The sequence below is a fragment of the Mobula birostris genome, chromosome 29, assembly GCF_030028105.1.
Source record: "Mobula birostris isolate sMobBir1 chromosome 29, sMobBir1.hap1, whole genome shotgun sequence".
Classification (NCBI taxonomy): Eukaryota; Metazoa; Chordata; class Chondrichthyes; order Myliobatiformes; family Myliobatidae; genus Mobula; species Mobula birostris.
Window position 1 is genome coordinate 34212585 of NC_092398.1, and position 144179 is coordinate 34356763.

The window sequence follows — 144179 nt, forward strand, 5'->3', positions numbered from 1 at the left end:
GGGGTGTTGGACAGGAGTGTCGGGGGGAGGGGGGTGATGGACAGGAGTGTCGGGGGAGGGGGGTGTTGGACAGGAGTGTCGGGGGAGGGGGGTGTTGGACAGGAGTGCCGGGGGGAGGGGGGTGTTGGACAGGAGTGTCGGGGGAGGGGTGTTGGACAGGAGTGCCGGGGGAGGGGGGTGATGGACAGGAGTGTCGGGGGAGGGGGGTGTTGGACAGGAGTGTCGGGGGAGGGGTGATGGACAGGAGTGTCGGGGGAGGGGGGTGTTGGACAGGTGTGCCGGGGGTGGGGGGTGTTGGCAGGTGTGCCGGGGGAGGGGGTTGTTGGACAGGTGTGCCATGGGTGGGGGTGTTGGATAGGTGTTCCAGGGGAGGGGTGTTGCACAGGAGTGCCGGGTGGGGGGGGGATGACGCAGGTGCAGACGCACCCAGGCCTGAGACACCAGGAAAGGTGAATTGATTCCAAACAATTGGTTTATCGATCGTTACAGATGTCTCTCTGGTGCTTCTCCCTGCCCCCTTCCCACTCTCACTCCATAACAGAGACCCGTATCAGAATCAGGTTTATCATCACTCACGCATGTGTTATGAAATTGGTTTCTTTTTTGTGGCAGCAGTACAGTGCGGTACGTAAAATGACTACCGTTCCGTGCAATAGTCTGGCTATATGTGCCCCAGACTTTGGTCTGTACATAATGCCAGTGACGCTAAACTTGTCTCTGATTCTCAGATGTACACGTACAATGGAAAACCAGCTTGCAGCGGCGTCGTAGACACACGGAATCAGGGACAAAATACTCACAATGAAAACCTGCATTCTACAGTCTTCACCAATCCTCATGTGTCGACTCTCCACCTCCCTCGTCAGTCATCCCTTCCTCTCCCTGTATCTGTCACCCACTTTCTCACATCTGTCAGCACCTGCTTCTCTCTCTCTCCCTCTCTCTCTCTCTTCCTGCGCCTTACCCCCTCTCTCCCCTCCCCTCTCTCCCTCTCACTCCCTGGTCTCTTTTTGTCTCTCTCCCACTCTTCACATCTCTTTCTCCCCTTCCCCCTTCTCTCTCTCTCACACACACCCTCGTCTCTCACACCCCCCCGTTCCTCTGTCCCTTTCCCCCTCTCAACCACCCCCCTTTCACTCTGTCTCACATCCTCATCTCTCTCTATTGGTCTCTCCCTCTCTATTTCACACACCCTTGTCTCTCTCTGTCCCTCTCTCACAGTCGATCGTCTCTCTCTCTGTCACTCTCTCCCTCTCTCAGCCCCTGCTCTGTGCTCTCTCTCTCTCTCTTTTCCATTCCAGTCTGTAATGGGCTGACGTCTGCTGCTCTCTCATCCCTCACTCACACAGACATCAGTCTGAGTGGCTCCCAGTGGACCAGACAGTTCAATAAGTAAATAAATCGCTCCATCTTTAAGGCGTACAGCCCCCCTGGGAGGGATGCATGCCTGCCTCTCTGTACAATCACTCCGCAGGGAGCACCCTCCCCCAGCCTCACCACACCACCCGCTCCCCAGGGCCCGGCTCCCCATGTCCACAGGGCCCACAGCGAGAGAGCAGGGTGGGGGGGTAATTACTCCTCAAAACTCTCCCGGTGTAACAGCAGCACTCCACCAGCCACCTGCGGTCAGAGAGGGAGGCAGTCACCGGTGAACCTCCCAGAGGCTGTGTCCTGTGGGTCCGCAGGTGTGTCACCCGGGTGCGGGTGCAATCGTGCGGAAGCTCGTCAAGTGTGCGAGCGTGTGTTTAAAGCGTGCGACCATGCACAAGTGTGGTGTGCGCATGTGCAGAGTGTGTGCATTTGTGTCAGAGTGCAAGTGTGCAGCGCACGTGTGTGTTACAGGTGAATATGTGTGAGTGTGTCTTTGGGTCATCAGCATGCTGGTGTACAGAGTGCGACTATGAAACGTGTGTACGAGCCTGTTGTGTGAAAGTGTGCCGGTGAGTAATGTCTGCAGATGAACCGCCAGACCCCAGTAACGTTCAACCACCCCCCCCCCCCGGGTCCTGTTCCCAACCCCGGGCAATTCCCCTGGCACTATAACGGGTAATGGGTAATATTCATTGTAAATCTGCCAGCTCTATTACGGCCACCATCAGCACCAAGGCAGCATCCATCATATCACGCAGGACACGCCCTCTTCTCATTGCTACCATTAAAGAGGAGGTACGGGAGCCACTCAACAATTCCTGAACAGCTCCTTCCCCTCTTCCATCACGAAGCAATTCCTTCTTTGTGCTACGCATTTCTGATTTGTGATTTATGGTACTATTTTATGTATTGTGCTGCCGTAAAACCACAAATGCCACGACGTTTCTGTGTCAGTAAACCTGGCTCTGTAACACCCCCATCCTCCAGAGTTGGCCCTCCCCTTCACCTTCCGTGCTCCCCCTCCCTCAGTCTCTCTCTCTCTTCCACATCTCCTCTCTGCCCTCCATCTCCTCTTTGAGTTTTTCCCTTTATCTCACACATCGTTACAGTCTCTCTTACACACGCACACACATCGTTACAATCTCACACAAGCACACACACACATCACAGTCTCACACAAACATGCACACAATCGTTACAGTCTCACCCACACGTACACACATCATTACAATCTCACACAAGCACACACACACATTGTTAGTCTCACACAGACATGCACACACATCATTACAGTCTCACATACACACGCTCACACATTACAGTCTCATACACACACGTATCATTTCAGTCTGACACACACATTACAGTCTCACACGCATCATTTCAGTCTCACACACACAAATCGTTACAGTCTCACACACTTCAGTCTCTATCTCTCACACACAGACACACACGCCGTTCCGTCTCACGCACACATATCACTTCCATCTCTCTCACATATTGTATCAGTCTCACACACATCTTTTCAGTCTCACACACGCACACAGTTACAGTCTATTTCACACCATTACAATCTCAAACACCATTAGTCTCACACGCACTGTTTCACCTCACACACACCATTAGTCTCACACACATTGTTTCAGTGTCTCTCACACAAATAATTTCCATCTCACACACACATTTCAGTCTCACATATAATTCAGTCATATGCACAGTCACCCTCACACATCGTATCAGTCTCACACACAATCTCTCTCACACACACACACAATATCAGTCTCACACATAGTTCAGTCACACTCACAGTCTCACACACACACACACACACACCCTCTCCGTCTCACTCACACATCATTTTAACAACATGTAAGAACTTTATACAGGGACACGATTGAGAGCATCCTGACTGGCTGCATCACTGCCTGGTATGGGAACTGTATCTCCCTCAATCGCAGGACTCTGCAGAGAGTGGTGCGGACAGCCCAGCACATCTGTAGTTGTGAACATCCCACGGTTCAGGACATTTACAAAGACAGGTGTGAAAAAAGGGCCTGAAGAATCATTGGGGACCCGAGTCACCCCAACCACAATCTATTCCAGCTGCTACTATCCGGGAAACGGTACCGCAGCATAAAAGCCAGGACCAACAGGCTCCAGAACAGCTTCTTCCACCAGGCCATCAGACTGATTAACTCACGCTGATTTGAGTGTATTTCTATGTTACATTGACTGTTCTATTTATTATAAATTATTATAAATTATGATTGCACATTGCACATTTAGACAGAGACATAATGTAAAGATTTTTACTCCTCATGTATGTGAAGGATGTAAGAAATAAAGTCAATTCAATTCACATATCGTTTCAGTCTCTCTCACACACAGACACCGTTTCAGTCTCATACACAGTCCTCTCTCTCACAAACACACCGTTTCAGTCTCATACACAGTCCTCTCTCACACACATGCACCGTTTCAGTCTCATACACAGTCCTCTCTCACACACATTGTTTCAGTCTCATACACAGTCCTGTCGCGCACACACACACTGTTTCAGTCTCATACACAGTCCTCTCACACACACACACCGTTTCAGTCCCATACACAGTTCTCTCGCACACACACACCGTTCCAGTCTCATACACAGTCCTGTCGCACACACACACACCGTTTCAGTCTCATACACAGTCCTCTCTCTCACACACTGTGTCAGTCTCATCCACCATCCTCTCTCACGCACACCATTTCAGTCTCATACACAGCCCTCTCTCACACACACCATTTCAGTCTCATACACAGTCCTCTGACACACACACCATTTCAGTCTCATACACAGTCCTCTCTCACACACACACACACACACCATTTCAGTCTCATACACAGTCCTCTCTCACACACACACCGTTTCAGTCTCATACACAGTCCTCTCGCACACACACACCATTTCAGTCTCATACACGGTCCTCTCACACACACACTGTTTCAGGCTCATACACAGTCCTCTCGCACACATGCACCATTTCAATCTCATCCACAGTCCTCTCTCTCACACACATACAGTTTCAGTCTCATACACAGTCCTCTCGCACACATGCACCGTTTCAGTCTCATACACAGTCCTCTCTCTCACACACACACCGTTTCAGTCTCATACACAGTCCTCTCGCACACACACACACCATTTCAGTCTCATACACAGTCCTCTCTCACACACACAGTTTCAGTCTCATACACAGTCCTCTCGCACACACACACCATTTCAGTCCCATACACAGTCCTCTCACACACACTGTTTCAGTCTCATACACAGTCCTCTCTCTCACACACACCATTTCAGTCTCATACACAGTCCTCTCTCTCGCGCACACACACACACACACTGTTTCAGTCTCATACACAGTCCTCTGACACACACTGTTTCAGTCTCATACACAGTCCTCTCTCACACACACCATTTCAATCTCATACACAGTCCTCTCTCTCACACACACACACAGTTTCAGTCTCATACACAGTCCTCTCGCACACATGCACCGTTTCAGTCTCATACACAGTCCTCTCGCAGACATGCACCGTTTCAGTCTCATACACAGTCCTCTCTCACACACACACTGTTTCAGTCTCATACACAGTCCTCTCTCTCACACACATTGTTTCAGTCCCATACACAGTCCTCTCTCTCACACACTGTGTCAGTCTCATCCACCATCCTCTCTCACACACACCATTTCAGTCTCATACACAGTCCTCTCATGCACGCGCGCACACACACACACACACCGTTTCAGTCTCATACACAGTCCTCTCGCACACACACACCATTTCAGTCTCATACACAGTCCTCTCGCACACACACACCATTTCAGTCCCATACACAGTCCTCTCTCACACACACCATTTCAGTCCCATACACAGTCCTCTCTCACACACACCGTTTCAGTCTCATACACGGTCCTCTCACACACACCGTTTCAGTCTCATACACAGTCCTCTCGCACACACACACCATTTCAGTCTCATACACAGTCCTCTCGCACACACACACCATTTCAGTCCCATACACAGCCCTCTCACACACACACTGTTTCAGTCTCATACACAGTCCTCTCGCACACACACACCATTTCAGTCTCATACACGGTCCTCTCACACACACACTGTTTCAGTCTCATACACAGTCCTCTCTCTCACACACACCATTTCAGTCTCATACACAGTCCTCTCTCACACACACAGTTTCAGTCTCATACACAGTCCTCTCGCACACACACACCGTTTCAGTCCCATACACAGTCCTCTCACACACACACTGTTTCAGTCTCATACACAGTCCTCTCTCTCACACACACCATTTCAGTCTCATACACAGTCCTCTCTCACACACACAGTTTCAGTCTCATACACAGTCCTCTCACACACACACCATTTCAGTCTCATATACAGTCCTCTGACACACACTTTCAGTCTCATACACAGTCCTCTCTCACACACACCATTTCAATCTCATACACAGTCCTCTCTCACACACACACACAGTTTCAGTCTCATACACAGTCCTCTCGCACACATGCACCGTTTCAGTCTCATACACAGTCCTCTCGCAGACATGCACCATTTCAGTCTCATACACAGTCCTCTCGCACACATGCACCGTTTCAGTCTCATACACAGCCCTCTCTCACACACACCATTTCAGTCTCATACACAGTCCTCTGACACACACACACCATTTCAGTCTCATACACAGTCCTCTCTCACACACACACACACACACCATTTCAGTCTCATACACAGTCCTCTCTCACACAGACACCGTTTCAGTCTCATACACAGCCCTCTCACACACACACACACACATTATTTCAGTCCCATACACAGTCCTCTCTCACACACACACCGTTTCAGTCTCATCCACAGTCCTCTCGCACACACACACACACTGTTTCAGTCTCATACACAGTCCTCTCGCACACACACACCATTTCAGTCTCATACACGGTCCTCTCACACACACACTGTTTCAGGCTCATACACAGTCCTCTCGCACACATGCACCATTTCAATCTCATCCACAGTCCTCTCTCTCACACACACACAGTTTCAGTCTCATACACAGTCCTCTCGCACACATGCACCGTTTCAGTCTCCTACACAGTCCTCTCTCTCACACACACACCGTTTCAGTCTCATACACAGTCCTCTCGCACACACACACACCGTTTCAGTCTCATACACAGTCCTCTCTCTCACACACACACCGTTTCAGTCTCATACACAGTCCTCTCGCACACACACACACCGTTTCAGTCTCATACACAGTCCTCTCGCGCGCGCGCGCACACACACAGTTTCAGTCTCATACACAGTCCTCTCTCTCACACACACACCGTTTCAGTCCCATACACAGTCCTCTCTCACACACACCATTTCAGTCTCATACACAGTCCTCTCACACACATGCACCGTTTCAGTCTCATACACAGTCCTCTCTCACACACACCATTTCAGTCCCATACACAGTCCTCTCTCACACACACCATTTCAGTCTCATACACAGTCCTCTCACACACACACCATTTCAGTCTCATACACAGTCCTCTCTCACACACATACCGGTCCAGTCTCATACACAGTCCTCTCACACACATATCATTTCAATCTCATACACAGTCCTCTCTCACACACTCACACACACACACCGTTTCAGTCTCATACACAGTCCTCTCGCACACACACACCGTTTCAGTCTCATACACAGTCCTCTCGCACACACACACCTTTTCAGTCCCATACACAGTCCTCTCACTTACATGCACCGTTTCAGTCCCATACACAGTCCTCTCACACACATGCACCGTTTCAGTCTCATACACAGTCCTCTCTCACACACACCGTTTCAGTCTCATACACAGTCCTCTCTCACACACACCATTTCAGTCTCATACACAGTCCTCTCTCACACACATACCGGTCCAGTCTCATACACAGTCCTCTCACACACATACCATTTCAATCTCATACACAATCCTCTCTCACACACACACCGTTTCAGTCTCATACGCAGTCCTCTCGCACACACACACACCGTTTCAGTCTCATACACAGTCCTCTCTCTCGCGCACACTGTTTCAGTCTCATACACAGTCCTCTCACACACACACACCGTTTCAGTCTCATACACAGTCCTCTCGCACACACACACACCGTTTCAATCTCATACGCAGTCCTCTCTGGCACACACACACACAGTTTCAGTCTCATACACAGTCCTCTCGCACACACACACACCGTTTCAATCTCATACGCAGTCCTCTCTGTCACACACACACAGTTTCAGTCTCATAGACATGGTTTCAAACTCACGCACATACAGTTTCACATTTTCTCACACAGTCTTTCTCAAGCAGACACATACTCAATGGCACATGCTCTCCTGCACACATTCACTCACAGCCTCTCTGTTGTGCATTGAATACGTTTTGAGTAATATTGGTTGATTAAGCATTCTCTGTTGTCTACATAATCCATTACAGATTTTAAAAATCTGTGAATTGCATACGTCACAACACTGGCACGTGATATGTACAAACCTCACATAAAGTAAACACGAAGTTAGACTCACATTTTGGACTCCCATGTCTTCCTTTGAATTAATTTGATATTTTGATGTTACAAAACATTACAATGGTGATGAGATATTTTTGAAACAAACCGATTTGTCCAAACTAAAAAAAACACAGCGAGGAACAGGGAGTAGAAAGCGGCAGATAAAAATAAATGGACTGCTCAGGGAAGAGAAAAAAAGCTAAAAAGTCAAGTTGCACTTTCAAAAAGAGCGTGCTGCTGATACTGATGAGAGTGATACAGGACTGAGTAGCCTTGAGATTTACAATGTGAAAACCAGCAATAGACAAGTAATACGGCTTACACCAGAACTGTGTGGCAAATTAATTGAAAGGAATTGGACAATAGTTCGGCTGCTTCCATCATTTCCACAAAATGAGTTTGAATGGCATTTCAAAGATACTAAACTGAAGCCTGCAGATACCCAACCAAAAATTTATACCAGAGAAAAGATATCTCCTGTGGGAATGAAATCCTTAACTGTGAGATACAACTAACAAGCCACATTCAGCTTGTCTGTGGTAAAGACAAGACTAGTATTGGCTGAGACAACTATATAGGCATCCGCTAGTCTCGTGAGACGATGGATTTGCGCTTTGGAAGCTTTCCAGGGCGCAGGCCTGGGCAAGGTTGTATGGAAGACCAGCAGTTGCCCATGCTGCAAGTCTCCCCTCTCCACGCCACTGATGTTGTCCAAGGGAAGGGCATTAGGACCCATACAGCTTGGCACCAGTGTCGTCGCAGAGCAATGTGTGGTTAAGTGCCTTGCTCAAGGACACAACACGCTGCCTCAGCTGGGGCTCGAACTCACATCCTTCAGATCACTAGACCAGTGCCTTAACCACTTGGCCATGCGCCAACACAACTACAACTTGAATGCCACGTCCCTTACAATAAAGTCAACTGAAAGTGAATGAAGAAGGGTACTAGATGATGCCACGACTGTCTCCATGCTGTCCACGATGAACCACTGCCCAACAGAGGACAAACAGGTGTTGGTGCCAATCTCTGTGTCTCTGACTGGAAATCATATCGGACCAAGGAGGGTTCATGCTGCTCATGAAAGTGTCAAAAGCAGTGGCCCAACTACAACAGGTTTTGTAGGCAACATATCTGAGAAATATGTTAATCAGGCAGGTACTTGGGACATGAGGCTTGGTTTTAAGAGAGTTCAGGGAGCTTCAGGAAAGTTGCAAGCACTCAGTTTTTGTGAATGTAAAGAACCAGAATCTACTCTGTGTGCGTGAACTTCAAGAGGGAGACAAAACGCTGCTTGTGAAAGTAGATGCAAAGACCAAATCCCAACTGGATGAATGGAAGGCCGAAAGGAAAGAGGTCTATGGAGATACAAAACCAGAGGATTCTTCAGACAACGTTGTGGATGAGGAGACCAAACGGAGGGATCAGATCCTAAAGGGAGCAACTGAAGCGTATAAAGAGAACACTCCAGTGAACTTAATGCACCTTCCCAAGATCAAGCTGAGCATCCTAGAAAGAAGAAAAAGGAAAAGGAAAAGAAAGACAAAACGTTGGAAGAAAGGTGCCCAGAAATGTCAGAACCACTTCCTGCAGTCTAAGAGTGAACTCCCGTCCGAGGCCCCGGAGCAAGTCAAACCTGCCGGCAGAGTGATCTCCCTCGTCAGCAAAGACATTATCCCACTAGAGTAAGAAATCCTCCACAGGGTTCAAATCTTTAGGCCTGAGTGGGGCAATTTGAACCTGACTGTGCTGTGGATGTTGTATGAGTTGTTTTATCCAATATACTGTGTAGCTAGTTGATGCATTCTCTATCCAGTTGGAGTTTATAGCTAAGCAGCGATGAGTGTGTATTTAGTATTTCAGTAATATCTGAGAATACATTGTTTGATTAAGCATTCTTTTTATGTAATTCATTACAGGTTTCGTATAAAAATGCGTGAATTTCACACGCCATCATGTGATACGTGCGAACCTCACAAACTAAACACGAAGTTAGACCCATATTTTCAGACCCCCGTGTCTTCCTTTTAATTAGTTTGATGTTTTGAAGTTCCAAAACATAACACCCCCACACACACAACCTGTCTCTCTCTCTCTCTCACTCACAGTCTGAGACGCACACACTCACTCTCTCATACACACATCTCCATCTGACACACACACTCTCATACACCAACATCTCTCACACTCGCTCTCTCTCACACACACACAATCTCTCTGACACACTCTCTCACTCACAGTCTGAGACGCACACACTCACTCTCTCATACACACATCTCCATCTGACACACACACTCTCATACACCAACATCTCTCACACTCGCTCTCTCTCACACACACACAATCTCTCTGACACACTCTCTCACTCACAGTCTGAGACGCACACACTCACTCTCTCATACACACATCTCCATCTGACACACACACTCTCATACACCAACATCTCTCACACTCGCTCTCTCTCACACACACACACAATCTCTCTGACACACTCTCTCACTCACAGTCTGAGACGCACACACTCACTCTCTCATACACACATCTCCATCTGACACACACACTCTCATACACCAACATCTCTCACACTCGCTCTCTCTCACACACACACACAATCTCTCTGACACACTCTCTCACTCACAGTCTGAGACGCACACACTCACTCTCTCATACACACATCTCCATCTGACACACACACTCTCACACACCAACATCTCACACTCGCTCTCTCTCTCACCTACACACAATCTCTCTGACACACTCTCACACACACTCTCATATACACACCCGTCTCCCTGATACACTCTCACACAACCCCATCTCTCACGCACACACAACCTCTCTGACACACACACACTCACACCGTCTCCCTGACACACACTCTGTCTCCCCTCTCCCCCCACACACCCTCTCTCAGCCACAGACACAGACTCTCTCAGACACACACACACCGATTCTATCTGACACAGTCCGACAGACTCTCTCTGAAACACACACACACAATCGCCTTTCTCTCTCTCACACACACTCGCAGCCCGATCGCCACTCCGTGTTTCTCTCTCACTCCCAGTCTCACACACACACACTCACACTCTCTCACTCGTCTACACACACACACACGGAGAGTCCCTCTTCACAAACACAGTTACATACACTCACACCCCGAGAACACAGAGAATAAACCCCATGCCCGCTGCGACCGCCGCCGCTTTCCCCCGGATCCGCCCGCACGGCCGATAAAAGCCGCTCCGACTCCGGCTCCGGCTCCATCTCCGGGGGGTTACAGATGAGGAACATCTGCGGGGCCAGATGTGATGTCAGGAAGCCGGGGGCCGCTGCAGGACCCGTCCGGCTCCCCCCCCGCCCCCTCTCTGCCGCCATGCCCGCCCCGGGAGCCGGCAGCCACGTACCTGTTGTCCGCTGCCCCGGCGCACGCCCTGGGATCGCCGCCCGCTCCGCGGGGTGCGCGTCCCTTTAAGGGTGGGCCGGCCCACCGCTCCGCCGGGGGGAATGACTTCCAACCTCCCACATTTCCCACCTTCTCCCATCTCCCCAAAGCCCCTCCCGTAGCTGCAAATGTTCATGTTACCGCTTCCATATGCGCGACTCCGCGGCTGTACCTGTTATTTTGTCTCCGCCAACGGCTGAATCCCCTCCTTTCCCAAACTACCCCCCAACCGACCTCCCGCGTGGAAAAGTCCAGCGATTAATCAAAGGGACCGCCGCTCCTCTTAAAGCGGAGACGACCTGCCACCTGAATAACAAGTGTGCAACCTGAAATCGCTGGGTGCTTCCCCCGCCCTCGCCCGGGAAGGGCCAGCGGCCCGGGGGCCAAGGACGGAGGAGTCCCCGCGAGAGGCTTGGATAACAACCTCGGGGCAAGTTTCAGGGAAAAGGAAAGGGGGATGCTAGCTGGAAGACCCCAGACCCCCGTCCACCTCCCGTCACCCTGCTCTGACCCACTTCCAACCCCCACCCAACATCTGCACATCCTCCCCTGCCCCAGTCTGAAACCCCCACCCTGACCACCAACTCCTCTGCCCTCCTCCTCCTCCCTGCCCACCCGCCCCCACCTATCCCCGTGTGAGGGGGGAGAGAGACTGAAAGTGTGAGAGAGATGAAGAGAGAGACAGAGTGTGAGAGAGAAAGAGAGTAAGTGAGAGACTGTCAGTGAGATGGGGAGGGAGAGAGAGAGTGGGCTTGTGTGTTCTCTGTGTTTTAGTGTTTGGGCACACGCCCGTTACCGTGCACGTGTGTGTGCGCGCATATAAACACGTGTGTACACTAAGTGTGTGTGTGGGAGTATGCGTGTGAGATTGTAAGCATGTGCTCGAGAGTGTTAGCTATTGTTCACGATTGCATGTAATCAAAAAAAAGAATAAGTGCACGTGTACAGGGGAGTGTGTGAGAGTGAGTGTGCACGAGTTGCTGTGTGTTGGTGACAGAGAGAGTGCATGTGTGTGCGAGGGAAAGAAAACCTGAGTGGGAGGTGGGAGTCTGAGTGCGTGTCTGTGGGACCGTGTGTGTGTGTGTGTGTGTGTGTGTGAGAGAGAGAGAGAGAGAGAGAGAGTGAGACTGTGTGTGAGTGTGACTCTGTGTGTGAGTGAGACTGTGTGTGTGTATTAATGGGAATGGTGTGTGAGAGGGTTAAACCTCTCCGACAGGGAACAGACTGTCCTCTCTCTGTGTGTGAGAGTGCGTGTGTGTTTCTATGTATGTATGTCTGTGTGTGTGTGTGTGTGTGTGTGTGTGTGTGTGTATTAATGGGAACAGTGTGTGATAGGGTTAAACCTCTCTGACAGGGTACAGACTGTCTTGTGTGTGTGAGAGTGCGTGTGTGTTTCTGTGTGTGTGTGTGAATGAACAAGTGGAAGAGATTGTTTTTATGTGTGTGAGAGATACAACCATCGTGTCTGTATGTCTGCATATCCCATCTGATTAGACACTCCCTAATCCTCCATCCCCTGAACACGACCCCACCCCTCCATGCCTACACCTGGCAGTTTGAGAAGGGAGCACTGTGGGAGGGGCGGTGAAGAGGGAGCAGTGAGGAGGGAGTGCTGCACTGAAGTAGGTGAGGTGAGGAGGGAGCAGTGGGCTGTGGGAGAGGTGGTGAGGAGGGAGACCTGCACTGTGGGATGAGCGGCAAGGAGGAGTGGGGAGTGTTCCCTTGCCTGCACTACCTATCTGACCCCTCTGGGTGCGGCACAGCTGTGGGATCGCTGGGCTCCTCCTATTCCAGCCTCCCTATCATCCCGGGATTCCCAGCTGGTAAGCCCCTCCCTGGCCACCAGCACACCGTCTCCGGGGCCCCACCCCAACCTGGGCCACTCGGTGCTGACGAAGGGTCTGTGATCCCTCATCTCACTCTGGGGCCGCGTCCAGAAGCTCCGGTCTGCAGGAGGTCATAGATCCAGCACTCGACCATCCAAGGGAGGTGGGGGGGGGGAGGGGGGAGATGTGGTTCTATAGCTGTCGGTCCCATTACTGAGGCACGGTCCCCCTAACAGAAACCGGCCGAAGCAGGAGGAAAGGGTACTGTTGAAACATTGACCGATAAGGTCAGGACTATGATCCCTGATGTACGTTGCGAAATTTGTCGTTTTGTGGCAGCAGCACAGTGCAAGATATAAAAATCACTGATTTACAGTAAGAAACTTAAGATAAATACAAAGTGCTAAAGGAGAGTATGTAGAGAGGTCGGGTTCATGGGGCGTGATCCGTTCAGAAATCAGATGGTAGAGGGGAAGAAGCTGTTCCTGAATCATTGAGTGTGTGCCTTGGGGCTCCTGTACCTCCTCCCTGGCGCTAGCAGTGAGAAGGGGGCATATCCCGGGTGGTGGGGGTTCTTAACGACGGGTGCCCCCTTCTTCAGTCTTCACATTTTGAGGGTGTTGGGGAGGCCGGTGCCCGTGACAGAACTGGCTGAGTTTACAACTTTCTGCAGCTTTTCCTGATCCTGTGCAGCGGCCCCTCCGTACCAGACGGTGATGCAGTCAGTTCGAGTGCACTCTGCGGTACATCTGCTAGAAATTTGATGGAGTCTTTGGTGATCTACCAAATCTCCTCAAACTCCCAATGAAATGTAGATTCATTCATTATTTGTGTAGGTTGACCGTGACAGTTCCTGGCAAATTGTTCAACATTTTGTCATTGCCTTCTACTAATGAAATATCAATTAATTAATATTGAATTAATGACATGAGGAATGACAGTTTTGCCTTCTTTGTAGTTGCATCAATATGTTGGGACCAGGAGAGATCCTCAGAGATGTTGACCCCCAGGAACTTGAAACAGCTCCCCCTTTTCACTGTTGATCTCCCGATGAGGACTGGTGTGTATTCCCTCGACTTCCCCTTCCTGAAGTTCACAGCCACCTTCAAATCCAAGACACATTTACTATCAAGGAATGTATAAGTTATGCACTTTGAGATTTGTCTTCTTACAGGCAGCCACAAAGCACGGAACCCAAACGCAATTTAAAAAAAAGACCAAAACCCACCGTGCACTGACAGAGAGAGACAGAAAGAAATCACACATCATGCAATTTGTTAGTCTTACTGTCATTGAGGGCAAGATTGCTGTTGCAACACGACTCAACCAGCTGACCTATCTCACTCCTGTACGCCTCCTCGTTGCTGGAATTTAATATCAGTCATTTTATTTTTAAATAGACGTCGATCGTTCATTCTCGGTGTCCAGACTGGTTCTAAGGGTTGCTTTGTGGGTATCGTGTACCAAAGTCCTATCCAAGTCGACGGGCTCCAAGTTGGCACCTGAGGTATGGCGACACTCATGGGCTGCCCCCCAGCACACCCCTTGAACGGTTTGGTCGTTGATGTAAACCACACAATTCGTTGTACAGGTCGTGATTAAGTGAACCTGAGTCCCTGTGGTATGTCTGGCCAGGAGAGGACTTCACCCCATCCAGGCCCCCACACAGTCCCTCCAGGTGAGGCAACACTTCACTGATAAATCTACTGCGGTCGTCTGTTGTGTCCGAGGCCCCCGTTGTGGCCTCCTCCACACTGGAGATACCATCCATTCATCTGCCAAAAGCAGAACTTCCCGGTAGCCCAACACTTTAATTCCCATTCCCGTTCCAACAAGTCAGTCCATGGTCTCCATGAGCCTACTCTCAGCGTTGTGGAGCAACAACAGGGTAGCCCCCAACCTGATGGCATGAATATTGACTTTTCCCTCCGGTTAAAAAAAAATTCCCTCCTCCTCCCCTCTTCTTCTATTCCCTACTCTGGCTCTTGCTCTTCCCACCTACCTATCACCTCCCCCTGGGTCCCCTCCTCCTCCTCTTTCTCCTAAGATCTACTCTCCTCTCCTATCAGATTCCTTCCTTACCCACCTGGCCTCACCTATCACCTCCTTCCCATCCCCCAATCTTTTAATTCTGGCCTCTTCCCCCTCGCTTTCCAGTCCTGAAGAAGGATCTCAGCCTGAAACGTCGACTGTTTATTCCCCTCCTCAGACGTTGCCTGACCTGCTGAGTTCCTCCAGTATTTTGCGATGGATTTCCAGCGTCTGCAGGATTTCTCGCGTTGAGGACTTCATCTGCTATAGCAGACTACAAAAACAGAGTCGTCCGCATTGTTTGCGCCAGCATATCCCTCCCTGATCAGATTAATGCCTTCTATGCATGCTTGGAACAGAAGGAGATTGGGTTATGTCACTGTCCACCCATTACACAGGAAGATATAGTCACTGTCATGGACTAAGGTCAATCCCCAGAGGGAGAACCTGTGCAAAGCTTTGGGCCAGGATGGTGTTCCTGTACATGTACTCACAGTACTGTGCAGAAGTCTTAAGTGTACACACACACACATCTATCTATATACGAGGGGTGATTGATAAGTCCGTGGCCCAAGATAAAAGTAGTCAATTTTAGAAAACCTAGTACAGTTATTTTTCAACATAGCCCCCTCCTACATGTACACACTCAGTCCAGCGGTCGTGGAGCACACGGATCCCTTCTTTGTAGAAGTGGTCCACAGCAGGGGTGATTGATAAGTTCATGGCCCAAGGCAGGAGATGAGTTATTAACTTCAAACTTTCTGCATTATCACTCAAAGAGTTGAACTGCACGTGCATGTAACGAAAGCATCTTGGACCTCCAGGTGGTCCACAGCGGGGGTGATTAATAAGTTTGTGGCCCAAGGTAGAAGGAGATGAGTTATACAGCTCTCGTTACATGCACGTGCTGTTCAACTCTTGGAGTGAAAATGCAGAAAGTTTGAAGTTAATAACTCATCTCCTTCTACCTTAGGCCACAAACTTATCAATCACCCCTGCTATGGACCACCTGGAGGTCCAAGATGCCGACTTCTACAAAGAAGGGATCCGTATGCTCCACGACTGCTGGACTAAGTGTGTAAATGTAGGAAAAATAAATATGCTAGGTTTTCTAAAATTGACTCCTTCTACCTTAGGCCATGTACTTATCAATCACCCCTCGAGTATAGCTAGGGAGATTAAGACTTTTGCACAGAACTGTAGTAATTTTATGAATTACACTGTACTGCTGCCACAAAATAAAAACAAATTTCATGACATACGTGAGGGATGATGAGCCTGATTCTGATACGGGTCTCCATTGTGGACTGAGAGTGGGAAGGGGCCAGGGAGGGAGAGGGGAATCATGGCTGGGAGAGGGGAGGGAGTGGGAAGCACTAGAGAGACATCTTCTAATGATCAATAAACCAATAGTTTGGAACTAAGTGACCTTGCCTGGTGTCTCAGGGCTGGGTGAGTCTGCACCCACATCACCCGCCCCTGACACTCCTTCCCCACCACCCGTCCCACACCCCTCCCGTGGCACTCCACCCTCACCACTCCCAACACCCTTTGCTCCCGCCAGATTTACAAATTCGCTCTCCGCTCCACGTAGACAAATACAGTCCCGTGTAAAGGTCATGGGGGCAGCAAGGTAGCGAGGTGGTTGGCAAGCGGAGAGCTTTACAGTGCGGGCGACCCTGGGTTTATTTCCCACCGCTGTCTGTAAGGAGCTTGTATGTTCTCCCCGTGACCGCGTGGGTTTCCTCCGGGTGCTCCGGTTTCCTCCCACAGACGGACCGGTTGGTAGGTTAATTGGTCTTTGTAAACTGTCCCGTGATTAGAATCGGATTAAACTGGGGGATTGTTGGGTAGTGCGGCTGGAAGTCCTGGAAGGGTCGACTGCACCTGTAAGTCAAAAAATCAATCAATGGCTCAGACTTTTGTACACTAACGCCGATCCGAGTCAGATCAGCTGGCAGGGGCCCCTTGCAGATATTTTTAACCTCTGCTTGCTTCTGGCTGTGGTTCCCACCTGCCTTAAAAAGGCAACTCTCATCTCGGAACCAAAGAGAGACAAGACAATGTAGCATAACGACTACCGCCCAGCGGCTCTGGCATCCAGCATCATCGCGAGGTTGGTCGCGGCATTCATACCTCTAGCCTCCCAGACCACCTTGGCCCTCTGCAGCTTGCCTACCACCAAATCAGGTCGACAATGGACACCATCTCCTGGTCCCTACACTCGTCTCTGGAGAACCGAGACAGTTCACCTACATCAGACCACTGTTGATTGATCACAGTTGTATCTTCGGTACTCTTATCCCAAACAAACCCACCCACCAAACTGAGGACCCTAGGAGTCTCAGTGCCATCCCCACCCAGCCACTGGTTCCTTAGTTTCCTGACCAACAAACCGCAGTCAGTACAAATAGGCAGCAGCAGCTCCAGCGGGATTATTCTGAACACTGGCGCTCCACAAGGCTGTGTCCTCAGCCCCCCCTTTCCACTCCCTGTGCACGCATGGCTGTGTAATCAGAGTCTAATCTGACACCATTTACAGCAGGGGTTATGCTACGGATCCTTACGATTGACCCAGGGGTCCAGATTGGGAACACCTCATCTGCAGATTTGGAGATGAGACCACTGTAGTGGGCCGCGTCTCAAATTAAGAAACACAGGAAGGAGATGGAGATCTCAGTGACGTGGTGTCCTGACAACAATCTGCCTCCATGTCAGCAAGACAAGAGGTGGTCATTGACTAAAGTTCGGGAAGTGGGGCGGGTACACGCACTCCTGTCTACATCAACGGCGTTGAGATCAACGAGTGAGAGAGCTTCAAGTTCCCAGGTGTGAACATCATCAATTGACCTGTCCTGGCCAGGAAAGCTCATCAACACCTCTGAAGGCTGAGGAATTCAGCCTCTCACTAATTTCCACCGACACACCACAGAAAGCATCTGATCCGGATGCATCACGGCTCGGTACAGCAACTGCTCCGCCCGGGACCGCGGGAAACCGCAGAGAGTTGTGGACACAGCTCAGCACATCACGGAAACCAGCCTCCCCTCCGTGGACTCTGTCTACACTTCCCACTACCTCAGTAAAGCAGCCAGTATAATCAAAGACCCCCACCCATCCCAGACATTCTCTCTTCCTCCCTCTCCCATTGGGCTGAAGATACAAAAGTCTGAAAGCTCGTCCCACCAGGCTCGAGGACGACTCCTGCCTGACAGTGATCAGACTGTTGAACGGTTCTCTGGTCCGATAAGATGGACTCTGGACCTCACACCTTATTGGCTGCCTGCAGAGCACCGTCTCTGTCGCCGTAGCACTTTATGCTGCTTTCTGTCCTCGATGCACTGTGTAACCATCTGATCTGCATGCACAGTATGCCAGACGGGCCTTTCACTGTATCTGCGACAGCAATAAGCCAGGAGATTCTGCGGATGCTGGAAATCCAGAGCAACACACAAAATGCAGGAGGAACTCAGCAGGTCAGGCAGCATCTGTGGAAATGAATCGTTTCCGTCGACGTTTCAGCTGAGACTCTTCCCCAGGACAGGAGGACAAGCTGGAGGGTGAAGGGTGAAGCCAGGCGGTAGGGGGGAGGGGTGACGTAAGAAACTGCGAGTTTATAGGTGGAAAAGGCTGGAGAAGAAGGAATCTGACAGGAGAGGAGAGTGGGCCCTGGGGGAAAGGGAAGGAGGAGGCGATAGGCAGTTAGGAGAAATCAGAGTGGGGAATTGAAAAGGAGGGAAAGAGATGAAATTTACCAGAAGCTGGAGAAATCAATGTTCCTGCCATCAGGTTGGCGGCTACCCAGACGGAATGTAGGGTGTTCTTCCTCCACCCTGAGGTGGCCTCACGAGGAGGTCACGGACCGACACGTCAGAACGGGAAGCTGGATTGGAATTTAAATGGTTAACCACCGGGAAATTCTGATTTTTACCGATGGAGCGGTGGGTGCTTGACGAAATTATATAAAACAGGTCCGATTCTTACCCCAAACACAGCCCCTCCCACAGCGCGGTGCTCTCTCAGCACCCCTGCCACAGCAGAGCGTGATAACTGATACCCAGCACTGAATGACAGGAGTGAGATGGGCAAAGGTGTAGGTAGGGAGGGAGGGGATCACAGAGATGGGGAGGGGTGTAGGGGATAGAGGGGGTTGGGGAAGGAGGGGTCTCTGAGATGGGGAGGGGTGTAGGGAGGGGAGGGAGGGTTGTGGGGGATGGAAGGGGTTGGGGTGTAGGGGAGAGAAGGGGTCTCTGAGATGGGGAGGGGTGTAGGGATGGGATGGAGGGGGTGGGGAGGGAGGGGGAGGGGTGTGGGGGAGGGTGGGGGTTGGGGAGGGAGGGTTCTCTGAGATGGGGAGGGGTGTAGGGGAGGGTTATGGGGAAGGGAGGGAGGGGTATAGGGGAGGGAGGGTGTCTCTGAGACAGCGAGTGGTGTGGGGAGGGGAGGGAGGGGTCTCTGAGGCGGGGAGGGGGTATGGGGAGGGGGTTGGGAAGGTGTGTAGGGGAGAGAGGAGACCATGGAGGTTGGATAGGGTTATTGGGAGGCTGGGTCGAGTATGTGAGGGCCGGACCTGCCTTCACCTGCTTTCTCTGCCGTTACCTGCGAGTGGAAGGCGACTGCCGGCCGGCGCGGTAAATCACTGCTGTGTGCGAGGTGTCAGCGGACGACTGGTGTCTGCACTGAAGAGCCTTATAACTGTCATCTTGAGGAACAGACGAGCTCGCCGAGGCAGACAGAATAATTTATGCCTCTGCTCAGAGAGAAATTTCATTATCAAACGCTGCGTTTCAGATTTATCTGCCTTTGATGTGTTGCAGGCGGCAAATCCCCACAGGATCGGAACAGCTCGCAGCTTCGGGTGCGCACCGGGGCATCACACACCATCCCCACGGTGTGCTCCCTCCTCCCTCCTCATCGTCCCTCCTCCCTCCACATCGTCCCTCCTCCCTCCTCATCGTCCCTCCTCCCTCCTCAACGTCCCTCCTCTCTCCTCATCGTCCCTCCTCCCTCCTCATCGTCCCTCCTCCCTCCTCATCGTCCCTCCTACAGCGCAGAGCTCCCTCCTCATCGTCCCTCCTCCCTCCTCAACGTCCCTCCTCCCTCCTCATCGTCCCTCCTCCCTCCACATCGTCCCTCCTCTCTCCTCATCGTCCCTCCTCTCTCCTCATCGTCCCTCCTACAGCGCAGAGCTCCCTCCTCATCGTCCCTCCTCCCTCCTCAACGTCCCTCCTCTCTCCTCATCGTCCCTCCTACAGCGCAGAGCTCCCTCCTCATCGTCCCTCCTCTCCCCTCATCGTCCCTCCTACAGCGCAGAGCTCCCTCCACATCGTCCCTCCTCCCTCCTCATTGTCCCTCCTCTCTCCTCATCGTCCCTCCTACAGCGCAGAGCTCCCTCCACATCGTCCCTCCTCCCTCCTCAACGTCCCTCCTCTCTCCTCATCGTCCCTCCTACAGCGCAGAGCTCCCTCCTCATCGTCCCTCCTCCCTCCTCAACGTCCCTCCTCTCTCCTCATCGTCCCTCCTACAGCGCAGAGCTCCCTCCTCATCGTCCCTCCTCTCCCCTCATCGTCCCTCCTACAGCGCAGAGCTCCCTCCTCATCGTCCCTCCTCCCTCCTCATTGTCCCTCCTCTCTCCTCATCGTCCCTCCTACAGCGCAGAGCTCCCTCCACATCGTCCCTCCTCCCTCCTCAACGTCCCTCCTCTCTCCTCATCGTCCCTCCTACAGCGCAGCACCTCATCCTCATCGTCCCTCCTACAGCGCAGAGCTCCCTCCTCATCGTCCCTCCTCCCTCCTCAACGTCCCTCCTCCCTCCTCATCGTCCCTCCTCTCCCCTCATCGTCCCTCCTACAGCGCAGAGCTCCCTCCTCATCGTCCCTCCTCCCTCCTCAACGTCCCTCCTCCCTCCTCATCGTCCCTCCTCTCTCCTCATCGTCCCTCCTACAGCGCAGCACCTCATCCTCATCGTCCCTCCTACAGTGCAGCACTCCCTCCTCCCTCCTCATCGTCCCTCCTCATCGTCCCTCCTCCCTCCTCATCGACCCTCCTACAGTGCAGAGATCCCTCCTCATCGTCCCTCCTCCCTCATCATCCCTCCTACAGCACAGCACTCCCTCCTCACTGCCCCTCCCACAGCATGGAGATCCCTCCTCATCATCCCTCCACAGCGTGTGCTCCCTCCTCACTGCCCCTCCCATAGTGTGGTGCTCCCTCACTACACCTCCCGTAGTGTGGTGCTCCCTCACTGCCCCTCCCACAGTGTGGTGCTCCCTCACTGCCCCTCCCTCAGTGTGGTGCTCCCTCACTGCCCCTCCCGCAGTGTGGTGCTCCCTCACTGCCCCTCCCGCAGTGTGGTGCTCCCTCACTGCCCCTCCCACAGTGTGGGGCTGTGACTTCTGCCTGCATTCTACACTGCCAGGTTGAGGAGAGAGATGCACAGGTCTACCCTCCCACTGTGTGAAGTAGCCACCCACATCAACTCTGCTTCCCACTCCCATTCAGATGTGTCCATACATGGCCTCCTCTACTGCCATGATGAGGCTAAACTCAGGTTGGAGGAGCAACACCTCATATACCGTCTAGGTAGTCTCCAGCCCCTTGGTATGAACATAGAATTCTCCAACTTCCAGTAATTCCCTCCCCCTCCCTTCCCCTATCCCTATGTCACTCTGCCCCCTCCCCCAGCTCCCTCATGGTTCCACCTCCTTCTACCCATTGTGTTTTCCCCTATTCCTTCTTCACCTTCCCTGCCTCCCCTCCCGCACCCCTTTATCTTTCCCCTTACTGGTTTTTCACCTGAAACCTACCAGCCTTCTCCTTCCCACCCTCCCCCCACCTTCTGTATAGGGCCTCTGCCCCTTCCCTCTACAGTCCTGACGAAGGGTTCCGGCCCGAAACGTTGACTGATCGTTTCCAAGGATGCTGCCCGACCTGCTGAGTTCCTCCAGCGTATTGTGAGTGTTGCCTTGACCCCAGCATCTGCAGAGTACACCCTGCGCCCAGAATCCAGGCCCTCACTCACTCCCCACGCGGGTGCAGAGGTCAGGGTTGTGGATGCCTGTGCTGCCAATTACAGCCGAATAGCCGGTAGATGTTAATCTAGGGATGTTCAATACACTAGCCTAGTGGCGAGGGCAACTCTTTACGGTGCAACGCGGGTTCTGTTCCCGTTGCTGCCTGTCAGGAACTGGCAGGTGGGTCTCTTCCGAGGGTTCCGGCTTCCTGCCACGTCTCAGCTAGGGTCGGGGGTAGTGAGCTGTGGCCGTGCCGGCATGCTGACTCTCGCGGGCTGCCCCCCCACAACCTCGGACTGTGTCGGCCGTTGACAAAAGCAACACGTTCCACTGTACCTGGCAATGTTCGAGCAACAGCTTCCTCTCCCCCGCTGTCAGATTTCTGAACACCCACTCAATGCCTTGCTCTTTCTGCACGGATTTATGTTTTTAATATGTTTCTTATCATGATCTTTGAACGCCTTGCACTGTCCTGTTGCTGCAAGATAGGTTTCACAACGGATGTGGGACGGATTCTGTTGGACACTGTGAGAAGGGAAGTTCGTCTATTTTGATGATAGTTGGGAAAACAAGCAGAAAGTTGCAAACTCTGTCAGCTCCTCGCGGGCATCGGCCTCCCCAGCATCCTCATGGGGCAATGCCTCAAAAGGCCGTTCCGAATGAATATCGATTATGTGTTAACTAGAGGCTGTGCACAATCCGAGTTTAATGGAGACAGCCGTGAGAAACGCAGAGGAACATCTGGAGTAACTTCTGAAATGCCTGCCTGGCTGCCACTGCTACCGTGCGATTGAGAATCTCCGGAGGGGAAGGCCCCAAATCCTCGGCTTTGCATATCGCCTGTTGCTGGGGCCGGGGTCGAAACGCTTGGCAGAGATGGTGCTTGGTGCTCGGTGTCGAATAGGTGGTCGGAGGCTCGGAGTTTTCGGACGAACTTGGAGTTGGACTGTGGTTGGATGCTTCCAGGATGCTGCATCGGCAAGTTGGCGGTGCTGGAGGTTCACCGTCTGCGTGAGATGATGGGACTTTCGAGAGACTTTGAGACTTTTTACCGTGCCCATGGTCTGTTCTTATCAAGTTACGGTATAGCTTTGTACTGTTGTAACTATATGTTATAATTACGTGGTTTTTGTTAGTTTTTAAGTCTGTATGTCATGTGTTTCTGTGATGTCATTCTGGAAAAATATTGTATCATTTCCTAATGCATGCATTACTAAATGACAATAAAAGAGGACTGAGTGTCCTCATAATCATCATTAAGGACCCCCGTGACCCGGGACATGTCCTCTTCTCATTGCTACCATCAGGGAGGAGGTACAGGAGCCTGAAGGCACACACTCAACGATTCAGGAACAGCTTCTTCCCCTCCGCCATCAGATTTCTGAATAGACATTACCTCACTACTTTTTGAACTTTTTTTTCCTCTTTTTGCACTACGTATTTAATTTAATTGGGTGGCGGGGTGGAGCTATGTCTCTACCAAAGGAGGAGTGAGGCGCTCCTTCCCTCCGCTAGCCTGCAGGTCACCCTGGGGCAAGGTGTAGCACCTGCTTAGCCCCCCGATCAGGGTCACGTGAAGCCATTGGGGCAGGTGGTGGATGGTCGTACCAGCAGCTGGTGCAGATCACATGTCCTCGTTATGTGACCACTGACGCTGGGCAGACAATCTCTGATGACTATTGATAATGGCTGGGGTCACCCGTCTTGTAAAGACACTGTCCAGAAGAAGGCAATGGCAAACCACTTGTGTAGAAAACTTTGCCTAGAACAATCATGGTCAAGACCATGATCGCCCACGTCATACGACCCGGTGCATAATGATGCTGATGATTTAATTTAACTTCACATATACATTATTGCAATGCAGTTTTTATTATGGATTGCAATGCACTGTTGCTGCATTATAACAGATTTCATGACATATACCAGTGATATTAAACTTGATTCTGATGCTGTTGTTGGTGAACTCGAAGATCTAAATGTCCTTAAATGACAGGCTCAGGCGCTGCGCAGATGAGGGCGGATCTGAGGTTAACTCTGATGTAGCCTGAGCAGAAGGGTTAGTAAGTGTTAGCGCTGAAGCGGGGGAGACTTAGGGATGCTCTTGGATACTTTACTGGGGTCGGTGGTTACAGGGCAGACGCCTGAAACAGAGAGTCCTGGTCCATGCAACCATAAGATATCAAATCTGCTCCACCATTTTATCATGGCTGATCCATTTCCCTCTCAACTCCACTCGCCTGCCTTCTCCCCATAAACTTTCACACCCTGACTACTCAAGAACCTATCAGCCTCCACCTTAAATGCACCCAGTGACTTGGCCTCCACAGCCTTCTGTGGCACCAGATTCCCCAGCCTCTGGCTAAAGAAATTCCTCCTCATCTCTGTTCTAAATGGACGTCCCTCTAGTTTGAGGCTGTGCCCTCTGGTCCCAGACTGTCCCACCATCCTCCCCACATCCAGTCTGTCCAGGTCTTTCAACATTTCAATGAGATTCCCCCTCATCCTCCTAAATTCCAGCCAATACAGACGCAAAGCCTTCAATTGCTCCTCATACACTAACCCTTTCATTGCCGGAATCATTCTCATGCGCCTCCTCTGAACACTCACCAACATCAGCACATCCTTCCTCAAGTCCTGTTGACTCATTATAGGAAGGACGTGGAAGCTTTAGAGATGGTGCGGAGGAGATTTACCAGGGTGCTGCCTGGATTAGAGAGTGGGACTTATGAGGAGAGGTTGAGTGAGTTAGGGCTTTTCTCTTTGGAACGAAGGAAGATGAGACGTAACTTGATGGAGGTGCACAAGATGATAAGAGGTGTAGATCGAGCAGACAGTCAGAGACATTTTCCCAGGGCAGCAATGGCTAACACAAGGGGGCATCATCTTAAGGAGACTGGAGGAAAGTATAGGGGGGGATGTCAGAAGTAGATTTTTTTTACACAGGGAGTAGTGGGTGCATGGAACAACCTGCCAGGGAGAGGCAGGAACATTAGGAACACGTAAGAACCTCTTAGACAGAGAAATGGAGAGCTCTGCAGCAGGGGAGGGTTAGATTGATCCTAGAAAAGGTTAAAAGGCCAGCACAGCATTGTGAGCCGAAGCTGTGCTGTAATGTTCTCTGTTCTGTGGAAGTTTTAAAGGGAAACGTCTTCACCCAGGGGGTGGTCTGTGTATAGAACGAGCTGCTAGAGAAGGTGGTTGAGGCAGGACCATGAACACTTGCACAAGGACACGGAGGGTGAAGGTTTAACCAGGGGTCCCCAACATCTGTTAAGTCTCGGGCCGATGGCATTAAGCAAGGGGTCCGTAGACCCGTGGTTTAGAGGGGAAGGGGTCAAACACCTGGAAAGGGGACTGGCTTGCGCAATGCACACAAAATGCTGGGTGAACGCAGCAGGTCAGGCAGCAGCTACAGAGGGGAATAAACAGTCGACGTTTCGGGCTGAGACCCTTCATCAGGCCTGGGAAGGAAGGGCACAGGAGCCAGAATGAGAACAAGCCGGGATGATAGAGGTGGAAGAGGGAATTAGATAGGAGAGGAGAGTGACCATGGGAGAAAGGGAAGGACGAGAGGCGCCTGAGGGAGGTGACGGGAGAAGAGAGAGAGAGGAGCATGAATGGAGAATGCAATAAGAGAGAGGGGGGAGGGGGCCATATTGGCAGCAAGCTCTGGTTGGCCAGAAGGGCCTGCTTCCGTCCCGTGTGACCTTTAATTCTGAGCAGAGAGGGTAGACAGATGTGTCGTGAAGCTGGGACTGGGGGAGGGCGGCCTCAGAGGTTACAGACACACAGGCAGGGTTGTGCCCCCAGGGTCAGCTGCCCCATTAATAGCCATCTGTCAGGAGAGAGCAGCCTCCCCTCCTGAGGATAGAACCACCATCAGAGGAGCAGTAACGTTTCAGTCTGGTCCTGTGTGTGTGTGTCCCCCAACCCTCACACCTTCCGATCTCCTGCACTGTCCAGCAGTGACCCCTCTCCCCCAGCGCCCTGTCACTGACGTTAATCCAGCAACCTCACACCGTCCCCCAGTGACCCCTCTCCCCCAGCGCCCTGTCACTGACTGTGTCCCCACTGACATTAATCCAGCTCCCTCACACCGTGCCCCAGTGACCCCTCTCCCACATCACCCTCTGTCACTGACTGTATCCCCACTGACATTAATCCAGCTCCCTCACACCGTCCCTCAGTGACCCCTCTCCCCCATCACCCTCTGTCACTGACTGTATCCCCACTGATGTTAATCCAGCTCCCTCACACCGTCCCTCAGTGACCCCTCTCTCCCAGCGCCCTGTCACTGACTGTATCCCCACTGACGTTAATTCAGCTCCCTCACACCGTCCCCCAGTGACCCCTCTCTCACATCACCCTCTGTCACTGACTGTATCCCCACTGACGTTAATCCAGCTCCCTCACACCGTCCCCCAGTGACCCCTCTCCCCCAGCGCCCTGTCACTGACTGTGTCCCCACTGACATTAATCCAGCTCCCTCACACCGTGCCCCAGTGACCCCTCTCCCACATCACCCTCTGTCACTGACTGTATCCCCACTGACATTAATCCAGCTCCCTCACACCGTCCCTCAGTGACCCCTCTCCCCCATCACCCTCTGTCACTGACTGTATCCCCACTGACGTTAATCCAGCTCCCTCACACCGTCCCCCAGTGACCCCTCTCTCACATCACCCTCTGTCACTGACTGTATCCCCACTGACGTTAATCCAGCTCCCTCACACCGTCCCTCAGTGACCCCTCTCTCCCAGCGCCCTGTCACTGACTGTATCCCCACTGACGTTAATTCAGCTCCCTCACACCGTCCCCCAGTGACCCCTCTCTCACATCACCCTCTGTCACTGACTGTATCCCCACTGACGTTGATCCAGCTCCCTCACACCATCCCTCAGTGACCCCTCTCCCCCATCACCCTCTGTCACTGACTGTATCCCCACTGACGTTAATCCAGCTCCCTCACACCGTCCCCCAGTGACCCCTCTCCCCCAGCGCCCTGTCACTGACTGTATCCCCACTGACATTAATCCAGCTCCCTCACACCATCCCTCAGTGACCCTCTCCCCCATCACCCTCTGTCACTGACTGTATCCCCACTGACGTTAATCCAGCTCCCTCACACCGTCTCTCAGTGACCCCTCACCCCCATCACCCCCTGTCACTGACTGTATCCCCACTGACGTTAATCCAGCTCCCTCACACCGCCCCTCAGTGACCCCTCTCCCCCAGCGCCGTGTCATTGACTGTATCCCCACTGACGTTAATCCAGCTCCCTCACACCGTCCCCCAGTGACCCCTCACCCCCATCACCCCCTGTCACTGACTGTATCCCCACCGATGTTAATCCAACTCCCTCACACCGTCCCTCAGTGACCCCTCTCCCCGTGTCCTGTGTCACTGACTGTATTCCCACTGACATTAATCCAGCTCCCTCACACCGTCCCTCAGTGACCCCTCTCCCCGTGTCCTGTGTCACTGACTGTATTCCCACTGACGTTAATCCAGCTCCCTCACACCGTCCCCCAGTGACCCCTCTCCCCCATCACCCTCTGTCACTGACTGTATCCCCACTGATGTTAATCCAACTCCCTCACACCGTCCCTCAGTGACCCCTCTCCCCATGTCCTGTGTCACTGACTGTATTCCCACTGACATTAATCCAGCTCCCTCACACCGTCCCTCAGTGACCCCTCTCCCCGTGTCCTGTGTCACTGACTGTATTCCCACTGACGTTAATCCAGCTCCCTCACACCATCCCTCAGTGACCCCTCTCCCCATCACCCTCTGTCACTGACTGTATCCCCACTGATGTTAATTCAGCTCCCTCACACCGTCCCTCAGTGACCCCTCTCCCCCAGCGCCCTGTCACTGACTGTATCCCCACTGACATTAATCCAGCTCCCTCACACCGTCCCCCAGTGACCCCTCTCCCCATCACCCTCTGTCACTGACTGTATCCCCACTGATGTTAATTCAGCTCCCTCACACCGTCCCTCAGTGACCCCTCTCTCCCAGCGCCCTGTCACTGACTGTATCCCCACTGACGTTAATTCAGCTCCCTCACACTGTCCCTCAGTGACCCCTCTCCCCGTGTCCTGTGTCACTGACTGTATTCCATAGAAATCATGGAAACTACAGCACAGATACAGGCCTTTTGGCCCTTCTTGGCTGTGCCGAACCATTTTCTGCCTAGTCCCACTGACCTGCACACGGACCATATCCCTCCATACACCTCCCATCCATGTATCTGTCCAATTTATTCTTAAATGTTAAAAAAGAACCCGCATTTACCACCTCATCTGGCAGCTCATTCCATATTCCCACCACTCTCTGTGTGAAGAAGCCCCCCCTAATGTTCCCTTTAAACTTTTCCCCCCTCACCCTTAACCCATGTCCTCTGGTTTTTTTCTCCCCTTGCCTCAGTGGAAAAAGCCTGCTTGCATTCACTCTATCTATACCCATCATAATTTTATATACCTCTATCAAATCTCCCCTCATTCTTCTACGCTCCAGGAATAAAGTCCTAACCTATTCAACCTTTCTCTGTAACTGAGTTTCTCAAGTCCCGGCAACATCCTTGTAAACCTTCTCTGCACTCTTTCAACCTTTGTTTATATCCTTCCTGTAATTTGGTGACGAAAAACTGAACTGATACTTTAAGCTTTATCTTCTGATGGTTGCTGTATAATATTATCAGCATTCAGTAATAGTCAATCACTTTATAACAAAAAAATACTGAACATCAGCTCACTGACGTTAATCCAGCTCCCTCACACCGTCCCTCAGTGACCCCTTTCCCCCAGCGCCCTGTCACTGACGTTAATCCAGCTCCCTCACACCATCCCTCAGTGACCCCTCTCCCCCATCACCCTCTGTCACTGACTGTATCCCCACTGACGTTAATCCAGCTCCCTCACACCGTCCCTCAGTGACCCCTTTCCCCCAGCGCCCTGTCACTGACATTAATCCAGCTTCCTCACACCATCCCTCAGTGACCCCTCTCCCCCAGCACCGTGTCACTGACTGTATCCCCACTGACGTTAATCCAGCTCCCTCACACCGTCCCTCAGTGACCCCTCTCCCCCAGTGCCGTGTCACTGACTGTATCCCCACTGACACTAATCAAGCTCCCTCACACCGTCCCTCAGTGACCCCCCTCCATCTAATTTTGAGCTGAACCATGCAAATGCCAAACTAAGTGAATCCCCTCTCCTCCACATTGTCTATATCCCTCCATACCCTATGAACTCCTCACAGACTCACTACACATTGCATCTGCTCATAAACCAACTGCCCTATCACTCTGCTTCCCATCCTTCTGCCAAATTAGACTAGAAGACATAGAAGCAGAATTAGGCCATTTGGCCCATCGAATCATGGCTGATCCTTTTTCCCCCTCCTCAACCCCACTCCCCAGCATTTTCCTGTAACTGATGCCATGCTCAATCAAGAAGTGATCAATCTCTGCCTTAAATACACGCAATGATCTGGCTTCCACAGCTGCCTGTGGTAATAAATTTCACAAATTCACCACCCCTTGGCTAAAGAAATTTCTCTGCATCTCTGTGTTAAATGGACGCCCCCAATCCTGAGGCTGTGCCCTCTTGTCCTAGACTCCCCCACCATGGGAAACATCCTTTCCACATCTACTCTGTCTAGGCCTTTCAACTTTTGAAAGGTTTCAATGAGATCTCCCCCCTCATCCTTCTAAATTCCAGCGAGTACAGACCCAGAGTCATCAAATGTTCCCTGTATGATAACACTTCGGTTCTGGGAATCATCCCTGTGAACCTCCTCTGGACCCTCTCCAATGCCAGCACATCTTTACTAAGATGAGGGGCCCAAAACTGTACACAATACTCAAGGTGAGGCCTCAGCAGAGCCTTATAAAGCCTCAGCATCTCATCCCTGCTCTTGTATTCTAGACCTCTTGAAATGAATGCTAACACGGCATTTGCCTTCCTCACCACCGACTCAACCTGCAAGTTAACCTTTAGGGTGTTCTGCACAAGGAATCCCAAGTCCCTTTGCATCTCAGACTTCTGGACCCCATTTAGAGAATAGTCTGCACATTTATTTCTACTACCAGAGTGAATGACCATGCATTTTCCAACATTGTATTTCATTTGCCACTCCCTTGCCCATTCTCCTAATCTGTCTAAGTCCTTCTGCAGCCTACCTGTTTCCTCAACACTACCTGCCCCTCATATCATCTGCAAACTTGGCAACAATTTTGGCAACTATTCCATCATCTAAATCATTTATATACAGCATAAAAAGAAAAGGTCCCAACACCGACCGCTGTGGAACACCACTGGTCACTGGCAGCCAACCAGACAAGGATCCTTTTATTCCCACTCACTGCCTCCTACCAATCAGCCAATGCTCTAACCATGCCAGCAACTTTCCTGTAATACCATGGGCTCTTAACTTGGTAAGCAGCCTCATGTGTGGCACCTAGTCAAAGGTCTTTTGAAAGGCCAAATATACATCATTTACTGAATCCCCCTTATCTAATCTACTTGTAATCTCCTCGAAGAATTCCAACAGGTTTGTCAGGCAGGATTGTTCCTTCAGAAAGCCATGCCAACTTTGTCTTATCTTGTCCTGTGTTGTCAAGTACTCCATCATCTCATCCTTAACAATTGACTCCAACATCTTCCCACCTTCTAAGGTCAGGCTAACCAGTCTATAATTTTCTTTCTGCTGCCTTCCTCCTTTCTTGAAGGGTGGAGTGACACTTGCAATCTTCCAGTCCTCTGACACCACGCCAGAGTCCGATAATTTGCATAAACATTGGTTTAAACATTTGTTTAATTTAGTTTAAACTTTCCCCAACAGCCCCAGCAAATCTGTCCGTGAGGATATTGGCCCCCCTCAAGTTCAGGTGCAGCCTGTCCTTTTGGTAGAGCTTGTACCCTCCCCAGAGGAGATCCCAGTGATTCAGAAATCTAAAACCTTGTCCCCTGCACCAGTTCCTCAGCCACACATTTATCTGCCAAATCACCCTATTCTTACCCTGACTGGCATGTAGAGATCACTACCCTGGAGGTCCTGCTTTTAAGTTTCTACCTATATTCTCCCTTCAGCATCTCCTTTCTTTTCCTGCCGACGTCATTGGTGCCAATATGTGCCACGACTTCTGACTGCTCACTCTCCCCCTCTACAACGCTGTAGACCTGATCCGAGATGTCCCTGACCCTGGCACCTGGTAGACAACCTACCATCCGGGTGTCTCTTTCATGTCCATAGAACCTCTCATCTGCTCCTCTAACTGTAGAATCCCCTATCAGTTCTCCTCTGTCCCACTTCCCTTCTGAGCCACAGCATCAGGCCCAGTGCTGGAGACCTGACACCCCCAGCTTCACCTGGTAGGGCTTCCCCACCAACAGTACCCAGAGCAGAGTGCTTCTTACTGAGGGGAACGGCTACAGAGGCACTCTGCACTGTCTGCCTATTCTCTTTCTCTCTCCTGACCATCGTCCAGCAACCCAGGGGTCATCTGTCGTGGCTATCCCTCGAGGTCGAGGATGATGGTCTTCGTTCTGAAGAAGTGGCCCACGGAGTGAAGATGCCTGTGCGTGTATTTGTTTAACGTGTACTTGATGTTGCACTCCAAGAAGCACACGATACTTCACAAATCAACCAACTGATTCCAATGGCATGGAAACCACGACGACTGGAGCTGATGGATTTGTTGCAGCCTTCATCCATCTTCACAGCCATTGAGTTCGAAGTAACTTCGTCCGCCTATTCCACCATTGAGGTCTTGGTTGGATTGTTCTTTGTCAGGGATCTCACCTTCGACCTTACCACTATGGGTGACCCTACCAAGAGCATAGCTCCAGACGGCATTGCTCTCGGGATCACAGGACCACACAAGCCTCTCCACCACGACAAGGTGACAGTCCACGGAGAGGAACCCAGGAACCCACCTCCTGAACTCCTGTCTATCAGTTCCTCATTCTCCGGATGAGCCGAGGGTCACCTAGCTATCAGGGAGACTGGAGGCCTTCCCGAGCTCCCACATCTGACATGACCTGGAATCTGTTCAAAATTGTGCTTTTGGAAAGGTAGTGGCCTACTTGGGGTTCTGACCAAGGCTGGCCATGCTGTCATATTGAGATTTTTGAGGAGGTAGAAGGCAGTGGACGTTACCGATGTGGACTTCAGTGAGGCAGTTGACACGGTCCCACATGGTAGATTGATTCAGAAGATAATCGTGGCTGAATTTGGATTTGGGGCTGGTTTACCCAAGGAAGATAGGAAAACTGTAAGACATACAAACAGAATTAGGCCAATCAGCCTACTAAGTCTCTTCCAGGAGGAGGACAAGCTTGTCATGATTTGGAGGCTCCTGTGCCTCAACGACTCAGAGAGCTATGTTGGCTGCAGTCAGGGCTCTTGGTAGGGTCACCCATGCCAAAGGGGTCAAAGGGTAGAAACCAGACTGAGCGTGGTCCACTAGTTGAGTTTGGAGCTAACAAAACAAAATTGTTATGGAAACAGCAATGAAGAATCCTTCTACATCTGAGTGTGACAGTATTTCTGAGTCTCCACCCGGGACTTGCCTGACTGACAGGAGTGAAAGCCGAGAGGAAGCCACTGGCACACTGTAGGAAGTCCTAAACACCACCAGAGATGGAGGATCTCTAGTGTTGCCCTAAACACCAGTGGCTAATGGCGCGGCAGAGAAAAGAAAACTGCCTATCACGTCCGCTCTGCCATTCCATCATGGCTGATTTATTTTCCTTCTTAACCCAATTCTCCTGCCTCCTCCCCATAACCTTTCACACCCTCACTAATGACGAGCCCTTCCACTTTCAATAGGAGACCATAAGACAGAGAGTAGGGGCTGGAGAGCCAGAACCTGTCCTGTTCCTTGGGGATCAGTGCTGGGACCTCTGCTGTACGGGACACGTATCAATGATTGGGATGAAAATGTGGGTGGGTGGATTCGTTGACCAGAGGATGGAACCAAGATTGGAGGAGGTGACAAAGAATACAGTGGAAGGTAGATCAGTTACAGACACGGGCAGAGAAGTGGCAGGTGCAGTCTAATCTGGGCAAGTGTGAGGTGCTGCACTTTGGGAGGGCAAATGTAAAAGCATTGAGGTACAGAGGGATATTGGGGTCCAGGTTCATCGCTCGTCTGTTATGCGCCATACCATATGACGTAGGGGACCATGTGTTTCCACAACCATGATTGCTCCCGGCAGGGTGTCGACAACTGACAGAAGTTTTTAAAGTTATCAGACACAGACGGGGTAGAAATGTCAAGCACTGGGAGCCATGCTGTTAACGTTAAGGGGGTGACGAGTGAGGAGCTGTGACAGAAAGGTAGGTGCCTAGAATGGGTTATCTTCGGGGTAGGGGATTCAGGCAGTTTAGTGAGGTTTAGGGGGCTCATAGATAGACACAGTCATATGAAGGGAATGGAAGGATACGGATGCAACACAGGTGAAGAACTTTTTGTAAAAATTGGCATGAAGTTAGACACATTGTGGGCTGAATGGCCTGTTCTGTGTAATACTGCTCTATGTGATCTCTGTGCTCACCAACTGACCAACTCAATAACACAAATGTGGCCTTACAGCCCTCCCCATCTCTGTAACCTCCTCCATCCCCTACACCCCAACTTGTCTCTGTGACACTCTCCTTCCCCTACAACCCACTCGGTCTGTCGTTTACAGCCACAGCTTCAGCTTTCTGTTTCCAGAGCTCCAGAATTCCCTCACTACACCTCTTGGCACCACCACCCACCCCCCAACATCCTAAACGAAGTTTGGGAATTCACTTGGATATGTTCATCTGATAGCACGCAGGAGCCTTCTTGGATAGTTGCAGACATTACGAGTTCCATGAATCCCCGGCTGTATTTCATTAGGAGTTTTAGGAGATTTGGTATGTCATCAAAGACACTCGCAGATTTCTGCAGCTGTACAGTGGAGAACATTCTGACCGGGTTGCATCACTGTCTGGTATGGAGACTCCAGTGCACAGGATCAGGAACAGGTGCAGACAGTTGTAGACTTAGCCAGCTCCCATCATGAGCACAACCCTCCCCACCACCTCTAAACGCGATGTCTCTGGAAAGTGACGTCCATCACTGAGGACCTTTACCATCCAGGACGTGCCCTCTGCTCATTACTAACATCAGACAGAGATGTCCAAGGGCCTGAAGACACACAATGATTCAGCAGCAGATTCTTCGAGTTTCTGAACAGTCCATGAACACCGGCTCATTATTCCTTTTTTGTGGTAATTTATAGTATGTTTGTGTTTGCACTGTACTGCTGCTGCAAAATGACAAATATAATGTCACGTGTCAGTGAGAATCAACTAGATTCTGAATGCCAGCATCTGTTTTAATCTTACCTCAACAATTGAGTGACTCGAGGTCACGTGGCTGAGAAGTGACAAGGGCAGGACCACCCTAAATTCTGACAACCAACCTTGTCTTGTGCTGAATAATTGACGTGGATTCCCCCTTCAACAGGCCGGACTGTAATTATGTACAAATGACACCCTTGTCAGTTTCAGCTAACCAGCCGTTCCTGTTTGTGACCGTTCTAATGTAAGGTCACTAACTCTCCCTCTCTCCATGGGTGCTGCCCGACCTGCATCATCTTTCATTTCATATTGTCTCCCAGATCCAATCTATCATAGGGCAATACTTCGATGCTTTATCAGAGTTCAGTTCTGTTCTGGAAGGAGTTTGTACGTTCTGCCCAGAACACACGGGTTTCCTCTGAGTGGTTCAGTTTCCTCCCACATTCCAAAGGTGTACAGGGTAGGGTTAATAACTTGTGTGCATGCTGCAACGCTTGTGGGGCTGCCCAGGCACATCCCCCAGCTGTTTATCATTGATGCAAATGACTAATTTCACTCAAACACGAGGAAATCTGCAGATGCTGGAAATTCAAGCAACACACAACAAATGCTGGTGGAACGCAGCAGGCCAGGCAGCATCTACAGGATGATGTACAGTCGATGTTTCGGGCCGAGATCCTTCGTCAGGACTAACTGAAAGAAGAGATAGTAAGAGATTTGAAAGTGGGAGGGGGAGATCCGAAATGATAGGAGAACACAGGAGGGGGAGGGATGGAGCCAAGAGCTGGACAGGTGATTGGCAAAAGGAATATGAGATGATCATGGGACAGGAGGCCCAGGGAGAAGGAAAAGGGGGAGGGGAGCACCAGAGGAAGACGGAGAACAGGCAAGGAGTTATTGTGAGAGGGAAAGAGGGAAATAAATAAATAAATAAATAAATAAATAAATAAGAGATGGGGTACGAGGGGGAGGTGGGGCATTAACGGAAGTTAGAGAAATCAATGTTCATGCCATCAGGTTGGAGGCTACACAGATGGAATATAGGGTGTTGTTTCTCCAACCTGAGTGTGGCTTCATCTTTACAGTAGAGGAGGCCGTGGATAGACATGTCAGAATGGGAATGGGACGTGGAATTAAAATGTGTGGCCACTGGGAGATCCTGCTTTCTCTGGCGGACAGAGCGTAGGTGTTCAGCAAAACAATCTCCCAGTCTGCGTCGGGTCTCATCAATATATAGAAGGCCGCACCGGGAGCACCGGATGCAGTATATCACACCAGCCGACTCACAGGTGAAGTGTCGCCTCACCTGGAAGGACTGTCTGGGGCCCTGAATGGTGGTGAGGGAGAAGTGTAAGGGCATGTGTAACACTTGTTCCACTTACAAGGATAAGTGCCAGGAGCGAGATTGGTGGGGAGGGATGGGGGGGACGAATGGACAAGGGAGTCACGTAGGGAGCGATCCCTGCAGAAAGCAGAAAGTGGGGGGGGAGGGAAAGATGTGCTTGGTGGTGAGCTCCCATTGGAGGTGGCGGAAGTTACGGAGAATTATATGTTGAACCCGGAGGCTGGTGGGGTGGTAGGTGAGGACAAGGGGAACCCTATTCCTAGTGGGGTGGCGGGAGGATGCGGTGAGAGCAGATGTGCGTGAAATGGGAGAGATGCGTTTGAGACCAGAGCTGATGGTGGAGAAAGGGAAGCCCCTTTCTTTAAAAAAGGAAGACATCTCCTTCGTCCTGGAATTAAAAGCCTCATTCTGATGTGGTGGAGATGGAGGAATTGAGAGAAGGGGATGGCATTTTCACAAGCATCAGGGTGGGAAGAGGAATAGTCCAGGTAGCTGTGAGAGTCCGTGGGCTTATAGTAGACATCAGTAGATAAGCTGTCTCCAGAGACAGAGACAGAGAGATCGAGGAAGGGGGGGCAAGGTGTTGGAAATGGACCAGGCAAATTTGAGGGCAGGGTGGAAGTTGGGAGGTGTCCCTCCCCCTTCTCCAGCCTTGTATTCCTTTTACCAATCAACTTCCCAGCTCTTGGCTTCATCCCTCCCCCTCCTGTCTTCTCCTATCATTTAGGGTCTCCCCCTCCCCCTCTCAAATCTCTTACTATCTCTTTTCTCTGTTAGTCCTGACGAAGGGTCTCAGCCTGAAACATCAACTGTACTTTTTACTAGAGATGCTGCCTGGCCTGCTGCGTTCCACCAGCATTTTGTGTGTTGACTAATTTCACTGTATGTTTTGATGTACATGTGACCTTTGCAGAATGGGGTCAGGCCCTTCAGCCCAACTCATCCATGCTGACCGAAGCCCTTACCTCATTGCTCTGTTCTCCCTCCTGGACTGCCTCCAACCAACTCCGAACTAAACGGTGATAACATTCATCGTCACCAGCGAGTCCTGGATCAATACCAAGTCGCAAATGTCTGTGAGTTTGTGGGGAAGTCGAAGGTTTGATGCCTGTGAGTCCTCTGGAGGCCAGGGACAGGCGGCCCTGGAGCTGGAGGTCTGTGTATGTGTGTTGGCTTGTTTACTGCTGTTGCATTCTGTGTGGTTCTAACTCCACCATGGACGGCCCCAAGCCCGGCTGCGAGAGGAGGAAGGGTTAGCATGTCGCTAGCAACCCCATCCCATAAAAACCCACAGCTACAGAAAGGCCAATGGAAGCAAAACGCACAAAATGCTGGAGCAACTCAGCGGGTCAGGAAATGAATAACAGTCGACGTTTCGGGGCAAGGCCCTTCTTCAGGACTGGAAAGGAAGGGTGAAGAGGCCAGAATAAAAAGGCAGGAAGACTAGCTGGGTGACAGGTGACGCCAGTTGGGTGGGAAAGGTAAAGGGCTGCAGAGGATGCAACCTGATAGGAGAGGAGGGTGACCTCATCTCTGGGAAAGGAGGGCTCTTCACCTTGAAGACGAGTGGTGAAATTGGAAGCCCCAAGGCCGATCAACCCTCGACCCAGGAGTGAGGACTCTGGCCAGCTGCTGTCAGTGGCCTAAGCCTAGTTGGGGTGATGGATTTAAGAAGTGTTGCTCTACTGAATATTGTGGGCAGGCTATGTTGGCACTGGGATATGGCGACACTTGCACGTCCTGAGGCCATGTTGGCTGTTAACACACTGATCAATTTCTCTAGATGTTAAAATGTGCACCACCGGTAGTTTCTCCCCATCACCTTCTGGGGAGAAGACCCTGTCTCTCCTTGTAACTGAGACGCCCCGTCCCAGGCGACCTCCTGGGCAATCTCCCCTACACTGGCTCATCCTTCCCAAAGTGTGGAGACTGAAAACTGTACACAGTACTCCAGCTGTGGTACCAACCGGTGCGGAAGGCTAGCTTGCTTTCACCACTGATATCTCTGCCTGTTGCAGACTGATGGTCCGGCTGTTCCGTGACTGCCAGGCGTGTGGTCTGCATTTGAGTCTCCGCACAGTGACACAGCCAAAGAGTGGAACACTTGAAGTCTTTGAACTCAGGGTCTCCCAGTACGCCGTATGTGCAACATCGAGACATACAGTGACACGCACAACACACTGGAGGAACTCAGCAGGTCGGGCAGCATCCGTGGAAATGTTGACTATTCGTTTCCACAGATGCTGCCCGACCTGCTGAGTTCTTCCAGCATGTTGCTTTGACCCCAGTATCTGCACAGTATTTTGTGTTTATGAGACACACAGTGAAGTGTGTTATTTGCATCAACCATAAGACACATGAGTAGAATAAGGCATTCAGCCCATCGAGTCTGCTCTATCATGGCCGATCCTGGATCCCACTCAACCCTATACACCTACCTTCTCATCACATCCTTTGATGCCCTGGCCGATCAAGAAACGATCAACTTAATATACGCACGGACTTGGACTCCACCAGTCTGAGACAGAGCATTCCACAGATTCACCACTCTCTGGCTAAAAAAATTCCTCTTTGCCTCCGTTCTAAAAGGTCGCCCCTCGATTTTGAGGCTGTCTTCTAGTTCTGGATACCCCCACCATAGGAAATATCCTCTCCACATCCACCCTATCTAGTCCTTTCAACATTGAGTAGGTTTTAATGAGATTCCACCCCACCCTCCGCATTTTCCTGTGGGAACGACCAACACAGTCCGAGGATGTGCCAGGGGCAGCCCACAAGTGTCTCCACGGTTCCGGTGCCAACACCGCATGCCCACAACTCACAAATGTGGGAGGAAACCAGAGCACCCGGAGGAAATCTATACAGTCACGAGGAGAACGCTCAAACTAATTACAGACAGGGAATTAAACCCTGACTGGCGATCGCCGGAAAGTGTTACGCTAACTTCTGTTCCCTCGCGCCCATTCCATACCAATGAGGAGTTACAAATCACTCACGAGGTCCATGTAACACCAGGGACCGGGGGGGGGGGGGGGTGCATTCATCTCCCGACTCTCTCAGCAGCCCTGAGTAACAGGTGGCTGAGTCGTCCCCGCCCCCTCGAGCCACTGCTGTCCATGTGGGGAGGGAGCGTTGTGCTGTACGTCAGAGTCTGGACTCAGGGACAGGCCGGATTATCTGGCCCCCACCCGGGGCTGGGAACAAAAGGTTGCAGCCCCCTGACACACCCCTTCCTCTGGCTGGGTGGGTGAGTGGTCCCGGGACACAAAAGGCCAGTGTTACTGTCTCTGGAGAGGGGGTCTGGCTCTGCCTAGTATACACACACACACACTCTCTCACACACACACACACACACACACACACACACACACACTCACACACACACACACAAACATACACACACACACACAGACACACACACACACACACTCACACACACAAAGACTTGACCCACTGAACAACAAATCTGGCATTTATTTTATTCACCAAAGCTACATACAGCAGCGAGCTCCCTGCCCCCACCCTCCAGCAGCCGAGACAAAGGCAGGCCTGTGGGGTGTTCCCTCCGGCAACCTGTTCTCACAGAGGAAGACCCACCCCCCGCCCCTCCACAGAGCGGCGCTCCCTCCTTCCTCACTGCCCCTCCCATAGCACGCAACTCCTTCCCCACACCTCTCACAATGCAGAGTTCCCTCCTCACAGCCCCTCCCACAGTGTGGAGCCCCCTCCCCACCCTCCCACAGCCTGGAGCTTCCTCACCGCCCCTCCCACAGTGTGGAGCTCCCTCACCGCCTCCCACAGCCTGGAGCTCCCTCACCGCCCCTCCCACAGTGTGGAGCTCCCTTACCGGCCCTCCCACAGCACGAAGGACCATTACTGACCCACAAAGCGGAGCTCCCTCACTGGCCTTCCCACAGCACTGAATTCCCTCACCGCCCTTCCCACAGCACTGAATTTCCTCACCGCCCCTCCCACAGTACTGTGCTCCCTCACTACCCCTCCCACAGTACTGTGTTCCCTCACCTCCCCTCCCACAGCCTGGAGCTCTCTTACAGGTCCTCCCACAGCACGAAGGACCATTACTGGCTCACAAAGCGGAACTCCGTCACTACCCCTCCCACAGCGCAGAGCTCCCTCATCGCCCCCTGACAGTGCAGCTTTCCCACAGTGTGCAGCTCTCCTGCCCCGGCACTGGGGAAGGGTTGTGCGCTGAGGGTGGGGCCCCTGCCAGAGCAGCACGCAGACACCCTCAGCAAGAGAGACGTGCGGGTTGGGGTGGGGTGGGGTGGACACTAAGGGACACTGCAGCCCGCCCAGTGATGGAGAGCGGCCCCACCCACACACTCACCCCCAGGTACACACACACACACACACACACACACACACACGTGACTACCCAGATGCACAGGCTGACTGTCACACACACACCAGGGGTGCAGACATGCCCCCATGTGCATACAAACACGCAAAGCGATGGCGTGGAGGAACGAAAGGGGTGGTGGAGTGAGGGTCAGAGAAAACGGATGGGGCTGAGTCTGAACCTCGAGGAGAGCTGGTATTCCTGGAACTGGGAATGTTAGATGTGGGAACGACGTCGCAGGACACACACTGGGGTTGAGGGAAAGGTGGTGAAGCCAGGTGAGGGGTTCAGACCCCTGAGCTGGTGCTGGCTCCCTGAGGTGCCATCTCTACCGAATCTGGAAAAAAGAAAAGGGGACCATGAACTGAGGAACTCGCCTCCTCCCTGACATTGCCTCTCCCCCTCCCCGAACGCTGCCATCCACGGCCCACACTCACCACCACACCATGCTGAGGGAGCAGGGGTAACCCAATCATTCCTCCTGCTCCCCTCCTCTCTCCATCACACCCCACTGGTGCTCTCTCCTCACCGCCCCTCCCACAGCACGGTGCTCCCTCCTCACGGCTCCTCCCACAGAGTGGCATTCCCTCTCCACCCCTCCCCGCCCCCGTCTCACTGTCTGTGTCCGTATACTCACCGTGTACTTGTCCCACTTTTTCTCAGGATCGTACGGCTCCCAGCGACTTGCGGGAAAGATGTGCTTGTTCTTCTCATACCAGCTGCGCAGCACCACCTTACCGGCGTGGGACTGGGGGGGGGGGAATCGTCCACATTAGGGCACGTGCTCACTGGGGTGGGGGGGGGGGAGAGACGAGTTCTTACCCACAGGGTGGTGGGTGCCTGGAACGTGTTGCCAGGCGTGGTGGGGGAGCCAGGGACGACAGAGGGAGTTTACCGGCTGTTAGACAGACACACGGGTGTGCGGTGAATGCAGGGATAAGGACATTGTTTAGGCAACCAGAGTGGCTGGGCTTTTAATCATGAGAGTGTAGTTAGCTCGTTCCAACATGGCAATATGCCAAAGGGCCAGTTCCTACTGGCCCCGGAACAACCCCACCCTCCCGTACGATCACACATAAACCCTGCAAAACAGACCATGGGGCAACGGGCCGAGCCACCGTTGTATGGTTCCAGAGACCTCGGTTCGAGCCCACTTTCACCTGAGTGAGTGAGTGAGTGAGTGTGTGTGTGTGTGTGAATGTGTATGTGAGAGTGTGTGAGTATGTGAGAGAGAGTGTGTGTGTATGTGTGTGTGAATGTGTGTGAGAGTGTGTGAGTATGTGAGAGAGAGTGTGTGTGTGTCTGTGTATGTGTGTGAGTGTGGATGTGAGACAGAGTGTCTGTGTGTGTGTGTGTGTGTATCTGTGTGTGTGAGAGTGTGTATGTGAGAGAGTGTGTGTGTGTGTGAGTGAGAGTGAGTATGTGAGCACGAGCGAGTGTGTGTGTGTGAGAGAACGTGAATGTGAGAGTGTGTGTTTGTGTCTGTGTATGTGTGTGAGAGTGTGTGTGTGTATGTATGTGTGTGTTTGTGTGTGTGTATGTGTGAGTGAATGTGTATGTCAGAGTGTGTATGAGAGAGTGTGTGTGTGTGTGTCTGTATATGTGTGTGAGAGTGTGTGTGTGTCTGTGTGTCTGTGTGTTTGAGTACGTGTGGAATTAGCACACTCTCCCTGTGATTATGGGCTGCTCTGGTTTCCTTGCAATCCTAGCAGAGTGCAGGGTCAGCGTTGCTGTGAGTCACCCCTCCCCAGGGTGCAGGCCTGTGAAACACCCCCTCCCCTGGGGGGGGGGGGGCAGGTCCATGCATTACCCCCTCCCCCAGGGTAGAGGACTGTGAATCACCCCTCCCCAGGGTGCAGGCCTGTGAATCAGCCCCTTCCCCGGGGGGCAGGTCCGTGAATCACCCCTCCCCAGGGTACAGCACGCAGGGTCAGTGGGTAAGCTGCTGTGAATCACTCGTTTCCCCCCCCCCACCTGCGGGTGTAGAACCTGGAGGGGTTGATGGGGACATGGGGAGGATGAAATGGGCTGACCAAGAACTCGCTGTGTGTGTACGGCTGCTCGTGGCGTGGTTGTTTTTGGAGAGTGGAGAGACTGAAGCAGCCTTCCCAAAGACGCCAATTCCCAGGGAAACCGGGCGAAGGTAGTGGGGAGCAGGGGATTGAACTAGAATGTCCCACGAGTGGGCTGGAGACAGTGAGGGAGGGAAGTGAGTGTTCCAGCAGTGGGAACGTGACACAACTACAGAACAGGAGCGGGTGGAGCGTTACTGGGATCAGACCCGGGTCTCTGGAACTGCAGGGAATCTCCTCTAATGCAGGACGCACTGACTGGGCGGGCTGTGGTCTTAGGGTGCAGGGGGTGGAAATTGGGAGACACAGGGAGGGGGAGGAGTGTTGGAAGAGGGGACGGGGAGCCGGCACTCAACCATGATGGGCTGGTACCAGTGGGTCAGGAATCAGAGTGGGGGGGGTGCTGCTTGTCCCAACCACAACTCAGGATAAAGATTAGATTTATTTATCACATAAATATCAAAACAGACAGTGAAGTATGTCAGTTGCGTCAACACCAACACTGTCCAAGGATAAACTCGAGCACCCACATGTGGGGAGAGCATAAAACTCCTTTCCGACAGTGGTGGGAATTGTACCCTGACTACTGGAACTGTAATTATAGGAAGGATGTGGAAGGGATCCAGAGATTTACCAGGATGCTGCCCAGACTGGAGAGCACCTCTTATGGCTGAGTGGTTCAGGGTGGGCTGAGTGGTCTTTCCTCTTTGGAATGAAGGACAAGAGGTGACTCGAAGGGCATACAAGATGATTGGGTGGATAGTCAGAGACTTTTCCCCAGGGTGGAAATGGCCAACACCAGAGAACATAATTTTGTGGTGATTGGAGGAAAGTGTAGGGGGATGAGTCAAAGGTAAGTCACAGGGTGGGCTGGGAGTGTGGAATGCCCCGCCGGGGGTGGTGGTAGAGGCAGGTACATGAGGGACATAGGGAGATAGACCTATGAAGGGCTACGTAGGAGGGAAGGGTTAGATACTTCATACTTTCACTGCCTTTGATGAGAGGGGATGGGGGTAGAGTGCCCTGGAGTGGCGGGGCGAGAGGGAACACAGTATTACAGAGAGACCTACCTCGTCCTTCTCCACTGTGGCATCGCTCAGCAGGCGGACATCTTCATGGACGTCGAAGCTGAAGAGTGGCCCTGCCAGGGAGAGAAGAGGGGTTTACCGCAAACACTCTCTGAGAGTGACCCTGCCAGGGAGGGAAGAAGGTTTACCACACACACTCTCCGAGAGTGACCCTGTGAGGGAGGGAAGAGGGTTTACCACACACACTCTCCGAGAGTGACCCTGTGAGGGAGGGAAGGGGGTTTACCACACACACTCTCCGAGAGTGACCCTGTGAGGGGGGAAAGGGGGTTTACCACACACACTCTCCCGAGAGTGACCCTGTGAGGGGGGAAAGGGGGTTCATCACACACACTCTCCGAGAGTGACCCTGTGAGGGAGGGAAGAGGGTTTACCACACACACTCTCCGAGAGTGACCCTGTGAGGGAGGGAAGGGGGTTTACCACACACACTCTCCGAGAGTGGCCCTGCCAGGGAGAGAAGAGGGGTTTACCACACACACTCTCCGAGAGTGACCCTGTGAGGGGGGAAAGGGGGTTCACCACACACACTCTCCGAGAGTGACCCTGTGAGGGAGGGAAGAGGGTTTACCACACACACTCTCTGAGAGTGACCCTGTGAGGGAGGGGGTTTACCACACACACTCTCCGAGAGTGACCCTGTGAGGGGGGAAAGGGGGTTTACCAGACACACTCTCCGAGAGTGACCCTGTGAGGGAGGGAAGAGGGTTTACCACACACACTCTCCGAGAGTGACCCTGTGAGGGAGGGAAGGGGGTTTACCACACACACTCTCCGAGAGTGACCCTGTGAGGGAGGGAAGGGGGTTTACCACACACACTCTCCGAGAGTGACCCTGTGAGGGAAGGGGGTTTACCACACACACTCTCCGAGAGTGACCCTGTGAGGGAGGGAAGGGGGTTTACCACACACACTCTCCGAGAGTGACCCTGTGAGGGAGGGAAGGGGGTTTACCACACACACTCTCCGAGAGTGACCCTGTGAGGGAGGGGGTTTACCACACACACTCTCCGAGAGTGACCCTGTGAGGGAGGGAAGGGGGTTTACCACACACACTCTCCGAGAGTGACCCTGTGAGGGGGGAAAAGGGGTTTACCACACACACTCTCCCGAGAGTGACCCTGTGAGGGAGGGAAGGGGGTTTACCACACACACTCTCCGAGAGTGACCCTGTGAGGGAGGGGGTTTACCACACACACTCTCCGAGAGTGACCCTGTGAGGGAGGGGGTTTACCACACACACTCTCTGAGAGTGACCCTGTGAGGGAGAGAAGAGGGTTTACCACACACACTCTCTGAGAGTGACCCTGTGAGGGAGGCAGGGGGTTTACCACACACACTCTCTGAGAGTGACCCTGTGAGGGAGGGAGGGGGTTTACCACACACACTCTCTGAGAGTGACCCTGTGAGGGAGGCAGGGGGTTTACCACACACACTCTCTGAGAGTGACCCTGTGAGGGAGGCAGGGGGTTTACCACACACACTCTCCGAGAGTGACCCTGTGAGGGAGGGAGGGGGTTTACCACACACACTCTCTAAGAGTGACCCTGTGAGGGGGGAAAGGGGGTTTACCACACACACTCTCCCGAGAGTGACCCTGTGAGGGGGGAAAGGGGGTTCACCACACACACTCTCCGAGAGTGACCCTGTGAGGGAGGGGGTTTACCACACACACTCTCTGAGAGTGACCCTGTGAGGGAGAGAAGAGGGTTTACCACACACACTCTCTGAGAGTGACCCTGTGAGGGAGGCAGGGGGTTTACCACACACACTCTCTGAGAGTGACCCTGTGAGGGAGGGAGGGGGTTTACCACACACACTCTCTGAGAGTGACCCTGTGAGGGAGGCAGGGGGTTTACCACACACACTCTCTGAGAGTGACCCTGTGAGGGAGGCAGGGGGTTTACCACACACACTCTCTGAGAGTGACCCTGTGAGGGAGGGGGTTTACCACACACACTCTCTGAGAGTGACCCTGTGAGGGAGGCAGGGGGTTTACCACACACACTCTCTGAGAGTGACCCTGTGAGGGAGGCAGGGGGTTTACCACACACACTCTCCGAGAGTGACCCTGTGAGGGAGGGAGGGGGTTTACCACACACACTCTCTGAGAGTGACCCTGTGAGGGGGGAAAGGGGGTTTACCACACACACTCTCCCGAGAGTGACCCTGTGAGGGGGGAAAGGGGGTTCACCACACACACTCTCCGAGAGTGACCCTGTGAGGGAGGGAGGGGGTTTACCACACACACTCTCTGAGAGTGACCCTGTGAGGGGGGAAAGGGGGTTCACCACACACACTCTCCGAGAGTGACCCTGTGAGGGAGGGGGTTTACCACACACAATCTCCGAGAGTGACCCTGTGAGTGAGGGAAGAGGGTTTACCACACACACTCTCCGAGAGTGACCCTGTGAGGGGGGAAAGGGGGTTTTACCACACACAATCTCCCAAGAGTGACCCTGTGAGGGAGGGGGTTTACCACACACAATCTCCGAGAGTGACCCTGTGAGTGAGGGAAGAGGGTTTACCACACACACTCTCCGAGAGTGACCCTGTGAATGAGGGAAGGAGTTTACCACACACACTCTCTGAGTGTGACCCTGTGAGGGGGGAAAGGGGGTTTACCATGGGCATGCTGCTCAGGGAAGCTGATGCAGGTGGGGAAGGAGGCACCTGGCACAAAGGCCTTCATCAGTCAGGAGTACAGAAGTTGGTGCATTGTGCTGGAGTTGTACTGACAATGGTGAGGAACAACTAGGAGTACAGTGTACAGTTTTGGTCGGCCTGCTGCAGAAAAGATGCCATTGAGCTGGATTGAGTGCAGACGAAATTTGCGAGATTCAAGGGTTGAGTCCTAGAGTGAGACTGGGCCTTTATTGTCTGGAGTGCAGGGGACTGAAGAGTGGTCTCAAGAGACCACGAGGGAGACAGTGTGAATGTGCACGTCTTTTTCTCCAGGGTGAGCAGAAGGTTCAGGTAAGAGGGGACCCGAGGTGCAAGTTTTTCTGCAGAGGACGGTGAGTACAGTGCTGTGCAAAAGTTTTCAGCACATCTATATAGCTAGGGTGCCTAAGACTTTTGCACAATACTGTATTTGTCAACGTGGAGCAGAGAACAAGTCTTCACATCTGGCGGGTACAAAGGACATTGGGATTGGCGAACATGAAGCACTGCAGGAGGGGTGTGGGACAGGTGGCAGAGGAGGAGAGTCAGGGGGTGAGGTATGGTGCAAGTGCAGACACCTCCAGCCCTGAGATACCAGGCAAAGTCATTTGATTCCAAACAAACTGTTTATTGATCATTACAGGACGTCTCTCTAGCGCTTCCCCTTCCTTCCCTTTTCCTAACCATGATTCCCCTCTTCCTGCCCCCTTCTCACCCTCAGTCTACAATAGAAACATGGAAACATAGAAAACCTACAGCACAATACAGGCCCTTCGGCCCACAAAGCTGTGCCGAACATGTCCTTACCTTAGAACTAACTAGGCTTACCCATAGCCCTCTATTTTTCTCAGCTTCATGTATCCATTCAGGAGTCTCTTAAAAGCCCCTGTCGTTTCCGCCTCCACCACTGCCGCCGGCAGCCCATTCTACGCACTCACCACTCTCTGCGCAAAAAACTTACCCCTGACATCTCCTCTGTACCTAGTTCCAAGGACCATAAAAATATGCCCTCTCGTGCTAGCCATTTCAGCCCTGGCAAAAAGCCTCTGACTATCCACACAATCAATGCCTCTCATTATCTTGTAGACCTCTTTCAGGTCACCTCTCATCCTCCATCGCTTCAAGGATAGAAGGCCGAGTTCACTTATAAGGCATGCTCCCCAATCCAGGCAACATCCTTGTAAATCTCCTCTGCACCCTTTCTATGGTTTCTACGTCTCTCCTGTAGTGAGGTGATCAGAATTGAGTACAATACTCCAAGTGGGGTCTGGCCAGGGTTCTATATAGCTGCAAAATTACCTCTCGGCTCTTAAACTCAATCCCACGATTGATGAAGGACAATGCACCGTATGCCTTCTTAACCACAGAGTCAACCTGCGCAGCAGCTTTGAGTGTCCTATGGACTCAGACCCCAAGATCCCTCTGATCCTCCACACTGCCAAGAGTCTTACCATTAACGCTATACAGTACTCTGCCATCATATTTGACCTACCAAAATGAACCACCTCACACTTATCTGGGTTGAACTCCATCTGCCACTTCTTAGCCCCAGTTTTGAATCCTATCAATGTCCCGCTGTAACCTCTGACAGCCCCCCACACTATCCACAACACCCCCAACCTTTGTGTCATCAGCAAACTTACTAACCCATCCCTCCACTTCCTCATCCAGGTCATTTATAAAAATCACAAACAGTAGGGGTCCCAGAACAGACCCCCGAGGCACACCACTCAGAGTCAGGTTTGTCATCACTCACGTCATAAAATTTTTCTTGTGGATGCTGATTATTTGATGTGCCTGTGACGCATACATCTTTCACTGGTTGCGTGCCGAAGACAATAAACTCAACTCTGGCTACCAGTATTGTGACAGGCCTGAAACACTGACACTGTCTCTCTCCAAAGATGCTACCTGACCTGCTGAGAGTTTCCTACATCTGCTTTTGATATCAGATGTGAGGCATCTGCAGACTTGTTCCTAATTGTACAATGGCACTTGATGAAGTACCAGCATAGATGTGTTATCTGGAATGCTCTCCCTCCGTAGAGTCATAGTGTATTTCAACACAGAAACAGGCCCTTCGGCTATCTAGTCCATGCCAACCCAGTCTTTTGCCTAGTCCCATCGACCTGCTCTCCACACCTCTCCCATCCATGTAACCTATCCAAATTTCTCTTAAGTGTTGCAATTTACCACTTTTGCTGGCAGCTCGTTCCACACTCCCACCAGAGAAGTTCCTTCTCATATTCCCCTTAGACATTTCACCTTTCACCCTTAACCTATGACCTCTAGTTGCAGTCTTACCCAACCCCAGTGGAAAAAGCCTGATTGCATTTACCCTATCTCTACCCCTCATAATGTTGTATATTAAATCTCCCCTTAGTCTTCTATGTTCTAAGGAATAACGTCCCAACCCATTCAACCTCCCTTATGACTCAGGTCCTCAAGTACCAGCAACATCCTTGAAATTTTCTCTGCACTCTTTCAACTTTATTGATATCTTTCCTGCAGGTAGGTGACCAAAACTGCACATAATACTCCAAATTAGGACTCACCAACATCTTATACAACTTCAACATAACATCCCATCTCCTGTACTCAATACTTTGATCTATGAAAATCAAGATGTCAAAAGCTTTCTTTACGACCCTATCTACCTGTTCCACTTTCAAGGAATTATGGATCTGTATTCCCAGATCTGGGTGGAGAAGTGGAGAGGTGGAGATATGTCTCTACCAAAGGAGGTGTAAGGCACTCCTTTCCTCCGCTGGCCTGCAGATCACCCTGGGGCAAGGTGTAGCACCTGCTTAGGTCCCCGATCAGGGTCACATGAAGCCATGGGGGCAGGTGGTGGATGGTCGTATGAGCAGATGGTGCAGATCACAAGTCCTGGTTATGCGACCACTGCCGCCAGGCAGACAATTTCTGGCAAGTATTGATAATGGCTAGGCTCACCCGTCTTGTAAAGACACTGCCCAGAAGAAGGCAATGGCAAACCACTTCTGTAGACAAATTCTTCTAAGAACAACCATGGAACACAGCACATGATGATGATGATGATGATGGTTCCCAGATCCTTTTGTTCTATCACACTCCTCAGTGCCCTGCCACTCACCGTATATGACCTACCCTGCTTGGCCCTCCCAAAGTAGAACACTTCACACTTGTCTGCATAAAATTCCACCTACTATTTTTCCAGTTGGTCCAGATCCTGCTGCAAGCTCCATTAAATTCTTCCTCACTGTCCTGTCCACTACACCCTCAGTCTTGGTGAGTCGTCTGCAAATTTGCTGATCCAGTTTACCACATTACCATCCAGGTCTTTAATACGAATGGTAAACAACAGAATTACCCCCGATCACTACAGCACACCAGTGGTTACAGGCCACAGGAGTGAATGTTTCCTACAGAGGGACATCCATTTAGAACAGAGATGAGGAGGAATTTCTTTAGCCAGAGGGTGGTGAATCTGTGGAATTCATTGCCACAAGGTGGCTGTGGAGGCCAAGTCATTGAGTGTATTTAAAGCAGAATTTGATAGGTTCTTGATTAATGAGGGCATCAAAGAGGGACAACGGGGCTGAGAGGGATAATAAATCAGCCATGATGGAACAGTAAAGCAGAATCAATGGGCCAAACGGCCTAATTCGGCTCCTATGTCGTATGGCCTCCAGATGGAGAAGCAACAGGGAGGGGAGGAGAAGATGGCAGCGTGACGCAGCGTGCAAGGCCGCTCCGAAATGATATCGATATTTGTAAGTAGGTACCGTGCACAATCCTGATTTGAAGGAGACAGACATGAGAAGCATGGAGGAACATCTGGAGAAATTTCTGAAATGTCTGCTTCGCTGCTACTGTGCGATCGAGAATCTCCGGAGGGGAAGGCCCCAAATCCTCGGCCTTGCCTATTGCTTGCTGCCGGGGCCGGGGTCGAAGTGCTCGGTGCTCGGTGTCGGAGGGCTGGTCGAAGGCTCGAAGTTTTCGGACGGACTCAAGAGTCGGCTGTGGTCGGGTGCTTCCAGGGTGCTGCATCGGCAAGTTTGCGGCGCTGGAGGTTCATGGCAGGAAGAGAGTTTCTCTCCCTTCTACTGTCTGCGCGAGATGATGGGACTTTCGAGAGACTTTGAGACTTTTTTTTAAACCGTGCCCATGGTCTGTTCTTTATCAAATTACGGTATTGATTTGCACTGTTGTAACTATATGTTATAATTATGTGGTTTTTGTCAGTTTTTTCAGTCTTGGTTTGTCTTGTGTTTCTGTGATAACATTCTGGAGGAACACTATCATTTCTTAATGCATGCATTACTAAATGACAATAAAAGAGGACTGAGTGTTCTCATAATCTAATCTAATCTAACATTTATGACCACTCTCTGGCTTCTGCAAAGTCAGTGTCCAATCCAGTTTACTACCTCATCCTGAATGCTGAGCAACTGAATCTTCTTGACCAAGCGTCCAAGCGGGACATTGTCAAAGGCCTTGCTAAAGTCCACCTTGATCGCATCCACTGCTTTGCCTTCATCCACCTTCCTGGTACCTCCTCAGAAAGCTCTGTAAGAGTGGTTAGACACGACCTACCATACACAAAGCCAGGGTAACTGTCCCTAATCGGTCCACCTGTCCAAATACCTGTATAGCTGGCCCCTTAGATTAATGCTGTGAAGCATTCAATGGTTTCCTTTCTCCAAAGGCTTTCCTCAAACACTGGACACCGGCAAGTAGTACGTAGACACTAACCCACCATAGTGGGGTCATAGGTCAGGGGCAGGGTCATCGGTACGAATTGGCGGGCACGGTGGACAAGTTTGAAGCTCATGGATCAAGGTTAACGGTCGGGGGGTCAAGGGTGAGTGGAAGCTATTCAGGTAGGGTCACTTACCGCTCTTGCCTCTCGCCTTCGTCACAATGAAGTCATAGAACGTGTGGTGCTGTAGGGCAAAGGAGGAGACATCAGCTGGGCTTTACACGGATGGAGGGAGGTGTGGGGAGGCTGCACGCCATTCCCCACCACCCTTTCTGCAGAGAGAGCTCCCTCCACCCCCAACACACACACACACACACGAGCACACAAAGCAAGCAGTGCTTCCTCTACCCCGAGGAACGGGATGTACACTCACACCATGTCGCAAGCAACAGATGGAAAGGGGTAACGCTGAATTTTAAAGCATGGTGTAAACACAACACATCATACCAGAGCAGATCACACCCCGGCGGGCGGAAGGTTACAAATTGGCACCTCTCCAAGCCCATTCAGCTTCGGGAGACAAGCTGAGCATCGCATCGGTGCCATGGAGACGGGAGTGCCGGTGATCTCCACCTGGAACTGTCTGCCACAGGCACGGTAAGTCACTGTGCCCCGGTGCACACGGGGATAGACTGGGTGGGTATTAAAGGGTGCAGGAAGTGAGGGATATCTCATATGAGTATGTACCGGGAGTTGGGGTGAGACATGGAGCAGGCCGTGGGGAGGTACATGAAAGTGGGGGTTAAATGGCTGTGACTGAGCCAGCGCAGGTGTGACGGTATGAGTGGCCACATGTTTCTGTTGGGCAAGGTTGGTGCAGTCAGCCCTGCCCTAGTCCGGAGACCAGCAACTCCCTGGCCTGAGGGACAGGAACCTTTGGCTGAGGAGGTGCTCGCCTCAGCGCGGTGGCGGGGGGGGGGGGGGGGGGGGGGGGGTTGGCTGTCACTGTCTGAACTGGACCCGTCTGCAGTAGTTAGTGACACTCACATGGGGGATGATCAAGTCCTCCTTGATGTACATGAGTTGTTCAACCCCAGCCGACCTGTGGGAAGACACATGGCAGCAGTTCAGTGCTTTAGCAGATTTAAGTGGGCTCTTGCCTGTTGGATCCCCACCCCACCCACATCACGCTCTCCCAGTCCTCTTCCCCTTAAGTCGATCCCTGCTAACACCCAAACCCCTCCCCTGCCCTCTGCATTTCCAGCTAGAGCATAGGCCTGTTCCCAGGAGACTGGGCACCCCCATTCCAACATTACCCTGCACAACCTCAGGGGGAAAGGGCTCGCCAGAGTGAACGGTTACCAACAACCAGCTCAGCCCAAAACCAGCCCCTACACCTTCACGATGCCTCAATATTTCACCTCAGAACATGGAGATTGTAATTGTGCACAGTGTCCGATCAAACTCATCGATACAGAAACAGGAACTGTGCACCCTCTTCTCACTGTGGGTCTGACCCAGGGGTACAGAGAAGGGAACTGTGCACGGTGCTCCTGGTGTGGGTCTGACCCAGAAGATACAGAGATGGGAACTGTGCACGGTGCTCCTGGTGTGGGTCTGACCCAGAAGATACAGAGATGGGAACTGTGCACGGTGCTCCCGGTGTGGGTCTGACCCAGAAGATACAGAGATGGGAACTGTGCACGGTGCTCCCGGTGAGGGTCTGACCCAGGATTACAGAGACAGGAACCATGCATGGTGCTCCAGGTGTGGGTCTGACATAGGGATAGGGAGACGGGAACCGTGCACGGTGCTCCTGGTGTGGGTCTGACCCAGGGTTACAGAGAAGGGAACCGTTCATGGCGCTCCCAGTGTGAGTCTGACCCAAGGTTTAGAGACAGGAACTGTGCACGGTGCTTCCGGTGTGGGTCTGATCCAGGAGTACAGAGAAGGGAACTGTGCACGGTGCTCCAGGTGTGGGTCTGACCCAGGGGTACAGAGAAGGGAACTGTGCACGGTGCTCCTGGTGTGGGTCTGACCCAGGGGTACAGAGAAGGGAACTGTGCACAGTGCTCCTGGTGTGGGTCTGACCCAGGGGTACAGAGAAGGGAACTGTGCACAGTGCTCCTGGTGTGGGTCTGACCCAGGGGTACAGAGATGGAAACTATGCACGGTGCTCCCGGTGTGGGTCTGACCCAGGAGTATAGAGATGGAAACTGCACGGTGCTCCCAGTGTGGGTCTGACCCAGAAGATACAGAGATGGGAACTGTGCACGGTGCTCCCGGTGTGGGTCTGCTGACCCAGGGTTACAGAGGCGGGAACTGTGCACGGTGCTGCCAGTGCGGGAATGGACAAAGTGCAATATAGTGAGTTTACAGCACCTCACTGGGAATGAACCTGGCGCTATATGTGTGCAGCTTTGACAGTGAGTTCCAGCAGACAAAATCCTTGGAGCCGTACCGGAGTTCACTGAAGTCTTTCCGCAAGATCTCCAGGCCCTTCTGTAGAAATTGTTGGATTGTGTTCCCTTTCTTCATCTGCAGGGAGAAAAAGAAAAGATCAGGAAAGGATGGGGAGGGATTAAACCTATCCCTCCACCCCACCGACATCAATCCAGGTCAGGAATGTGATGGGACCTCCCCAATTCCCTGGGTGGTTAGTCCATACACTCCACATCCACCACGTTACCTCTCCCCCCCGATCTACTGGTCAGGAGTGCAATGGGACTGTCCCCACTCCCTGGATGGAGTTAGAGTTAGTCCATACACTTCACATCCACCACATTACCCCCCCCCCAACGTACAGGTCAGAAGTGTGACAGGACCCTCCCCACTTCCTTGGTGGAGTTATTCCACACACTCCAAACCCGCCACATTACCTCTACCCCCTCCCCCCCAATCTACAGTGCGAGGGGACCCTCCCCACTTCCCTGGGTGAGTGCGGCTCCATCAACTCCTGAAGAACTCGGACCACCCAGGACACAGCAGCCCCCAGAGGGAGGGTGTCCTTACCTTCACTGTGCGCCGATGTCCTGAGCCATCCCAATAGCTGAAAGTGATTTCAATCTCCTCCCCTGAAAGAAAGCTGTACATTAGTTCACAGTAACTAACAGGCCTGCTCCAGTGACAGCTGCCCTGTGTGCCTGGTCACCACAGACCCATCCTGCACGTTGCCCCACACCTGCCTCACATATTGCCCCATGCCCGCCTCATGTGTCTCTGTGTCTGCCCCGCATGTCGCCATCGCCCGTCCCGCGTGTTGCTCCATTGCCCCGTGCCCACCTCATGTGTCTCTCTGTGTCTATTCCATGTGTACCTCCATGTCTGCCCAGTAAACGTGTACCCGCGTCGAGATTCATTATCAAGATTCAAGATTGTTTAATGTCATTTCCAGTACACAGGTGTAAAGGAGAATGAAATAACTGTTACTCCGGATCTGATGCAGCACAAAAAAAAATCACAATAGGATGAAGAACACAATAATAATTAAAAAGAAAACAATAAATACAGAGTTCATTGACTATAGCTCAGCATTTATCACCATCATTCCCACAATCCTGATTGAGAAGTTACAGAACCTGGGCCTCTGTGCCTCCCTCTGCAATTGGATCCTTGACTCCTAACTGGAAGACCACAATCTGTGTGGATTGGTATTCTACATCAATCAACACTGGTGCACCTCAGGAGTGTGTGCTTAGCCCACTGCTCTACTCTCTGTATAACTATGACTGTCTAGCTATGACTGTAACTTAAAGTTACAGTCTGTCCCGAGCCTTGTGGCCCATCAAGCCAGTGCTTATGCTGGTTTCTGTGGCGTGAAGCGACTGAGAGTACGAGACTCCTCCCCGGATAGGACACCAGTCCATTGTGAGGTTAACCCCCAGCATTTGCCGGTATCCATTTTCAGCTGGGTGGACTGGAGCAGTGTGCCTTGGCCGAGATTCGAACCCACAACCTTCAGATCGTGAGCCCAACGCCCTAACCACTTGGCCACGTGCCACACATAGCTCAAATACCATCTATAAATTTGCTGACTATACAACCATTGTTGGTAAAATCTTAGACAGAGACGAGAGGGTGTACAGGAGCGATATATACTGACTAGGGGAGTGGTGTCACAGTAACAACCTTGCACTCAAGGTCAGTAAGACGAAAGAGCTGATTGTGGAGTTCAGGAAGGGTAAGACAAAGGAACACATACCAATCTTTATAGAGGGATCAGAATTGGAGCGAGTGAGCAGTTTCAAGATCTCTAAGGATCTAACCTGGTCCCAACATATCAATGCAGTTATGAAGAAGGCAAGACAGCAACTATACTTCATTAGTAGTTTGAAGAGATTTGTCAACAAAAACACTCAGAAAGCTTCTATAGGTAAACTGTGGAGAGCATTCTGACAGGCTGCATCACTGTCTGGTATGGTGAGGGGGAGGTTCTACTGCACAGGACTGAAATAAGCTGCAGTGGGTCATAAATTTAGTTGGCTCCATCTTGGACACTAGCCTACAAAGTACCTAGGACATCTTCAAGGAGCAGTGTCTCAGAAAGGCAGCGTCCATTATTAAGGACCTCCAGCCCCCAGGGCATGCCCTTTTCTCACTGTTACCATCAGGTCGGAGGTACAGAAGCCTGAAGGCTCACACTCAGCGATTCAGGAACAGCTTCTTCCCCTCTGCCATCTAATTTCAAAATGGACATTGAACCCATGAACACCACCTCACTTTTTTTTAATATATATGTAGGGGGTTTCGACTTTTATATTACTGCGGAGGCTAATTAAAATGGCGTCTTTGTTATGTTAATCTGGGGAATGTGGCTTTGTTGTGTTAAACACTGAGAAAGTTTGCGTTAGCAGCTTGTTTTGCTTTACAGTCTGATAAGAGAGTGCTATTAACCAATTGGGATAGTTGTTATGGTTTTGGTGTATTTGAAGGTACTGTATGCGCGGGGTTTTGGGGCAGAAGGCGGGAGAGCGAGACAGAGGATGGATGAGGTGCTGTGAGCCCGCTAATGGGGTCGGACCCCGAGCGGGACGTTCGGTGAGGAGACGGAGATGGACTCGTGTGGAGCGTCTGGTCGACCACCGTTGTTGGTCCCAGGCGGCCGGTCGAGGTGGTCGCAGGGTGAAGAAGAAGGTTCTTGAGCTCCAACTGTTTGTGCACGAAGAGATTGAACTTTGATAAGTGTGGCGCCTTTTATTTTCCTTTTATATTTTATTCTCTCTTAATTATATAGTTCACGTAATATCTATAAACTGTAAATCATTTAATTGCATCTGGTGTATTGTCTGTTATTTGGGCGGGGTGGGGTACATCACACAGCATCCACACAAACTAATTATCCAGTTTGGCGGGGCTGAGGCTGTTTCCCTAGACGACAGCGAGCCAAGCGACCCTGAGGGTGGCCGGGGGGGGGGTTACATATATTATTTGTTTTTGCACAGTTTTTAATATATTCAATATACATAGCCTGTAATTTATTTACTTTTACCTTTTTTCTTCTATATTATGTATTGTATTGAACTGTCATTGCTAAGTTAACAAATTTCACAACACATGCCGGTGATAATAAACCTGATTCTGATTCTGACATAAGATAGCTGAAATAGATTGACTGTATGTCCATAAAGTGATGCTAGGCACAGGAGTGTCTGTACATAAGGTGACTGACAAGAAATGACAAAGTAGTGGTGGTTGGGAGCGTGGAGGGGTGGGTTACTGGGTGGAGGTGTTGATCGGCCGTACTGCTTAGGGAAAGGAACTGTTTTGAGTCTGGTGGTTCTGGCGTGGCTGTTACGCAGCCTCTTCCCTGATGGAAGCGGGACGAACAGTATACGTGTAGGCTGGTGCCGCTGATGCATTGGACAGTTTTGACTACCCGTTGTAGAGCCTTTCTGTCCATTGCAGTGCAGTTTCCAAACCATGCAGTGACGCAGCACGTTAGGATGCTCCCTACTGCACGTCAGTAGAATGACGTGAGCATGGATGTGCAAAGTCCAGCTCTCTTCAGCTTCCTCGGAAAGTAGAGGCAGGGTGAGCTTTCCTGATTGTGTAGAGTATGTTCTGGGACCATGAGAGGTTGTGTCAGGAGTTTGAAACTGCTCAGTTTCCAGTGCTGTAAAGAGGGGTGTGAGTGAAGACGATAACTATCTCCTTTGTCTTACTGATATGGAGGAAGAGGTTCTTCGCCTCGAGCTTTTCCACCTCCTCTCTGTCAGCTGTTTAAATCTCTGCTCTGCATTTGAACACCAGTGACAGTCAGCAGGTTCTGGAATCAGAATTCCGTGTGGGCAGGAGGAACGAGTTCCGGTGACGCCCTAGGTTCACAAGACCAGATCTCAAGGCCTAGTGTTCAGGCAATCGACGAGTCTGGAGTTCAAAGCCTGGTGTTAGGTTATCACCGGGTCCTGGGATCAACGCTGAGGATCAGATTGGAAGTCCGGAAGTCGAGGTCCTTTGACGGGAGCCGAGTCTGCGAATCTCTGCGAGTCCACTGGGGAGGTCAAAGCCCGAGTCCGTGTCCACTGGAGACCTGACCTGGGTTTGGAGGCCTGTGTGTGTGGGGGTGGGATGGAGGGAGGAATGGCGCTTGTTTTGCTGATGTTCATTTGTTGCTTGAGTGGCTCTGCTGAGCATTTTGGGCTTGCTGTGTTGGTGCCAGAAAGTGTGGCGACACACGTGGGTGTGTGCGATGTCAACACAAACAATACATTTCACTGCATGTTTCAATGTACATGTGATAAGTAAGCTTGAATCTTGGATCTTTTCTGGGAGAGTGTGATGGGATGGAGTGGAGGGAATTTCACTCTGTGTCTGACCCTGGGAGTGTGTGATGGGACGATGTGGAGGGAGCTTCACTCTGTGTCTGATCCCAGGAGTGTGTGATGGGACGGTGTGGAGGGAGTTTCATTCTGTGTCTGACTGCAGGAGTATGTGATGGGACGGTGTGGAGGAAGTTTCACTCTGCGTCTGACCCCGGGAGTGTGTGATGGGACGGTGAGGAGGGAGTTTCACTCTGTGTCTGACCCCGGGAGTATGTGATGGGATGGTGTGGAGGGAGATTCACTCTGTGTCTGACCCCGGGAGTGTGTGATGGGACAGTGTGGAGGGAGTTTCACTCTGTGTCTGACCCCAGGAGTGTGTGATGGGATGGTGTGGAGGGAACTTCACCCTGTGTCTGACCCCAGGAGAGTGTGATGGGACAGTGTGGGAGAAATTTCACTCCGTGTCTGACTCGTCCCATGGGAACCTTACTGGGTGAGTGCTGAGGGAGCTTTACTCTGGGCTGTTGATGCCCTGGGAGAGTTTGACCGGATGGCATTAAGGAAGGTCTATAACACATCTAATCTGGTGGTGTTGACTAGTTGCATTAAGGACCCAAAATAGATACTTCCTGTTGTCCTCTCTGAGTGTTCCCGATGGGAAATGGTCTGGTCAGACACACAACAATAAAACTGCAAGGCAAGTGGATCAAAGCTGGCTGTTAAGTGCTGAGTGATGAGAGATCTGGGAGAGAACGCTGACTCGTCCCGGGTGCTGAGGACAAATGAATCACTTTGAAGTGAGGAAGCTCTCCTTTGCCCTCACCCGAGGCTCGATGTTCGACATTCAAGTCTGTTTATCAGGTGTAAGCGAGACATAGAATGAAATGCATTGTTTGTGTTAACACACCTGAGGGTGAGCTGGTGGGCAGCCCACAAGTGTCTCTCCTCGTTCCAGTGCCTACGTAGCATGCCCACAATACGTGTAGAACAACAAAGCAGGGCCCGATAAGCAGCACAGCAACATCAAAACAAGCCCCCTTTCTCCTTCCCAACCACACACGTACAATCTCTAACCCCAGGAAAGGACGTACTCTTCAGTCACCAGCGCCCTGCGATTCGAACGCGGTCACGCAAAACTGGGCCTTCAACTACCACCCCCACCAGACTTGCAGAGATTCGCAGACTCTAACCTGACCCTGAACTCCGCACGCCGGTGGTGATGTAGGGGTGGTAGAGAGACGTTGACCTGCTTAGAGGGAGGACCACCTAACACTGGAGATTCAGAGCTGGCCAACAGAAGGCGCCAAGGATTTGAACCAGCGGTTGGGAGGTGCCCAAAATTGTTTGTAGGAACCAGCGGACAGGAGGTGGTGAAGGTTCAGAATGGTGTTTGGGAGGTGCCAGTGGACGGGGGATGTTGGGGATTCGGAACCGGGAGACAGGAGGCGGTGAGGATTCAGAACGGTGGATGGGAGGTGCCAGTGGTCAGGAGATATCGGGGACTCGGAGCCAGCAGAGGGGAGATACCAGCAGATGAGAGGGGAGGGGCAGCCGTACCTTTGATCTTCTCTTGTTTGTTGGCCCACTCCTGTCGCAATTCCTCCCGCAGTCGGTTCTCTTCCTCCTGCAGAAACGGGGCCACAAGTGAAGCTGTGGTAAGAGACCCTTTGGCCCATACAGGCCCTGCTGACCAGCAGCCACTAAACGGGATGTCGTTCTCCCCACACTCCCATCACCTTGCCCAACCACACGCTGTTTAACCCACCCATCACCTCGCCCCTGCTATGCTGAAGTTGCATAAGACGTTGGTGAGGCATAACTTGGGAGTATTGTATGCAGTAGTGGTCACCTACCCAGAGGACTGAAAAAGTACAGAGAAAATTTACAAGGATGTTGCCAGGACTTGAGCTATAGGGAAAGGTTGATTAAGACAGAACGTTATTCCCTAAAACATAGAAGACTGAGGGGAGACTTGATGGAGGTATACAAAACTGTGAGGGGTATAGACAGGATACATCAAGCAGGCTTTCTCTACTGAGTTTGGGATGGGACTACACTAGAAGTAAAAGGTGAAATGTTTAAAGGGAACACGAGGGGAAACTTCTTCACTCACAGGATGGTGAGAGTGTGGAATGAGCTGCCAGCAGAAGTGATGGATGTGGGCCCAATTTTAGCATTTAAGAGAAGTTAGAACAGGTACATGAATGGGAACAGTATGCAGGGCGACGATCCAGGTGCGGTTCGAAGGGACAAATAGAATAACGGTTCAGCACAGGTTAGATAGGCCAAAGGGCCTACTTCTGCACTGTGGTGATCTATGACTATCGTACAGACCACACTCGTCCAACACACCCACACACTCACCCGTCCCACCCACACTCACTCACCCGTCCCACACACCCACTCACCCGTCCCACACACTCACCCCTCCCACCCACACACACTCACCCGTCCCACCCACACTCACTCACCCGTCCCACCCACACACAGTCACCCGTCCCACACACTCACCCCTCCCACCCACACACACTCACCCGTCCCACCCACACTCACTCACCCGTCCCACCCACACACAGTCACCCGTCGCACCCACACTCACTCACCCGTCCCACCCCACACACACTCACCTGTCCCACCCACACTCATCGTCGCACCCACACACAGTCACCCGTCCCACACACTCACCCCTCCCACCCACACACACTCACCCGTCCCACCCACACACAGTCACCCGTCGCACCCACACTCACTCACCCGTCCCACCCCACACACACTCACCTGTCCCACCCACACTCACTCACCCGTCCCACCCCACACACACTCACCCGTCCCACACACGCACACACACTGACCCGTCGCACCCACACACTCACCTGCCCCACCCACACTCACTCACCCATCCCACCCACACTCACTCACCCGTCCCACCCACACACTCACCCGTCCCACCAACACTCACTCACCCGTCCCACCCACACTCACCCGTCCCACCCACACTCACTCACCCGTCCCACCCACACTCACCCGTCCCACCCACACTCACTCACCAGTCCCACTACACACACTCACCCGTCCCACCCACACTCACTCGTCCCACCCACTCACTCACCGTCGCACCCACACTCACCCGTCCCACCCACACTCACTCACCAGTCCCACTACACACACTCACCGTCGCACCCACACTCACCCGTCGCACCCCACACACACTCACCTGTCCCACCCACACTCACTCACCCGTCCCACTACACACACTCACCCGTCCCACCAACACTCACTCACCAGTCCCACACACCCACACACTCACCCGTCCCACACACCCACACACTCACCCGTCGCACCCACACTCACTCACCCGTCCCACCCCACACACACTCACCTGTCCCACCAACACTCACTCACCCGTCCCACCCACACACACTCACCCGTCCCACCAACACTCACTCACCCATCCCACTACACACACTCACCGTCGCACCCACACTCACTCCCCCGTCCCACACACCCACACACTCACCCGTCCCACACACCCACACACTCACCCGTCGCACCCACACATACTCACCCGTCCCACCAACACTCACTCACCCGTCCCACCCACACTCACTCACCAGTCCCACCCACACACACTCACCGTCGCACCCACACTCACTCACTCGTCCCACCCACTCACTCACCCGTCCCACCCACACACAGTCACCCGTCGCACCCACACTCACTCACCCGTCCCACCCCACACACACTCACCTGTCCCACCCACACTCACTCACCCGTCCCACCCCACACACACTCACCCGTCCCACACACGCACACACACTGACCCGTCGCACCCACACACACTCACCCGTCCCACCAACACTCACTCACCCATCCCACCCACACACACTCACCAGTCGCACCCACACACACTCACCCGTCGCACCCACACACACTCACACGTCGCACCCACACACACTCACCCGTCCCACCAACACACACTCACCCGTCCCACACACCCACACACTCACCCGTCGCACCCACACACACTCACCCGTCCCACCAACACTCACTCACCCGTCCCACTACACACACTCACCGTCGCACCCACACTCACTCACCCGTCCCACCCACACTCACTCACCCACCCCACCCACACTCACTCACCCGTCACACCCACACTCACTCACCCGTCCCACACACACTCACTCACCCGTCGCACCCACACTCACTCACTCGTCCCACCCACTCACTCACCCGTCGCACCCACACTCACTCACTCGTCCCACCCACACACACTCACCCGTCCCACCAACACTCACTCACCCATCCCACACACTCACCCCTCCCACCCACACACACTCACCTGTCCCACCCACCCACTCACTCACCAGTCCCACTACACACACTCACCGTCGCACCCACACTCACTCCCCCGTCCCACACACCCACACACTCACCCGTCCCACACACCCACACACTCACCCGTCGCACCCACACATACTCACCCGTCCCACACACGCACACTCACTCGTCCCACACATCCACACACTCACCCGTCCCACCCACACTCACTCACCCGTCCCACCCACACACACTCACCCGTCCCACTACACACACTCACCCGTCCCACCCACACACACTCACCGTCGCACCCACACTCACTCCCCCGTCCCACACACCCACACACTCACCCGTCCCACACACCCACACACTCACCCGTCGCACCCACACATACTCACCCGTCCCACACACGCACACTCACTCGTCCCACACATCCACACACTCACCCGTCCCACCCACACTCACTCACCTGTCCCACCCACACACACTCACCAGTCGCACCCACACACACTCACCCGTCGCACCCACACACACTCACACGTCGCACCCACACACACTCACACGTCGCACCCACACACACTCACCCGTCCCACCAACACTCACTCACCCGTCCCACCCACACTCACTCACCCGTCACACCCACACACAGTCACCCGTCGCACCCACACTCACTCACCCGTCCCACCCCACACACACTCACCCGTCCCACCCACACACACTCACCCGTCCCACCCACACACACTCACCCGTCCCACACACGCACACACACTGACCCGTCGCACCCACACACTCACCTGCCCCACCCACACTCACTCACCCATCCCACCCACACTCACTCACCCGTCCCACTACACACCCACCCATCGCACCCACACTCACTCACCCCTCGCACCCACACTCACTCACCCGTCCCACCCACACACTCACTCACCCGTCCCACGCACACTCACTCACCCGTCCCACACACCCACACACTCACCCGTCGCACTCACACTCACCTGTAACACCCACACTCATTCACCCGTCACACCCACACTCACTCACCCGTCCCACACACCCACACATTCACCCGTCCCACCAACACTCACTCACCCGTCCCACCCCACACACTCACTCACCCGTCCCACCCACACACCCACCCGTCCCACACACCCACACATTCACCCGTCCCACTCACACTCACTCACCTGTCCCACCCACACACACTCACCCGTCGCACCCACACTCACTCACCCGTCCCACCCACACACACTCACCCATCCCACTCACACACACTCACCCGTCCCACAGACACACACTCACTCACCCGTCCCACTCACACACACTCATCCGTCCCACACACGCACACACACTGACCCGTCGCACCCACACACTCACCTGCCCCACCCACACTCACTCACCCATCCCACCCACACTCACTCACCCGTCCCACTACACACACTCACCCGTCGCACCCACACTCACCCGTCGCACCCCACACACACTCACCCGTCCCACTCACACACTCACCCATCACACACACACACACTCACCCGTCCCACCCACACTCACTCACCCATCACACACACACTCACCTGTCGCACCCACACACACTCAGCCGTCCCACCCACACACACTCACCCGTCCCACCCACACTCACTCACCCGTCGCACCCACACTCACTCACCCGTCCCACCCACACTCACTCACCCATCCCAGTCACACTCACCCGTCACACCCACACTCACTCACCCGTCCCACACACACTCACTCACCCGTCCCACCCACACTCACTCACCCGTCCCACACACACTCACTCACCCGTCCAACTCACACTCACTCACCTGTCCCACACACCCACACACTCACCCGTCCTACACACCCACACACTCACCTGTCCCACCCACACTCACTCACCCGTCCCACCCACACACACTCACCCGTCACACCCACACTCACCCGTCCCACCCACACACATTCACCCGTCGCACCCACACTCACTCACCCGTCCCATCCACACTCACTCACCCGTCCCACTCACACTCACCCGTCCCACCCACACTCACTCACCCGTCCCACACACACACACTCACCCGTTCCACACACGCACACTCACTCACCCGTCCCACTCAAACTCACTCACCCGTCCCACACACCCACACACTCACACGTCGCACTCACACTCACCCGTCACACCCACACTCACTCACCCGTCACACCCACACTCACTCACCCGTCCCACACACCCACACATTCACCCGTCCCACCAACACTCACTCACCCGTCCCACCCCACACACTCACTCACCCGTCCCACCCACACACTCACCTGTCCCACACACCCACCCGTCCCACACACCCACACATTCACCCGTCCCACTAACACTCACTCACCTGTCCCACCCACACACACTCACCCGTCGCACCCACACTCACTCACCCGTCCCACCCACACACACTCACCCATCCCACTCACACACACTCACCCGTCCCACAGACGCACACTCACTCACCCGTCCCACTCAAACTCACTCACCCGTCCCACACACCCACACACTCACACGTCGCACTCACACTCACCCGTCACACCCACACTCACTCACCCGTCACACCCACACTCACTCACCCATCCCAGTCACACTCGCCCGTCCCACCCACACTCACTCACCCGTCCCAGTCACACTCACCCGTCACACCCACACTCACTCACCCGTCGCACCCACACTCACTCACCCATCCCACCCACACTCACTCACCCGTCCCACCCAGACACTCACTCACCTGTCCCACCCACACTCACTCACCTGTCCCAGTCACACTCACCCGTCCCACCCACACTCACTCACCCGTCACACGCACACACACTCACCCGTCGCACACACACACACACACTCACCCGTCCCACCCACACACATTCACCCGTCGCACCCACACTCACTCACCCGTCGCACCCACACACTCACCCGTCCCACCCACACTCACTCACCCGTCCAACCCACACACACTCACCCGTCCCACCCACACTCACTCACCCGTCGCACCCACACACACTCACCCGTCACACACACACTCACTCACCCGTCCCACCAACGCACACTCACCCGTCCCACTCACACACACTCACCCGTCGCACCACCACTCACTCACCCGTCCCACCCATACACACTCACCCGTCCCACCCACACTCACTCACCCGTCCCACCCACACACACTCACCCGTCCCACCCACACTCACTCACCCGTCCCACCCACACACACTCACCCGTCCCACTCACACTCAACCGTCCCACCCACACATACTCACCCGTCCCGCCCACACTCACTCACCCGTCCCACCCACACACACTCACCCGTCACACCCACACTCACCCGTCCCACCCACACACACTCACCCGTCGCACCCACACTCAGTCACCCGTCCCACCCACACTCACTCACCCGTCCCACTCACACTCACCCGTCCCACCCACACTCACTCACCCGTCCCACACACCCACTCACCCGTCGCACTCACACTCACCCGTCACACCCACACTCACTCACCCGTCTCAGTCACACTCACCCGTCACACCCACACTCCCTCACCCGTCGCACCCACACTCACTCACCCGTCCCACCCACACTCACTCACCCACCCCACCCACACTCACTCACCCGTCGCACCCAGACACTCACTCACCCGTCCCACCCACACTCACTCACTCACCCGTCCCACTCACACACACTCACCCGTCCCACACACGCACACACTCTGACCCGTCGCACCCACACACTCACCTGCCCCACCCACACTCACTCACCCGTCCCACCCACACTCACTCACCCGTCCCACCCAGACACTCACTCACCCGTCCCACCCACACTCACTCACCCGTCCCAGTCACACTCACCCGTCCCACCCACACTCACTCACACGTCCCAGTCACACTCACCCGTCACACCAACACTCATTCACCCGTCCCACCCACACTCACTCACCCCCCACACCCACACTCACACGTCGCACCCACACTCACTCACCCGTCCCACCCACACTCACTCACCCATCCCACCCACACACACTCACCCGTCCCACTCACGCACACACTGACCCGTCGCACCCACACACTCACCTGCCCCACCCAGACACTCACTCACCCGTCCCACCCACACTCACTCACCCGTCCCACCCAGACACTCACTCACCCGTCCCACCCACACTCACTCACCCGTCCCAGTCACACTCACCCGTCCCACCCACACTCACTCACACGTCCCAGTCACACTCACCCGTCACACCAACACTCACTCACCCGTCCCACCCACACTCACTCACCCCCCACACCCACACTCACACGTCGCACCCACACTCACTCACCCGTCCCACCCACACTCACTCACCCATCCCACCCACACACACTCACCCGTCCCACACACGCACACACTGACCCGTCGCACCCACACACTCACCTGCCCCACCCACATTCACTCACCCATCCCACCCACACTCACTCACCCGTCCCACTACACACTCACCCGTCGCACCCACACTCACTCACCCGTCCCACCCACACACTCACTCACCCGTCCCACCCACACTCACTCACCCGTCCCACACACCCACACACTCACCCGTCGCACTCACACTCACTCGTAACACCCACACTCACTCACCCGTCACACCCACACTCACTCACCCGTCACACACACACACACACTCACCCGTCCCACCCACACTCACTCACCCGTCCCAGTCACACTCACCCGTCACACCCACACACACTCACCCGTCGCACACACACACACTCACCCGTCCCACCCACACACATTCACCCGTCGCACCCACACTCACTCACCCGTCCCACCCACACACTCACCCGTCCCACCCACACTCACTCACCCGTCCCACTCACACACACTCACCCGTCCCACCCACACTCACTCACCCGTCCCACCCACGCACACTCACCCGTCCCACCCACGCACACTCACACGTCCCACTCACACACACTCACCCGTCGCACCACCACTCACTCACCCGTCCCACCCACACTCACTCACCCATTGCACCCACACTCACTCACCCGTCACACACACACTCACTCACCCGTCCCACCCACACACACTCACCCGTCCCACTCACACTCAACCGTCCCACCCACACACACTCACCCGTCCCGCCCACACTCACTCACCCGTCACACCCACACACACTCACCCGTCACACCCACACTCACCCGTCCCACCCACACACACTCACCCGTCGCACCCACACTCACTCACCCGTCCCACCCACACTCACTCACCCGTCCCACTCACACTCACCCGTCCCACCCACACACACTCACCCGTCCCACACACACACTCACCCGTCCCACTCACACACACTCACCCATCCCACACACGCACACTCACTCACCCGTCCCACTCACACTCACTCACCCGTCCCACACACCCACACACTCACCCATTGCACTCACACTCACCCGTCGCACTCACACTCACCCGTCACACCCACACTCACTCACCCGTCCCAGTCACACTCACCCGTCCCACTCACACACACTCACCCGTCCCACACACGCACACACTCTGACCCGTCGCACCCACACACTCACCTGCCCCACCCACACTCACTCACCCGTCCCACACACACACACTCACCCGTTCCACACACGCACACTCACTCACCCGTCCCACTCAAACTCACTCACCCGTCCCACACACCCACACACTCACACGTCGCACTCACACTCACCCGTCACACCCACACTCACTCACCCGTCACACCCACACTCACTCACCCGTCCCACACACCCACACATTCACCCGTCCCACCAACACTCACTCACCCGTCCCACCCCACACACTCACTCACCCGTCCCACCCACACACTCACCTGTCCCACACACCCACCCGTCCCACACACCCACACATTCACCCGTCCCACTAACACTCACTCACCTGTCCCACCCACACACACTCACCCGTCGCACCCACACTCACTCACCCGTCCCACCCACACACACTCACCCATCCCACTCACACACACTCACCCGTCCCACAGACGCACACTCACTCACCCGTCCCACTCAAACTCACTCACCCGTCCCACACACCCACACACTCACACGTCGCACTCACACTCACCCGTCACACCCACACTCACTCACCCGTCACACCCACACTCACTCACCCATCCCAGTCACACTCGCCCGTCCCACCCACACTCACTCACCCGTCCCAGTCACACTCACCCGTCACACCCACACTCACTCACCCGTCGCACCCACACTCACTCACCCATCCCACCCACACTCACTCACCCGTCCCACCCAGACACTCACTCACCTGTCCCACCCACACTCACTCACCTGTCCCAGTCACACTCACCCGTCCCACCCACACTCACTCACCCGTCACACGCACACACACTCACCCGTCGCACACACACACACACACTCACCCGTCCCACCCACACACATTCACCCGTCGCACCCACACTCACTCACCCGTCGCACCCACACACTCACCCGTCCCACCCACACTCACTCACCCGTCCAACCCACACACACTCACCCGTCCCACCCACACTCACTCACCCGTCGCACCCACACACACTCACCCGTCACACACACACTCACTCACCCGTCCCACCAACGCACACTCACCCGTCCCACTCACACACACTCACTCACCCGTCCCACTCACACTCACTCACCCGTCCCACACACCCACACACTCACCCATTGCACTCACACTCACCCGTCGCACTCACACTCACCCGTCACACCCACACTCACTCACCCGTCCCAGTCACACTCACCCGTCCCACTCACACACACTCACCCGTCCCACACACGCACACACTCTGACCCGTCGCACCCACACACTCACCTGCCCCACCCACACTCACTCACCCGTCCCACCCACACTCACTCACCCGTCACACTCACACTCACCCGTAACACCCACACTCACTCACCCGTCACACCCACACTCACTGTCCCGTCCCACACACACACACTCACCCGTCCCACCCACACACACTCACCCGTCGCACCCACCCACACTCACCCGTCCCACCCACACTCACTCACCCGTCCCACCCACACACTCACCCGTCCCACCCACACTCACTCACCCGTCCCATCCACACACTCACTCACCCGTCCCACCCACACTCACTCACCCGTCCTAGTCACACTCACCCGTCACACCCACACTCACTCACCCGTCCCACCCACACTCACTCACCCGTCCCACACACCCACACACTCACCCGTCACACTCACACTCACCCATCACACCCACACTCAGTCACCCGTCCCACACACACACTCACCCGTCCCACCCACACACACTCACCCGTCGCACCCACACTCACTCACCTGTCCCACCAACACTCACTCACCCGTCCCACCCACACTCACTCACCCGTCCCACCCACACACTCACCTCTCCCACCCACACACTCACTCGTCCCACCCACACACTCGTCCCACCCCACACACTCACTCACCCGTCCCACCCACACACTCACCTGCCCCACCCACACTCACTCACCCGTCCCACCCACACTCACTCACCCGTCCCACACACCCACACATTCACCCGTCCCACCAACACTCACTCACCCGTCCCACCCCACACACTCACTCACCCGTCCCACCCCACACACTCACTCACCCGTCCCACCCACACACTCACCTGTCCCACACACCCACCCGCCCCACACACCCACACATTCACCCGTCCCACTCACACTCACTCACCTGTCCCACCCACACACACTCACCCGTCGCACCCACACTCACTCACCCGTCCCACCCACACACACTCACCCATCCCACTCACACACACTCACCCGTCCCACAGACGCACACTCACTCACCCGTCCCACACACCCACACACTCACCCATCGCACTCACACTCACCCGTCACACCCACACTCACTCACCCGTCACACCCACACTCACTCACCCGTCCCAGTCACACTCACCCGTCGCACCCACACTCACTCACCCGTCCCACCCACACTCACTCACCCGTTGCACCCAGACACTCACTCACCCGTCCCACCCACACTCACTCACTCACCCGTCCCACTCACACACACTCACCCGTCCCACACACGCACACACTCTGACCCGTCGCACCCACACACTCACCTGCCCCACCCACACTCACTCACCCGTCCCACCCACACTCACTCACCCGTCCCACACACCCACACATTCACCCGTCCCACCAACACTCACTCACCCGTCCCACCCCACACACTCACTCACCCGTCCCACCCACACACTCACCTGTCCCACACACCCACCCGTCCCACACACCCACACATTCACCCGTCCCACTCACACTCACTCACCTGTCCCACCCACACACACTCACCCGTCGCACCCACACTCACTCACCCGTCCCACCCACACACACTCACCCATCCCACTCACACACACTCACCCGTCCCACAGACGCACACTCACTCACCCGTCCCACTCACACACACTCATCCGTCCCACACACGCACACACTGACCCGTCGCACCCACACACTCACCTGCCCCACCCACACTCACTCACCCATCCCACCCACACTCACTCACCCGTCCCACTACACACACTCACCCGTCGCACCCACACTCACCCGTCGCACCCCACACACACTCACCCGTCCCACTCACACACTCACCCATCACACACACACACACACTCACCCGTCGCACCCACACACACTCACCAGTTCCACCCACTCTCATTTACCCATCCCACCCACGCACACTCACCCGTCCCACCCACACTCACCCGTCGCACCCCACACACACTCACCCATCGCACCCACTCACCCGTCCCACCCACACACACTCACCCATCCCACTCACACACTCACCCGTCCCACCCACACACACTCACCCGTCCCACCCACACTCACTCACCCATCACACACACACTCACCTGTCGCACCCACACACACTCAGCCGTCCCACCCACACACACTCACCCGTCCCACCCACACTCACTCACCCGTCGCACCCACACTCACTCACCCGTCCCACACACACACACTCACCCGTCCCACCCACACACACTCACCCGTCCCACCCACACTCACTCACCCGTTGCACCCACACTCACTCACCCGTCCCACACACACTCAGTCACCCGTCGCACCCACACACACTCACCTGTCGCATCCTACACACTCACCCGTCCCACCCACACACACACTCACCCGTCACACCCACACACACTCACCCGTCCTACACACCCATACACACACTCACCCATCCCACCTACACTCACTCACCCGTCGCACCCACACACACCCACCTGTCCCACACACCCACACACTCACCCATCCCACCCACACTCACTCACCCGTCGCACCCACACACACTCACCTGTCGCATCCTACACACTCACCCATCACACCCACACACACTCACCCGTCCCACCACACACACTCACCCATCCTACACACCCAAACACACACTCACCCACCCCACACCCACATACACACACTCTTCCACCCCACACCCACACACACATACTCACAGTACGGCATTCCCACCTCACTGCCCCCCCATAGCACAGACCTCCCTCCTCACTGCCCCCCCATAGCACAGACCTCCCTCCTCACTGCCCTTCATGCAGTACAGCACTCTCTGCTCATCGCCCCCGCCACAGCATGGCACCCATCCTCACCCATAGCTCAATGGTCCATCTTTACCACCCCTCCCTCCTCCACCCCCCCAACAGTGAGGCACTCCCTCCTCACTGCCCCTTGCACGATGCAGGCTGCGTCGAGGGAGACCACCCTGGAGATGTGGTGGGAACTGATAGGACAGTCGGGGCCGCTGCTGGGGAACAGGCAGTCAATGTTGAACAATACCAGCCCTAGATCCTGCGGTCTCCCACACATTCCTGCTGCACTCAGCACACACTCCTGATTATACAGCACTCTATCGTGTCACTGCAGACACAGGCAGCGGTCCACAATAGCCCAAAAACCACGCTCACATCTGGCAGACAGCTGGCAGCAGCAGTCCATTCCAGATCGGTGAAGGTGTCTGGTGTGGACTTTCTCTGAACGTGGAGAGTTTGTAACTGAGATATGGTCACACCCAAAGAGAGAGTTAGTGAGTGTGAGAGTGTGTGTGTGTGTGTGTGTGTGTGTGTGTGTGTGTGTGTGTGTGTGTGTGTGTGTGTGTCTTCGTTGGCAAAGACAAAGCCAGACAGTGAGGGGGCAGGTGAGGGTCGGATTCACAATGCAGGGTGTGGAGTATGTAGATAGTGGTGTACCCAGCAGAGTGGGGTCGCTGTGGTGAGCAGGACGGCTGTCCATTAGTATCCACCAATCAAGGGGGCAGATGCACACGCACGCACACACACAGACAGATATCAGCTCACACACACAGACACTCGTTCTTGCACATACCTAACTCATCCACTCACCCACCCAGACACACAAACACACGCACACGCGGCGGAGTGTGGAGTGGGACCCAAGTGGTGGCAGAAGACTGAGGAAGAGGGGGTTAACCACGGCACTAGCTGAACCTGGCGAGAAGGCGACGGGAATCCTGCCGAGGCAGCTACTGAATGCAGCCTTTGTAAGACTGCCTTTGTAACCCTTGCAGTGAGGCCTCTCGGACCGTGTCAGTGCCAGACAGGCCCTCAGCCAAGTACCTCATGTAGTAAGCGTTTGGGCTCAAACAGCGATCCCGACAGAGGCGAGGGCTACACCTTGGCGAACTGGCCACAGGGAGAGGCCACCAACGCCCAGAGGGCAGACAAGAGCAGGCAGAAACCCCACACTACCCCTCCTTGACACAGGTGAGGGGAGGACCTCAGCAGGCTTGGCCACAGGGAGAAGGCAGTGATGCTCTGAACATGGAGGGAAGGAGTTTCCGTACAGCAGCCGGTGACTGCAGGGAGATACCGCACACCTCTCCCCCTGACACAGTCGAGGGGAACACCTCAGCACGTCTGTCCATGGGTAGATGGTACCGATGCTCTGGGTGGAGAGGGGGAGGTTCCCAGCGGAGACCTCATGCTCACATCTCCCTCAACACTCCAGCCTGTTCCAGGAGTCTGCACCGCCTGCAGTATGGCTGGATTACTCGAGGGACATCAACCCCATTCCTCAGCCACGAGGGGAGAGATGTAGATTGAGGGTTCAGTTGGTTCATTGAGAGATTGGGGGGAATAGTGCTGAGAGACTGATACCAGAGAGAGCTCCTACTGAGGGTGGGAGCACCGCACTGTGAGACGGGCAGTGAACTGGGAGTGATGTATAGCAGGAGGGGCAGTGAGGAGAGCACCGCACCATGGGAGGGGCGGTGAGGAGAGGGAACCACACCGTGGAGGGGGGGCGGTGAGGAGAGGGAACCGCACCGTGGGGGGGGGGCGGTGAGGAGAGGGAACCGCACCGTGGGGGGGGCGGTGAGGAGAGGGAACCGCACCGTGGGAGGGGCGGTGAGGAGATGGAACCGCACCGTGGGAGGGGCGGTGAGGAGAGAACCGCACCGTGGGAGGGGCGGTGAGGAGAGGAAACCGCATCGTGGGAGGGGCGGTGAGGAGAGGGAACCGCACCGTGGGAGGGGCGGTGAGGAGAGGGAACCGCATCGTGGGAGGGGCGGTGAGGAGAGGGAACCGCACCGTGAGACGGGCGGTGAGGAGAGAACCGCACTGTGGGAGGGGCGGTGAGGAAAGAACCGCACCGTGGGAGGGGCGGTGAGGAGAGAACCACACCATGGGGGGGGGGTGGTGAGGAGAGGGAACCGCACCGTGGGAGGGGCGGTGAGGAGAGGGAACCGCACCGTGAGACGGGCGGTGAGGAGAGGGAACCGCACCGTGAGACGGGCGGTGAGGAGAGGGAACCGCACCGTGGGAGGGGCGGTGAGGAGAGGGAACAGCACCGTGAGACGGGCGGTGAGGAGAGGGAACCGCACCGTGGGAGGGGCGGTGAGGAGAGGGAACCGCACCGTGAGAGGGGCAGTGAGGAGAGAGAACCGCACTGTGGGAGGGGCAGAGGAGACAGAACCGCACCGTGGGTGGGGCGGTGAGGAGAGGGAACTGCACTGTGGGAGGGGCGGTGAGGAGAGGGACAGCTTATCTGTCCTGCCAATAGAGAGGGTCCAAAGGAGGTTCACGAGGATGATCCCAGGAATGAAGATCCTTGTGAAGATCCACGTGTCACCCTGGACCTTGTGAAGTTCCACATGCATTTAATGGGTCTGGGACTGTACTTGCTGGAGATTAGAAGAATGAAAGGGAGATCTCATTGAAACCTATCGAATATTGTAAGACCTAGATAGAGTGTATGTGGAAAGGATATTTCCTGTGGTGGGGAAGTTTAGGACCAGAGGGCACAGCCTCAGACTGGAAGGACGTCCATCGAGAACAGAAATGAAGAGGATCTTCTTTAGCCAAGGGGTGGTGAATCTGTGAAATTCATTGCCACAAATGGCTGAAGAGGCCAAATATATTTAAAGCAGAGATTGATAGGTCCTTGTTTCGTCAGGAGATCAGAGATTACAAGGAGACAGGATTACAGGGTTTAGAGGATTAATAAATATGATGCAATGGTGAAGCAGACTTGATAGACAAATAGCCTAATTCTGCTCCAATGTCTTATACACTCTGTAAAGCAGGCAACATCCTGATGAACCTCCTCTGCAAGCTGTCCAAAGCCTCCACTGTAACGTGGTGGCAGAGCTGTGCACAGTACCTCGCGGTCCCGGTCCGGGAGGAAGCTGGTGTCCACATCCGGGTTTTTGCCGAGTTTCCTTTTCTTCACTGGAACTTCTGAAATGGAAAACATTGGGGACACTGAATGTCTGCAGTAGGACAGGAGGTGTTGGGGGGAGGGTTGGGAGTCGGAAGCAGCCATTTTGCCTTGGGCCAGAGGGAAAGGTGGGGAGGGTTACTGGCTTTCGAGTGGGGCCTGGCCCCCTTGTCCATCAGATGGACCTGTATGAGCCAATGGGAACACTGCTGAGGGAGAGCAGGGTGACTGCAGTTCCATCCTGTACACTCTACTCTGTTCTACAACCCAGAAAAGGGCCCTTCAGCCCATCTCCTTCAGGACAGCCAGGTGTCAACCTGACCTAGTCCCATTAGTCAGTGTTTGGTGTATATCACTCCGGACCTTGTGAAGATCCACATGTCCCCATGGACCTTGTGAAGATCCACATGTCCCCCTGGACCTTGTGAAGATCCGCCTGTCCCCCCGGACCTCATGAAGATCCACATGTACCCCCGAACCTCGTGAAGATCCGCGTGTCCCCCCGAACCTCGTGAAGATCTACGTGTCCCCCCGGCACCACGTATCTCCCTGGACCTTGTGAAGATCCACGTGTCCCCCTGGACCTTGTGAAGATCCACGTGTGCCCCCCGGACCTTGTGAAGATCCACGTGTCCCCCCGGACCTTGTGAAGATCCAGGTGTCCCCCCGGACCTTGTGAAGATCCACGTGTCCCCCCGGACCTCGTGGAGATCCACGTGTCCCCCCGGACATCGTGAAGATCCACGTGTCCCCCCCGCCCTCGTGAAGATCCACGTGTCCCCCCGGCACCACGTATCTCCCTGGACCTTGTGAAGATCCACGTGTCCCCCTGGACCTTGTGAAGATCCATGTGTCCCCCCGGACCTCGTGAAGATCCACGTGTCACCCCGGACATCGTGAAGATCGTGTCCCCCCGGCCCTCGTGAAGATCCACGTGTCCCCCCGGCACCACGTATCCCCCTGGACCTTGTGAAGATCCACGTGTCCCCCCGGGCCTCGTGAAGATCCACGTGTCCCCCCGGCACCACGTATCCCCCTGGACCTTGTGAAGATCCACGTGTCCCCCCGGACCTTGTGAAGATCCACGTGTCCCCTCGGACATCGTGAAGATCCACGTGTCCCCCCGGCCCTCGTGAAGATCCACATGTCCCCCCGGCACCACGTATCCCCCTGGACCTTGTGAAGATCCACGTGTCCCCCCGGACCTTGTGAAGATCCAGGTGTCCCCCCCCAGACCTTGTGAAGATCCACGTGTCCCCCTGGCCCTTGTGAAGATCCAGGTGTCCCCCCGGAGCTTGTGAAGATACACGTGTCCCCCCGGACATCATGAAGATCCACGTGTCCCCCCGGCCCTTGTGAAGATCCCATGTCCCCCCGGCCCTCGTGAAGATCCACGTGTCCCCCCGGCACCACGTATCCCCCTGGACCTTGTGAAGATCCACGTATCCCCCTGGACCTTGTGAAGATCCACGTGTCCCCCTGGCCCTTGTGAAGATCCAAGTGTCCCCCCGGACCTCGTGAAGATCCACGTGTCCCCCCGGCCCTCGTGAAGATCCACATGTCCCCCCGGCACCACGTATCCCCCTGGACCTTGTGAAGATCCACGTGTCCCCCTGGACCTTGTGAAGATCCACGTGTCCCCCCGGACCTCGTGAAGATCCACGTGTCCCCCCGGACCTCGTGAAGATCCACGTGTCCCCCCGGCCCTCGTGAAGATCCACGTGTCCCCCCAGCACCACGTATCCCCCTGGACCTTGTGAAGATCCACGTGTCCCCCTGGCCCTTGTGAAGATCCAGGTGTTCCCCCCCCCCAGACCTTGTGAAGATCCACGTGTCCCCCTGGCCCTTGTGAAGATCCAGGTGTCCCCCCGGAGCTTGTGAAGATCCACGTGTCCCCCTGGACATCATGAAGATCCACGTGTCCCCCCGGCCCTTGTGAAGATCCCATGTCCCCCCGGCCCTCGTGAAGATCCACGTGTCCCCCCGGCACCACGTATCCCCCTGGACCTTGTGAAGATCCACGTATCCCCCTGGACCTTGTGAAGATCCACGTGTCCCCCTGGCCCTTGTGAAGATCCAGGTGTCCCCCCGGACCTTGTGAAGATCCACGTGTCCCCCTGGCCCTTGTGAAGATCCAGGTGTCCCCCCACACCTTGTGAAGATCCACGTGTCCCCCCCGGACCTTGTGAAGATCCACGTGTCCATCGGACCTCGTGAAGATCCGCGTGTCCCCCCGGACATCATGAAGATCCACGTGTCCCCCCGGCCCTTGTGAAGATCCAGGTGTCCCCCCGGACCTTGTGAAGATCTTGTGTCCCCCTGGCCCTTGTGAAGATCCCATGTCCCCCCGGACCTCGTGAAGATCCACAACCCTAACTAGTACGTCTATAATCTGTGGGAGGAAACTGGATCACCCAGAGGAAACTTAAGCATTCACGAGGACAGCGCACAAACAGCAAACTGAATCGGGATTGCTGGCACTGTGAAGTGTTACGCTAACTGCAGGGCTGCCGCGATGCGCATTTGGAGTGTTTACAAGGCGCCTGGACAAGTACAGGGATAAGAAAGGCAGAGACGATGGGCCAAACAGCATCAGTATGGGATCAGGGGGGCTGAAAGAGCCCCTGCCCCTGCTGGTATCTCGCTTCGATTCTGAGTTGCAAATTCAGTTGCTGCCAGAGCAGCTGGGGGTTTGAAACGGACGTTACTGAAAGACTGTGAACCACCCCACCCCGCCCCTTACTGGGCACACAGGACCCAGCAGCAAACTGAACCACCCCACCTCGCCCCTTACCGGGCACGCGGGACCCAGCAGCAAACTGAACCGCCCCACCCCGCCCCTTACCGGGCACGCGGGACCCAGCAGCAAACTGAACCGCCCCACCCCGCCCCTTACCGGGCACGCGGGACCCAGCAGCAAACTGAACCGCCCCACCCCGCCCCTTACCGGGCACGCAGGACCCAGCAGCAAACCTGAAGAACGGCCTCGAATGTTGGAAAGCAGCAGCCAACTCAGGCAAAGTATGACAGAGAGTTCACACTGACCCCGGCTCAGCCCGGGGAGAGAAGCAGAGAGGAACTGACCACTCTGCCCCACCCCACCACGCAGGATACATGTTCCTACCTCAGAGGGTGCAGATGGCAGAGTGGGTGGGAGGAGGGAGGGAGGGAGAGAGGGAGAGACTGAGAGGAGTGAGAGAGAGAGAGAGAGACAGCTGGAGGAGGAGGGATGGGGAGAAGGGAGAGAGGGTGGGGGAGGTGAGAGAGAGATGGGTGGGAGGGAGTAAGAGGGTGGGGTGACAGAGAGAGAAGGGTAGGGGAAGAGGGATAGAGGATGAGGAGGGAGAGAGGGGGTGGGGATGGAGAAGGAGTGGGACAATGGGGGGAGGAGGCAGAGGGGAGGGGAAATTGGGAAGCCGAGGGGGAGTAGCAATGGATTATTCACCTCCATTGATGCTGCCTGGCCTGATGAGCTCCTCCAGCATTTCGTGTGTGTTGCTCTGGATTTCCAGCATCGCAGAATCTCTTGTATTTGTCTGTAGGTATTGCAGAGGTGATGATGTACAGTGGGAGGTCTGATTTTGTTACTAAATGAGTTCTCGTTATTAAACAGGTGGCACAGGAGTGTAGCAGTGAGCGTAACAGTTCACAGCACCAGCGACCTGAGTTCAATTCCTGCCACTGTGTGCAAGGTTCTCCTCATAACTGGGTTTCATACTCCCGATTCCAAAGACGTGCGGGTTATCCAGAGCAACACGCACAAAACACTGCAGGAACTCAGCAGGTCAGGCAACATCTATGGAGGGGAGTAAAGGGGAGACCCTTCACAAGGACAGGAAGGGAAGGAGGCAGGAGGTGGGGGGGAGGGGGATGAGAACAAGCTAGAAAGTGGTAAGCGAGAGCAGATGGGTGACGGGGGGTGTGGGGTGGAATAAGAAGCTGGGTGTGAAGGTAAATAGCTGGAGAATGAATCCGATAGGAGGGGAGTGGACCATGGGAGAATGGGAAGGAGGAGGTAACAGGCAGGTGAAGCCAGAGTGGGAAATAGAAAAAGAGGGAAAGGGAAGAGGAATCTTTTTTATCCAGTTAATTGGACGGCACAAGCTTATTGGGCAGAAGGGCCTGTTAGCATGCTTCATCTCTGAATAATCAATAATATAAATACACAGATAAGTGACCTGCAGAGCTTGGGGAAGACAACGTAAAGCTGTGTGGGAGAACCAAAATAACAGCATTAATGTCCGCTGAGTGAGGAGAGGCAGTGGATGGTTAGTACAGATTCAATGGGGTGGGCTGAGGGCCTGTTTTGCAGTTGCATGCACCTCCCTCTTCAATGCACTCTACCACTTTATCTGATTCCCTCCCCAAAGCCACAGCCCAACGTGCCTCCACCGCGCAGGGCTGGTTCCACAGCTTGTTTTAATTTTCACTTGCCATTTATTCAGGCCAAAAAGCGCTGGCCTCAACAACTGACTCCCTCCCATAGTGTGGCACACCCTCTTCACCACCATTCCAGCAACACAGAACAGAACACCCTCTTCACCCACTCCCACAGCATGGCACTGACTCAATTCACCCCTCCCACAGCACAAAACACCCTCTTCCCCACCCCCCCACAGCGCAGAACACTCTCTTCCCCACCCCCCCACAGCGCAGAACACCCTCTTCCCCACCCCTTCCTCCTCATCAACCCTCCCGCAGCAACAGACACATATTGCATCCTCACCTACGATAAGCTCCTCATCTTCACTTTTAAGTTCGTCCTCCCCCTCTTCCTCCTCGCCGTCCTCCTCCTCATCCAAGGTGAAGGACAAACTGGCGATCTTCCGTTTCTCCTCCTTCTTCCCGCTCTCTCTCCTTCTGTTTCTCCAGCTTCCTGTTTGGGGGGGGGCGGGGTAGAGAGCAGCAAGGGGTAACTTGATGCCTTAGTTCACAGCAAGCACCACCCCCAACTCCCAGGGCAAGTCCACATCATATAAACCTATTCGTGTGAACCTATTCAGCCCCGAGGGAGGGACTGGAGGCTGGTGGGCTGCACTGTGGGAGGGGCAGTGATGAAGGAGCACCACGCTGTGGGAGGGGCTGTGAGGAGGGATTGCCATGCTGTGGGAGCAGCAATGAGGGGGAAGGCATTTGATAAGGTACCCCATGCCAGGCTTATTGAGAAAGTAAGGAGGCATGGGATCCAAGGAGACATTGCTTTGTGGATCCAGAATTGGTTTGCCCACAGAAGGGAAAGAATGGTCGTAGATGGGTGATATTTTGCATGGAGGTTGGTGACCAGTGGAGTGTCTCAGGGATCTGTTCTGGGACCCCTTCTCTTTGTGATTCTTATAAATGACCTGGATGAGGAAGTGGAGGGATGGGTTAGTAAATTTGCTGATGACACAAAGGTTGGGGGCGTTGTGGATAGTGTGGGGGGCTGTCAGAGGTTACAGTGGGACTTTGACAGGATGCAAAACTGGGCTGAGAAGTGGCAGATGGAGTTCAACCCAGATAAGTGTGAAGTGGTTCATTTTGGTAGGTCAAATATGATGGCAGAATATAGTATTAGTGGTAAGACTCTTGGCAGTGTGGAGGATCAGAGGGATCTTGGGGTCTGAGCCCAGAGGACACTCAAAGCTGCTGCGCAGGTTGACTCTGTGGTTAAGAAGGCATACGGTGCATTGGCTTTCATCAACTGCATACTGTAATTCATTTACTTATTTATTATTATTTTTTTTTTTCTTCTATGTTATATATTGCATTGAACTGCTGCTGCTAAGTTAACAGATTACATGTCACACGCTGGTGATGGTAAACCTGATTCTGATTGCCACGCTTTGGGAGGTCCAGGAAGGAGGGAACATCACGCTGTGGGAGAGCCCAGCAAGCTCTCCACTCTCCGTGAATACAAAGGTTCAGGCGGAAGCAGGTCTCCCAGCTGAACAGACATCATTTTCACAAGGGCTCTTTTGGGACGCAGCCCTGTGCAATGTGTTCATTGTGTGAAGCTGGAGGTTACAGTCCTGCAATGATCGCTCCCAGATGGGAACGGGTCCTGCTCCACACACTGCGTCATTACTCACAGACTGCCAGTACCCTGAAAAACACACTCAGCATTTTCCATTCTCCAATGTTGGCAGGTAGGCGGCCCGATCCTACCGCTGCCTGAGCTCAGGGATTGTCCGGGAGGGGGATGGAATTGGGGGACGGGGGAAAGGGTGTAGTAGGGTATGGAAGGCAGTGAGGGAGCAGGGAACAGACCAGGGCTGAGACAGGAGTGGGGGCAGAGGATGGAGTGAAAGAGATGACCACACCAGGGAAGGCATGCTAAAGTGGCAGGATTAGGGGTTAGAGGAGCTATGAACCGGTAAACGTAGAACACAGAACAGTACTGGCCCTTTGGCCCCATGACCTTGTGCTGGCCTTTTAACCTACTCCACAGTCAGTCTAACCCTTCCCTCTCACATAGCCCTCCATTTTTCTATCATCCACGAACCACTGAGGTAAGAGATTAAAGAGAGGTTAGCTTTATGTGTCACACGTACATCGAAACATACAGTGAAATGCAACGTCTGCATCAACAACCAACACTGGTCAAAGATTATGCTGGGGGCAGCCCACAAGTGTCACCACGCTTCAGGCGCCAACATAACATGCCTGCATCCCTCTAACCGAACACATCCGTCTTTGGAATGTGGGAGGAAACCGGAGCAAATGGAGGAAACCCACATGGTCACGGGGAGAACGTTCAAACTTTCAGACAGTGGCGGGAATCGAACCACAATCAGTGATCACTGGCGTTTTAAAGAGATTGCACGAACTGCTATATGACCACGTAGTCACAGGGAGAACGTACAAATTCCTTACAGGTAATGGTGGGAATTGAACCTCAATCAATGATCGCTGGCTTTGTAAAGTGACTAATCTTCTGGAATTTTCTGAGGATGTAACTATGAAAATGGACATGGGAAAGCCAGTGAATGTGGTGTACCTGGACTTTCAGAAAACCTTTGATAAGGTCCCACATAGGAGGTTAGTGGGCAAAATTACAGCACATGGTATTGGGGGCAGGGTACTGACATGGATAGAAAATTGGTCAGCAGACAGAAAACAAAGAGTAGGGATTAACGGGTCCTTTTCAGAATGGCAGGCAGTGATTAGTGGGGTACTGCAAGGCTCAGTGCTGCGACCGCAGCTATTTACAATATACATTAATGATTTAGATGAAGGCATTAAAAGTAACATTAGCAAATTTGCCGATGACACAAAGCTGGGTGGCAGTGTGAAATGTGAGGAGGATTTTATGAGAATGCAGGGTGACTTGGACAGGTTGGGTGAGTGGGCAGATGCATGGCAGATGCAGTTTAATGTGGATAAATGTGAGGTTATCCACTTTGGTGGCAAGAACAGGAAGGCAGATTACTATCTGAATGGTGTCAAGTCAGGAAAAGGGGAAGTACAACGAGATCTAGGTGTCCTTGTTCGTCAGTCACTGAAAGTAAGCATGCAGTTACAGCAGGCAGTGAAGAAAGCTAATGGCATGTTGGCCTTCATAACAAGGGGAATTGAGTATAAGAGCAAAGAGGTCCTTCTGCAGCTGTACAGGGCCCTGGTCAGACCACACCTGGAGTACTGTGTGCAGTTTTGGTCTCCAAATTTGAGGAAGGACATTCTTGCTATTGAGGGAGTGCAGCGTAGATTCACAAGGTTAACTCCCGGGATGGTGGGACTGTCATATGTTGAAAGATTGGAGCGACTGGGCTTGTATACACTGGAATTTAGAAGGATGAGAGGGGATCTGATTGAAACATATAAGATTATTAAGGGATTGGACACACTAGAGGCAGGAAACATGTCCCTGATGTTGGCCACAGTTTAAGAATAAGGGGTAGACCATTTAGAACGGAGTTGAGGAAAAACTTTTTCACACAGAGGTTGTGGATCTGTGGAATGCTCTGCCTCAGAAGGCAGTGGAGGCCAATTCTCTGGATTCTTTCAAGAAAGAGTTAGATAGAGCTCTTAATGATAGTGGAGTCAAGGGATATGGGGAGAAGGCAGGAACAGGGTACTGATTGTGGATGATCAGCCATGATCACAGTGAATGGCAGTGCTGGCTCAAAGGGCCGAATGGCCTACTCCTGCACCTATTATCTATTATCTATTACACGAACCGCTATACAAGCACGCGGTGACGGGGAGAATGGAGAACGTATGGGAACTTATGGATAACGTTGGGAATTGAACCCCAATCGATGATCGCTGGTTTTGTACAGTGATTGCACGAACTGCTACACCACGTTCCCTACCACAGCGTGCCACTCACTGGTCTACTATTTCCAGGGTTATCCCTACTCCCTTCCTCGAACACAGGAATAACATCTGCCACCCTCCAATCATCTGGTGCTACTCCTGTGGCCAGTGAAGATGCAAAGATCATTGCCAAAGGAAACTCTCTCTTCCTTCATTTCCCGTAGTAACCTGGGTTATGTCCCGTCTGACCCTGGGGAGTAGTGGGGGGCGGAATATCTATCCTGAAGTTGTGTGAAAGTGGCATCAGAGTTGTAAAGAGATCTTTTAGCACACTGGCTGTCAGAGATCAGAGTACTGAGTACAGGAGCTGGAATTCTGAACTTAGTGGGGTTCAGTGGATGAGACAATCATTTCAGAGTTGTAAACGGCTAAAGGAGGAGGAATCTGATAGGAGAGGTGAGTAGACCATGGAATACAGGGAAGGAGGTGGGTAACCAGAGGGAGGTGATGGGCATGGGGGTGGGGGGAAGAAGGGGTGAGAGGGCCACTGTAAAAGGAGGGGGGGATATAAAGGAATAAAAGAACAGAGAGGGGAGTACCAGAATAGCCTGCAAGTCAGTGGGGGCACGGATGAGCTGTGATCTGGTCTGATTCCTACACTGGAGACAGTTTAGCAGATGGGAGACATGGTCTCTCTCTCGGCTCCTCTCTGGGTGCTCACTCTCCTGTGTCCTGCTGCCCCCTGCAGCTGAACAGTGCAACTGCAAGACAGCCAGAGTCACCGAGAGAACAGCCCAGCTTCCCTCTGCAGCAGGAGTCCACGGACCCCTCGGATAACGGTAGGGGTCCATGGTATAAAAAAAAGGTCGGGAACCCCTGTACTATAGAGAGCAGGAAGTACTCTGCTGGTCAGGCAGCATCCGTGGAGTGAGATGGGACAGTTGCCACTCGCTGTCCTCTGCATTTTCCAGCCCTGTGGAACGTCTGCAGAACACACACCAATCCTCATTGAGGGGTCATGAGATGAAAAGGTGAGCAGTTTCAAACTCCAGGGCGTCAGCATCCGTCCTGAGCCCAGCACATTAATGCAATCACAAAGAGCAGTGGCATCACTGTCTGGGACGAGATGGGGGGGGGGGGCACTGCACAGCGAGGCAGCAGGTAGTGCAGCTGCTTCACCACCCGCGAGATCTGGTTGATCCCCACCTCTACACCCCCTCCTCCGTGTGTGTGTGTGTGTGTGTGTATATGTATGTGTGTATGGGGGTGTGGGTGTGTGTGTGTGTATGCGTGTGTGTGTGGTGTGTGTGTGTGTGTGTGTGTGTGTGTGTGTGTGTGTGTGTGTGTATATGTATGTGTGTATGGGGGTGTGGGTGTGTGTGTGTGTATGCGTGTGTGTGTGGTGTGTGTGTGTGTGTGTGTGTGTGTGTGTGTGTGTGTGTGTGTATGTGAGAGGGAGGGGAATTTGCACATCTTCCCAATGACGTGTGGGGGGTCAGTGAGTTAATCATTCAGAAATTACTCTTCGGCCATACATCCACACACTAGCAGGGCATTTCCGGTTAACACAGAACAGGGAAAGGCTCAGCACAGGACAGGCCATTCAGCCCACAATTTTGTGCCAATCTTGGTGCCGATTTAAACTTGAGCACTCACTGATTCTGACTGTCTGGCCTCTTTCTGCCTCTCAGTACTTGACCCAGACAGCCTGTTTAACTTGCTCCCTGCACTCTTTTCCTTCACATTTCTATCCTGGGGCAAAAGATGCCAACTGTATCCAGGTGGTCAGTGACACAGTGGTTAGCACAATGTTTTACAGTGCCAGGAACCAGGGTACGGGGTGGGGGGCACTGCACAGGAGTGAACTTCAAACTTAGTAAGTGGTGGGCAAGCTATGGTGATGCTTGCGAGCTGCCCCCAGTGCACACTCAGACTGTCACAACACTCACAACACACTGGAGGAACTCAGCAGGTCGAGCAGCATCTTTGGAAACGATCAGGCAACATTTCAGGCTGGAACCCTTCCTCAGGACTCACTTGAGTCCTGATGAAGGGTTCCAGCCCGAGACGTTGACTGATCGTTTCCACAGACGCTGCCCAACCTGCTGAGTTCCTCCAGCGTGTTGTGAGTGTGGCTTTGACCCCAGCATCTGCAGAGTATTTTGTGTTTACACTCAGACTGCGTTGGCCGTCACTGTTCAGTGTATGTTTTGATGGACATGTGAAAAATAAAGCTGTCTGTAAGGAGTTTGTGTGTTCTCTCCATGACTGCAAGGGTTTCCTCCGGGTGCTCCGGTTTCCAAAGACGCGAGGGCCAGGGTTAGGTACAGGAGCCTCAGGACTCACACCACCAGATTCAACCATCAGGATCTTGAACCAGAGGGGATAACTCCACTCACCCTATCACTAAACTGTTCCCACAACCTATGGCACTTACTTTCAAGGACTCTTCATCTCCTGTTCTTGATATTTATTATTATTGCTACATATTTATTTTTGTATTTGCACAGTTTGTTGTCTTTTGTACACTGTCTTGAATGCCCAAGTTGGTGTGGTCTTTCATTGATTCTGTTGTGGCTATTATGGATTTATTGAGGATGAATGAATCTCAGGTGTCATGTATGTAATAATAAATTGATAATAAATTTACTTTGAACTTAATAAATGGTAGGCAAGCCATGCTGATGCTTGCGAGCTGCCCCCAGCGCACACTCAGACTGCGTTGGCCGTCGCCGTTCAGTCTATGTTTTGAAGGACTTGTGAAAATAAAGCTGGTCTAATCGCATATATGGCTCTCAATTTTGTAAACCTCTGTCAGGTGTCCCCTCAGCCTCCAATGCTCCAGAGAAAGAAAATAACCCAAGTTTGTCCAGCCTAACAACCGAGTTTGCCTAATTGTTTTCTTTAGACCAAAGAGCACAGAACCAATCAACACAGGAACAAGCCCTTCACCCATCATGCTGTGCAGAGTAATTAAGCTAATAACTAAATGCCCAATTAGACTAATCCCATCTGTCTACACAATGTCCACGTTCCTCCATTCCATAAACATCCCAGGGGCCTCGTGGTGTGGTGGTGGTTTTGTGGTATCACAATAACCATCTCTCACTCAATGTCGGCAGGACCACGGACCTGATTGTAGATTTCAGGAGAGGGAAACCAGAGGTCCATGAGCCAGTCCTCATCGGAGGATCAGAGGTGGATAGGGTCAGTAACTTTAAACTCTTCAAGGTTGCTATTTCAGAGGACCTGTCCTGGTCCCAGCATGTAAATGCAATTGCGAAGAAAGCCTCCACTTCCTTAGGAGTTCGCAAAGATTTGGATGACATCTAAAACTCTGACAAACTTCGAGTATATTGACTGGTTGCATCACAGTCTGGTATGCAAACACCGACACCCTTGAGCAGTAAATCCGACAAAAAGTACTGGATTTTGCCCAAACATCACGGTAAAACCCTCCCCAGCATTGAGCACACCTACATGAAATGCTGTCGCATGAAAGTAACATCCATCATCAGGAATATCCACCACCCAGGACAAGCTCTCTTCTCACTGTTGCCATCAGGAAGGTGGTACAGAAACCTTAGGACTCGTATCACCAGGTTCCAGAACAGTTACTACCCTTCAGCCATCAGACTCCTGAACAAAACGGATTAACTTCGCTCAGCTTCCTTTGCCCCTTCATTGAAATGTTCCCACAAGCAACAGACTCACTTTTAAAGATTCTTCATCTCATGTTCTCGTTATTGCTATTTATTTATATTTGCATTTGCAGAGTTTGTTGTCTTCTGCACTCTAGTTGATCTTTCATTGACCCTGTTATAGTTTTTACTTTATAGAGTATGCCTGCACGAAAATGAATCTCAGGGTTGTATGTGGTGACATGTATGTACTTAGTTAATAAAATTTACTTTGAATTTTGAAGAGACTCTTAACCATCTCTATCGTACCTGGCTCCACCCCCATCTCAGGCAGTACATCCCAGGTACCCACCACTCTGTGAATAAAAATTTGCCCCGCACATCCCCTTTGATTGTACCCCCCTCACTGTGTTTGAATGCCCTCTGGTTTGAGACGTTTCAACCCTGGGAGAAAGAGATACTGGCTGCCAACTCTATCGATGCCTCTCATAATCTTATCAGCCTCGACCCTGCTCCAGAGGAGGAAAACAACCCACGTTTGTCCAACCTCTCCCGACAGATGAAGCCTTCCATTCCAGGCAGCATCCCCATGAACCTCTCCAAAACCACCACATCTGTCCTGTAATGAGGTGACCTTTGAGGAGAATGCCAGAGAAACAGGGAGACGGGGTTGTTCTACTGGCAGCTGGTATACATCCAATTGCCAAAGGAAATGCCTCAAAAAGGCAGCATCCATCATTAAGGACCCCCATCACCGAGGAACATGCCCTCCTCTCACTGCTACCATCAGGGAGGAGGTACAGGAGCCTGAACGCACACCCTCTCTCTTTACATGACTAATTTATTATTTTTAATATATATTTCTCACGGGTATGCACATATATTTTACATATTGCCATGCATTGCTGATGCATAACAACAAAACCCATGATACAGGTCAGTGATAATTGGGGCGCCACCACAGTGTAGCGATTAGTGTAAAGCTCCACAGCGTGAGTGCTCTGGGTTCAAATCCTGCCTCTGTCTGTAAGGAGTTTGTACGTTCTCCCCGTGACCGTCTGGGTTTCCTCTGGGTGCTCCAGTTTCCTCCCAAAGACGTTCTGGTTGATCAGTTAATTGGTCACAAGGGTGTAATTGGGCACCACAGGCTCATTGGGTCAGAAGTGTGTGACTCTGCTATATCGCTAAATAATAAAAATAATTAATACTAAACCTGTTCCTGATAGGATGACTACTCAGCTGGAGAATTAAGTTTCTCCTCCTCACTATAACCAAACCCTGTACCACTGATTCACTGCACCAGTGACCCAGGTTGGAACCTGACCTTCGGTGTTGTCTGTGTGGCGTTTGCATGCTCCAATGCCGCCCCCTCCCCCGGGCCAAGGGCACAATCTGCGAGGAGGGAGATATTGCCAGTGCAGGGAGAGGGACTGTACTAACACTGAGGGCCGAATGGCCTGTCTTCAAACTGCACAAATGATGAGTCAAACCCACCTCCTCTACCCTGAGAAACCTACACAAGAATCTGTGTCTGACCCCGGGAGTGTGTGATGGGACGGTGTGGAGGGAGATTCACTCTGTGTCTGTCTCCGGGAGTGTGTGATGGGATGGTGTGGAGGGAGCTTCACTCTGTGTCTGACCCCGGGAGTGTGTGATGGGACAGTGTAGAGGGAGCTTCACTCTGTGTCTGACCCCAGGAGTGTGTGATGGGACGGTGTGGAGGGAGATTCACTCTGTGTCTGACCTCGGGAGTGTGTGATGGGACGGTGTGGAGGGAGCTTCATTCTGTGTCTGCCTCTGGGAGTGTGTGATGGGACGGTGTGTACGGAGCTTCACTCTGTGTCTGACTCCGGGAGTGTGTGATGAGACGGTGTGGAGAGAGTTTCACACTGTGTCTGACCCTGGGAGTGTGTGATGGGACAGTGTGGAGAGAGTTTCACCCTGTGCCTGACTCCTGGAGTGTGTGACGGGGCAGTTTCGACAGCCGGGATGGTATGCAATGAACAGTAACATTGTTGGACAGGGGCACTCAGAGCCTCACTCTCTCTCTGACTGTGGGACAGTGACCAATGAACAGTAACACAGAAACACTCACAGCAGCCGTTCCTTCGACTGCTCCTTCTTTGCCAGTTGTTTCTCTCGCTCCTTTACCAGCGCCTCCTGCTTTGCCTTCATATCATTTAGGGTCACCAACCCTGTAGACACAAACAGATAGAAATATCAATAGCCAAGAGAAAATCTGCAGATGCTGGAAATCAAAGTACTACACACAAATTGCTGGAGGAACTCAGCAAGCCAGGCAGCATCTATGGAAGAGAGTAAACAGTCGACGGTTCCAGCTGGGACTCTTCATCAGGACATCAGAACACACATATTAACAGTCACACATGTTAAGAACAGGCAACATATTGCAGACCATACTGACAGTCATTTTCTCTGTCTACTCTATGTTTAAGCCCAGAAGTGTGTTGGGATAGTGGAGAGGGAACTTCACTCTGTGTCTGACCCCGGGAGTGTGTGATGGGACGGTGTGGAGGAAGCTTCACTCTGTGTCTGACCCTGGGAGTGTGTGATGGGATAGTGTGAAGGGAGCTTCACTCTGTATCTGATCCCGGGAGTATGTGATGGGACAGTGTGGAGGGAACTTCACTCTGTGTCTGGCGCCGGGACAGTGTAATGGGATAGAGGACAGGGAACTCCACTTTGTGTCTGACCCTGGGAGGGTGTGATGGGACGGTGTGGAGGGAGCTTCACTCTGTGTCTGACCCCGGTGGTGTGTGATGGGACGGTGTGGTGGGAGTTTCACTCTGTGCCTGATCATAGGTGTGTATGATGGGACAGTACTGTGATAATGTCAGTCGCCAATGGTTTGGACAGGAAACATAGAAACATAGAAACATAGAAAATAGGTGTAGGAGTGGGCCATTCGGCCCTTCGAGCCTGCACTGCCATTTATTATGATCATGGCTGATCATCCAACTCAGAACACCGCCCCAGCCTTCCCTCCATACCCCCTGATCCCCGTAGCCACAAGGGCCATATCTAACTCCCTCTTAAATATAGCCAATGCACTGGCCTCAATTGTTTCCTGTGGCAGAGAATTTCACAGATTCACCACTCTCTGTGTGAAGAAGTTTTTCCTAATCTCAGTCCTAAAAGGCTTCCCCTTTATCCTCAAACTGTGACCCCTCGTTCTGGACTTCCCCAACATCGGGAACAATCTTCCTGCATGTAGCCTGTCCAATCCCTTTAGGATTTTATACGTTTCAATCAGATCCCCCCTCAATCTTCTAAATTCCAACGAGTACAAGCCCAGTTCATCCAGTCTTTCTTCATATGAAAGTCCTGCCATCCCAGGAATCAATCTGGTGAACCTTCTTTGTACTCCCTCTATGGCAACGATGTCTTTCCTCAGATTAGGGGACCAAAACTGCACACAATACTCCAGGTGTGGTCTCACCAAGGCCTTGTACAACTGCAGTAGTACCTCCCTGCTCCTGTACTCGAATCCTCTCGCTATAAATGCCAGCATACCATTCGCCTTTTTCACCGCCTGCTGTACCTGCATGCCCATTTTCAATGACTGGTGTATAATGACACCCAGGTCTCGTTGCACCTCCCCTTTTCCTAATCGGCCACAATTCAGATAATAATCTGTTTTCCTATTTTTGCCACCAAAGTGGATAACTTCACATTTATCCACATTAAATTGCATCTGCCATGAATTTGCCCACTCACCCAACCTATCCAAGTCACTCTGCATCCTCTTAGCATCCTCCTCACAGCTAACATTGCCACCCAGCTTCGTGTCATCCACAAACTTGGAGATGCTGCATTTAATTCCCTCATCCAAGTCATTAATATATATTGTAAACAACTGGGGTCCCAGCACTGAGCCTTGCGGTACCCCACTAGTCACCGCCTGCCATTCTGAAAAGGTCCCGTTTATTCCCACTCTTTGCTTTCTGTCTGCTAACCAATTCTCCATCCACATCAATACCTTACCCCCAATACCGTCTGCTTTAAGTTTGCACACTAATCTCCTGTGTGGGACCTTGTCAAAACCCTTTTGAAAATCCAAATATTCCACATCCACTGGTTCTCCCCTATCCACTCTACTAGTTACATCCTCAAAAAATTCTATGAGATTCGTCAGACATGATTTTCCTTTCACAAATCCACGCTGACTTTGTCTGATGATTTCACCGCTTTCCAAATGTGCTGTTATCACATCTTTGATAACTGACTCCAGCAGTTTCCCCACCACCGACGTCAGGCTAACCGGTCTATAATTCCCCGGTTTCTCTCTCCCTCCTTTTTTAAAAAGTGGGGTTACATTAGCCACCCTCCAATCCTCAGGAACCAGTCCAGAATCTAACGAGTTTTGAAAGTACAAGGCATGGTTAGTAAGTTTGCAGGTGACACTGAATTTGATGGTACAGTGGAGAATGGAGAAGATGGAGCTCAACTGTACCCACTTATGGGGAAGGCTTCAGGGGTAAACCCGAGGAAAAATCCAGAGCTGGGAGTCCTAACACAGTCCTACACCGAGCTCAATGCTGACTGACAATTCTTGTGACGCTGTTGCTTCCAAACTGTCTCAGTCTCTGCCGTTCCTTTGGGTTCATCATCTGCTTGGAGAAGGGGAGGGGAGCCTGCTGCACGGGCAACAGCTTGCTCTTTCATACAGCCCTGGCTTGCGTATCGCACCGTCAGCTGGGACGCAACATCGATGGTCAAATCCGACCAACGATAAGCCCAAAAATTCTAACTGGACAGTGAAGATTACTAAAGCAGGTCGGGCAGCATCCGCGGAAAAGATCGGTCGACGTTTCAGGCTGGAACCCTTCGTCAGGACTGAAGAGGGAAGGGGCAGGGGCCCTATAAAAAAGGTGGGGGGAGGGTGGGAAGGAGAAGGCTGGTAGTTTCCAGGTGAAAACCCAGTAAGGGGAAGATAAAGGGGTGGGGGAGGTGATAGTCAGGAAAGGTGAAGAAAGAATAGGGGAAAGTACAATGGGTAGTAGAAGGAGGCGGAACCATGAGGGAGGTGGTAGGCAGCTGGGGGAAGGGGCAGAGTGACATAGGGATAGGGGAAGGGAGGGGGAGGGAATTACCGGAAGTTGGAGAATTCTATGTTCATACCAAGGGGCTGGAGACTACCTAGACGGTATATGAGGTGTTGCTCCTCCAACCTGAGTTTAGCCTCATCATGGCAGTAGAGGAGGCCATGTATGGACATATATGAATGGGAATGGGAAGCAGAGTTGAAGTGGGTGGCTACTGGGAGATCCTGTTTGTTTTGGCGGACGGAGCAGAGGTGCTCGACGAAGCGGTCCCCAATCTGCGTCGGGTTTCACCGATGTAGAGGAGGCCGCACCTGGAGCACCGGATGCAGTATATCACCCCAACAGACTCACAAGTGAAGTGTTGCCTCACTTGGAAGGACTGTTTGGGGCCCTGAATGGTGGCAAGAGAGGGATAACACTTGCACTTACAGGGATAAGTGCCAGGTGGGAGATCCGTGGGGAGGGACGTGTGGATCAGGGAGTCGCGGAGGGATAGATCCCTGCGGAAAACGGAGAGGGGTGGAGAGGGAAAGATGTGCTTAGTGGTGGGGTCCTGTTGAAGGTGGTGGAAGTTGCGGAGGATAATGTGCTGGATCCGGAGGCTAGTGGGGTGGTAGGTGAGGACAAGGGGAACTCTGTCCCTGTTGTGGTGGCGGGAGGATGGGGTGAGAGCCGAAGTGCGGGAAATGGAGGAGATGCGGGGTGAGGGCATCATTGATGACAGCAGAAGGGAAACCACGATCCTTAAAGAAAGAGGATATTTGAGATGTCCTGGAACGGAAAACCTCATCCGCCGCATCTGGTCACACTGCTATAGAAAGTGTGAGCAAACTGGAAAGAATGCAGTTTGCTTACAAATATGACGCCAGGACTTGAGGGACTGCGTTATAGGGAGAGGATGGCCAGGCCAGGAGTTTCTTCCTTGGGGTGTAGAGACTAAGAGGTGATCTTTTAGAGGACATAGGTGGGTGGATCCATGTATTCCTTTCCCTCTGGGTTGGGGAATCAAGAACTAGAAGGTGAAGGTTTAAATTGAGAGGAAGAGATTTAGTGTGTGGGAGGGAGGTAGGGAGGGAGGGAGGGACGGAGGGAGGGAAGGAGGGAGGGAGGGAGGGACGGGGCTCGGTTTGCTGTTGTTGTGTTCTGTGTTGTTCTGCTGAACACTGTTGCACTGGAGTATGTGGACTGTGCATTCTTAGTCATAGAAATGGCCCCTTTGGCCCATCTAGTTCATGCCTAGCCATTTAAACTGTCCAATCCCATCAACCCGCACCTGGGACCATAGCCCTCCATACCTCTACCATCCATGTACCTATCCAGACTTCTCGTAAACAGTGAAATCGAACTGGCGAGCACCACTCGTGCTGGCAGCTCATTCCACACTCTCATCACCCTCTGAGTGAAGAAGTTTCCCCTCATGTTCCCCATAAACTTTTCACCTTTCATTCTTAACCCATGACCTCTAGTGGTCAGTGGATAAAGTCTGCGTGTACTTACTCTGTCCATACCCCTCGTAATTTTGCATATCAAATCTCCTCCCATTCTTCTGCGTTTCAGGGAACGGAGTCCCAACCTATTCAATCTTTCCCCATAACTCAGGTCCTCCAGACCTGACAACATCCTTGTAAAATTCTTCTGTCCTTTTCCAACCTCATTGAGTGTTGGTTGTTAACGGGAATGACAAATTTCTAGTATGCTGACACGAACACGTGATAAATAAATCTGCACCTGACACAATGGGAATCTGAGGGGCAAGTCTTTTTTTACACACAGTGTATGGAACGAGCTGTCAGAGGATGTGATTGAGGAGGGTGCATTAATAACATTTAAAAGAAATCTGGATATGTACAGGGATAGGAAAGGCTTTGAAGGTTCAGGGCCAAATGCTGGCAGATAGGAAGGGGCCTCTTGGACAGAACAGAACAGATGGGCTGAAGGGCCTGACGATGGTGTAACTGGAATCCCGAAGTGTTGATCTGATTGCCCTGTGGTGGAACTTGAGCACAGGGTCTCCTGCACGTTCAACTGCTGCACGACCAGAGTAATATTAGCGAAACACAAACAGTGACCAGGATGACTGGGAACCTTGGCCCTGCAATCTTATCCTGGAGCCGGTCCCACTCAACTTGAGCTGTCTCTCATCAACACCAACGGATCCTTTCAGAGGTGAAGGTAGGAGCTACCTGTATGGGCTGGTGCTCCACATCTTCCACTTCGTAGCCCTTGCCCAACCACTGTCCTGAAGCACCATGGCGGTCAGTCTTTCCACCTTGGAGTGAGGGGTGGTCCCCAGTGGGAGTCCCTTTATGAGGGTGTCCTCCCCTGGCACATTGGAAACCCGGGGTGGAGGGCACTACACAGAGCGGTGCCCTGGAATAAATTTGTCCAGTTTGTGGACAGCTCCCTATCGCTTCTGCGGGCTGGAAGAGACCACGCGCCGTATGTACATGGAGTGTGTGAGGTTACATGCCCTATTTACATATCTGCAGGGCAGAGGTAGGCGGCTGCATTTGCCACCTGCCCCATGCGATTTCTATGTGGTCAGGAGGGAGCAGGATGTGTCCCTGTAAAGTTGCTCTTGCAGCCTGGGGCTGGCAAAGATTGTTAGCCATGGATCCTGGGAGCAGGTAGCAGAGGGTTCAGACTGCCTGGCAATGTTCCAGTGCCCAAGTAACCATGGAGAGGGAGCACATGGCGTCCACAGGTACCGTGCAGGTGTTCCAGTACTACAGGGGACAAAATACCACCCTTGACAGGGATGGGAACATTTTAATTTAATTTATGGGACAACTTCATTGTGGTATTGCAGAATGTATTTTTGTACATATGAAAGGATGGATGAAGAATAGGCTCGGACGTTCCCAGGACTATGTGTGTGGCTGGGCTTTCGTGACAGCCTGGAGGGGGAGTGGCTCATGTGTCACCGAGATTCTGCAGCAGCAATTCTGCCAGACAAGCTTAATGTCGCCACCGACCGTGCTGGGGCTGGCTGTGTTGAGGTACAGTCGTCAAGACAACCGCAAATGGCCCTTTGTGACATCAAATCCTCTGTTCACATCCAAGCCACGGCGAGAAATCTCTTCCCAGCAGCAAAGGAGAGGGAGAAGTGGCTTTTGTCTCTGGCTGCAGGTGGTCACTGGTACAAACTGCACTCTCTCAATTTGCACTGAAACGTCATGTGGTTCACTTCTGTTCGAGGGGTATAATGGACTTTAACGTATGCTTGTCACGCCCATAATGGACTGCACTGTCGCTGCTGGGAGAAGTTAATTTGCGTGCAACACACACGAAATACTGGAAGAACTCAGCAGGTCGGTGGAGGGAAATGAACAGCTGACATTTTGGGCCAAGACCCTTCATTGAATCTGCCTGACCTGCTGAGTTCCTCCAGCATGCTCAGGGTGCTGCTCAAGATTCCTAGCACCTTATCTTATCATCTTTCCTTCTCTTTATCTGATTATTGAGATGCAGCACAGAATTGGCTCCTTCAGCCCCTCGAGCAGCAACCCCAATTTAACCCTTGCACAATCACGGGACAACTTACAATGACCAACTAACTGTGGACTGTGGGAGGAAACCCACACGGTCACTGGGAAACATATAGGAGCAGAATTATGTCATTTGGCCCATCTAGTCTCCTCCGCCATTTCATCACGGCTGATCCAATTCTCCTCTCAGCCTCCATCTCCTGCCTTCTCCCTGAATCCCTTCATGCCCTAACCAATCAAAAATCTATCGTCCCCTTGGCTTAGATATAGATAAAGACTTGGCCTCCACAGCTGGCTCTGTAGGGTGAATGGAGTGTCCAGAGAAAGCAGCACCTTTGCTGAAAGGGCTTGTTGTGTCCACTCTGGGGCAGCTCACTCACCTTCAGCCCCCACCGGACACTCAGCTCTCACCTGTGCCTCCAATTAGCTGTCTGCACACCACAGCGGCCACACCCCACTACAGCACTCCGACAGCTGGGTTACACCTGGTGCGGGTAGTGGGTTACTGAGCTGAGGGCAGGCTACGTTGGCGCAACATTGCTGGCTGCCCAGCACAAACCTCACTGATCTGATTTGAGGCAAACGATGCATTGCACTGTTGATGCTCTGACGTACATGTGACAAATAAAGCTAATCTTTATCTTTTTAATTTAGTGTCATATGCAGACTGATTCATTCTCATTCTCATTCATTCTAGTACATTCTCATTCAAATCAATGACATTGAGGACGAATGGCAATGGGCCCAGCAGCGCTCGTCTCACAGCCGCTGAGAAGGGACGGGCCTGTCCTAGTGTGCAGTCAGCTCTGGTGGGCTGGCCAGATGAGATCAACAGCGAAACCCGGCGGCTTTGTGGAGAGCGAAGGGCACGACAAGGCACAGAAGTAGCAGTCACGGTCATCCACTGCAGCCAAGCAAGATCCCAGCCTGTGATGACCACTCGTACCACTGGACTCAGACTTCCAAGGTCAAGGGGGTGGAATTGCCACAGTGAAACGGCTTTTCCAAGTTAAAAACTCTCCCATGCTGACTTCTTCTTGTGGATCACTGGTGGGGAGGTATCAATAAGATGGAGACACATTTGATCTCAGTGGCTTCTACGGGTTCAGCCACAGGTGTTTTGTCGTTTTTAAGTGCAATTTTTACAGTCGCAAGATCCTGCTGGACATTAAGAACTGAAAACACTGCAGGTTTGCCCCATCAACCAGTTGCCCATTGGCGGAGGAAGTGAAGGAGCTGGATGGTGCAGATGGTGCTGCCGCCCGAGTCACAGAGGTGTGGGTGCATGAAAGGCAGGGCGCAGCCTAACAGCAGGCGAGCATCTCAGTCACTTTTCATGTGATCGCAAGACCCTGTTGGCCATTGTTAATGTGGAACGCAGCAAGTCCGAATGACCGGTTTATTGGCGGACAGCTGAGGAACTGTGCGGCCTCAGCCATAGCAAGGACTATGCCTCAACCCAATGTGTCGCCTGCTTCCGGACGCCCAGAAGAGAGGCGTCGGAGCTGGTGTGCTCCACAGGAAGTGGTGTGGCACTGCGTCCAAGCTGGAGTCAGTGCTGCCCCCCACTGTTCGCTCAGCAGAGAACAAGCTGTATTCTGTTTGACTGAAGATTTCTGCAACATTCATGGACTCGGGGTCTTGGACCCCATATTTTTTGTGTGGCTGTATTTTACTGATATCTTACATGTGCTTGCTATCTCGTATGTGCGAGGACTAAGCCCCGAGCCATGTATGTGCCTTGTTTTGCACCTTGATCCAGGAGTAATGCTTTTTTGTTTGGTTGTATTTGTGGGAATTCATGTTTGGCTGAATGACAATTAAACTTGAACTTTGAACTGCGAAGTGCACAAGTCTAACACACCATCAGGTACAACAGACAACCGATTGGTCAGATATACCCAGAGCAATGAACTTGAATGAGATCAGGTGACAGGGTACAGTAAACACAAGAAGACGCAGAAGCAGGCCACTCTGACACTCGATTCTGGCTCACTGTTCAATGACTAACTCTGATCTGCTTCGAATCTGAAGGCAGAGTGCAAGGTGAATGGCAGGATTCTGAGCATTGTGGAGGAGGAACAGAAGGATCTTGGGGTCCACGTCTACAGGTCCCTCAAATTTGCCGCACACGTTGATCAGGTGGTTAAAAATGCGCAGGGCATGTTGGACATTGTTAGGGGATTAGTTCATGAGCCGCAAAGTGACGCTGCAGCTCAATAAACCCTGGTAAGACCACACCAGGAAGGATGTGGAAGCTTCAGAGAGGGCGCAGAGGAGATTTACCAGGATGCTGCTCGGATTGGACAGCAAGTCTTATGAGGATAGGTTGGGAAGGAGGATGAACGGTGACTTGATAAGAGTTGTACAAGATGATACGAGGCATAGATACAGTGGACGATCAGAGACTTTTCCCAGAGAAGAAATGGCTAATAGCAGGGGGTGGGGGGGGGGGTTGTCATTTTAAGGGGATTGGAAAAATACATAGGGAGATGTCAAAGGCAAGTTTTGCTTTCTACAGAGTGGTAGGTGCCTGGAATGCACTGCCAGGGGTAGAGACAGATACATTAGGGACATTTAAGGGACTCTTAGATGGGCACACAGATGATAGAGGGAAGGGTTAGACTGATCCTAGAAAAGGTTAAAAGGCTGACACAACATTGTGGGCTGAAGGGCCTGTATTGAGCTGTAATGTTCTCTGTTCAAATCTGAGCAAGCTGGGCAGTGTGCTGGCCATCAGGATAAGCAGGGAAGGGCATCGTACTCCTCAGCTCAGTGAAGACAGGGATCTGCGGGCGATCCTGGAGCAGCAAGTCTAGAGCCTGCTCAATGACACCGCACTCTGAAGGAGGGAGAGAGCTTCAATTGTCTTACACAACACAAGACAATTTCCCCTTCAAATCAATACTAGCCCCCAGCATAATAATGCCATCGCTCCATTCCCGTTTCTCCATACCCTTGCCACTCACGCATTCTAACACTTGCCCAGTGCCTCTCCCACTCATTCTTTCCACTATTAGAATCAGATTTAACTTCACTGGCATATGCTGTGAGATTTGTTAAGCGGCAGCAGTACATAGTAAAAATAACTGTAAATATATACATACACACACACACACACACACAGGGGATGAAGCTGTTCCTGAATCATTGAGTGTTCCTGAAATCACCAGGGGCAATGCTACATTCTATCTTGGGGATGTGGTAGCACTCCTGTGGTGACAAGGAAGAGCAGGAAAACTCGGGAGCAATCATACAACACTCCCTCTGTTCCCGATAGCTCACAAAAATGTCTTTCCTCCTTTTACTTATATTTTTCACCTTAAATGTATTTCTGGGACTGTTCGCTTGTGATTTACGGTAGAGAGATTGTTTGAGCAATCCAGCGCTTTGTTGCCTCCGAGACGATTCCGGGAAACAAATGCATACTTGGAAGGCTTCGAGGCGAAGAAATTTTGAGATGGGGCGCAAGGCGACATTCAACTTCATTTTGCCGATAGAGTGTCCATTAATCACCGATTAAACCGTCAAGGAAGATTGAGACATCGAATGAGAATGTGGAAGGCGAGCAAGAGTTCAGCTTTTGATTGCTGCCGGAGAAGGAATCTGTGAGCCGCCTATCGCTCTCTGTGGCAGGCGGGTAGGCCTCTCTGCCTCGTGTGGTGTCCCTCTCTTTCGATGACTGTCGATGATATTGGAGGATGGCATTGTGGTTCTGCGTTTATGGACATTTTCAGACTTTTACATTCTGTGATTTTAATCACCCGTTCCCCGTTGTACAAGGGGAGGGGGCTTGGGGGCTGATGTTCTGTTAGTTTTTTGTGCAGGTTGAAGTAGGTTTGGGGGGGGGGTCGACGTTCTTGCTCTGTTTTGTACGGGGGAGTGGGTTTGATGTTTCTCTCTGAATGAGTTTTTTCTTTGTTTTGTGGCTATCTGGAGAAGAAGAATCTCAGAGTTGTATATGGATCCATTCATTGGGCTGAAGGGTAGCAGCATTCAGTAAGTTACCTCTCAGCAAAGGTAAAAGGATTTGAGGGAGTGTTGCTGGAGGGCATGCAACAGAGCAGGACAATATGGAAGTAAGGAGGGCTACAAGAATGGGTTTGTTTTGTTGGGAGCCAGTGTGGATACAATCAACCAAACGTCTTCCATCTTGTTAAGTGCTTTGGAAAGTCAGATTACACTGAACCAGAGAGATCTGGACAATTCAGTGCACAATTGCCTTCATAGGAGGAAGCAGAAGGTGATGGTGGAAGACTTTTTTTTTGACTGGAAGCTGGTGATTTGTGGTGTTTCCCAAGAGTTGGTGCTGGGCCCACTGCGACATCAATGATTTAAATAAGAATGTTCAAGGCACGGATGGTTTGTAAGTCTGCATGTGACACTAAGTTAATAAGTTAAAGATTAGCTTTACTTTTCACACATACATCAAAACATCAAAACAGTGCGAAATGCAGTTTTTGCAAAAAAAATCAAATTGGCAAGGATTGTGCCAACGTAGCATGCCCACAGCTCATCAATCCACTACCTTCGCCAGGTTTAGCCTGTCTGTCAGACCAGGGTGTGGCCGTTGCTACACGCAAACAACTACCTGGAGCCACAGGTGAGAGCAGAGTGCCCGGTGGGGACCAAAGGTGAGTGAGCACGACAAGCCCCTTCACTGGAGGAGCTACCTCTCCCTGGACATTCCATACACCCTGGGGTATACACCTTAGGATATAAATTCCACAAGAATTAAGTTATTATCTTACCAGTGCCCGTTTCACTAACCCTGACCCACAGGTCTTTGGGCTGTGGCAGAAAAGTCGAACACCTGGAGGAAACCCATGCAGTCACAGAGAGAACATACAAACTCCTTACAGACAGCGGCAGGACAGGTAAGTGTGAGGTGTTGCATTTCAGGAAGGTCCACCGAGATGCAGCACAGAGCGTCATAGGAAGTCATTCCTGCCTGTGGCCATCAAACTTTACAACTCCTCCCTTGGAGGGTCAGACACCCTGAGCCAATAGGCTGGTCCTGGACTTATTTCCTGGCATAATTTACATATTACTATTTAATTATTTATGGTTTATAACTATTTATTATTTATGGTGCAACTGTAACGAAAACCAATTTCCTCCGGGATCAATAAGGTATGACTATGACTATGACTAAATATGAATAGGACTTCAGGAAGATAAATGTGAATAGGACTTTCAGAGTGCAAGTCCCTGAGCAGTGCTGTGGAACAGAGGGACCTGCAGTGGAGGCACATGGTTCCCTGAAAGCAGAGTCACAGTTAGATGAAAACTCTGAAGTGTGGGATGAACCTGTGAGCAGATACAGGCCCACCTGCATGGAGAACAGCCACCGCTCCGAGCTCACCATCAGCTGACTGCTCAGCCAGAGAAGATGGCACAGCCAAGCCCAACATCACTGCAACTCAGGGCGTTGGGAGATCAATTCTGACAACGTCTGTAAAGAGAATGTACGTTCCGCCCCATGAGTAAGTGCGAGGGTTTCCTCTGGGTGCTCTGTGTGGGTTTCCAAAGATGTGCGGTCAGTAGCAAGAGGAAATCTGCAGATGCTGGAAATCTGAGCAACACACACAAAATGCTACAGGAATTCAGCAGGCCAGGCAGCGTCTATGGAAAAAAAGTACAGTCGATGTTTCAGGCCGAGACCCTTTGACAGGACTGCAGAAAAAAAGCCGAGAAGATTTAAGAGGTGGGGAGGGGAGAGGAGAGAGAAACACCAGGTGATGGGTGAAACCTGGAGGTGGAGGGGTGAAGTAAAGAGCTGGGAAGGTGAATGGTGAAAAAGACAGAACATGGAAGAAAGAAAAAGGGGGGAGGAGCACCAGAGGGGGGCGATGGGCAGGCAAGGAGAGAAGGTGAGAGAGGGAAAAGGGGCTGGGAAATGGAGAAGGGGTGGAGAAGGGGAACATTACCTGAAGTTCGAGAAATCAATGTTTATGCCAGCAGGTTGGAGCCTACCCAAACAGAATACAAGGTGCTGTTCCTCCAACCTGAGCACGGCCAAATCGCGACAGTGAAGGAGGCCATAGATGGACATATTGGAACGGGAATGGGAAGTTGAATTAAAAAGGGTGGCCACTGAGAGATCCTGCCTGTTCTTGTGGACGGAGCATAGATGCTCGGTGAAGTGGTCTCCTAATCTACATCGGGTCTCACCGATATATAGAAAGCCACACTGGTAGCACCAGACACAGTATAAGACCCCAACAGACTCACGGGTGAAGTGTCTGTTTATAGTGTCTGTTTGAAGGACTGTTTATAGCCCTGAGTGGTAGTGAGGGAGGAGGTGTAGGGCAGGTGTAGCACTTGTTCCACTTGCAAGGAGGGAGATCAGTGGGGAGGGACGATTGGACAAGAGAGTCACATAGGCAGCGACACCTGTGGAAAGTAGGTTAGTTGGTCATTGTAAATTGCCGTGTTTAGACTGGGTTGCTGGATGGTGCGGCTCGTTCTGTACTATATCTCCAAATAAATGTGTAACACCCTGGGAAAGATTTCACTGCTAATGTAACGGTCTTTCTGTAGAAGCAGTGTTTAGATTAGATTATGAGGTCCTCTTGTATTGTCATTTAGTAATGCATGCATTAAGAAATGTTTGGGTTATGGTAGAATGTGAGCTGAGTCCTTCGTTCAGCAGAAGATGAAGAGGGAAGATGCTGGAGAGAACTGGTCATAGGATTCAACCCAAGGGGGACTGTGATTCGATGCAGCAGGGTGGCAAGATCAAATGAGGATCCGTGATTACGCATTTTGGGAAGAGTTGAGCTCCAACTTGTGCACATTTGACTGTTTAATTATAATGGGCCTGTTTTGTTTTTTTTTCTTTACTAACCCTTTAGCCATAAATATAATTCCTTTAACTGCATGCAGTGTGCTGTCTGTAATTTCTTGGCACTGCGTTGTAACAGGGTAGCAGATTACACAGCATCCACAGAAACCGGGGTTGGGGTTGGGAGAGCCGTCTCAGTCTCACGGGCTTGGTGGGGCCGGAGTGCATCTTCCTGAGACATAGCAGCCAAGGAAACCAGCGGGGGCAACATCCCAGGTTGATTTCACTGGAGGCTGTGGAAAAATAGAAAACCTACAGCACAATACAGGCTCTTCGGCCCACAAAGCTGTGCCGAACATGTACTTACTTTAGAAATTACCTAGGGCTACCCATAGCCCTCTATTTTTCGAAGCTCCATGTACCTATCCAAAAGTCTCTTAAAAGACCCCATCGTATCCGCCTCCACCACTGTTGCTGGCAGACCATACCACGCACTCACCACTCTCTGCGTAAAAAACCTACCCCCGACATCTCCTCTGTACCTACTTCCAAGCACCTTAAAACTGTGTGATTGTCCTGAGCATTGATCCAGTGGGTTGTTTGTTTAAGCCTGTGTTAAGTGATTAAGATACATGGCTATGGATGCTGCAGGGGTTAAGCAGTGGTGCAAATCCACGGGGTTACTGGTATCGAATGTGTGGTATTGAGTGGGGTAGACTTTCGTAGCCCCAATGAATTGTTAATTTGGACTTTAAGTACTGTTACAGCATTAGGAACAGTTACAATTATGGAGTGGAGGTTTGACAAAATGGCTTGGTTTTAGTTCAGACTAGTGCTGATGTAACGGCAGTGGAACTGTCTGGTACTATTGGGGCCTGGGAGAAGGGGGGCCGCAAACTGTCCATACTTTCTGGGAGGAGAGGAGCGTGGCCGAATTGAAAACTCAGTTTCTCGTAGCTGGGGTTGGAGACTTTAAAGATAAATTGCTCTCGTTTCTGCGGAGCGAGGGGCAGGAGTGGTCTAATGAGTCTCGTGGTTTGATAGCGGCTCTTACCTCCCTGGCGAATAAATGGCGAAGTGCCCAGGTGCAAACTCCCAGTTATGGAAGGCTCAGCACATTCTTGGGAATAATGTCCACCCCCGAGGGGGACGAGGAACATGAAGCTTGGGCGGAGCAGACCTCTCAGACATTAGATGAGCGGCAGTGCTTGGATGACGTGAAAGGACAGCGATCGGTAGAGTGTGAGAAGGCCGCCTGCTGATGTAGTGAGATCGGTAAAGGAACAGGACCCCTTCGCTACTTACGTGGACGACATGCAAGCCCTAGAAAACGATTTTGCCTCGACGGGAAGCCCAATGACGGGGTCTTGTAACAACGTTTCAGGAGAAGGGGAGAAACTTTCCCCTCATTTTGCGGCTAGAGAGGCAGCTGAGTTGCTTACGGCGCGGGGGAGCCATTCACATAGCTGAGGTGAATTAGTTAAGAGTGGACGAAGTGGTGACAGTCACAGGACCTGATTGCCTGGGGTCTCCGAATGTTTCGTAAGACGCACACCTCCCCAGTGTTTGTCGAGCTAATCAGAGAAGTAGGAGAGGAGGAGAACGCGACGGAGGCGCCAGAGGCCTCTGTCAGCAGGGTACGGTCCTCGGTAGTCGTCCCCTTGGCCGAAATGACCATTGATAACCCACCTCGGGGGCTGGTAAAGGAGACTACAGTAAAGGAGGCAGAGTTTTGGACTGAGATGTCCCGGTTGTTATCGGTGGGTGTGGCCACCCTGCACGACAAAGCCGACAAGGAGACAGACCCCCTGAGAGAACAGACCAAGCAGAGGGTTGCTAGAGAACGGGGTCCCGCGAGGAGGGGAGTGACCGGTATTGTCTGTTATAACTGTGGTGAAGACGGACACTTCAGCCGGGAGCACGAAGGACAGGAAAACCCTTAGAGTGAGCCCCCCGGGCACCTAAGCAGAGAGACCCAGTGAGGGAATGGCCTGGGGTTTTGGGGAGGGGAACACATTCCCAGCAATATGTCAAAGAACACCCTAAAGCAAAAATCCCTATTCCTGAAGGCTTAGTGGGACCAAGCTCTAGTATATCACTACAGATTGATGGTATTTATGCTACAGCCATACTTGACACAGACCCTCAGGTTACTCTGCTGTACCATTCGTTTTACAACCGGTATCTCACGCATTTACCGTTGACACCACTCAGTGTGCTAGAGATCTGGGGTCTTAGTACAGATGACTATCTGTACGATGGTGACTCGTCCTTGAAGCTGAAGTTTTCGCAGGCAGATCTGGGAGTGGCTGAGGTGCTTGATATATTAGTGTTGGTTTGTCCGGACCTAGTCGAGAAGGGCAAAGCTTCAATTCTTGTGGGGACAAATACTCCTGTTGCGAAGAGGCTAGTGGGAGCCTGCAAGGAGGAAGCTGGAGGGAGCTTTCTGAAAACATTGTCCATTCACCCCGTATTCTGAAGTGCGTGGCCGCACTGGGCCGGATGGTGAGCATAAAATTAGTCGTATTATGGCCTGAGGAAGCAGCTAGAGTCGGGAAACCCCAAATTTTCCGGAATGCCTGATGCCGAGGCCCTCTTCGTGGGTGCTCTGTAAGATCTCGAAGAGGAGTCACGCTTACCTTCTGCGTACTGGTGAGGCCCGAACTGCAGATGCCCTCGGATGTACAGGAGAACAGGATGACAGTGGTTATCAGGAAAACTTTGGAGAGGGAGGTCACACCCTTTTCCGGTGACGGTAATGTCTAGTGTCCCCATGAGACAAGCCGATGAGAAACTCCTTCCAAGAAAGAGAAAGATGACTGCCGAGTCATTCAACTTTGGGGACTCCCCATACCTGGACGGTGATGGAGAAGATGTCTTTTCTACTGATGAGTTTGATGGGGGTTGTTCCAAGAACACTAGCCACACCATCTGGGTGACAGAGGACACCCCGTTCAGAGAAAGGTCAGGTGCCTGCAGAGGTGGAGGACGTTCAGCAGCATCTGCGGAAGTTGAAGGAAGCTGGGATCACCACTGAGTCCAGAAGCCCTTGTGCATCTCCAGTAGTGGTGGCCAGGAAGAAGAATGGGAAGGTACGGGTGTGTGTGGACTATTGGACTCTGAACAAGCGTACAGCCCCTAACTGTCCCGAGAATCGAGGACGCGCTGGCCTGCCTGAGTGGTGTGAAGTGGTTCAGTGTGCTGGACTTGAAGAGTGGGTATTATCAGATCCCCATGACTGAGGCTGTCAAAGAGAAGACAGCATTCATTTGTCCACTGGAATTCTTCCGTTTGAATTCTCCCCAGGGCATATGGGGAGCCCCTCTGACTTTCCAGCATATCATGGAGAAAACAGTGGTGGATATAAACTTGCTTGAGGCCTTGGTGTGCCTGGATGATCTCGTAGTGCTCGGGTCCACCTTGGAGGAACGTGAAAGCGAGGCTACTGAAGGTGCTGGGCCGCCTGAAAGCTGAAGGGTTCAAACCTTCCCTGGACAAGTGCCAGTTCTGCAAGATGTCTGTCAACTACGTTGGGCACATAGTCTCATGGGATGGAGTAGCTATCGATCCGTTTAAGATGGGGGCGGTGACCACATGGCCAAGGCCCTAGACTGTGAGCGCCTTGCGCTTGTTCCTTGGGTTTAGTGGGTTCAATCAGAGGTTTGTGAAGGACTACTCTACAGTGAGTCACACTTTAAATCAGCTTCTGTGCAGTTACCCTCCCTTGGGGAGGGCGAAAGTAAGGGATGGTAAAGATTATCTTAGACCTTTGGAGCAAGTCGAGATGCAAAATGTGAAGAGGCCTTTCAGTTGTTGAAGGAGCTGCTGATGAAAGCACCTGTGCTGGTTTTTACAGACTCCCAATTACCGTATGTACTGCATACAGAGGCCAGCAGAGAGGGCTTGGGGGGTGTTCTGTATCAGGATCAGGGCACAGGGCTGAGACCTGTCGTGTTTTTCAGCACAGTCTGTCACCCTCTGAGCGAAAGCACCCCACACACAAATTGGAGTTCCTGGCACTGAATTGGGCTGTGGTGGATAAGCTAAGTGACTATCTATATGGTGCCAAGTCCGAGGTGGGGGCGAACAACAACCCTTTAACTTATATCCTGACCTCGGCAAAATTAAATGCCACAGGCCATCAGTGGTTGGTGGCGTTGTCTGCCTATAATTTCAGCCTGAAATGCTGGCCGGGGAGTCGGAACATTGATGCCAATGCTTTGTCCCAATGTGCACAGGAAGGATTGGACAGGGACGGAGAGTGGAAGAGCGTTCCTGCCCCTGGAGTCAAGGCCATGTGCCAGTTTTTCATTACGGGGAAGGCAGAGGAAAGGCAAGGGAAAGATCGAGTGGGTGATCATTTGGGAGCTTCTGACGGTGCCGTTCCACAGGCTGACTGCAACCTGAACCTGAATGCTCTGGAGACAGAGCAGTTGCTGGAGAAGTGGGAGCTGCTAAGCGAGATGACCCAGCCATCAGTACTGTTTGATCAGCGGTCGCAAAAGGGGACATGGCTCAAGCCGACAAGACGAAACACTCCGCAGTGTCTCTACTACTGAGAGGATGGTCTAGATTGGAGTTGAGGAACCAGATTCTATACCTGGTCACGTCGTCTCCAGACCGGCCTCGGCGTCCCCAGCAGGCTCTGCCTGAGAAGTATCGGAATCACTTCATGATGATTCTGGCCATTCGAGGGTTGACAGGACCTATGGACTGCTCGGAGATCGGTTCTACTGGCCCCGGGTGAAGTCGGAGGTCAAAGAGTGCTCCATGCGTTCGATGTATACAGAGGAAGGTGCTGCCTGTAAGGGCTGCTCCGTTATCCCAGTTGCAGAGTGTGGGTCCACCTGATCTGGTGTGTCTGGATTCCCTGTCAATTGAGCCTGATGCCAGCAACGTGTTTATGAATGTCGTGGTTATTGCAGATCACTACAGCAGATGTGCGCAAGCCTTACCTACCAAGGATCAGAGGGCGTACACCGTGGCCAAAGTGTTATGTTTATTATGGCCGCCCCAGGTAAACAGGAAAGAGCCCTAGGAGTGTCTGAAGCAGAAGAAGTAGATGATGAGGTAAGGAGGTCCCGAAGAATCAGGAGACCCCCCAGACAGACTGGCCTATGTCGCACCCGGGGAACAGATTGAAGCACCTATCCCCTTGGTGAGCTATGTCACTGCCATTTACAACTGGCTTGGACTTTGTGCTTTGTATGAAGAGGTGACAAATTATCGCAACGTCATGTGAGGGGAGAGTGTAACACCCTGGGAAAGGTTTCACTCTAAAATCAATCCAACCCTTCCTTTCCAAATGGTCCTCCATTTTTCTGTCATCTACCTGCCTACCCAAGATGTTCTCCAGACTCTCTCCAATGCCAACACGTCCTAACTGTTCACAGCACTCTGAATGCAGTCCAATCAACACTGTTTTAAGCCTCAGCGTTACATCCTTACCCACGGTGCTGGACTTCAGCTCAGCCTCCACCGCATCGTAGTGCGTCGAGAATTTCTTGTCGATGTTGGACTTGACCAGATTCTCCTGTAATATTAGGTTAAGCAGAATCAGCAAACCTGTCTGGTTCACCCAACAGTCCACCAACCGAGGGTGGGAGCATGTTTTCATGGCAAAGCACAGGCAAACGCTCAGCACGGTTCCCAGACAGACCAATTCCCCACTCTAGCTTTCAGACTATTCAGCCCATCATGACAGTGCCCTGCTTTTTATTATGACAATGCCTGCCCCCATCCTGACCCCGCCACTCCCCCGATCCTCCCCTCTCCACTCAATCCTGCAGGCTTCTCCCTCCCCTGAGCAAAAGTCATTGCTGTGTCCACATACTGGCCATTTGGGCAGCGAATCCCAAATCAGTCTCACCCTCCCATTGTTCCATTGCAGGTTCTCCCAGATCTGACTCCCTCTGGCTAGTGCTGTACTCGCCCCCTCTGTGCCAGTGATAACCACCCCACCCTCTCATTCCCACCACTGTCCTCCCCATCACTTCACCAACCTCCCCACCTTCCCACCCCCATCACTTCACAGACCTCCCCACCCTCCCATTCCCGTCACTTCACCAATCTCCCAACCCCACACCCTGACACCCTACCCTCCGGCCCGACAGCCCCACCACTGTCCTCCCCATCACTTCACCGCCCCTTTTCCATCACCAACCCCACCGTAAATCATATCAAAACACCCAGTGCCCCTCACCAATCTCAGCACCCTACACCCCAATACCCCATCCTGCACCTTGATACCCCACCCTGTGCCCCAACCACTTCATCCTGTGCTCCAACACCCCCACCCTACACCCCAATACCCTGACCTACACGCCCTGTGCCCTGACATCTCTCCCTACACCACAAAACCCCACAACACACCTCAGCAGCCTATCCTACACCCCAGTAAGAGCTACCAGACAGGAGGTGGCACACAGGTCCAGCAGCGAAGTTTGAAAGGGGAAAGCTTCACGGGAACTTGGCTATAACCAGAGTACCAATCGTGTGTTGGAGAGCAGGGAAGGTTCAGCCATAAAAGGGAGACACTGCCTTGTGGAGCGGTCATTGATGGAGCGTCTGAGTCAGAGTGGTAGGGCTTTGGCTCATTCGGGCTTCGGTGAGGTAAGTGGACTTGTTTTTCCTTGCATTTTTTTGAGGAATAGGAAGCATGTCTGTAGGGTTAGTATTCCGTTCTGGGTGTCAGACGAAATCTTCTAGTCTCCCAGGCCACATCTGTGCCAGGTGCACTGAGATGCAGCTCCTGCGAGACGGTGAAAGGCATCTGGAACTGTGGCTTGATGACCTACAGCGTATTAGGGAAAGTGAGCAGGAGATAGATAAGAGGTACAGGGAGTTAGTCACCCCAAGGCCGCAGGAGTTAGACAAGTGGGTGACCGTCAAGGAAGAGCTCAGATAGTAGAGGGCACCTCTGTGCCCATCCCCCTCAGTAATCGTTACCTCGTTTTGGATGCTGTTGAGGGGGGTGACCTGACTGAGGATGACCATGGCGTTTGGGTCTCTGGCACTGAGCCTGGTTCAGCGGTGCAGAAGAGAAAGAGGGAGATAAGGAACGTGGTAGTCTTAGGGGATTCTGTAGTGAGGGGAACAGACAGGAGGTTCTGTTAGCTTGATAGAGATACCCGCATAGTGTGTTGCCTCCCAGGTGCCAGAGTACAGGATGTCTCCGATCGGGTGCAGAGTATTCTGAAGGGAGAGGGTGAACAGCCAGAAGTCTTGGTACATGTTGGTACCAATGACATTGGTAGAAAATGGGAGGATGTACTGAAGAGACTTTTCAGGGAGTTGGTTAGGAAGCTGAAAAGCAGGACCCCAGGGTAGTAATCTCAGGACTGCTGCCTGTGCCACGTGCTAACGAGTGCAAGAGTAGCAGTTTGAGGATAAAGGGGAAGCCTTTTAGGACCGAGATGAGGAAAAACTTCTTCACACAGAGAGTGGTGAATTTGTGGAATTCTCTGCCACAGGAAACAGTTGAGGCCAGTTCATTGGCTATATTTAAGAGGGAGTTAGAAATGGCCCTTGTGGCTAAAGGGATCAAGGGGTATGGAGGGAAGACAGGTATAGGGTTCTGAGTTGGATGATCAGCCATGATCGTACTGAATGGTGGAACAGGCTTGAAGGGACGAATGGCCTACTCCTGCACCTATTTTCCATGTTTCTATGTTTATCAGGCATACTAATGCATGGGTGAGGGACCAGTGTAGGGGGCAGGGCTTCGGTTTCTTGGATCATTGGGGCCTCTTCTGGAGGAGGTGCGACCTGTACAAAAAGGACGGGTTACACCTGAACCCAAAGGGGTCCAATATCCTAGCAGGCAGGCTTAATAGAGCTGTTAGAGAGGGTTTAAACTAATTTGGCAGGGGGATGGGAACTGAAGTGATAGGGCTGAGGAAGGGGAAAACAGAAGTAAATGATGCAATACAGATAATAGAAAGGACAGGCAGGAGATGAGGCGTAATCACAGCCAGTGGGATGACTTACAGGGCAATGGAGGTGGGGTGCAGTTAAAACAGAAAGCAACAGATACTGGACTGAAAGTGTTATATTTGAATGCACGCGGCATAAAATAAAATGGACCATCTTGAAATTCAGCTACAGGTTGGCAGGTATGACGTTGTGGCCATCTCTGAAACTTGGCAAAAGGATGGCTGCCACTGGGAGCTGAACATCTAAGGATATACGGTGCATTGGAAAGATAGGTTAGTCGGCAGAGGGGATGGTGTGATCCTGTGTATAAGAAATAATACTAAATCATTAGAAAGGGACAACATAGGATCGGAAGGTGTAGAGTCTCTAAGGGTTGAATTAAGAAATGGCAAGGGTAAAGGGACCCTAATGGCAGATGCATACAGGCCTCCAAATAGCAGCCGGAATGTGGATTACAAATTACAGCGTGAAATAGAAAAGGTTGGGGATTTTAACATGAAAGTGGATTTGGAAAACCAGGCCAGTACTGGAGCTCAGGAGAGAGAATTTGTAGAATGTCTGGCTTTATAGAACAGCTTGTTGAGCCCTAGGGGACCGGTTGTGCTGGATTGGGTGTTGTGCAATGATCCGGAGGTGATAAGAGAGCTTAAGCATAAGGAACTCTTAGGGAACAGTAATCACAATATGATTGAGTTCACTTTGAAATTTGAGAAGGAGAAGCTAAATTCCAATGTATCGGTATTTCAGTGGAATAAATGAGGGGGACTGGCCAAAGCTGACTGGAAAGGGACACTAGCAGGAAGGACAGCAGAGCAGTAATGGCTGGAGTTTCTGCAAAAAATCAACGACGTGCAAGACAGATATATTCCAAATAAAAAGAAATTTTCAAAGGGAAGAACACTACCGTGGTTGACAAGTGAAGTCAGAGCCAAAGTAAAAGCAAAAAGCTAGCTGGAAGATAGAGGATTGGGAAGCTTTTAATAACTTGCATTAGGAAATTAAGGACATTAGGAAGGAAAAGATGAATTATGAAAAGAAGCTGGCGACTGATATCAAAGAAGACACTAAAAGCTTCTTTAAGTATATAAAGGATAAAAGAGAGTGGAGGGTAGATATTGGACCAATAGAAAATGACGCTGGAGATATTGTAATGAAAGATGCAGAGATGGCAGAAGAACTGAACGCATCTTTTGCATCAGTCTTCACAGTGAAAGACGTCTGCAGTATATCAGACAGTCAAGAAGGTCAGGGAAGAGAAGTTTGTGCAGTGAAAATTAGACTGAGAAGGTGCTCAGAAAGCTTAATGATCTGAGGGTGGATAAATCTCCTGGACCTGATGGAATGCACCCTCGGGTTCTGAAGGAAGTAGTCAGAGAGATTGCGGAGACATTAACGATGATCTTTCAAGAATTGATAGATTCTGGCATTGTACCGGATGAATGGAAAATTGCAAATGTTACTTCGCTATTTAAGAAGGGGGGGGGGGGGAGTCAACAGAAAGGAAACTATAGACCTGTTAGCCCAACATCAGTGGCTGGGAAGTCATTGGAATCGATTGTTTGGGATGAGATTATGGAGTACCTGGAGGCACATGACAAGATAGGCAAATCCTGCCTGACTAACCAACCGCAATTTTTTGAGTAAATTACAAGCAGGGTAGACAAGGGAGGTGCAGTAGATGTGGTGTACTTGGGTGTGTCACACATGAGGCTGCTTAGCAGATAGGAGCCCATGGAATGACAGGGAAGTTACTAGAATAGGTAGAGCATTGGCTGATAGGCAGAAAACAAGAGTGGGATCCTGTTCTGGCTGGCTGCTGGTTACCAGTGGAGTTCCACAGGGGTCACTGTTGGGACCTCTGCTTTTTACAATGTATGTCAATGACTATGCGATTAATGGACTTGTGGCCAAATTTGCCAATGATACAAAGGAGCGGGTAGTGTTGAGGAAACAGAATTCCTGCACAGAGACTTAGTTTAGGGGAATAGGCAAAGAAGTAGCAAATGAAATACAATGTTGGTGTACGGTCATGCACCTTGGTGGAAGAAATAAAATAAAAGACTATTATTGAGATGGGGAGATCATTCAAAATGCAAGTATGCAAAGGGACTTGGGAATCCTTGTGCAGGATACCCTAAAGGCTAACCTCCAGATTGAGTCGGTGGTGCAGATGGCCAATGCAATCTTGGCATTCATTTCTAGAGGTATAGAATATAAGAGCAAGGATTTGATGTTGAGGCTCCATAAGGCATTCGTGAGACCACACTTGGAGTATTGTATGCAGTTTTGGGCTCCTTATTTTAGAAAGGATATACTGACATTAGGGAGGCTTCAGAGAAGATTCACGAGAATGATTCCAGGAATGAAAGGGTTACTGTATGAAGAATGTCTGGCAGCTCTTGGGCTGTATTCCTTGGAGTTCAGGAGAATGAGAGGGGATCTCATAGAAACATTCCAAATGATAAAAGGCCTGAAGAGATTAAATATGGCAAAGTTATTTCCCATGGTCGGGGAGTCTAGGACAAGAGGGCACGACTTCCGGATTGAAAGACATCCATTTAGAACAGAGAAGCGGAGAAATTACTTTAGTCAGAGGGTGGTAAATCTGTGGAATATGCTCCCATGAGTGGCTGTGGAGGCCAAGTCATTGGGTGCATTTAAGGCAGAGATAGATAGGTTCTTGATTAGCCAGGGCATCAAAGGGTGTGAGGAGAAGGCAGGGGAGCCAGGATGACTGGAAGAATTGGATCAGCCCATGCTTGAATGGCGAAGCAGACTCAATGGGCCAAATGGCCTGCTTCTACTCTTATATCTTATGGTCTTAATACCTCACTCTGCACATGAACCACCCACCTGACAAACCAATTCCCCTCACTACACCCCATACCACCCACACTACACTCTGAACCACCCATCCTGCACCCCTAATCTCCTCACACCGCTCTTACATCCCAAAGGCCCCTCACTTTACTTTCACCCCATTATTCCCCACTATCCCATCTCTTCCTCCACACTCTCCCTACAATATCCCTTTCTCCCACTTCTTGTTCTTACTCACCTAAAGCTCCATACACCCCATCCCCTCTCCACTGACTCCCCCCACAGGCTCCTCATCCCTTCCCCTCCCCCACTGTGGGTCGCGGTCCCTTTAAGAGCCGCCATCTTGACCTCAGCGATCTTCTGCTTGAGTTGTTGCAGCTGCTCTCGCTGCTTCTCTCGTTTCTTCATCAGCTGCATGGCCCGGCCGGCCTCGCTCGCCGCGCCCTTGTACTGCGCCATGCCGTCCCCCCTTCTCAGCCCACACCGCAGCCGCCGCTCCCTCCCCTAAAACTCGTACGCGGCCCCGAAGCCGAACAAACAGCCGCCTCAGCACTCGGCGCAGGCGCACTGGGGGTGTACGCTGGCAACTGGAAACAACCCGCAGGCGCTGGTGCCGGCGGCCGAGCGTCCTCTCCCCATTGCCGGATGCACGCAGGCGCACTGGCTCCAGCTCAAACGTATCGGGGTCATCTCTCCGGGAAATTGATGCGAGATCGGCAACGCATGCGCACAAACGTAGGAAACGGCGGCTGCCGATGCGCATGCGCACTCTCTCCCCAACTGAGGGAGCGCCGCACTGTCGTTGGGAGGTGTTGGTAATGATGGATGTGAAATCCACATGCTAGGAAAGATTCCATAGCCATCCTCCGGTGCTCTCCCATTGCCGCTCCCGCAACAAACTGGCTGTCGGAGCGTAGTCAGCCTCTTTGTTTATTGAGTTGGTATTGATTATTATGTGCGTTAATATATAGACCGGTCGTGGTCTGGGGTAGATATTGTACTCCACTAGCCCACTTCTAGGGTAGATCAGCCCCGATCATTGAATAGTAGGCCAGACTAGAGGAGCTGAATGGCCTTCTCCTGTCTGTTGCTGCTTAGGCTGGGATGGTGGTGGTTTCCAACCTGCCCCATCACAACCCTCAACCCCTTTCCCTCTCCAAGTGCCTATGGTCCCAAGATCACCCGCCAGGATCAGCCCCTCCCTGACTCATCCCAACCCTCCCACTCTGCTAGCCTGCTCTCAATTGGCCTATGTAGGGAAATAGGCCCTTTGGCCCCTCAAGTCTGTGCCAACCCTACATCAACCCTTCCACCTGCTCCACCAAAATTCCCAAAGCCGCCCCCATGCTCATTGGCAGATTGACCCCACCTCATTGGGATGCTGGAGAAATTGGCGGTGGCCAGGAGTAATCTACATGACCTCCACGCAGAGTGCTGCAGGCAGGGATTGAAAGACTTGCAAACCATCTGAAATGGAGGCTCCAATGCACAGAGATGCAGAGGGTTGTAGATTCAGCCAGTGTCATCATGCACACAACCCTCCCCATCCTCAATGCCTCACGAAGGCAGCATCCATCATCAAGGATCCGCACCACCTAGGACATTATTACCATCAGGAAGGAGTGGAAGACCCTCACTCAATGTTTTAGTAACAGCTTCTTACCCTGCCTCAGATTTCTGAATGCTCCCGCACTGTACCAAGGCCACCAAACACCAAATTTCTCTACTTTGTGCCAGAATCAGAATCAGAATCAGGTTTATTACAGTGGCAGGTTATGTGAAATTTGTTAACTTAGCAGTAGCAGTTCAATGCAATACATAAAATAGAAAAAAAATAAAATAATAAGGTAATAAATAAATCTTACTCAGTATACTTTATACAGTATATATACATTGAATAGATTAAAAATCATGCAAAAACAGAAATCATAGTCATAGTCATACTTTATTGATCCCGAGGGAAATTGGTTTTTGTTACGGTTGCACCATAAATCATAAATAGTAATAAAACTATTAAATAGTAATATGTAAATTATGCCAGGAAATAAGTCCAGGACCAGCCTATTGGCTCAGGGTGTCTGACCCTCCAAGGGAGGAGTTGTAAAGTTTGATGGCCACAGGCAGGAATGACTTCCTATGATGCTCTGTGTTGCATCTCAGTGGAATGAGTCTCTGGCTGAATGTACTCCTGTGTCCACCCAGTACATTATGTAGTGGATGGGAGACATTGTCCAAGATGGCATGCAACTTGGGACAGCGTCCTCTTTTCAGACACCACCGTGAGAGAATCCAGTTCCATCTCCACAACATCACTGGCCTTACGAATGAGTTTGTTGATTCTGTTGGTGTCTGCCACCCTCAGCCTGCTGCCCCAGCACACAACAGCAAACATGATAGCACTGGCCACCACAGACTCGTAGAACATCCTCAGCATCGTCCGGCAGATATTAAAGGACCTCAGTCTACTCAGGAAATAGAGACGGCTCTGACCCTTCTTGAAGACAGCTTCAGTGTTCTTTGACCAGTCCAGTTTATTGTCAATTCATATCCCCAGGTATTTGTAATCCTCCACCATGTCCACCCTGACCCCCCTGGATGGAAACAGGGGTCGCCGGTACCTTAGCTCTCCTCAGGTCTACCACCAGCTCCTTAGTCTTTTTAACATTAAGCTGCAGATAATTCTGCTCACACCATGTGACAAAGTTTCCTACCGTAGCCCTGTACTCAGCCTCATCTCCCTTGCTGATGCATCCAACTATGGCAGAGTCATCCAAAAACTTCTGAAGATGACAAATACTATATATTAAAAAAGTGAGGTAGTGTCCAAGGCTTCAATGTCCATTCAGGAATCGGATGGCCGAGGGGAAGAAGCTGTTCCTGAATCGCTGAGTGTGTGCCTTCAGACTTCTGTACCTCCTACCTGATGGTAATAGTGAGAAAAGGCCATGCCCTGGATGCTGGAGGTCTTTAATAATGAACGCTGCCTTTCTGAGATACCGTTCTCTAAAGATGTCCTGGGTACTTTGTAGACTAGTGCCCAAGACAGAGCCGACTAAATTTACAACCCTCTGCAGCTTCTTCTGGTCCTGTGCAGTAGCCCCTCCATACCAGACAGTGATGCAGCCTGTCAGAATGCTCTCCGTAGAAGTTTTTGAGTGTATTGACAGGCCAAATCTCTTCAAACTCCTAATAAAGTATAGCTGCTGTTTTGCCTTCTGTATAGCTACATTGATATGTTGGGACCAGGTTAGATCCTCAGAGATCTTGACACCCAGGAACTTGAAGCTGCTTGCTCTCTCTACTTCTGATCCCTCTATGAAGATTGGATTCCTTCATCTTACCCTTCCTGAAGTCCACAATCAGCTCTTTCGTCTTACTGATGTTGAGTGCCAGGTTGTTGCTGTGGCACCACTCCACTAGTTGGCATATCTCACTCCTGTATGCCCTCTCACCACCTGAGATTCTACCAACAATGGTTGTATCGTCAGCAAATTTATAGATGGTACTTGAGCTATGCCTAGCCGCAATCCTGGGTATAGAGAGAGTAGAGCAGTGGGCTAAGCACACACCACTGTTGATCATCAGCGAGGAGGATATGTTATCACCAATCCATACAGATTGTGGTCTTCTAGTTAGGAAGTCAGGATCCAATTGCAGAGGGAGGCACAGAGGCCCAGGTTCTGCAACTGTGATAATAAACCTGATTCTTGCTGGCTGGAACTGAGAGGCTGGTGATCCACACCCAACACCGCCTACAAATCATGTTGCTCCTCAGTTGACCTGAGTCAGAATGGACCAGTCGGGCCAAAGGGCCACTCTATGAGCTGCCCTCGTCCAACCACACAGAATCCACAGCCAAGGTCACCAACACCCGTTTCCTCAGGAGGCTGGATCAGAATCAGGTGTAGTGTCACTGGCGGATGTCACGAAATGTGTAACCACTAGCAGTACAGTGCAATGTATAATAAAAACTAAATTACAGTCAATTTTAAAAATTAAAATGTTAGTGCAAAAAGAGAAAAAAAAAGTAGTGAGTAAGGTACTGTTCATGGGTTCAACGTCCATTTAGAAATTGGATGGCAGAGAAGCTGTTCCTGAATCACTCGAGTGCGTGCCTTCAGGCTCTGGAGGCCAACGGCAAAGCTCAGTACGTGGACTCTGTCTACACTTCTCCCTGCCTCGGTAAAGCAGCCAACACCATCAAAGACCTCACCCACCTGAAACGTGTCCTCTTCTCCCCTCGGGCAGAAGATACAAAGGCCTGAAAACACATCCCACCAGGCTCAAGGACAGCTTCCAGCCCGCTGTTATCAGACTATTCAACAGTCCCCCAGTACGATAAGATGGTTCTGGACCTCACAATCTACCTTATGACCTTGCACCCTATTGTCTGCCTGCACTGCACTCTGCAGCTGTTACACTTTATTCTGCATTCGGTTAATACTTCACTTGAGCTCAATGCACTGTGTCACGATCTGATCTGTATGAACAGTATGCTAGACAAGCTTTTCACTGTACCTCAGCATGTGACAATAATAAACCAATTCCTTCTATTCACTGGAAACCACAGCCATTCTGGAGCAATTAAATAAACCAAATGTGTGTTAGAACATAGAAAACCTACAGCACAATACAGGCCCTTCAGCCCACAATGCTGTGCCAAACATGTACTCACCTTAGAAATTACCTAGGGTAATTTAGCCCTCTATTTTTCTAACTTATCCAGGAGTCTCTTAAAAGACCCTATCTTATCTGCCTCCACCACCGTCGCCGGCAGCCCATTCCATGCAGTCACCACTTTCTGCATAGAAAACTTACCCCTGACATCTCCTCTGTACCTACTCCCAAGCACCTTAAAACTGTGCCCTCTCATACTAGCCATTCCAACCCTGGGAAAAAGCCTCTGACTATCCACACAATCAATGCATCTCATCATACACCTCTATCAGGTCACCTCTCATCCCCTGTCGTTGCAAGAAAAGGCTGAGTTTACTCAACCTATTCTCATAAGGCACGCTCCCCAATTCAGGCAACGTTCTTGTAAATCTCCTCCGCACCCTTTCTATGGTTTCCACATCCTTGCTGTTGCGAAGTGACCAGAACTGAGCACAGTACTCCAAGTGGGGTCTGACTAGGGTCCTATATAGCTGCAACATTACCTCTTGGCTCTTAAACTCAATCCCATGATTGATGAAGGCCAATACACCCTATGCCTTAACCACAGAGTCAACCTGCGCAGCAGCTTTAGGTGTCCTATGGACTCAGACCCCAAGATCCCTCTGATCCTTCACACTGCCAAGAGTCTTACCATTAATATTATATTCTGCCAGAACAGATCCCCGAGGCACACCACAGGTCACTGACCTACATGCAGAACATGACCCGTCTACAACGACCCTTTGCCTTCTGGGAGCAAGCCAATTCTGGATCCACAAAGCAAGGTCCCCTTGGATCCCATGCTTCCTTACTTTCTCAACTAGCCTTTCATGGGGTACCTTGTCAAATGCCTTGCTGAAATCCATATACACTATATCTACTGCTCTACCTTCATCAATGTGTTCAGTCACATCCTCAAAAAATTCACTCAGGCTCGTAAGGCCTGACCTGCCTTTGACAAAGCCATGCTGACTATTCCTAATCATATTATGCCTCTCCAAATGTTCATGAATCCTGCCTCTCAGGATCTTCTCCACCAACTTACCAACCACTGAAGCAAGATTCACTGGTCTATGATTTCCGGGGCTATCTCTACTCCCTTTCTTGAATAAGGGAACAACATCTGCAACCCTCCAATCTTCCGGAACCTCTCCCATCCCCATTGATGATGCAAAGATCATTGCCAGAGACTCAGCAATCTCCTCCCTTGCCTCCCACAGTAGCCTGGGTACATCTCATCTGGTCCCGGTGACTTATCCAACTTGATGCTTTCCAAAAGCTCCAGCACATCCTCTTCCTTAATATCTACATGCTCAAGCTTTTCAGTCCACTGTAAGTCATCCATACAATCGCCAAGATCCTTTTCCATAATGAATACTGAAGCAACGTATTAAGTACCTCTGCTATCTCCTCCGGTTCCATACACACTTTTCCACTGTCACACTTGATTGGTCCTATTCTCTCACATCTTATCCTCTCGCTCTTCACATTCTTGTAGAATGCCTTGGGGTTTTCTTTAATCCTGTCCACCAAGGCCTTCTCATGGCCCTTTCTGGCTCTCTTAATTTCATTCTTAAGGTTCTTTCTGCTAGTCTTATAATCTTCTAGATCTCTATCATCACCTAATTTTTTTTGAACCTTTTGTAAGCTCTTCTTTTCTTCTTGACTAGATTTACAACAGCCTTTGTACACCACGGTTCCTGTACCCTATCATCCTTTCCCTGTCTCATTGGAATATACCCATGCAGAACCCACACAAATATCCCTTGATCATTTGCCATATTTCTTCCGTACATTTCCCTGAGAACATCTGTTTTCAATTTATGTTTCCAAGTTCCTGCCTCATATTTCCCCTTACTCCATTTAAATGTTTCCCCTAGCTTGTCTGTTCCTATCCCTCTCCAATGCTATGGTAAAGGAGATAGAATTGTGATCACTAACTGTAAAATGCTCTCTCACTGAGAGACCTGACACCTGGCCAGGTTCAGTTCCCAATATCAGATCAAGTACAGCCTCTCCTCTTGTAGGCTTATCTACATATTGTGTCAAGAAACCTTCCTGAACACACCTAACAAACTCCACCCCATCTAAACCCCTCACTCTAGGGACACGCCAATTAATATTTGGGAAATTAAAATCTCCCACAACAACCATGCTATTATTACACCTTTCCAGAATCTGTCTCCCTATCTGCTCCTCCATGTCCCTGTTACTATTGGGTGTCTATAAAAAACACCCAGTAGAGTTATTGACCCCTTTCCTGTTCCTAACTTCCACCCACAGAGACTCTGTAGACAATCTCTCCATGACTTCCTCCTTTTCTACAGCTGTGACACTATCTCTGATCAGCAGTGCCATGCCCCCACCTCTTTTGCCTCCCTCCCTGTCCTTTCTGAAACATCTAAAGCCTGGCACTGTAAGTAACCATTCCTGCCCCTGAGCCATCCAAGTCTCAGTAATGGCCACAACATCATAGCTCCAAGTACTGATCCATGCTCTAAGCTCATCCGCTTTGTTCATGATGCTTCTTGCATTAAAATAGACACATCTCAAACCATCAGTCTGAGCACATCCCTTCTCTATCATCTGCCCATCCTCCCTCTCGCACTATCTCCAAGCTTTCTCTATTTATGAGCCAACCGCCCCTTCCTCTGTCTCTTCAGTTCAGTTTCCACCCCCCAGCAAGTCTAGTTCACACTCTCCCCAATAGCCTTTGTAAACCTCCCCATCAGGATATTGGTCCCCTTGGGATTCAAGTGAAATCCGTCCGTTTTGAGCAGGTCACACCTGCCCAAAAAGAGGTTCCAATGATCCAGAAATCTGAATCCCTGCCCTCTACTCCAATCTCTCAGCCACGCATTTATCCTCCACCTCATTCTATTCCTGTACTCACTCTCATGTGGCACAGGCAGTAATCCCAAGATTACTACCTTTGAGGTCCTGCTTCTCAACCTTGTTGGTTTAGCTAGTTATACTGGTCTGGCCAGATCCCAGCTTCCGGGCATTCACTGCACTGGCTGGCATTTATTACCTATCCTAACTGCCCTTCAGAAAGTGGGGGGGGGGGGAAACTGCCCTCTTGACCTGCTGCTGGGGAGGGTACTCCCATGGTGGATTAGTCATAGATCACTACATCACAGAAGCAGGCACTTCGGCCCATCTGGTCTGTGCTGAAATATGTTTCTGCCTAATCCTGTCTCCCTGTACCTGGACCATAGCCCTCCAGTCCCCTCCCATCCATGCCCACTTCCACACTTTCACCATCCTCTAGGTGAAGAGGTCTCCCCTCATGTTCCCCTTACACATTTCACCTTTCACCCTTAACCCATGACCTCTAGTTGTAGTCCCATCCAACCTCAGTGGAAAGAGCTTGCCTGTATTTACTCTACCTACACCCCTCATAATTTTGTATACCTCTATCAAATCTCCCCTCAAACTTCTACGTTCCAGGGATTAAAGTCCTAATCTATTCAACCTCTCCTTATATCTCAGCTCCTCAAATCCCAGCAACATCCTTGTAAATTTTCTCTGCACATTTCCAATCTTATTTACATCTTTCCTGTAGGTAGGTGACTAAAACTGACACACAATACTCCAAATTAGACCTCACCTTATACAATTTCAACATAACATCCCATCTCCTGCAGTCAATACCTTTAAGAAGGCCAAAGTACCAAAAGCTTTCTGACGATCTGTGATGTTACTTTCAATGAATTATGGGCCTGTATTCCCACATCCCTCTGTTCTACCTCAGCCCTCAGTGTCCTACCATCAACTGTGTAAGACCTGCTCCGGATGGTCCTCCCAAAGCAGTGCTGAGGCTTTATACGACGCTGGTGAGGCCCCACTTGGGAGTATCCTGAGCAGCTTTGGGCCCCAAAAGGATGTGTGACATTGGAAAGTATTCGAAGGAGGTTCATGAAAACGATTCCGGGATTGAAAGTGTTACTTTATGATTACCGATTGATGGCTCTGGGCCTGATTTTTTTTAGACATTCGTTAGTCTCGCGAGACCATGGATTTGCACCTTGGAAGGTTTCCAGGGCGCAGGCCTGGGCAAGGTTGTATGGAAGACCAGCAGTTGCCCACGCTGCAAGTCTCCCCTCTCCACGACACCAATGTTGTCCAAGGGAAGGGCACTAGGACCCATACAGCTTGGCACCGGTGTCGTCGCAGAGCAATGTGTGATTAAGTGCCTTGTTCAAGGACACAACACCCTGCCTCAGCTGAGGCTTGAACTCACGACCTTCAGGTCATGAGACCGACACCGTAACCACTTGGCCATGCACCAACCTCTGGGCCTGTACTCACTGGAATTCAGAAGAATGGGGGGGGGGGGGGGGGTGAGAGAGTGATCTCATTGAAACCTATCGAATGTTGAACAGCCTCGACAGAATGGATGTGGAGAGGACATTTCCTTTGGTGGGAGTCTAAGACCAGAGGACACAGCCTCAGAACAGAGGCATCCACTTAGAACAGAGATGAGAAGGAATTTCATTAGCCAGAGGGTAGTGAATCTGTGGAATTCGTTATCACGGACGCCAGTGGAGGCCAAATTATTGGGTGTATTTAATGCAGAGGTCGATAGACTCTTGATTAGTAAGGGCATGAAGGGATACGGGGAGAAGGCAGGAGATTGGGGCTGAGAGGGAAAATGGATCAGCCATGATGAAATGGCGGAGCAGACTCGATGGGCCAAATGGCCTAATTCTGCTCCGATATCTTATGGTGCAGCGCTGAATCTAAATGTGAGGCGTCCAAAGTGCGTTACCCGGGTAGCGGAGGGAGCTGGCAGTTTGGGTGGAGGTGAAGGGAGACAGAAATACGAATGGAAGGGAAGGATATAGATTTCATAGAAGAGAACACTTTGTGTAAGATCTGTACTGTTTAACCAAGAACAAAAACACAGCAAGGTGAAGCAATGATGGCTGAATTCGGCATTGATATTTATTCAGTTAAGTCACAGGGTCTGGCCCAGAGAGACAGAATGTGTAGAGGAGCCCGCAGTGTCTCCAGTGAAAGACCCTCAGCATGATCCCATTGGGGCAGGGTGGGGTGGGGGACAGGACAGGAAGGGGGTAAACGAGGCCAGGGCCTCTCGGGGGTTGGTCCAGAGAAACAGAATGTGGAGGAGCCTGCGGTTTCTCCAGTGACAGACCCTCAGCATGATTTTATTGGGGCAGGGGGAGTGGGGGAGAGGAAGGGGGTAAACGAGGCCAGGGCCTCACGGGGGTTGGCCCAGAGAAACAGAATGTGTAGGAGCCTGCGGTTTCTCCAGTGACAGACCCTCAGCATAATTTTATTGCGGCAGGGGGAGTGGGGGAGAGGAAGGGGGTAAACGAGGCCAGGGTATCAGTGGGGTGTAAAGCTCCCAGCTCATTAATCCACTCAAGGAGGGCTGATGGGGCTGAGGGTGTGGGAGGAGGGGGGGGGAGACAGCTGTCAGAACCCCCACTCCCCGGGTGGCCGCTCCCTACTGCTGGTCTTCGCCGAAGACGTCATTCTGCTTGCGTTTCATGTTCTCGAAGTCGAAGTCGCTGCCCGTCATGCGCCGGTAAATGTCCTTGATGTCGTTACAGGTGGTCTCAAAGTGTGTGGTGGCATCGTACGACTGCGAGATGAAGATCTGCGCGGCGAGGGGAGAGCGCGATGAGCGTGTGGGGGAGCAAGGCGCGGGCCAGTAGGTAGAGAGGAGCGGGAGAAAGAGACGAGGGGAAGGGGAGAGGAAGTGGGGAAATGGTGAAGGAGGGGTAGGGAGACAGTGAGAGGGAGTGGTGGAGGGGATGGGGAGGAGGTGGGAGAGGAAGAGGCGAGAGGGAGGGGAAAGAGGAGTGCGAGGGAGAGGAAGAGAGGGAAGTGAGGAGGAGATAATTATAGTTCACCACCTTTACCCAACCATCTGAGCATTCCCACCACACCTCGTTCCCCCCCCCCACCCCCAGGGTCAGTATGGAGGGTGAGTGATGCCGAATGCCCTGCTCCCTTTGATTTGTCCCACAGCCCCTCTCCAAGGGGAGGGATGTTGCCCTTGGAATCCCCCTCCATCCATCCTCACTCCTCCACCTGGGGAGAGCTCTACAACCATCCCACTGTTCTCCCCATGACTCGCCTCCCCTACTCACCTGGCTCTCCGTCCCGTCGTCCAGCGGCTCGTACAGATCACTGATGGCCACAAACCTGGGGTTAGAGGTTACAGGTCAGCAAGGGGGTCATGGCAGAACAGCCAAAGGCCTCCCAGCCTATCCCACCCCACCCTCCCAGCCAACACATTCCTGCCACGGAGACACCAGACTGTAGTGAGTAGTGCAGCTGTCTCTCTTGCCCTGGATACCCACGTAAAATCCACAACTCCGACGCGTTGTGTAGAAACATAGAAAACCTACAGCCCAATACAGGCCCTTCGGCCCACAAAGCTGTGCTGAACACGTCCCTACCTTAGAACTACCTAGGCTTACCCATAGCCCTCTATTTTTCTAACATCCATGTACCTATCCAGGAGTCTCTTAAAAGACCCTATCGTATCTGCCTCCACCACTGCCGCCGGCAGCCCATTCCACGTCCTCACTACTCTCTGCGTAAAAAACTTACCCCTGACATCTCCTCTATACCTAGTTCCAAGCACCTTAAAACTGTGCCCTCTTGTGTTAGCCATTTCAGCCCAGGGGAAAAGCCTCTGACTATCCACACGGTCAATGCCTCTCATCATCTTATACACCTCTATCAGGTCACCTCTCATCCTCCGTCGCTCCAAGGAGAAAAGGCCAAGTTCACTCAACCTATTCTCATAAGGCATGCTCCCCAATCCAGGCAACATCCTTGTAAATCTCCTCTGCATCCTTTCTATGGCTTCCACATCCTTCCTGTAGTGAGGTGACCAGAACTGAGCACAGTACTCCAAGTGGGGTCTGGCCAGGGTCCTATATAGCTGCAACATTACCTCTCGGCTCTTAAACTCAATGCCACGATTGATGAAGGACAATGCACCGTATGCCTTCTTAACCACAGAGTCAACCTGCGCAGCAGCTTTGAGTGTCCTATGAACTTGGACCCCAAGAACCCTCTGATCCTCCACATTGCCAAGAGCCTTACCATTAATACTATACAGTACTCTGCCATCATATTTGACCTACCAAAATGAACCACCTCACACTTATCTGCCTTGAACTCCATCTGCCACTTCTCAGCTCAGTTTTGCATCCTATCGATGTCCCGTTGTAACCTCTGGCAGCCCTCTACACTATCCACAACACCCCCAACCTTTGTGTCATCAGCAAATCTACTAACCCATCCCTCCACTTCCTCATCCAGGTCTAAAAATCACAAAGAGTAGGGGTCCCGGAACAGATCCCTGAGGCACACCACCGGTCACTGACCTCCATGCAGAATATGACCCGTCTACAACCACTCTTTGCCTTCTGTGGGCAAGCCAATTCTTGATCCACAAAGCAATGTCCCCTTGGATCCCATGCCTCCTTACTTTCTCAATAAGCCTTGCATGGGGTACCTATCAAATGCCGTGCTGAAATCCATATACATTACATCTATTGCTCTTCCTTCATCAATGTGTTCAGTCACATCCTCAAAAAATTCAATCAGGCTGGTAAGGCATGACCTGCCCTTGACAAAGCCATGCCGACTACCCCTAACCATATTCTACATCTCCAAATATTCATAAATCCTGCTTTTCAGGATCTTCTCCATCACCCTACTAACCACTGAATTAAGACTCACTGGTCTATAATTTCCTGGGCTATCTCTACACCCTTTCTTAAATAAGGGAACAACATCCACAACCCTCCAATCCTCCGGAACTTCTCCCGTCCCCATTGATAATACAAAGATCATCGACAGAGGCTCAGCAATCTCAGCAGTTTGCACGTTCTCCCCGTAACAGCGCTCTGGTTCCCTCCCAAGTCCCAGTGTGGGGGTGAAGGGTGGAATCTCGGGGGAGAGGCTGATGGGAATAAAGTATTGTCAGTACAGACGCAGTAGGCTGAAGGGCATCTTTAACTGTGTAGAACTTTGACCTCTTCCCTCTCCACCTTGGTTCCCACTCATTCTCTGTCCTTCCTATCACCACCCCTTCTCCTAATGGCATGACTCTTGGTAGCGTGGAGGAACTGGGGGATCTTGGCGTCCAGGTCCATAAATCTCTCAATGTTACTGTGCATGTTGATGGAGTGGTTACAAAGCCATATGGCGTGTTGGCCTTCATTAACTAGGGGAATGAGTTCAACAGCCACGAGGTATTGTTGTAACTCTATAAAACCCTGGTTAGATAACAGTTGGAGTATTGTGTTCAGTTCTAGTCACCGACCTGGATTAGACAGCATTTTTCTAAAATGAGGATAGACTGATTGAACTGGGGCTTTTCTCTTTGGAGTGAAGGAGGATGAGAGGTGACTTGATAGAGGTGTACAAGATGATAAGAGGCTTAGATTGCCAGACGGGCTTTCCCAGGGCAGGGATGACTAATATGAGGGGGGACTACTTTATAGTGATTAGAGTAAAGTATAAGGGGGATGTCAGAGGTAGTTTTTTCTGAAAAACAGACTGGGGTGGGTATGTGGAACATGCTGCCAGAGTGGTAGTAGAGGCAGATACATTTAAGACATTTAACTCATAATGGTTGGTGGGGTGGAGATACAGTACGTCTCTACCAAAGGAGGTGCAAAGCACTCCTTCCCTTCACGGGCCTGCAGGTCACCCTTGGGGCAGCTGTAGCACCTGCTTAGCCCCCCAGTCAGTGTCACATGAATCCATGGGAGCAGGCGGTCAATGGTCGTATGAGCAGCCGGTGCAGATCACAAGTCCTGGTTATGAGACCAGTGATGCCAGCCAATCTCTGAAGATTATTGATAATGGCTGGGGTCACCCATCTTGTAAAGACACCGCCCAGAAGGCAACAATGGCAAAGCATTTCTGCAGAAAAATTTGCCAAGAACATCATGGTCACCATAATCACCCAAGTCATTCAACATGGCACATGATGATGATGATGTCATTCAACATGGCAAATGATGATGTCATATGACAGCACACGATGATGATGATGATGATGTCATATGCCACGGCACATAATGATGATGAGATATAGACACATGGATGATAGAGAGTTGAAGGGTGAGATTGATCTTAAAGTACGTTAAAAGTTCAGCACAACATTGTGGGCTGAAGGGCCTGTACTGTGCTGCACTCCACACTCAACGTTCTGTTCTGACATACTCTACCCACCAGGCCCATCGAGATGCAGAGCCATCTTGGCCTGAAAGTGCCTGAAGGGGTTGATAAGGTGGGAAAAAAAGGCATTCTGCATGTTTGCTTCATCGGCTAGGGCTTTAAGCAAGAGTTAAGAAGTCAGATTGCAGCTCTGATGAAAGGTTCCGGCCCGAAACGTTGACTGATCGTTTCCACGGATGCTGCCCGACCTGCTGAGTTCCTCCAGCTTGTTGTGAGTGTTGCTTTGACCCCAGCATCTGCAGGATATTTTGTGCTCAAGATTGCAGCTCTGGTCAGGCCGTACTTGGAGTACAGTGGGCAGTTCTGGCAGAGTCTTTACAGTAAGGATTTAAAGAAGGTGCAGAAGAGGTTCACCAGGATGCTGCCTGGACTAGAGACCATCTCTAATCACTTCGGTAGAAAACTTGCCAAGAACAATCACGGTCATGCGACACAGCACAAAACGACGATGATTATGAGATTCAGCAGGATGCTGCCTGGACTAGAGACCATCTCTAACCACTTCTGTACAAAACTTGTCAAGAACAATCACGGTCATGCGACACAGCACAAAACGACGATGATTATGTGTTTCACCAAGATGCTTCCTGGATTAGAGACCATCTCTAACCACTTCCGTAGAAAACTTGCCAAGAACACTCACGGTCATGCGACGCAGCACAAAACGATGATGATTATGAGATTCAGCAGGGTGCTGCCTGGATTAGAGGCCATCTCTAACCACTTCCGTAGAAAACTTGCCAAGAACACTCACGGTCATGCGACGCAGCACAAAATGACGATGATTATGAGATTCAGCAGGGTGCTGCCTGGACTAGAGGGCGTGAGCTGTGTGGAGAGGTTGAACAAACTTGGGTTTTCTTCTCTGGAGCGACAGAGACCTGAGGGGTCAGCCTGACTGATAGAGGTTTATAAGATTATGAGAGGCATAGATGAGGTAGACAGACAATATCCTTGTCCCAGGGTCAAATTGTCTAATACCAGAGGGTATGCATTCAGGGGGTAGAGTAAATTCAAACGGGATAAAGTCCTGAATCATAGAAAGGTGCAACACAGGCCCTTCGGCCCATCAGTCCGTGACAACCCATTTACACTGCCTACTCCCATCGACCTGCAACTGGACCTCCGACTGGCATGGCCAGCTATGGGCAGGACACCCCACCCCCTCCCCAGCTCACTTTTGGTCAACGGGCTCGATGAGTTCGAGGGCGGGTTGGATCTCCGTCTCTGGCTGGGCCGTCTCCACCGTGGTGCTGATGATGGCGATGTACTTGCCCTGGGCAGCCACACTGTGGGCATGTGAGATCAGGCAGATGTAGATATCTGTCGGGAGCCAAGTGGGACGGGTGGTTCGGGGGTGAGGGTGAAGGGGGTCAGGGGGAAGAGAGAGAGGGGACAGGAAAGGGGGAGAGAGGGGGGACAGGAAAGGGGAGGGAGAAGATGGGAGGGGAGAGAGAAGAGAGATCATCAGCACACCAGTTCCCATGTGGTTTCACACCACCTCCCTTCCCGACCCTGTCACACACAACCTCTTGGTGAGACTCTGCCCTGTGGACCCCATTGCCCCTCATGGGAGAAACCCTCATTCCTCACTGTCACAACTGGGCATTCCCTCTACCTAAGACCCTTCCCCCTCTAGTCCGAGACTGTACCACTAAAGGAAACCTTTCTCACCTGCCTCCCTGGGGACACGCCCATCTCCTACCTTCTCTCCTGAAGGGACCCCTCCCCTCCAGAGCCGATCCAGTGGGTCCACGTCAACCGATCCCTCCTGTCCATGTCAGCACCACAACTGGATGTGGGGAGGGGTGGGGGGAGGAGAGGGAGGGTTTCTCCAACCATGCCAGTGAGGATCCCTCCCTCCCGCCCCAAGCCTCCTCCCAACAGGCTCACAGCTTATCCGGGAGGAGCAGGCAGAGAAGCAGAGATCCGCATACAACCTCACCAGTTTCAATTGATGCCTCTGATGCTACCCCCCCCCCCCGCCCCCCGTGACCTCCTCTGTCTCAGGTAGACCAAGCACAGACAGGTTGCCCTGGGAAAATCACTCAATTCCCCACACCAAAGTCCATCCTCGGCTCTCTCCTCTGCCAGGTTGAGGCTCATGTCATGTTGTTCCACCTGGGGTGAGTGGGTTCCTCAACCCAATGAACCTCCAATCTCTGTTGACCTGGTCTCCCTCTGTCCCTCCATCTCTTCACCTCCCCAGTACCCTCTACCATCATCGGCACACACACACCCCTCCGTCCCAGACTACACTCCTCCTCCTCATCCTCACCTGGATCCATCCACCACCTCCTCAGCCTACATTCCCACTCCCCCATCCTCACCCTCGCCTGGATCCACCCATCACCTCCTCAGTCTTGCGGCAACACTTACCCCACTTTTCTACACTAGTTCCTCCCGTGCTTCAGTCGTCTTGAAGGGTTGAACCCCGAGACGTCAACCGTCCATTTGCCCCCATAGATGCTGCCCAACTCACTGAGTTCACCAGTATCGAATGTACTGCTCCAGATGGGGGGGGGGGGGTCTCCTGTTCCTCCCCTTCTGCGCCCCCCCAGCCCGTACAGAAGGGAGGTCTTCCACCCCTGGAGGTCTCCTGTCCCTCCCTCGCTCTCTGCCGCTTTCCCCGTACAGGAGGGGACAATGCCTACCAGATTTCCGGCCGAGCTGTTTCTGGGGGATGATGATCTGGCAGGAGGTGGCATCGCTGGTGCTGCAGATGGGGTGGCTGAGGATGCAAATGACCCGGATCACCTGCCCGGCCTTCCGCACTCGGTCAGGAACGTAGCTGGGGTCACAGATCAGCTGCTTACAGCGTGCCACCTGTCCAAAAAGGGGGCACTGGTTAGATCTCGCCCACAGAGAGAACCCCCTACAAACGACACCCCGCCAACCCATGCCCCCTCCCGCAGCACATCACTTGTCCAGGAGGGTCACCCATTGTACTGCGAACCACAAAGTGCAAGGAGCCCCTTCCCTCCCATCCACACCCCCACCTCTACTCCTCACCTCACCCTGATACCCTGATTTACCCAGTCCTGTCCCACACTTCTAGAAACTGCCCCACCATCAAATACAGGGGGAAAAACGTCCAACAACGCAGAAGCAGGCCTTTTGTTCCAACTGGTCCCTGCCACCGAGATTCAAGCAAGTTCCATCTGTCCTCAGTTGTCCCGGACCTCTATAAACCAGGGATTCCAAACTTTGGCTCCATCCTTCACCTCTCACCTTAAACCCAGTCCTTGATTCCCCAACCTGGGGGAAAAAGACTGTGCACATTCACCCAATCTGCACCTCCTGGTTTTATACACTTCTATGAGATCATCTCCATCTCCTGTGTTCCAACCTGCCAAACCTCTCCCTATAAGATCATCTCCGTCTCCTGCGTTCCAACCTGCCAAACCTCTCCCTATAAGATCATCTCCAACTCCTGCGTTCCAACCTGCCAAACCTGTCCCTATTAGATCATCTCCATCTCCTGCGTTCCAACCTGCCAAACCTGTCCCTATAAGATCATCTCTCAGTTTCCTACGTCCTAACCTGCCAAATCTCTCCCTGTACATCAGTCCCTCGAATCCTGGCAATGCCCAATCTTCTCTGCACTCTTTCCAGTTTAACCCCGTCTTCCCTATCACAGGGTGACCAGAAATGCCCTCGGGTGCAGCCTCACCAACGCTCTGAACAACTGCACAGCTTGGGTCGTGGTAGAGGGGGATAGTGAAGCCCAGTCAAATCCACTGACCCCACGGACGTTGGACAATTTGCCAGTGTCAGGGTTTGGACTGAGTGGGAGGGCTCTGTATTTGAAATGACGTCATTAACAGGAGGCACTGCCTGAAAAAGGCAACGTCCATCATTCAAGGCTCCCCACCATCTGGGCCACGTCACCTTCTCGCTGCTCCCCAGGCAGCAGGTACAGGAATCTGGTTCAAGAACACTTGCGTCCCTCCAACCACTCAGTTCCTGAACCGACCAGCACAACCCTGATCACCACCTCAGTACAGCAACCCTGAAACCACTTTGCAAAACCACGGAACTTATGTTGTTCAAATAACGTTCTTCCTCGTAAAAAATATCAGTATTTCCATCGGCCCAGGCCATGCTCTTTTCTCTCTGCTGCCACCAGGTAAAAGGTACAGGAGCCTCAGGACTCACACCCCCAGATTCAGGAACAGTTATTACCCCTCAACCATCAGGCTCTTGAACCAAACATATAACTTCACTTCCCCATCACTGAAATGTTCCCATAACCTATGGGCTCACTTTCAAGGGACCTTCTTCTCATGTTCTCAACATTTATTGCTCATTTATTATTATTTCTATATTATTTATTAGTATTTGCACAGTTGTTGTCTTTTGCACACCGGATATACACCCTAGTCAGTACAGTCTTTCATCGACTGTTATGGTTGTTATTCTAGTATGGGTTAACTGAGTCTATCTGCAAGACAATGAATCTCAGGTTGTATATGGTGACATATATATACTTCGATAATAAATTTAGTTGGAACAACCCCACAATGGTGGGGAGGGGGGCTGTTGGTGTCTGATCCAGTGGGACTCTCTCCCCCCTCCCTCCCTCCCTTTTGGGACAGTGGCTGGGAGTTCCCCACACGGGCCAGGGAGCGAGTGGGACAAGGTTACCTCGCCTGACGACCTGACGCCAACCACTTTATTGTTTTCCATCACCAGCTCATCCACCGGCTTGTTCAGCATGTACGTGCCGCCGTAGATCGCGCTCAGCCTGGGGAGATGGGAATCAAGACACAGTCACTCCTCACCCACCTCGATGAGGGTCCTGCCTTTGGCATTACACAGCACTGGGAAGGGGGCATATGCAAAAGAGGACACGACCCCTCTGGTCAGCACCAGCCCAGAACCATCTCCTGGAGTCTCCCCCACCTCCAAAAAGTCCCTGCCAAATCTGTTCTGACACGAGCGGCAGATCACAGAAACCTCCCTCTCTCTCATCTGTTCACCCTGCGCTGTGTCCAAACCCAACCCATTGCGATGACTCCAACCGTTGATCTCCTCAAATCAACCTCCACCACCCCAGACCTGAGCCCAGGAAGAGCAAATGTCTCTCCAACCCCACCCCTCCCTGCCGTTTCCTCCATCCCATCCTGACCGGTCGCACCTCTGACCAGCCATTGACGCTGATCTTACCTCCAGAAACCGTTGTGGGAACGCTGGCAGGAGAGGGAGGGAGGGAGGAGAGGGAGGAGGGGAAGACTGGTGCAGGGAAAGGGGGAGGGTGGGGAAGGGGAGGGAAAGACAGTACCAAATACAGAGAAGACTCCTGCCACAAGGTCCCAAATCAAACCTTCTGGCCTCCCAGGGGACACAGTGGTCATCCCCCCTCACCTGGCAAATCCCTGTGGCAGCTCTCCCAGCCCATACAGCGGGTACAGGTATGGGCTCTTGCCGTAGCGCGCCAGTGACTCGCTGTATAGTTTGATGCGGTTAATGGCCTCCAGGCAAGGCTGGTCCAGGTAACTGTGTACGGGACAGGGAAAAAAGGAGGGAGAGAGAGAGATATGGGATTGTCCAGTACCTGCTTCCGAGGGAGGAAGCCTACCCGTTCCTAGCGATCCTCCCTCCCATGCCCGTCCCATCACTCAACCCCCCAGCAGATCCACGATACCAGTGTATGGGAGATGGGGGCGGGGGTGGTGAGAGGGGTGGGACAAGGGACGGGAGTGAGGGATGTTAGAGACAGGGAGGGAATGGTGTCCCAGAGACTTTGGGGGGGGGGGTTCACAGAGATTGGGGGGGGTGTCACAGGGGGGAAGGTTGAGGGGGGTTCACAGAGACAGGGGTGTTGTAGGGAAGACAGGTGTCACAGACGGTGAGGGCTATAGGAGGTGGGGTTCACAGAGATGGGGGGTTCACAGTGGGGGAGGGCTCACAGAAATGGGGGTGTCACAGAGGGGGAGGGTTATAGGAGAGGGGGGTTCACAGAGACGGGGGTGTTACAGAAGGGGAGGGTTATAGGAGGTGGGGTTCACAGAGACGGAGGGGTGTTACAGAGAGGTGGAGGGGTGTAGGGGCTGAGATGGGGGTCACAGAGACAGGGAGGGGTGTAGGAGCTGAGATGGGGGTCACAGACACAGGAGAGGTGTAGGGGCTGGAGAGAGAGTGTCAATGGAGTTCAGAGCGGCAGGAAATGTGACTCAACAATTTGTCTGGTTCCCACAACAATGACCATGGGATCTTGCTATGCACATACACCAGTCAACAGACCTGCAGTGCCTAGTGGTTGGGGAGGGGGTGCGTGCTGGGGAACTGGGGAAAATCCAGCCACCTCTCCCCTCAGTGTGCCCCCACGCTGGGCTCAGCCCGCGGCCGCACACGGCACATGGAGAATGCCACGTTTGAGGGGCATTCCCGTCCCTCCGTCCACCCACCCGCACTCTGCCCAGTCCTGTCGAGTGCCAGGTTCGAAGGGAACCTCCCTCCTTCTTTCCACCCACCCCACCCCTGCCATGCCCAGCCTGGCCACGCACTCATCAGTCCTGTAGAGCGCCAGGGCGTGCCCGGTGAAGTCGATGGTGTCCTGGCCCAAGTCGAACTTCTTGTACACGTCACGCATGGTGCTCCGCACAGGGTCCACGTCCTGGTGGGTCTTGGGGTCGTTCTCGTCGTAAGAGGACACAAATAGCAGGAATTTCCGGTAACGCCGCTTCTCGAACATGCCCAACAGACCTGGGGGGGGGGGGGCGTGGGGAGCATTGTTCAGGGCACAGCTTTAGTATGTTGAGGACACTCGGCCCACTCTCTGTACTAGCTCCTTGCCATCACCTTCCCATCACCGCAACAATCTGTCCCCATTCCCTGTGTGAAACCTCTCATATCCTCCTCCCACACCTCACGTAGAACACTACGGTACAGTACAGGCCCCTCCCCTCCAAACGTTGTGCCAACCTTTCAACCCAAGATCAATCTAACCCTTCCCTCTCACACAGCCCTCCACTTCTCAATCATCCGTGCGCCTCTCTCTTAAATGTCCCCAATATATTTGCCACTACCACCCCTGTTCCGCAGACTGTCCACTCTCTGTAAAGAACTTCCCTCTGACATCTTCCCCTGTTCTTTCCTCCAATCCCCATAAAATCATGCCCCCTCCTATGAGCCATTTCTGCTCTGGGAAAAAGTCTCTGGCTGTTCACTCGATCTTATTATCTTCTTGTACGCCTCCATCAAGTCACCTCTCACCCTCCTTCACTCCAAAGAGAACAGCTCTAGCTCACTCAACCTCACGCTCTCTAATTCAGGCAGAGTCCTGGTAAATCTCCTCTGCATCCTCTCTAAATCCTCCACCTTCTGCCTATAATGAGGTGACTGAAACTGAACACAATACTCCCAGAGTATCCCTTGTTCACCTCCTCTCCTGGTCTCTGAAAGAACCCCCTGCCCAATCCAAGGCAGTACTCCCCTCCTACAAACGCCAGGGGGACACATTGACCCTCCCTGACCCGTGCGCCTCAGACTACCACCGAGAATCCTTGAGCTGCCCTCTGCTCCTCGAAACGTCCCACACCAGACTACCTGGCTGCCGAGGGCTGGGGTGAGGGGGATCGGGGAGGACAGACCTGTGGGGGGGGGGGGGGCATCACTCACTGGAAGCCAGCGCCTCAGTCTCTGTGGAGGGCACCTTGTAGATCTTGCTGGCTTTGTAGACGAAACTTCCGTCCACCACTTTGAAGTCAAGGTAGCGAGTGACCTCTGTGTACAGAAGCATCTTCACCAGCTGGCCTGGAGGGAGGAGACAGGATGTGTACCTGTCATTCTCACAAAAGCACACTCTGCCGCATGATACTGCCGTCCCCCACAGACACACTGCACTTCCCCTCGCAAACACGAAGAAATCTGCAGATGCTGGAAATTCAAGCAACACACATAAAAAATGCTGGTGAACGCAGCAGGCCAGGCAACATCTCTAGGAAGAGCTAGTAAGAGATTTGAAAGTGGGAGGGGGAGGGGGAGATCCAAAATGACAGGAGAAGACAGGAGGGGGAGGGATGGAGCCAAGAGCTGGACAGGTGATTGGCAAAAGGGATATGAGAGGATCATGGGACAGGGAGGCCCAGGGCCAGAGAAAGGGGGAGGGGGGAGAAAACCCAGAGGAAGATGGAGAGTAGGCAAGGAGTTATTGTGAGAGGGACAGAGGGAGAAAAAAGAGAGGGAAAAATAATAATAATAAATAAATAAGGGATGGGATACGAAGGGGAGGTGGGGCATTAATGGAAGTTAGAGAAGTCAATGTTCATGCCATCAGGTTGGAGGCTACTCAGACGGAATATAAGGTGTTGTTCCTCCAACCTGAGTGTGGCTTCATCTCGACAGTAGAGGAGGCCGTGGATAGACATATCAGAATGGGAATGGGATGTGGAATTAAAATGTGTGGCCACTGGAAGATCTTGCTTTCTCTGGCAGACAGAGCGTAGGCGTTCAGCGAAACGGTCTCCCAGCCTGCGTCGGGTCTTGCCAATATAGAAACATAGAAACTACGTGGAGTAGGCCATTCGGCCCTTCGAGCCTGCACCACCATTCAGTATGATCATGGCTGATTATCCAACTCAGAACCCTGTACCAGCCTTCCCTTCATACCCTCCGATCCCTTTAGCCACAAGGGCCATATCTAACTCCCTCTTAAATATAGCCAACGAACTGGCCTCAACTGTTTCCTGTGGCAGAGAATTCCACAGATTCACCACTCTCTGTGTGAAGAAGTATTTCTTCATCTCAGTCCTAAAAGGCTTCCCCTTTATCCTCAAACTGTGACCCCTCGTTCTGGACTTCCCCAACATCGGGAACAATCTTCCTGCATCTAGCCTGTCCTATTCCTTTAGGATTTCAGACGTTTCAATAAGATCCCCCCTCAATCTTCTAAATTCCAACGAGTATAAGCCTAGTCAATCCAGTCTTTCATCATATGAAAGTCCTGCCATCTCAGGAATCAATCTGGTGAACCTTCTTTGTACTCCCTCTATGGCAAGAATACCTTTCCTCTGATTAGGGGAGGCCGCATCGGGAGCACTGGACGCAGTATATCACCCCAGCCGACTCACACGTAAAGTATCGCCTCACCTGGAAGGACTGTCTGGGGCCCTGAATGGTGGTGAGGGAGGAAGTGTAAAGGCATGTGTAACACTTGTTCCGTTTACAAGGATAAGTGCCAGGAGGGAGATCGGTCGGGAGAGATTCTTTCAGTTGGTCCTGACGAAGGGTCTCGGCCCGAAACGTCCACTGTACCTCTTCCTAAAGCTGCTGCCTGGCCTGCTGCATTCACCAGCATTTTTTAGGTGTGCTGCACTTCCCCTCTCCAGCACTTCGCGCTCACACCTCTCAGAGACCCCAGCCTTTCTGGGGACCAAGACCAAACCTTGTGACAGGTGGGGTCACGCAGTGTACCACAGCATGCACACAGGCCCTTCGGCCCAGCCAGTCGCTGCCGGGAATGGTGTTGATCCCAGCACCCCACATTTGGCCTAGGTCCCTCAAGACCCTCAACAAATGCTGATATTCCCCTCCGCACCCCCACCAATGGCTACCCACATCTCTCCTCCCCCAGCCCACCTACCATTGGCCATCAGGAACTTGGGGATTAGGTCCACATTCCAGTCCCGGCCGCGTCCCATGGATTCAGGGGGAGATTCCGACAGTCCGAACCGTTTGTAAAGCTGTGGAGAAGACGGGGAGACCTGTTCAGACCTCCCGGCAACAGTGCCCACCATCCAACACCTCCGAAACCAGCCAACGACAGGTCCACCTGCCCATCAGGTTTCTACTAGCCCTGTGCAGGACCAGCAGCCTGAAGACACACAGCCCCTAGGGCAGCACAGTTAGTGTAACACTTCAAGCACCAGAAACCCAGGATTAATTCCTGCCACCGTCTATAAATGATTATACATTCTCCCCGTCACCGTGTGGGTTTCCTCCGGGTGCTCCGATTTCCTCCCACCGTCCAAAGATGTACCGGTTGGGAGGTTAATTAGTCATTGTAAATTGTCCCGTAATTAGGCTCAGGTGAAAATGAGGAGATGACTGGGCGTTGTGGCTCAAAGGGCTGGAAAAGAGAGTTCTGCGCCACATCTCAATCAAACAATCAATAAACAGACAATAGATAAGTAAATCGAATAGTGGACTTCTTGAAGGTAAAAAAGTCCTTTTTGCTTTTTAAAGAATGTATAAATTATTTCATCATTGATTCATTTTACATAGCGATACAGCACAGTAACACTCTTATCCGGAACAACAACCATAAATACATCACGGTGACACTCTCATCCGGAACAAGGAGTATAAATACACCACGGTCACACTCTCATCCGGAACAACGAGTATAAATACATCACGGTCACACTCTCATCCGGAACAACGAGTGTAAATACATCACGGTCACACTCTCATCCAGAACAACGAGGATAAATACAACACGGTCACACACTCATCCAGAACAACGAGTATAAATACATCACGGTGACACTCTCATCCGGAACAACGAGTGTAAATACATCACGGTCACACTCTCATCCAGAACAACGAGGATAAATACAACACGGTCACACACTCATCCAGAACAACGAGTATAAATACATCACGGTCACACTCTCATCCGGAACAACGAGGATAAATACAGCACGGTCACACACTCATCCGGAACAACGAGTGTAAATACATCACGGTGACACTCTCATCCGGAACAACGAGTATAAATACAGCACGGTCACACTCTCATCCGGAACAACGAGTGTAAATACATCACGGTGACACTCTCATCCGGAACAACGAGTATAAATACAGCACGGTCACACTCTCATCCGGAACAACGAGTATAAATACATTATGGTCACACTCTCATCCGGAACAACGAGTATAAATACATTATGGTCACACACTCATCCGGAACAACGAGTATAAATACATCACGGTGACACTCTCATCCGGAACAACGAGTGTAAATACATCACGGTCACACTCTCATCCGGAACGAGTGTAAATACATCACGGTCACACTCTCATCTGGAACAACGAGTGTAAATACATCACGGTCACACTCTCATCCGGAAGAACGAATATACTGCGGCTCGGTAACACTCTCATCCGGAACAACGAGTATAAATACATCACGGTCACACTCTCATCCGGAACAACGAGTATAAATACATCACGGTCACACTCTCATCCAGAACAACGAGTATAAATACATCACGGTCACACTCTCATCCGGAACGAGTGTACATACATCACGGTCACACTCTCATCCAGAACAACGAGTATAAATACATCACGGTCACACTCTCATCCGGAACAACGAGTATAAATACATCACGGTCACACTCTCATCCGGAACGAGTGTAAATACATCACGGTCACACTCTCATCCAGAACAACGAGTATAAATACATCACAGTCACACTCTCATCTGGAAGAACGAGTATAAATACATCACGGTCACAGTCTCATCCAGAAGAACGAGTATACTGCGGCTCGGTAACACTCTCATCCGGACGAATGACCGTAGTTACAGCACGGTAACACGTGCATTTGGACTGTATCTTGCACCACCCAATCACATCCATGTTATTAACTCTGGACACCCCATATAACCCGGAATATCCACCCTCAGGCATCAATACAGCACAGTAACAGTCTAATACCAATCACCAAACCCTGCACTGCCAGTTTCACCCACATGATTATCTATCTACACTCCACAGGAGTAAACCGATATAGCATGCCCACCACTTACTAAGTCTCAATTCCTTACAGTCAGCAGCAGGAATTTGACCCAGATGACTGGCGCAGTGATATTATTTTGCTCACACACCATCAACTGTCTTATGAAGAACTTCTCGCTTGCCACTGTTCCTTTGAGCATAGCACAGCGTTTTACTGTCTGAGTGACCTGGGTTCAATTCTCACCGCAGGCTTTCAGGAGTTTGTATGCTCTCCTCATGACTGCGTGTATTTCCTCCGCGTGCTTGGCTTTCCTTCCACGTCCAAACACGTGCTCGTTAATAGGTTAATTGGTCACTGTGAAGTGTCCTGTGACTAGCCTGGGGTTTAGTTGGGGGTTGCTGGATCAAAGGGCTAGAAGGGCCAATTCCACATTGTATTTGAATAAGTGAATAAAAACTATCTTTGATTAATCATTCCGAGCATTTCGTAACGTAAAAGGATGATTCTTTGTTATCTACGTGTTTTGCTTTCCTTTGAATAGAAGTATTACAGACAGATTAAAATAAGTAAAACTCACAGTTTGCTTATTATCAAAGTGGTTATGCAGAATACAGCCCTGAGATTCAGCTTGCCACAGACAGCCACGAAACAGAGAAACACAATGTGAGAATAAACATCAACCGCCCCCATTCGCAAAAGAAAAACAAATCACACAAATGGCAACCAAAATAACGCGAGTGGAAAACATAAAGAGTCCAAACTTAGTTCTGTTTAAAACTTTTAAAAAGCAATTGAAAAGTACATCTCTAAATAGTCCTGTTATTGTAGGCGATATACACCTTCAGAAACGTCAACATGAAATAATAATGATTGGTGTATATTTACTCATCACTGTAATCCAGCTTCATGATTGATTTATGGGAAATACATTGAAACGTACAGTGAAATGCATTGTCTGCGTGAACAGCCAACACATAAAGGTAAGCTGGGGAGTGCCCGCCAGGTGTCGCTACACTTTCCGGTGCCAACATGGCTGACCACAATAACGAGCGCTTTTTCCACCTTAACTCGCAGGCCTTCATCCCCAGGACAGGCCACCTCCCTGCCTCCAGTCCTTGGCCCCGGACTCTCAGACCCCTCAGTACAGCACCTCAACCGACGCAGGAATCATCCCTCCCGGATCAGAGACCTTCTCAGGAGCAGACTTCTCGATCCACCCCCTCCTCAGCCAGTGTCATATATTGGAAAATGCAAATGCACACATTGTATTTTCTATATTTACTATGTAACCACTGATAGCTGAATAGAAGGTATTCACTATGTCGCCATGACTTTTGACCTGTTCACTATTAATTCATGAAGAGAACTAGAATGAAACCAAGTTCGGTGGTGAGTAAGGTGATGAAATATGTGGCAGTATGTCAACACAAGACTAATTAAGAAATAACTGTGGTTAAGGATGAGAGGACATATGGTCTAAAATGTAAACTACGACATAATTAAGTTGGGGAGTAAAACAATAGTTGAAAGTCGAGAGCGGATGTATTGATGATATGTAATCACAGGCTGACTGGATATGATAATGTAGCTAAGATAGGAGATTGCTATAAAGAATGCTGTGTACAAGCCTCGACGGGCAGTCAGCTACTAGCTTTCTGATTGTCTCAGCTTTGATTTGCAAATTAAAGTTTAAAACGTCTTGACGAGTTTTCTGCGTCTCCTTGTCGTTTGTGAGAAACGAGAAATCACGACACATACAGCCTCCCACCACCCACACTCCAATGTCTTCCCACAGTGAGGACCCACATACAGTCCCCACCCCTCCCTCAGAGCACCGCACAACCCCTCTCCCTCCTCACGTGCCCCATACAGGTTTTTTAATCCCTTTTCCCTCACACTGCTGGCCTTCAGCCCTGCCCCCCTCTCCCTGCAACACACACAAGTTGCTGGAGGAACTCAGCAGGCCAGGCAGCGTCCACGGAAAAGAGCACAGACCCCTCAAGAGGACCGCCTCTCTCCCTCCCCCCGTGCTCTCCTTCTGCACATTCCCAGGAACAAGCGCTCCAGCTTGCCTTCTCCTTTGCGGAGATGGACCCGGAATCCACTTTCTCAAAGGGCTCCGTTCCTCCGTCGCATTTTCCTGCCGAGCATTGATCCCATGTACTCCGGCCAGCTCTCTCCTCATCTGATTCACACTGGCCCCTCTCCAGCTGACTACTTTTACCCATGCACTCTCGGCCTTACGTATATTGTGATCGCTATTTCCCGGCCGTTCCCCACTGATATCTGCTCTATCCATCCCGCCCAGCCCCCGCCCAGAAACCGGGCCAGCCTGTCTAGCTAGGACAGGAACAAGACTGACAGAAAGGGTGCAGAGTCTGAACAGCAACCTCCCCCCCCCCGTGATGACCAGGATAAACCTCCTTCCCCCTCCCCAGCACCATACAGAGTTCAACAGCGTACCTCCTCCAGAGGTGTGATCGAGGAGCTTTCTCCTCCGTAGTAGGGATTGCGATCCATGTGAAGGACCTTCTTCCCATTGACGGACATGATTCCGGACAGGATGCATTCCTGGAAGAGACGGGAGAGGGTGCAGAGACTCATCATCAGGAAGTTCAAATTATAAAGTGAACTTATTTACCAAGTACACAGTGAGCATCTCACCGTACACAGACCAGAATGGACAAACAACCAGTGTGCAAAAGACAGCAAAGAATGCAAATATATATAAAAAAATAATAATAAATAAATAAACAATAAATATTGAGAACATGAAATAAGTCCTTGAAAGTGAGCCCATAGGTTGTGGGAACATTTCAAAGCAGTGAAGTTGAGTGAAATTATCCCCTCTGGTTCAAGAGCCTGATGGTTGAGGGGTAATAACTGTTCCTGAACCTGGTGGAGACTCCTGTACCTTCTTGCTTATGGCAGCAATGAGAGGAGAGCATGGCGTGGATAGTGGGAGTCCTGGCTGATGGATGCTGCTTTCCTGCCAAAGCTCCCCTTGTAGGTGTGCTTAATGGCGGGGAGGGCCCCCTCACAGCACAGACCAGCCTCCCTCCGCAACCTCTGTACACTTTGACGCGCGCCCCCGCCCCCGCACACCCCCTCTGCTGTCCCAACACCACAGCGTCACGACTGGATCGACACCAGCTGCCAGGCAAAACAAAAGGTGTTCACTGCATCTGGGTGCGGCTGGCGGCCACAAACCCACCTGGGCAGCAAGACCAAGGAGATGGCTGTGGACCTCGGGAAGGAGAAGTCAAGGGAACTCAGACCAGTCCTCACTGAGGGATCAGCAGTGGAAAGGGTGAGGAGCCAACACACTGACACAGTCACAGCACCAGCGGCTATATACTTCATCAGGAGGTTCAGGAGAATTGGTGTGTCACCAAGCTTCTACAGGTGCACACGGAGAGCATTCTGACCACCGTCCAGTATGGAGGGGCCATCTCACAGGATCAGTAAAGGCTGCAGACAGGTGTAAGTTAAGCCAGCTCCATCACAGGCACGAGCTTCCCCAGCATCCAGGACATCTTCCTGCCCCAGGAGGGCAGCATCCATCGTTCAGGACCCTCACCGTCCAGGACATGCCCTCTTCTCATTGGAGGTGGTACGATATCCTGAGTTATTCGTTATGGACTGTGCTTTTAAAAAGAGAGAGAAAGCTGTACAGCACACACAGCTTGTTACGGCGGTGGGGGGTGGGGGCGAAGACTGCTCACAGTCCGTTTGGGATTTCTGCAAGGACACTGCCAGCTTCTGAGTTCCTACAGAGAGAGGGGAGGAGCTACTTGATGGACAGCCGGTGTTCAGCGCAACAGTATTTAAACCTGCGGAGTTGCTTGTTTCACAGGACACGGAAGAAAAGGACACGCAAACGCACTAAGGCGTGGCGAAATTACCACTTCACTCTCAGGTGCCCACGAGTGTGGGACTGGGAATCGAGCAAGAGGAATTGATCAGTGATTATCAGTGCGTGAAAGAGTGACCCTGTGAAGTCTACCAGTGTGTCTAACCCTTGCCTGGGTCGGTAGATTATCACTTGAAGACGGCGCTCTTAAGTTGGTCAAGTTTGGCTAACTTGGAAGTTTCGGAGGACAACGGGAAGAATTGTCGGCATCGGCTTATGTGGACAACAAGCCACCTCTCTCTCTCCTCAATTCTACTCAACTCAATAACACGAACTGAACTGACTTCGTTTACCCACCATTGTAAGACTGTATCACTTACCGCCTAAGCTTGGAGAAGTTTGGGTTTTATATTTCCATATTTATATATGCATAAACTCTGCTATCCTGTTCGACTTATTTAGTTTTATATTACTGTATTGCGTAGTTACTAATAGTAACACACATCAAAGTTGCTGGTGAACTCAGCAGGCCAGGCAGCATCTCTAGGAAGAGGTGCAGTCGACGTTTCAGGCCGAGACCCTTCGTCAGGACTAACTGAAGGAAGAGTGAGTAAGAGATTTGAAAGTGAGAGGGGGAGGGGGAGATCCAAAATGATAGGAGAAGACAGGAGGGGGAGGGATGGAGCCAAGAGCTGGACAGGTGATTGGCAAAAGGGGATACAAGGGGATCATGGGACAGGAGGTCCGGGAAGAAAGACGGGGGGGGGGGGAACCCAGAGGATGGGCAAGAGGTACATTCAGAGGGACAGAGGGAGAAAAAGGAGAGTGAGAGAAAGAATGTGTGCATAAAAATAAGTAACAGATGGGGTACAAGGGGGAGGTGGGGCCTAGCGGAAGTTAGAGAAGTCGATGTTCATGCCATCAGGTTGGAGGCTACCCAGACGGAATATAAGGTGTTGTTCCTCCAACCTGAGTGTGGCTTCATCTTTACAGTAGAGGAGGCCGTGGATAGACATGTCAGAATGGGAATGGGATGTGGAATTAAAATGTGTGGCCACTGGGAGATCCTGCTTTCTCTGGCGGACAGAGCGTAGATGTTCAGCAAAGCGGTCTCCCAGTCTGCGTCGGGTCTCGCCAATATATAAAAGGCAAATCAGGAGCACCGGACGCAGTATATCACCCCAGTCGACTCACAGGTGAAGTGTTGCCTCACCTCGAAGGAATGTTTGGGGCCCTGAATGGTGGTAAGGGAGGAAGTGTAAGGGCATGTGTAGCACTTGTTCCGCTTACACGGATAAGTGCCAGGAGGGAGATCACTGGGGAGGGATGGAGGGGGACGAATGGACAAGGGAGTTGTGTAGGGAGCGATCCCTGCAGAATGCAGAGAGAGGGGGGGAGGAAAAGATGTGCTTAGTGGTGGGATCCCGTTGGAGGTGGCGGAAGTTACGGAGAATAATATGTTGGACCCGGAGGCTGGTGGGGTGGTAGGTGAGGACCAGGGGAACCCTATTCCTAGTGGGGTGGCGGGAGGATGGAGTGAGAGCAGATGTACGTGAAATGGGGGATGCGTTTAAGAGCAGAGTTGATAGTGGAGGAAGGGAAGCCCCTTTCTTTAAAAAATGAAGACATCTCCCTCGTCCTAATCCTAACCTTATTATTAAACCCGCCGATAAGGGGGGGTGCTGTTGTAGTCTGGCGTACTGACCTCTACCTTGCCGAGGCACAGCGACAACTCGCGGATACCTCCTCTTATTTACCCCTCGATCGTGACCCCACTAAGGAGCACCAGGCCATTGTCTCCCACACCATCACCGACTTTATCTACTCAGGGGATCTCCCATCCACTACTACCAACCTTATAGTTCCCACACCCCGCACGTCCCGTTTCTACCTCCTACCCAAGATCCACAAACCTGCCTGCCCTGGCCGACCTATTGTCTCAGCTTGCTCCTGCCCCACCGAACTCCTTTCTGCATACCTCAACACTGTTTTATCACCCCTTGTTCAATCCCTTCTGACCTATGTTTGTGACACTTCTCACGCTCTTAAACTCATCGATGATTTTAAGTTCCCTGGCCCCCACCGCTTTA

At 52.0% G+C, this 144179-nt stretch overlaps 2 protein-coding genes across 2 annotated transcripts; both read right to left on the reverse strand.

The window, feature by feature from the left end:
• Positions 1-39737: 39737 nt before the first annotated feature.
• Positions 39738-113293, reverse strand: LOC140190208 (protein FAM50A-like). Its single transcript, XM_072246749.1, is given in 14 exon segments — positions 39738-40675; positions 40976-41086; positions 43481-43551; positions 51042-51090; positions 51894-51948; positions 53308-53384; positions 53859-53920; positions 59165-59231; positions 74624-74700; positions 79407-79524; positions 79526-79556; positions 88652-88751; positions 107346-107430; positions 113001-113293. Coding segments are annotated over 14 exon segments (1023 nt in total). The 5' UTR covers positions 113112-113293; the 3' UTR covers positions 39738-40666.
• Positions 113294-122230: 8937 nt separating this feature from the next.
• Positions 122231-140803, reverse strand: LOC140190267 (rab GDP dissociation inhibitor alpha). The gene is made up of 10 exons (XM_072246847.1): positions 140700-140803; positions 136135-136234; positions 134172-134306; positions 133058-133256; positions 131916-132047; positions 131196-131295; positions 129203-129374; positions 127727-127871; positions 123431-123485; positions 122231-122934 (listed from the first exon to the last, which is right to left on the reverse strand). Exons 1-10 carry the CDS (start codon positions 140784-140786, stop codon positions 122782-122784), a joined length of 1278 nt encoding a protein of 425 aa, XP_072102948.1. The 5' UTR covers positions 140787-140803; the 3' UTR covers positions 122231-122781.
• Between the last annotated feature and the right edge of the window lie 3376 nt (positions 140804-144179).

Bases quoted from the DNA above. Each gene is read 5' to 3' on its own strand.
- LOC140190267 (XM_072246847.1), bottom strand. From the start codon at position 140,786: ATGTCCGTCAATGGGAAGAAGGTCCTTCACATGGATCGCAATCCCTAC. The intron at 131,296-131,915 runs GTGAGGGGGGAT...CCATCTCCCCAG, and splicing joins CTGCCACAGGGATTTGCCAG to GCTGAGCGCGATCTACGGCG. The intron at 123,486-127,726 runs GTGAGCTGGGGA...CTCTAACCCCAG, and splicing joins ATCGAGCCCGTTGACCAAAA to GTTTGTGGCCATCAGTGATC.